The 120,811-nt window shown below is 37.0% G+C and overlaps 6 protein-coding genes across 21 annotated transcripts; 3 read left to right on the forward strand and 3 right to left on the reverse strand.

Annotated features, from left to right (window-relative positions):
- The first annotated feature begins 12,999 nt into the window (after window positions 1–12,999).
- Window positions 13,000–19,259, forward strand: Smyd4-3 (SET and MYND domain containing, class 4, member 3). The gene is made up of 7 exons (XM_028313576.1): window positions 13,000–13,677; window positions 13,964–14,159; window positions 14,413–14,772; window positions 14,845–15,486; window positions 15,574–15,789; window positions 16,129–16,252; window positions 18,982–19,259. Exons 1-7 carry the CDS (start codon window positions 13,356–13,358, stop codon window positions 19,171–19,173), a joined length of 2,052 nt encoding a protein of 683 aa, XP_028169377.1. The 5' UTR covers window positions 13,000–13,355; the 3' UTR covers window positions 19,174–19,259.
- LOC114359268 (tctex1 domain-containing protein 2) lies at window positions 16,915–19,896 on the reverse strand. Of its 2 annotated transcripts, none has more exons than XM_028313577.1 (5): window positions 19,850–19,896; window positions 18,770–18,824; window positions 18,542–18,659; window positions 17,879–18,028; window positions 16,915–17,336 (listed from the first exon to the last, which is right to left on the reverse strand). In XM_028313577.1, exons 2-5 carry the CDS (start codon window positions 18,786–18,788, stop codon window positions 17,171–17,173), a joined length of 453 nt encoding a protein of 150 aa, XP_028169378.1. In that variant the 5' UTR covers window positions 18,789–18,824; window positions 19,850–19,896; the 3' UTR covers window positions 16,915–17,170. The 2 variants fall into 2 exon arrangements, with proteins under 2 accessions (XP_028169378.1, XP_028169379.1); XM_028313578.1 differs by lacking the exon at window positions 19,850–19,896 and adding an exon at window positions 19,408–19,511.
- Window positions 19,897–23,889: 3,993 nt separating this feature from the next.
- Sin1 (SAPK-interacting protein 1) lies at window positions 23,890–27,194 on the forward strand. The gene is made up of 7 exons (XM_028313579.1): window positions 23,890–24,186; window positions 24,274–24,418; window positions 24,557–24,946; window positions 25,255–25,583; window positions 25,701–25,888; window positions 26,030–26,168; window positions 26,599–27,194. Exons 1-7 carry the CDS (start codon window positions 23,997–23,999, stop codon window positions 26,796–26,798), a joined length of 1,581 nt encoding a protein of 526 aa, XP_028169380.1. The 5' UTR covers window positions 23,890–23,996; the 3' UTR covers window positions 26,799–27,194.
- A 1,067-nt stretch (window positions 27,195–28,261) lies between these two features.
- LOC114359261 (uncharacterized) lies at window positions 28,262–29,827 on the reverse strand. Of its 2 annotated transcripts, none has more exons than XM_028313567.1 (4): window positions 29,607–29,826; window positions 29,443–29,530; window positions 29,277–29,360; window positions 28,262–29,188 (listed from the first exon to the last, which is right to left on the reverse strand). In XM_028313567.1, exons 1-4 carry the CDS (start codon window positions 29,704–29,706, stop codon window positions 28,918–28,920), a joined length of 543 nt encoding a protein of 180 aa, XP_028169368.1. In that variant the 5' UTR covers window positions 29,707–29,826; the 3' UTR covers window positions 28,262–28,917. The 2 variants fall into 2 exon arrangements, with proteins under 2 accessions (XP_028169368.1, XP_028169369.1); XM_028313568.1 differs by having other exon boundaries at window positions 28,723–29,188; window positions 29,443–29,512; window positions 29,607–29,827.
- Window positions 29,828–30,208: 381 nt separating this feature from the next.
- Window positions 30,209–75,374, forward strand: GAPcenA (GTPase activating protein and centrosome-associated). Of its 14 annotated transcripts, none has more exons than XM_028313564.1 (28): window positions 30,209–30,532; window positions 34,505–34,654; window positions 35,262–35,474; window positions 47,529–47,670; window positions 48,853–49,039; window positions 49,805–50,004; window positions 53,169–53,350; window positions 53,694–53,891; window positions 54,299–54,424; window positions 54,501–54,596; window positions 55,560–55,720; window positions 56,627–56,729; window positions 60,023–60,185; window positions 61,168–61,258; window positions 62,908–62,980; window positions 63,142–63,213; window positions 63,914–64,102; window positions 67,164–67,289; window positions 67,579–67,689; window positions 68,171–68,301; window positions 68,969–69,090; window positions 69,601–69,704; window positions 69,999–70,109; window positions 70,414–70,480; window positions 70,622–70,755; window positions 72,128–72,221; window positions 72,888–72,923; window positions 73,314–73,402. In XM_028313564.1, the coding sequence occupies exons 1-27, from the start codon at window positions 30,497–30,499 to the stop codon at window positions 72,893–72,895; spliced, it is 3,390 nt and encodes a 1,129-aa protein (XP_028169365.1). In that variant the 5' UTR covers window positions 30,209–30,496; the 3' UTR covers window positions 72,896–72,923; window positions 73,314–73,402. The 14 variants fall into 14 exon arrangements, with proteins under 14 accessions (XP_028169365.1, XP_028169353.1, XP_028169354.1 ...); XM_028313558.1 differs by lacking the exons at window positions 30,209–30,532; window positions 72,888–72,923 and adding exons at window positions 32,040–32,129; window positions 33,886–34,270 and having other exon boundaries at window positions 73,314–75,374; XM_028313554.1 differs by lacking the exons at window positions 30,209–30,532; window positions 72,888–72,923 and adding exons at window positions 32,040–32,129; window positions 33,886–34,198 and having other exon boundaries at window positions 73,314–75,374.
- A 6,181-nt stretch (window positions 75,375–81,555) lies between these two features.
- Window positions 81,556–104,727, reverse strand: LOC114359264 (uncharacterized). Its single transcript, XM_028313570.1, has 3 exons — window positions 104,639–104,727; window positions 99,453–99,590; window positions 81,556–81,655 (listed from the first exon to the last, which is right to left on the reverse strand). Exons 1-3 carry the CDS (start codon window positions 104,725–104,727, stop codon window positions 81,556–81,558), a joined length of 327 nt encoding a protein of 108 aa, XP_028169371.1.
- Between the last annotated feature and the right edge of the window lie 16,084 nt (window positions 104,728–120,811).

Consider the following 120,811-nt stretch of genomic DNA (forward strand, 5'->3'; position numbering starts at 1 on the left):
ATAAAAACTTTTCACAGAAAATCTGCGAAGGTAGAGTAGGAGTTGAGTTTATTTCTCAAGATATAACTGAAGCATGAAGATAAAACTCTGTTTACCTTTACTTTGAGAACGGCGTTCATGAACATTCGTTGTTACATTTTACGATGAATGTGTTAAAGGAAAACAACAGGTAGGTAGGTGCGTATAATAATGAATAATGTATTGTGTTTGTAATGTTTGGAATTTGGGATTTTTATTAGAAAAGAGGTAAATGGACGAATGTGACTGGACTGCTTTCGATAAACTACAAAAGTTGTGCTTTAGAGAGACAGTGTCATTTTACTGTGACTCTTGCAAATTAGTCCACTTTTGCTATACATGCTTCAAAAAGAGTAATAGTGTGTGATTCAAGAAAAGTTTCATACAATAACAAAAGCTCAGAATTTTAAAACAAAATAAAACTAAGTAGGTACCTACATAAAGAAGAAACAATAAGAAAAGTTATTTATTCTCGTTCAACATCTTAGAGAATTGGGCATGGCTACAAACCAGTGTTGCAAGGATCTCTCCTTACAACGTAGACTGAGCCAGGTCCAATTGCCTTCGGTGTACCTTATGTAGTTTCAAGACTCAACTCCCTGTAGGTACCTATGTATAATTATTTATTATTAAATACATTTTTTTTATTTATCACATGCAGTTTAATTATGTATAGGGACATAGATTCAGAATAAAACAGTAGTAACAATGAATGAGGGCTCTCGTTTTAGCGCTCACCAGTTAGCGCCACTGTAGAGTAAGGTCCTGTCACTTGCTAGTAGCGAAGACAGTGGCACCAACTGGTGAGCGCGAAAGTGGTAGGAGGACTATCGCATTTGCACTCATCAAGATGGCGCCACTGTAGAGTAAGGTCCTGTCAATCGCCAGGGGTGCCAACTGTTAAGTATAAAAACGATTGAGCTTCAATTCTTTGAGAATGTTCTAGCCTAGATACCTACTTAATTATTTCGGAGCAGCCAATGATGTAATGCAATGCAAATTTAATTATGGACTTCTATCATCCTAAATGTACCCAATTGAATGTATGCGCCTAATGTAACGAAAGTTCTAGAATGCAATTTTAAAAATTGCAAAAAGCATTTTAATTAGATAATTATCAAGCAAAAAGCCTGAATTTTTTGTCAATCTCAAATTCGGAAATTCCACATAAATGGGGATATGGACGTCATTACCAGCATACCAGCCCCTACTACAAGTACTTAATGAGATAGAATAAAATAAAACTGAATATTCTTAAAGGAAATATACCAATGGGATTGTTTACAAACAAAATAATATTACCTGTAATGAATACCTACTCGTACGACCCTACAGTACCTATTTGAATATGTAATGCCATAATTTTGTTTTAAGCAAGTGGAATGATCACGTATTTAAACGACATATTAATTATAAAGTGTTTACTTTAATTGTCATATTAAAAATGATCGGAAAAAATCAGGACCAATATTTGATTGCAGCAATGTAAAATGTCCAATGTCACTTCATGCCTTAAATAAAATCCAAATTATGAAACGTAACGAAAAACGTTAGTAATGAGTGACTTGCCCAAATCTATTATGTACATTTTTTGTTACTTTGCCGGCAAAAATTCGCTCGCCAAGCAGAGGTGAGATCGCAAAACAGAAATAAAGGGCGGAAGCAATAATTACCGAAACATGCAGTAGGTACTGACAGTTGCTAAGATGTACATAGATACATAGGTATTTATCACCCTTGAGACAAAGCAATACGGTTCAAATCTCTAGAGACGACTCTACATCTGCCGAAGACGCTTATCAAAAATCTACATTCGACGGTATCAAAGTTGTTCTCAAGAAAACAATTGAATATCATGACGCTGCATGCAAATTCGAGCCGATAGTGTTTATTTTCGTTTGCTTCCTATAATTTAATATTAAAAACCTTTTGTGTATAATTGCTAAAGGAATAAACTTTAATTCCGAATGGCAAATTATATTTGTATCGCATAGTCAATGATAACACTAATGAAATATATAGAAGAATAATACAAGTAATGAGTCCAAGCTTATGTATTTTTCTGACGTTTAAAATAAATAATAACTTGGAAGTTTAAAATGGCCAACAATAAATAAAATGCATATCAAGGTATATGTATCTATACAGTGTGTCCGGGCTTGTAGTGATCAAACTTTAAGGGCGTAATCTATGGACAATTTTATCGATGAAAATACTTCAAATTTGGGGCTTGACCCATTTCTCGCAAAATTACGAGGATTGATGAAGGAAGAGGTGAAAACTAAAAATTAAAAACTTAAATCCTTGTAATTTTGCGATAAATGGGTCAAGCCCCAAATTTGAAGTATTTTTATCGATAAAATTGTCCCTAGATTTGGCCCATAAAGTTTGATCACTACATGCCCGGACACACTGTATATCTTCATATCTTCCATGTAGTCTAATGACGTACGCTGGTTGATAGTCAATTCATATTGCTATACTAGAATTTTTGGTCAGTTTATAACCACTCTACCAAAGAAAGATAATTAATAAAAACATTAAATTTTCCACAAAGCTTTGTTATAAAGCTACTTCTTGTTTTATTTAAGATGGGATTTGCATTGTGATACAATGAATATTTATGTGTTTTTACATTACATTGTTATTCATACAGTTAGCGATTAAAGGAGATTTCAAGTTAATGTAATCACATTAATTAACTTCACTTCCTGATCGGCTTACTGATAAATGTAAGTAGGTATTGTCATCGATGAGACTTGCATTTTTAAAAACACATCAAACCTCTTATGTCATTACCGATCTCGGTCCCGAATTCAGCGTAGCCAGAGAGTTTCTCTACTCATGTGGCATAACATGTGGAATCATTGTTTTTTCTAATTCCCTAAATTTCCTTCCACCATCGGCGAACCAGACGCAGGTTAGCGTACCATCCCTATATTGTTGACATTCCACCAGCTCGCACTAAGCGTTTCGATGACTCTTTTATAATGCGAACAGCTAGGAACTGGAATTCGCTGCCTGCTGCTGTCTTTCCCAAAGACTATAATCCGGGCATTTTCAAGGCGAGAGTGAATAGGCACTTACAGGGCAGATATGTACCATCCTAGACTGCATCCCATCAGGTGCGATTGTGGTCAAATAACTGCCTTGTTATGCATAAAAAAAATTGTAATCTAGTTTCGGATCGGCATGCTGACTGAAGTGAAAAAGTTTTATCAAATTAATCCTTGGTGTCTAAATACTTAAGTACATAGTACATATTTCCTGAATAAAAGTGTTTCATCTCTGATCTCATTGACACCCACTAGTATGAAGTCAAATGCGAACCCATTTCTAATGTAAATTTAATAGACCAATAACAGTGGTGTAAACTATTACCACTCTTGCTTTTAGTGACCACGTGGGTGAAATAACTCTAGTGATTCTGATGCCCTCATATCCTCACATTATATTAAGCCATGACACCCACATTCTTTTGAGCAATCACTAACGTAACCTACTCGTAATAGCTTTATTTACTTTGAATTGTATTCAATGGGCATTACGAAAATATTTATTTCATGATTGTTTATCGTGTGCATTCTTTGAAAACTATTGGCAGATGCTATGGGTCGATGTATTTTTCCTCTTATTTTGAGCAAAGGTATACATTTTGTTTTAGTTTCTTAAGCTGAGTTGCACCACTTTGTCCGTAACTTTAACGATAACCAGTGCTTTTTGTATGGAGTTTGACAGATTTTTGACGTTTGTTAAAGTCATATTATTGTTATATAGTTAGTTTAGTAAGTACTCTACTCTTGACACCCAAAAGATCTTTAGCGGGCCTAGAATTTGCGCAGATATAATGAGTCAACTAGGTTTTCCATAAACAACACGTAAACAATGAGCTTTTATGACTAAATGAATACTAAACTTGAATTTAAATTCTATCAGTATTCAACTAACGAATCTCATTTCTGACGGACTTAGGTACTTACCATGAATATAACACATGACGACAAGGACTTTTTTAAGCTATTTATTTTATGCTGTATCATAATAACATTTATCAGTCACTCAAACTCTTAATTTTCATTTATAACTAATTATATTGAATAGTTGCACTTCTTTCTTATTTTCATTTAGTTTTTTTTATATTCGTATTTATTTATTTATGTTATTAAGGGACTAAAGAAGCGTGGACAAGAGAGATAGGACCTTCTTCCCCACCACTGCAACTCCTGTAACAGCCAGGATCTACAGCTTGGCCTCCAATGAAACCCTACCAGTAAAGGTTGAGTAGTCCCGGGGGATAGCATACAGTTTTATTTGACTTAGAACCTGCAACGAATTTAATCAGAAAAACATAGGAGTTCGATATTTAATATTGAGGGAAGTCATTCCGTTGCATCTTGCAAAGCTAGAGACAGATGTTTTTTTTTCTTTGTGTCTTCAAATTATGAAGCTTTGGATTTATGATAGGTCATTTGTTAACATTTTTGTACAGTTGTCAAGTAGTGGCCATTAAATAATAAAACATAATTCCATTATCATGGTACGGATTTATCAGTAGCGGCTATTAAACTAAGCAGACGAAAAAGTTTTCATTGTATCACGATGCGGGATTTCTTTCAATGTCACAGATTTTTATTTAAAATGGATTAATTACATTATTAAGTTAAAACGTGCGTTTATGCAAGGAAATGTTCGTGTGGTAGTTTCCTATCAATATTTTTGTATTATTTAATTGTAATTCTTTATGACACTAATAAGAAATAATGCGTCTAAGCAAATTGTTTATTTATTAAATGACAGCTCTAACGATGTAATTTTTATTCATATAGATAATCCACACTTAAGTAGGATATTCAGTCTTCATGCTCGGTTGGCTCGGTGATAAACAGTATAACATATAAATAATACCTTTTTATTTGCTATATTTATAAGATATTTTAATTTAAACTTACACATTCTTATAATTAATGCAAACGTTACGTGTTAGCAAACCGTAGACTATAAATATAATACCCAGCTGAATGGTCAACGATTTCAGGAAGATAGGCTGAATGATGATGAAACGTTATTAGTTCCTTTCTGTAATGTCTTCCATCTTTGTACATAATGTGAACAAGATTTTTATACATATCACTTTTAGTCAAATATCCTATCGTTTGTTAACGGAAACGCGTCGTAGGCGCCTACAAGGCACTGCGGCAATTGTTGGCGATTCTGAGAACGTTCCACCGTCGCAATTATAAAACAATTCATACAACGGAAGCGTTGTGAGCTGCAAACCATGGCAAAATGGACATCTAACGCATTTTATTACAGCCACACGATGAATTTATAATAAGCTATTTTGTTAAATTGCTGTATATCACCCATTTGAATACATTAACTTATGACCAAGGTTGGTTTTTCCAGCTTTAGCTTACTTTATGTAAGGTTCTGTTCTCCTAATTGTTGGATTCGACTACCATTTGTATTGGGGTGACTTTAATAAGACTAAAACCGACATAGATATTCCACGGACATAGTGCCGACGGCTTAACGTGCCATATTTCTCTAGCTAGAGTCTAGAAAAATATGGGAAAGCATAATAGTTAATGTCTAAACTAGAGTCAGACTCTAGAATCAGTTTGATTAACGCCTTACCAGTAACGTCCTAACCAATAATGTGAGAAAAAATGCACGAAGTGGCCCACGTGTGACCCATTTCTGAATTCTGAAACAAAGATTTTTCATACATACTTTTATTGGTCAAGTAATATCTTAACTCATAAGTCCTCATAATAAAGATATTGATCAAGTAGCATGTGACAAGTCATCATTGAGGGCTGTAACAAGCAACAACCTCTTAAATCTGTAACACGAGTGTTAGAAACCCCTGCTGTTAATCACATTCCTTATCGGTAAGAAAACAATCTACCGTCGGATCATTGTTATAAATGCAGCCTACCTTTACATACTGTGATAAGATGGAAAAAGAAAAGCGAGAGCTGATGTAATGTTGGTGTATGACCCGTAGTGATAAGAGGGCTTCAATTTTAAACGCAGTCCGCTTTCTTCATTTTGTCGAGTTATTTTTGAAATGCTCATGAAATAGTCTCACCTGAAGGGTGCAGATGCGATCTATGGTAGAGAAAACTTACCCAGAAAATGCCTGTTCAGTCATGGCTCAAAGGCGTTAGGGTAGTAGAGTAGGTTAGTACGAGTAGGTTTCGGAAAAGAGAGGCGGGCTTATTTGAAATTTACTACAGTCAACCTTAATTAAACCTTTATTGCATTTCCAGAGTATTTAATTAAGACTAGCGGCCGCCCGCGACTTCGTACGCGTGGATTCCGTTTTACACCCTTCATCTATCTTACGCGGCTTAGATTTTTCATACAAATGTTTATTCCCGCTAACTCCCGTTCCCGTGGGAATTTTGCAATATCCTGTTGTAACTAAGCTTTAAGTTTAATAAGGTACCTGCATGTCAAATTCCAAGCGTCTAACTTAAGCGGTTTAGATTTTTCATACAAAAGGATTTTCCCGCTAATTCCCGTTCCCGTGGGAATTCTTAAGTATACTATAACCTGCCCAGGAGTATGAAGAATAATTGTACCAAGTTTCGTTAAAATCTGTCGAGTAGTTTTTGTTTCTATAAGGAACATACAGACAGACAGACAAAAATTTTACTGATTGCATTTTTGGCATCAGTATCGATCACTAATCACCCCCTGGTAGTTATTTTGAAAATATATTTCATGTACAGAATTGACCTCTCTACAGATTTATTATAAGTATAGATAAAGCTTTTCGGAAAAGTAACTAAAATAGGTCACATAAATGGACACTTTAGGGATCGTCTTATAAGTTTGAGTCAAGCAATGATAAAGCCTTTGAAGATGGCGCCAGCGATCGTTATCGCGTCGTGTTTGGTCTGCAAACGTTTTTCTTGGCCTTGAAGGCCGTGTGTCCCCCGTAGAGTGAGATATATCTGTCGTATACTTGACTGAGCTGTTTAATTTCACTTTCAGATATACATAGTAAGGTATACACTTTCATAAGATAAACTGTTTCAGAGGAAGGAAACTTTTAAGGAAACATTAAATTATTATTATTATTATTAAACAATAATAGGAGAAAAACGGAAACCTTTTTAACCCTAGATAGGTAACCTATGTACATAGACAGGTACTAGCCAACTAAATAAAATAAGGTCCTCTTCGGTATACATATCTGATGAAAACATTGTCATCGATTCAGCTAAATGACTGATGGACAAAGTAAAAAAGCTTGTAAAAGCTATTAATTCTTTAATTTGTTATAATAAATCGTTGTACAACTGCAAAGCTGGAATATCCTATTTCGAAATACAAACTGAAATCCAAACTTGATGATTGAATATGATGACTTCAGCGTATGTAAATAAATATGATTTGTGCTGTGTAAAATAAATCAAAACACAATGCATGACACTAGCAATAAATACCTTTCCTGGTAATGTATCAAATAAGTTCTATGTTTTAATAACATTAAAAACAATATTGTAATGATGATGAATGAGGTATATACTTAAGTTATGGAAGAATATACCTAAGAAAGTACAGATAATGCCACATCAACTAAACTGTCGCTGTCGACTATCCATCACTTTTTTTAAAATAAAACATACTATTACATAATAATAGAATCTTCTCTTGTCTTAGCGACAGAAACTCCGTAAAATCTGCTTAATATTTGCAATACTAACATTCTAACTCGACACAAAAGACTGGACACACGTGTTCCAGTTGCTGATGAAACTCAATATTAGTGTTATTTGTTATTTTGTCATCTAGCTAAACCAAGAAAATCCTCTTTAGTAGGTAGTAACCTACCGACACAATGTTCAGTCCTGTTTGTCCTTGCATCCTCTGACCAAACTGGATCATTGGACACATCTAAATTTGGCTCCGACAAGGAAAACCAGGCCATTAGACGGAGGAACAGGGAAATTATTTTAATAACAATACTTTACCTCTTAATGACGCCTTCGTACATAAAGCACGTACGTCAAATGAGCCACTATCGAAATGTAATGAAGACGAATAAGGGAACGCGTGATTGACGTATTATCAATATGAATTAATAAAAAACATAACCCTCCTTCTGGCGCAAACGGGTAAATAGATGCACTAGTTCAATCACAATTGAAAATGACGTCTCAGACTATACTTATTTCATCATTTGAATTTTAATACGTATTAGTAATCGCACTATTAGTATTTCTTGCATAAATGAGAAGTGTCAGTTTTCCATATACCTACCTTTTTGTTACCTAATTTTCAGACGTACAAAAATGTTAGTTACTGTTTCATTAAACTGATTATTTATTCGGAAACTGCAACAACATTCTCGCTTGGAACCTCACGTGTTACCAATGTCATGGTTTCAAACACCCTGCCAAACTTCCTATCTTCCTTAGTAAACTGTGACAGAACCTTCATAACTAAGTAGCCTAAACTGGCACCAGGAAGCCTTTAGCCCCATGACCCGGACGATTCGTTGACCGTTGCATTTTTAAAATGCCGTCTGCGTACACGCACCGCAGCGACTGTTTAGCGAGCTATGCGGGATAAATCGCCTTAGTTCAAATTCCTAAGTAAACTCTTTATTTTATAGCTTAACTAATCTCGCGTTTTGTGTGGTTGAAAAAGATACGATTTTCAACAAATAAATGAAGTTTTTTGTGTAGTAATAGTTGACGGTCCATTAGAGGTATTTATATAACTGAAACTTCATGAAAATAAATAATTCTTACTATGTTCACTATGTAAAGTTATTATTTTCTGTCCGCGAATAAATTTCGTTAATGATAGAAATATTATTGACAACAAATCGTTTAACAATGCAACACTGCCATTTACTATAAATTCTGATATTGTAATAATACATATATTAAGTTTATTACAGTATCATTTATTAACTGTATTGTATGTTATCGTAAGATTGTAAGTCTTATTTTATTTATGTGACTTACGCAATAATGTTAAATGGATTACTGATTTTCATTTAGAACTCATAACATAATATAATTGCTTACTCGCATGTCGAATTATTAAGAGGGTAATTTCTAGTTCTCATAACTTTTTTGGCTCTTACGGCTAAATTCTAGTTGTACATATTTGAGGACTACTTAGAAACATACTAACAGGTTTTTTAAGGTTTTTGAAGACCAGAAGCATGCTTTATGGGTACAAGGACAGCATAGACTCTATATAGAGCAATAATTATCAACTTACTACAGCTTTAAGGTTCGGCCAAACCAATGCGATCACACGCGATCAGCCGGCGTGCAGCGATGGCGACCAGACTTAAATGCATTGATCGCTATCGCTGCACGCTGGCTGATCGCTTGTGATCGCGTTGGTTTGGCCGAACCTTTACTTACTGTACTCTACTCAATACTACGCAATATTACGCAGAAAAAACATTATAGAAATTTTCCTACTCGTACTCACCTCATTATGTTATCCGTTTTTATACATAAATCTTCCCCACATAACACCAAGTCAATAAAATACATCCATAATGGGTAGCAATGATTATCTTCCTATAAAGAGCACCCATAGATCTTAACAATGTAAATAAGAACTTAACAACGTCTGATATGTATCGTTACAGTAATGACGTTGTCTGACAATAGCTACAATTTATAATTTAAAATATTCCATGAATGTGATTGATTACCTGTTTTAGCACTGTAGGTATCATTTAAAGGAGTTACACGAATAAATCACATCGATTTGAAGACTTAACAGCTCATCACGACTCAGAAAATTGTATTGTGATTGTAAATGAATCAAACAATTTATTATGTGAATAACTTAATGTGGTTCTAAAGGTGGCGATCAATTTGTATAGTTCGATGTAGCATTAGGTACTTTGACAGAGAACACACCAAAAGCAACGAACGTTGAGTGATCTAGTTCGACGATATTAACTCTTTCTTCCGAAACAAGCTAAGTAATATGCAGGCAGGTACCTGATAAGTATGTAGGTTACTGAGATAGTTACTTACAGTTTTTCTTTCATTTTACAATCCATATTTTAACATAGCCAATGAATGTATCGTAATTAAGTAAACTAAAGTAAAGTACCTATCACTTACTATCAGGTGAGATATAGGCCAAGAGCTTCCTCGTAGTGGATAAAAAAATCTACCCTTGTAATTTTAGCACCTATAATATACTACTATTTTTTATAGCACCCGTCGTTTCTGACGTTACTCCTTCCCGCTCTAGTCGGTATGCAGCTTTAGCGACTACTTATAAAACATCGATGCAATTTCTAGTCGTCCACGTGGTTCTCGAATGAGTGACTTGGCTTGCTGATCGAGTTGTAAATGAATGAGCTATGAAAATGCAACACTGATTGCACTGATTGTCTATGGACTGGACTAATTAAACTGGAATCAATTAGATGTTTAGTTGTTAATAAACAACAAGCTTTATGTAAGTGATTAATAAAGCCAGATTAAAAGAAAACTATTGATTCATTCGTTTTGAGCCTTATTTCATCTGACTACAGTTTAAATTTTAAGCCATGCTGCCAGTTAAAGGATTACTAAAAGCTCCAAGTGATATTATCGTGAATCCCATAAATAATTCTGATAACTTGATTGCTGCAGCTTCACAAAAGCTAAATGGAACAAAATGGAATATTCCTGGACCTAAAATACTTGATCATCGTGCAGTAAAAAACTTTTTGGTCTGCCTGAGCTTCGGGCAGCTTTTGAGTTTGGTACCTGTCAAGTTTGGGTTTTACCCACGGTAAGTATAATGAACTCAAAATTCGGAATGCTTTAAAGATCTTTCCTTAATACGAGACATTCAGTTCTTCAGTTTGAACAAAAGAAATTAGGCTTACACTTACCTACTTAATTAGGTACCTAACATGAGGAACGCGGGTTCGAATCCTGCCACTGCTCGACTATTGTGGTGAGCCTACTTGTAACACAAGCATATTTTAGCTTACCAAGAGAGGCTAACGAGACTATTACTATTACTTATTCTGTGCTATTAATAATTTCTGCAATACAAATTACTAATATTGTTTATGAAAAATATTGGTGATGACTGTACTGCTTTTATTACTCACCAACAAATATTTCTCAAAGGAATGTCACAGTTCTCTGCCATTCATCTCGAATAATTTGCGATTCTCTACTTATAATAATGCTTATTATTTTCAATTGTGACAAAACTAAGTGTAGCTCCATACTGCAGCAAATCTAGACTAATTACAATTCCTAGAAATCTTTACAGTACGAGTAGGACTATAATTTCCAAATGACGTCAAAGTGTGGAAAAATTGTTAGATTAAATCTATAATGCATGCTTTATGACGTCATAAGGCTAAGAATTTATAATCTAGTGCCTAAGATTCAGGCTAAGGGGGCGTCCATTAATTACGTGAGACAATTTTGGCAAATTTTTAACCCCCCCGCCCCCCTTGGTGAGATTTGGTGAGATTTTACCAGACCCCCTCCCCCTCCCCACAATCTCACGTGAGATTTTTTAAAATACATATTTCCAATGTAAGGGTTAGCTTCGATTAGGATTTCATATAAAAAAAACTGTTTCTTTTAATTTCTTTACTGTTTAGACGGTTTAACTTACCAACTTCGATTGCTATTGAACCTATGAACTAAAGTTGACGAACGAATTTTGATGGCTGCCGGGCATGGGAGGACATTTTCTCGAAATTTGACCCTTTTTCTAGCTGAAAAAAATTACGTGATATTTATCGAGACCCCCCCTCTCCCCTACGTGAGATTTAGTGAGGTTTTTCTTGACCCCCTCCCTCCCCTAAACGTCTCACGTAATTAATGGACGCCCCCTAAGATGATAAATCTGTTGCTACAACTTCTTAGAAGTAGGTATGTCACAATAAAAAGCATATGTTAAAGCAAGCGTTCTCAGAAATAAGGAAATATGCGGGCTTTACTCTCGTTGTTCTCAAGGCAAAAAAAAATTCTTAAACTTTTTAAATTCCAGTCTCTTATGCACGTGTGTACCTAAGTATATCTACCTACCTGCTAATAGATACTGTATGCTTTTATACCATAGACGCTTGCGCAAATAAATAAAATCGACATAGCAGTGGACCTGAAGGATTTACCAAAAGTTTACATAGCCCAAGGTAAATGAAATGATCCCCTGGATACAGGCACAGGATACCTATTATTATGAGAAAAAAGATAAAAAGTAAAACTTTTAAAAGCTTTAAATAGAACAAACACTTTGACCACATTAAATAGAACAAAAATTAGTCACTTCCGGGATTGGAACCAGTTGCATGTCTTTGGGGGACCCCAGTGTTCACCACTATACTACTTACAAACATGGCCTGTCATGTTATTCGTTTGGAATGATGACCCTTTTAACAAATTAAGTACGTCTTTAGCCTAATGAACCATTAACACAACATAAACTAAAGAACATAAACGTTCTAAGCAAAAACTATTCCGCTGGCTTTTGCCGCCACTAATTGATGCAAGTTCACAGAAAAGCTTTTGTAGATCGTACAGGTGGTTACTAGTTACTGAGAATCGTCGTGACTGACAGTCTTAACTAGAAGTTTGATACACGATATCTCTATATCTAGTGACTTCTAGGTCACAGGTAGGAGGCAAGTAGGTAAATGATGCTGAATCATACATCAACTCCACAAGCACCTAAATAACAAATCATTTTCTATTATTTTATCTTAAAGCGCAAATTAAAATACCTTCCGACAAAAATCTCGGTTATTAATGACTTTTGCTGCATTATAAACCTGCGGATTCGTTAACACAATCAGATACAAAACAACACACTACCATTAAGTATTATTATCAATCAAAAGCATAAATTACTTAACCCTAAACTATAATTAAGCCTCTTTTGAAAGACAAAAAACTTAGTACGCAATCGTATTTCCCCAAACAACGAGATGACTGGACTTTAATATACCTAAAATCATTCAGCCACTGCGCCACTGTTCTAGAGCTTTCGGCCTTACAGTCCAATGACTCGGGCGGCGACAAAAAATTATCGAATAATATTGCTGCTCCTTGATCGTGACTCATGTTGATAGACACCGCGATCTAATTTTAGAACTCCTATTTTGGTAGATAATTTCATATGCCAACGTAATGCAGCTATTATGGAACTGTTTTCACGAAAGTTCCCGACCGACTGAAGTGATCTACAGATCAGTGCTCCAATTACAAAAATAGAAATACAGTACCGTCGACACTGCCGCAGTGTGCCGGCTTTCACACGCTTTTAACCTTAAAGTATAGTAAAACAGTCTGTCAGTGGTTGTAAAGTTACATCGCAAAATGTCCCAAGACGGCGGCTTCTTCAAAAAGTTCCATGAAACCATAAACCAGAATATAGACGACGTTACAAGGAACAATTTCGCCAATTTAGAATGCAACGCTAAACGTGTTTCGTACTTGTGCAGTTTGCCTGTTATAAAAAGTTACGATATTCGTGGGGACGTAGAGAAATGTCAGACCAGCGGCGATTTCCCGGTGAAAAAAGATATGGAAAAAGCGCGGCAGTTGAAGGATGAAGGGAACAAGGCGGTGCTGAAAGGGAACTGGGGCAAGGCGCTGCAGATGTACAGCCAGAGCATGCTCTATGTGCCGGCGAAGGAAAGTAAGTGCAGACTGATCTGATGCACAACACGTGCATCTCGAATTCTCGACACCCTAATTGCTTTATCGCGTGACAGTAGCATCTTAGATTAAAATAACTACCTACTCAAAGTAAAACAAAAAAGGTGCCGCGGTGTTTTGATATTTTTTTATCTCATCTTTTAAAACAAAGTTAATCTAACTGTTTCATGATTAGGAGACAGCCGTGTTATTACATTGAAAATATCAGCCGGTACGTAAAGAAAGGCAAAAAAATATGATTCTATTTGTACCTATTATTTTTACAGCTGACGAGCAATCAATCTTGATGGCGAATCGATCGGCAGCTCTCAACCACTTGGAGCAATACGAGGAAACCCTCGCAGACATCAAGCGGTGCCTGTCGCTCGGGTACCCTCGGCATTTGAGGTACAAGGTCTACGAGAGGAGGGCCCGAACGCTTTTAGTCCTCAAAAGGAATAAGGAGGCAATATCAGCTTTTCAGTGAGTATCTACACATAGAATAATACTTGTCGAAATATTTATCAAATGAATATGAATTCATACTCATCCATCAACATTTAATAGCAAGAATTTAATGAAACGATCTCTATGTCAAGCCAAATAATCATTATAACGCACCTGTAACGCCCCTGAGACTGCGGGTGTCTATGGGCGACGGTAATCACTTACAATCAGGTGATCCGTTTTCTCGTTTGCCTCCGGTCACATAAAAAATCTAATTTTTATGTTACAGAGATACAATTACCGCACTCGATGAAGCAGATAAGCTTGATAAGGAAAAGAGACAGAAAATGAGAACTGACGCTAAACTGATGTTAGAAATTCTAAACAAAGGTCTAGTTCTAGCAGGCAACCCAAAAGACCCAGAACCATTGAAGAAAACTCCCCCAAAACCTAAATTGCCGGGTAAAAACAACCCCCAATACCCCGCCGCTTCTGAAGCTATACAAATCGACCAGGATGATGTGAGAGGTAGATTTGCTACAGCAACTAGAGATATACAAGTTGGAGAAATTTTGCTCGTAGAAAAGCCTCATAGTGGAGTCTTGCTAGGAGAATATTCTAAAACGCATTGTCAAAATTGCTTCATGAAGTAAGTTTCGACTTCAGTTCAATAGATTTCATCTATTGGTCATGTTATTTGACAGTCTGTTAATATTTTCAGGTGCCCGATTCCACTGCCCTGCCCGAAATGCCCCAACGTAATATTCTGCAGTGAAAAATGCTTGGAGACCGCGCAGAAATCGTACCACGCCTACGAGTGCCATATACTGCCTCTCCTCTGGAAGTCCGGGTGTTCAGTGACATGCCATATAGCGTTAAGAATGATCACACAAAACAAGAAAGAGTTTTTCACAAATATTTATAAGGACCTTGATACCAAGCCTACTGGGCCTTACAAAACTGACGATTACAGGAACATCTACCACTTGGTAGCCCATGAAGACAAGAGAACCAAACAGGACTTCTTGCATAGAACACAGATGACGGCGTTCTTGGTAAAATTACTAGAGATCAGCGGATACTTTGAAGGAAAACCGAGAGATACGCCAGTGAATCTTGAAGAGTTGAAGTCAATGGCTATTGACGAGAAATACAAAGACGACGTCGCTGTAATCGGTGGTCTGATACTGAAAAACCTGCAAGTTCTTCAATTCAATGCCCACGAAGTCTTTGAACTGCAGTGTCCGAGGCCGAAAGTTGGGCAGTGCGTTATTAAGCACGGTGGAAAGTCTGTCTTCCTGGCTGGAGCGGTATTCCCGACACTTGCTCTTTTTAACCACAGTTGTGACCCCAGTGTAGTCAGGTATGACCTTTATAAAGAGACGAGCTTATACCTACTTGAAATTAGTCTGTATGACGCAGTAATAAAATAACTTTTTCTTTTTCCCAGGTATTTCTGCGGCCCCCAGATCATAGTTCGTGCTGTCAAAAACATCAAGAAAGGCGAGGAAGTGTCAGAAAACTATGGCCCCATATTCACGACGGTGCCCAAAGAGAAAAGGCAGGCAGACCTGAAAGAGCAGTACTGGTTTGACTGCAACTGCGCGCCATGCAAGGACAACTGGCCTCTGTATACCGAGATGAATGAGAACTATATGCGATTCAAGTGAGTTAAACGACATGGTTTTCGTAGCACTGATGATATGAAAAACTTAACGTGCATTTTGCTATGACAATTTACTCAGGACCAACATAAATTACAGCATTGTTTTGAGAAAACAGAACCATATAGTCTTATCACAGCTAATTTATTTAAAAACCACATTGTTTGAGTAAACGATATTCGTTAAAAAAAAGACGATCCAAAAGTTACATTACAGACATGACATTAGGTCAAATTCGGGTTCAAAATAAAAATGTACTTAAAATGCAGTGAAACCCTTTGTAACCGACGGAATGAGCGCATGTATTTTTCATAACGTGCAAATTGACTCTCATTTTCCAGGTGCGACTCTGACCGTCCGTGTCCCAACGTGGTGGCGGTTCCCCATGACTGCAAGGAATTCATGGTGCAGTGTGGCCTCTGCCAGCAGTATACCAACATTCTAAAGGGACTCAAGTCTTTGCAGGTTTGTAATAGTTTAGTAAAAAGGGACAATTCTCGTGCAAAAGTGACAATAAAGTTAAGTACCTAACCAGTTGAGTGCGGTGTTCAATACGATGTTTTTCACGAAGGTAGTCGAATAGATTCGAATAGCAGGGCACGAGAGATTTGTAACTTATCTCGGGAAAGGATTGGCAAAAGTAATTGTATGGTATACAAAGTATTTTGAGATGATGACTCGACACAAGAATGGCATCCTAAAATAACTATTTACCTATATGAAAACATCTTACAAACTATTTTGTTGTTAGCACTCCGGCGACGCATCCGTATAATATGACAATTAAATTAATACGCGCTTGCAAATTTATTTAGTAATATGAATTCGTGTGAAAATACCATTTATTGGTTTATCCATATTAGGGCTCTACTTCAAATTTTAAAAGCAAACTGAAAGATAATGCCGTCTAAAATTTTCCGCCTAACATTATTGAAATTGAAACAATAACAATGATTGCTAAGAGAGAAAACTAAGTTTGTAATAAACTTACTTGACTACATAACTCGAATCTAAGTACCTGAGGAATAGATAGATACTTATTTAATTACTTTTGTATAAAATAAAAGATTGTTTTAGATAAAAACAATTTTATTGCCTAATATCAGCCTTTACACCTTACTTCAATCACTCATTCTTGAAATATAAATACTAGCATAATTATTTCACTATTTTAACGTGTAAAACCGTCGAGCGATTAAAACGATCTTCATTGCATCATCATCACCACAGCCTGAGTGTATGTGCATCGCTGATCACCAACACATAAAAAGTGCATATCGCCACTATTTTATCAGCACAGACGACAAAACTCTTATCTTTTGTTAAAACGTTTTCTAGGTTTCAATCGAACCCTTAAAGGCACACATAAAACCTTCTAACTTATTAATACATATAAACTCCATACGCAATGGTATAACAGAAGATGGTGTCGTTTTTGAACATATCGTCGATATAGTCGTCGGTCTCTGGGTCCCAGATGCAACGCTGGCCGCACTTTATACCGGCGCCTTTCATTTCCAATATCGTGCATTGTACTATTATTTTGTATCTGAAATAGAAATCTCTACTTACTTATATAAAATCACTGATTCGACGCATATGCGAGGGAAATTTCTACCTGTCTTTTACGCTTCCATGCCTTATATTGTAACCAAAATAAGCAATTTTTATGTAGGATTTAAAAATAGTAATTCGGATGTATGTACACACGTCCACACTGTTAACTATCCATTTCCGTTTTTGCTCTCGCTCTCATCAAATGGTGATACTTTGCGATAGAACGAGACGACATGACAGGCAATGGATAGTTAACACTGTTGCCGATGGTACATAGTTGAGATTTTAAAGCATTGATTTTTTAGCACGAGACGCTCGGTATAGAGCCAAAATGCAGCGAAATTCATGCGAGCGATGACGCAGGCAGACATTATGTTTCCTAATTGGGCTTGGTAGCAAAATCCGAATTAAGGTCGTATTGAAAACTATGTAACCGTGATCCAGGATTATGTCGCAGTGCATACAGCGCCATCTGTTGATATCACGCACAAACCATATCCGCATAATAAAATTAAATGTCCTGTACACACTGACCTTTTCATCTCAAGTTCTTGTACCCTCTGCCTGACGCCATTGGCGATGGCGCGGGCCCAGCGCGGCGCCTGGTCGGCTCGGTACTGCCTGCCCATTAGTTGTTCCTGCATCGTCGACAGAATTATGTCCCTGACATTCTGTGCCTGGAATCTGACAAATAAACAATGAGGGCTATCGTTTTAGCGCTCACCAGTTAGCGCCACTGTAGAATAAGGTCCTGTCACTTGCTAGTAGCGAAGACAGTGGCACCAACTGGTGAGCGCTAAAGTGGTAGGAGGACTATCGCATTTGCACTCATCAAGATGGCGCCACTGTAGAGTAAGGTCCTGTCAATCGCCAGGGGTGCCAACTGTTAAGTATAAAAACGATAGCCCTCATTAAGCTTCAAGTACATGACGCCGGAACCGCAATGGCGACGGACCAGATTTTTGTGTATGCGGATGAATATCGCGCCTGCGCCATACCGGCGCCGGAACCCTCATTATGGGCACTAGACCATTCGCGCATGTTGTTTATACATCAGAAATTCAGAACAGGTTTTAATTCATAACGAAATTATAAATATACGCGGGCGAAGCCGCCATCAAAATGTAGTCTTTCAGACGTACCAAGACTCTTTTTTTTACTATAAAAAGGTCTTACTTATTTTAGAAAATAACATACTTCTCTCCCAGCCCTGGTCTCACTTCATATTTGGGTGGTGCAAGGGGTTTGTCTGCTTCTACTGGAGTGAGGGCTGTTTCACTCCCTTCTGGTCCTACCTCAGCCTCCTCATCTAGAACTGGCAGAAACAAGAATTTATTGTCAGAAAGAAATAAGGAATAAAAAAATATGATGTTATTTTTTTGATAAAATTATTTTTATTTAATAATAATAATCTTATTAATTTACCATCTTCTTCATCTGCCATGACTTATTTTTCCTATATTTTACAGTAGATAGTCACCTGAAACAACAGTTTTCAAATAAATATTTGTAGTTCCATATTTACTATTATATTACTCATTATAATCCATCTCATCTATGATGGAGCTTGTCTAAAAAAGGTCTACCTAAAGTACAAAAAGTACAAATAATATTAAAATAAATGTTCCATTTCACAGGACACTGAAATGATGTACCGCCTGGGTCGTGCTGCAATGGAAGAGGGCAAATACGGAGAAGCTGTTAAGAAGTTCATTGAAGTTATAAAACTGTATGACGCTACACTGGCACCGCCATACCGATCATACTATGACTGTGTACAGGACCTAAGAAGCTGTATGCTGGCTGTTGGAAACTACAGCATTGTTTAAAAACTGTATTTTGTTATTTATTTTTCTTCTGTTTTGTTTGTTTAAATACTAATCTTAAATAAATGTTGGTCATTAAAAGTTTATAATTTTTGAATTATACAATGCAAATATAAAATGTAATGCTCAATACTAGTTTAAAAAATGATAATAATACTCTTTTATATTTCTATTTCTCTCAAATTGATAAAAATGTTCTAATAGTATTGACTAAATTGAAGAACTACTGTTACCTACCAACTGGCAAAAACATTCAAGTGGCGTAGTATAAAATCTCTAATGATCTTGCCGAGATGCGTCTGGTTGATGAGATACCTTATATGAGTGCTGGAAAACAGAGGTAGGAAAATCAACTCCTGTCGTCCGACTGAGCGCAAATAGATACAACTTACCAGGGAGTTTCACTATAATATTTATGTTTATCTAAGATCGCTACATGAAATGTGGATCTACACTTAATTTTTATCTCAAGCAATACGTACAAAGCTAATCTATTATCCAATTCGGATATTTGAAAACACAAACCTAACCTAAAAATAATTGAGACTATTTTTAGTAGCTGTCAACAAATAAATACCCTCCATAAAATGTACAATGATTTGACTTTAATTTAAAGACTTAAACCAGAGAACATCGTTCAATTTTTAATGGAAATTACAAAATTAAATCGAATACTTACAAAACATAGACAGACGTGTCGTTACCATGGCAACGTATGACTTTTTGTCTTATTAATTTTTTGAATTTTTTTTTACTTTTCGCTTGAACTAGTGATATTTGAGACATTTCAATTGAAAATTCAATTCGATAATCATTTCCATTTTGAAAATCGCTTAGATAGACCGCCACTCCAAAATCCAAATTGATATAATCTGTGGCGTGACAATGACAGTAGCTGTCGAAAAAAAAAGGGCGCGAACTTTCGAGGCGGGAGGTTCAATTTTTTTCGCTGCGATTTTTAATTTGAGTTTATTGAGTTTATCTAAAGGGAATTTCAGTTATAACTGCAACTATGGGTTCTGATAGTGGTGGATCTGCTAATTCTCAGAAAAAAAGAAAGTTAAACAAGACATCAACTGGTGAACTTTCTGATGATGATGATGACAGAAAATATGCACCATACTTCAAAAAGAATCACATCCGGAGTTATCCCGAGAACTCTCCAGGGACAGTATATCCAGTTTTTATTCAGAGCATTCATGATGACATTAAATTTGGAAATAAAGATCCTATTTACTTAAACACAATATTCAGTAGATACAACAAAGGTGTTAAGGAAATCAAACGAATCAATGCATTGCGGTATGCTGTATATTTCGATAACCCGAAAAACGCCAACTCTTTACTGTCTAATTCGGCCTTTCTATCATCTCACGAAATCAAGGCATTCATTCCTGCCTCCAACTCAGAGCGAACAGGAGTAATCAAATTCATTCCAACTGAATTGAGCAACCGGCATCTTTTTGACAAATTGATCAGTTCGCAGGAGATCTTGGCTGTGAGAAGATTCACCAAGAGGACCCCTGAAGGTGTCGTCCCTTTGCAGACCGTCTCAGTCACCTTTGCTGGTAATGTTCTACCTGAGCAAGTAAGTTATGGTCTATGCATACTCCCTGTGGAAGAATATATTAAACCTGTGTTACAATGTTTCAAGTGTCTTGGCTTCGGTCACACAACTAAATTCTGTAAGCGCAATGTTGTTTGCTCTATTTGCTCTGAGTCGCACCCAGGCCAGAAACTGGGTATTATTAGCATCATATTATGTATTATTATGCTCAATACAAACAATCATTAAGTTACACTCACCCCAACCGCGTCTCCGCATTGCATCGAATCCTATGAAAATGTGGTTTTTGGACATAGCGATACTTATTTTTCACAATTTTTATTTTTAAAAATTACTGGTCGATAGGTTACTTTATTTTGATGAATAAATGTTATTAAAAGTTTCTTTCTAAAACTGTCTAAGACAGAAGAAAGTACAAAGGCGGCATACTATGACTCGGACATAAGATTTGGCAGATGCTTTTCTTTAGACAAAAATGCATCAATATTTACAGCAGAAGCTTTTGCTATAAGCACCGCTTTGCAATATATCCAAGGAATTGACGATACCAACACCTTTTTGATTATAACTGACTCATTGAGCGTACTTAAATGTTTGGAAAATGCGCACATCTCGTATAAAACGAACATTTATATAACCAAAATTAGACAAATAATATTGGAAAGTCAGAATAACAAGAATATTGAATTTATGTGGGTTCCCTCTCATTCTGGGATAACTGGAAATGAAACTGTGGACAAACTTATGAAGATACGAAATCCATACAACAATCCACTTTATCCAGCTCCGCCAGTACCTATTACCGATTATGACTCGATTCTGAAAACTAGGATGAAAGACAATTGGGAAGAAGTATGGAATATTACAAAACAAGCAAAAGGAAAATGGTATTCGCAAATCCAGCTAGGAATTCCAAGTAAACCGTGGTACTTCAAACTACAGAGTTCTACTTCAAGAAGATTCATAACCACAATAAATCGTTTAAGGCTGGGACATGCAAAATTTCCAGCCCACTTAAAAGGATGAGAATGGTCTCTACAGACAAATGCGAATATTGTCAGACAGACGCTGCAGACCTAGACCATATGATTCTACAATGTCCAGCCTTTAAAATGGAGAGGCTACTGCTAGTGGGTGGCTTACTAAAGATATACCAAGATGGAAATATTCCCCGCCTCTTGCCATCCTTACTAGCGAACGAAAATTCATATCTCCATATTTATCAGTACATTACTAGTACATCAATAGAACTATGAAGACCACAATGAAGACTTAGAAAGAACAAAATAGACACAAACGCACAGAAGAACATAGAAACAAACACTGAGATGTTTTACCAAACTGTGCAATACAAGAAAGAATTGGCCGTATGGATATATATCCAAAGCCGTAAAACCTATATAGAAAAAAAAAAAAAAAATCAAACAAAACGTCAAATTTAATATATGTCAGTGTCAGTTGCACAGATGAGACAGGGACGCACAGATACAGATTATTGTAGTGTGCAGTTGTGTAATATTTTTTGCACGAAATAGCGAGAATAATAACGGTAAAATAGCCTCAAGACCCGCTTAGAAGGAGTGAAATCATTACTCTGCCTGAAATTAATTACAATAAGTAAAAATGTACATTTTCTCAAATTTAGTGAAAGTTACCATCCCCAACTATTTAGCGGGACTACCAATTCCTGACACCTTCGGTGGATGGTTCCGTCTTGGAGGTGAATAAAATAATTCTTATTCTATCCCTTTACATGTACAAACTATGTTAATTATTCTATAAGTTCTTGGATGTAGAGGTTAACTTTGTAACTATTCAAAAACTAAAACAAAACCTAAGTACAAAACGAGTTTTCTAGCACATAATTGATTTAACCATTTACCTGTAACCTTGATGGAGCTCTCATTACTACCATACTTGATTCAATGACACACTTTCAATACATAAATGAAAATGAGTATTTCTCAAAAAAAATGTACGTAACGAAACGGTAGTAACGAAATAGTAAGGCCATAAGGCTTGTTATACATTGGCGAAATATTGTGAATGCTCTTCATTTATTCAATTTGAAATATTTGTAAGTATGCACCCAAATACGGGGTAATATTAAGGGGTTAGAAATAAAATAAGGGAGTAATCATTCATACTATTTTAATAAAATNTTCATATGAAAAAAAAAAAAAAACAGTAGCTGCAGTGTTGCCAGAAGGTTACTTTTGTAACCTTTTAGGTTACTTTTGAACTGCTGTGGTTACTTTTAGGTTACACTAATGAAAAGGTTACTTTTAGGTGATTTTTCAGAAATTGTAGAATTCACTTTACAGGTTATTCAGTAAAAAATATTAATAGTGATTTAAAAATTATGTCAAAAAGTGCATTTAAACTTGAATTTGATTTATTATTTGCTAAAAAAAATGAGTTTTAGCGAATGTTTTTCGATAATAAAACACTAATCCATGAAACGTTTTTATACGACTGGTCACTTTTCGAATTTAGATGATCAATTAGATGGGTGCCTGGAATAAAGCCGCAATAGCCATAGCAGCAGTTTTCCGATTAAGTGATTTTAGTAAACTGCGGGTCTCTATACACCTTTTGAATTTTTTTCAGAATTTTATCTTTGAAACTGCCTGATTTACCAAAAGCACTATGGATATTGAATCGTTATTCCAATTCATCATTTAAAATTTGTTTACCGGAATAATCGTGCCGTAAATCTTCTACAAGCAAACGGCTATTACTGTATCCTTCAGATCAGCGCCCGAGGCTGCAATACACTATTGCTGTTTGATTAATTGCACACTTTTTACCGGAATAAAACCACAATGGACTCTTACGGAACCGACTGTCAATGTATGAAGCGGCAATATGTATTTCTACTCCAGAAAAAATATACGCATCGTTTGATATACAAACCGTTTTGATACGCCTCGTAGTTTAGAATTATTCAAAATTGACTGTAAAATTGTGTTTTGTCGATTGTGGCTTTATTCCCGGCACCCATCGAATTGTATTCATTTTCCATCCATGAATGAACAACCTTACACAATCATCGCTCCGCAAAGATGAAGGTTACTTTTGATTCAAAAAGGTTACTTTTTTTTATATTTCTGGTAATTTCTGACTAGACCCGACTGGCAACACTGAGTAGCTGTCAAGTGTATTTGTTTGGTTGAAAATTGGAAGATTTTTGGTTACGGAAAATACAAAAACGAAGTTATTAAAATTGTCTTTTGCAACAAAAAATATTTACTTAGACATGGCTACATATGACAACAAAATCTGGCTCCTCAAAAATATTAGAGATGCTTTCATTGCAACAGACGACACTGGTTTGTGTGAGATAGTGATGGCTGGTGAAGATTTTTCTAAAATATTTCAAAACAAAGCTTTCGAAGACAGGAAAAGAATTAGAGAAAGCCGACTAAACCAACCGAGTACTAGTAAAGGTAAAATAAAACCAATTTTGTGTTATAAAACTGAAAATAAAACAAAACATAATTGAGCAGTCACCACTTAATGTGATACTTTTTCAGGCAAAGAAGGTAAAGGAGACGTTTCTGAAGAAGATGAGAAGGAAATCGTGACCCAATTCGACCCATATCCAGATATGGAGGACAGTGAGGACGACGATTTGATGTGTGGCAGCTACATCAGATATGAAGAATTTGGTGGACACAGGTATGTACAAGTACAAAAAACTCAATAAATAAATCTCATTCAATCTCTCAATATAAAATCTCATTATTGTACTTGGTTTATGTTTACCACTATGTTTTTATTACATCACTGTTTATAATATTAATCTTGAAATTCCAGGCAAAGATCCAATACTGCTCAGTGGTTAGACAAAAAAGAACAAGCTTTAAAAAAGGCAGCTAAAATCAAAGTCATAAAATGGGACGACACATCAACACAACTAACATCAGAGCAGATGGCAGAGATATTCTCTAGAATGGAAGTGAAGAAACCTGAGAAGTTAAAGTCTTTGCTTGCTGAGCAAATGGAGCAGTGCCCTGACCTGCCTCATCGTCAGTATCTCGAATATGCTAAATTTGACGGGACAGCACAGCTCGGTTTGCCCACCAAATCATTCAAAATCTTCATGACAATGCTACCTGAAAAACATCAGAACTACCCTTTGGTGGTGTGCATCATAGCCCATGCTAAGATCAAGGATTTGATTGGCTTTACATGCTATAAATACAGGTAAAAATTATGTTCATTTGAATAAAAATTTATGTCACAAACTTAGGTCCTAACAGCTTTCTCAAATATTTATATTACTATAATCAAATAAATGTTTGATCAAACAGTTTAATAAGTTAAAGGATAAATAATAACTGCAATAAAGGAAAACTTCATACACAATGGTTATGTAAAAGCGCTTTCTAGGCTACTTGCAAAATTGAGTTTTATCCTCACTCAATGCTGGATTAGCCTATAAGCCTTAATTTGCTTATGGGCAATCGCTTAGGGCGTTACATTCACTGGTGAACTTGAACTCTCTTTTTTAGCATTGAACACCCTGATATCACTCTTGGATCTGTGCATGACTATGGGTTATGTATTGCTGAAGACGATGGGGAAGTAGACTGGGCATTCCCTTGCCTTGATGCCAACGAGCCTTGTTCAAAGTTTGGCTTCACCTGCCTCGGCCTTGTAGACTTGAAAAGCAAACACTACTTCACACATGCGCCTATATCCATACCGGAGGATGGCATGCTTGAAGTGTTTCCTAAAGCAACGGAATCAGGTCATAGTCAACACAACCCATCAAGGCACAACACTGGAGGCAGTGCCACTTCTGAAGCAGTTAGGAAAGCTATTAATGCTGTTGCTGAAGGTATGGTATAATATGAGTTTGTGTATTATTGCTGATGTATTTGATAGAAAACCTATCACAAAATTAAGTTTTGTATGAGTTAGTTTCTAGTAGTAAGTTTAATAACTATTATTCCAGAGAAAAGAGGCCAGGAATCTGAACTAGACAAAATACAATCACATTTGATAGCAACAGATGCACCTCAGTACAAAACGTATAGAGTATATTTATTGCGTAAAGTGCGAACGAACACTTTGGTGCAGTTGGGAGTGTCACTAGAGAGGATAGAGGTGGAACCACTGGTAGCACACAAACACGCATTTTGGGTAAGATATTATCTATTTGAGGATAGATAAAGAATGTGTGTAAAAAGCAAATGTCATGTACAGTCAGCTCTTTTGAGTGTGTGCTTGAATTGTTGAATTTTCTATAAATACATTTCTAATATTTACTTATTTGAATTACAGTCAAGATCAAAATACTTTCGACTGAACATAGACTCGATAGCGTGGTGTCAAATACTGGAAGCGAAAGCAAACAAAACTACATTTCGAATAGTCCACTCGCCGACACACAACTTGGGATTGTTAGATCGAAGCAATTCAGGTAAATATGTCATTTTTTCACTACCTACTCTTTATGTAATGGTGGCATTATTTTCGGTTAGACACCCGAGGCAGGCCAAGTGGGGAGTGTACGTACACTAGACCGCTCCCTTGTTAGAGATACAGATAACTAAAGATTCGTCGATTTTAAGCAGCAGCATGTTCAACATCGTCCGTTGTCTTGGACGTGGTTTATTCGTCCAAGTCCGTTGTCCATTTGCTCTCTCTTTGTACTAGAGCCCCTTACCCGAGACATTCAGTGGAGCATACGCGAGCGCTCTTGGACGAATGTACTCCACTATTAATCGTCAGTTCTTCAGACAGCTACGCGCGACTTTCGCCTGTCGCTGTTTTTAAGGAGTCGACCCGCATGCCTTCATCAGATGATTAAATTTTCAAAGTAATTTATGCGGTCATTGTAATTTTTTCAGGTAACGCAAGTTTCTTCCATCCAAATACAGCCTACAAAATATACGATTTCGAATGTGAACACGATGTCGCTAGAGAAATCGTTGACAAAGTGAACACAATTCTCGACCTAAGGAATAGCCCGTGCCGCCGTGAATACAAGACTTCTAAAGACAAGAAACTGCAAACGAGAAGAAGCTTACACACAAGGCATTTGAGTTGAGTTTCATAAAGACTGCATGACTAGTGTAATATGAAGTTCCCCATTGAAAGTTCCTGTTCAAATGCATTCTAATTTATCTATTATCCCATTGAAAAGCATTGGGATAATAATATGTTCAGTACGTCCATAAGCTCTTTGAAAATAAATTGGTCATTTTTTTATTTTATTCAAATAAATTCTATACTACTAAGCCAATACTGTAAATATTGATTGTTACCAAAATCGTGGGCCTACTTGATCCATTACTATCCCAGTGTTCATGATTAGTGACAAAAAATCATCATACTACTAATTATCGTTTTTGCCAGCTTTACAAATCTATGGACTAGGGATGTTATGGATATCCGTAACCGTAACCGAAACTTTCGGATATCCGAAATAAAAAAATATCCGAAACCGTAACCGATTCAAAAGATTCGGATAGTTTCGGATGTTGGCAGTTTGAATTGTTTTTTGTATAGCATAACAGCCTGATTTACCTTCATAATGCCATCTAGTATCAATTTTTATTTTTTTATTACTTTTTATTCGATGTAAAGTGTGCGGCCATGAATGAACCGTGTTGGAAAACTATTGCAAATTGCATTCTAAACATAGATATCCGTAACCGTAACTGAAACTTTCGGATATCCGAAATAAAAAAATATCCGTAACAGAAACCGGTATAATATTATTCCTATATCCGTAACCGTATCCATAACCGAAACTACATATCCATAACATCCCTACTAAGGACACTGCATATGTTGCAGAAAAATAAGTAAACCCAATGCTAATACTTTAGCAAAATTAGCAGTTATTTGTGTTTGGGAAACTAGCCGTTAGTCGTAACTATAGTTAAGTAATCATGATCGACACATCACTGCCACATAGCTTGGTGAGCGCTGGGCCTTACTTATCGTAAGTTTAATTATTAATTTATTGTTTTAGTCCAAATGAACTTTAATGAATTGTCAACTTAAATGAAATTGCAATTTTTAACATACAGAAATATTATGAATCATGTAAATACCTAGTTTAGTCCAAGTCCATTACGTTGGTAACTGACAAAGGCTTCCAGCTGTAATTCGTAACACGGTTGATATTCTCAAAACAATATTGTTGTATTTTTTATTAATTTTGTACTAAACCACATAAAAATGGGATCACACCAAAGCGTTCGTTATTTATAATTTTACTGATGTATTATTACGCTTTGATGTATCTCAAATTTATGAACTCATGTTGCATGTGTGTAATAGTGTGTTGAATTATTATTGAATTGTATGAATATAGTGGGATTATTTAATTTTGCCAAATGCAATCATGTCTTTCTGAGAGTATAAGTGCTGACATTATTGCTGTTTATGTGATTAATTTTAAATATTTTTGTGTTAAAAATCTCAAAGTATTGAATTCTTAGGAAATTCATTTTCTTAGATACAGAGTGAAGACTTGAAATCATTTGGTTATTATTGCTACTACTAAAATTAATATTTTTGAAATAAAATAGCTTTTACTCTTTCCTTTGAGGTATTTTAATAATTTGATAAAATGAAATTGGATTCAGAATGAATAAGAGAATAATTTTAAAACATGTAATTGTATTATTAAGGATAATAATTGACTGCTTAAATAATTACCAAAAACAAGTATTTTACGATAAACTGGCTACTGATAATCCACTCTGATATTTTAATTAATATTGTTGAAAATTAAATTGTCTAATTCCATTGTATGAATTGTATTAATGTATGAATGAATTGTAATAATTTATAATGAAATATTGAAATAAAATTGTTATTCATTGAACTAAGTCAATTTTATTATCACTTCTTTATCAATTAAAAAAGTAAATAGTTCAGTTAGTATTTTATTGTAAAAATATTTACACTACTTAATGTTATGTACAAAGTACAATAATTATTTTAAAAACTACATTAAATTATTATTTACAGTTTAAGCATTTATACGAAACTTGTTAATATTTTGATTTATTAAATACACAATCTTGAAAGGCATACCATGGCACTGAAACAACACTATTTTAAAAACAAGTCATAAATATGAGCCTGTATGATGAATTTGAAGTTTTACTCCTAATATTATATTTACAAGTACCAATCTATAATACAAAGTTTTATTCAACTGGTTCAACAGTACTGTTTTCAAGGATATACTCTGTTACTTTATTAATTTTATCTTCACTGAAACTCAATATGACATCATCCAGCTCATTGGCCCTCCTGTACAAAGCCCTTGTTTCTTTCACTGATTTGTGCAACTTCAATTGGCTCTCAACAAGTTTTGAAATGTTCGGTTTCATTTTTAGAAACTCAATGTCTTCGTTCGAAAGTGCTGAATAAGAAATTCTCGATCTGCTTGAAGCTTTTACTGCCATCTGATACTGCCTAGAAGTAAAAAAATACATTGAAGATAGTGTATCAATGTTAAATCTTCAGGTTTCACAATATTTCTTTCATCACTCTCACTACTTACTGTCGCAGGTCATGGTACTTGTTTCGTCGATTGTTTACTTCCTTCTTCCACTGTTCTTTTTCTACCAGCAGTTTCTCGTAGTACCTACGAAGAGATCATTTTTAAATAGGCCATAAAATAAACATTTAAAACACGATGTAAGGTTTAGTCACAGGGCCATACTTACGTTTGCAATTCCTGATTGTGTTTATCATTTTCCGTCGAGCTTTTTGCACATTGACTTGGATCAATGTTTTCTGATAGTGGTTGTGGTACTGGAAAATAGAAACGTTTCAACAAAACGAATATATGAAACAGTTTAAAGTCTCCGCGAACTATCACTTTACTCACCTACTGAATCTCGTCTTTCAAAGAATGTAGACCGCCTTCGCCGAGGTGGCGATCGAAATGACTCATGCACCTCACCTTCGTTTACCGAATTTTCCATCATTCTGATACTTTAGTTGTGTAAATAACCCTAAAAATTAAAATTATATTCTTCAATTTCAAAAACAACGCAAAATCTATCCAAACTCAAACGGACGCCAGCATTTGACATTACTTTTTTTTATTTGTCTATGGTGTGCATGCATGGTTCATTTTGTTGCCATCATCAGAATTCATTCCGTTAGGTTGGCTATAAATTTTGAGAAAATAAATAATAAAAACTGTAAGTAAAGCAAGTTGTCCATTAGGGTGCAGAATTTTTCTTGACTCATTTCTTAGGAGTATTAATAATATTTTCTTGCAGCAGCATCCACTCCTTTTGGTGTAATGCCTGTGGTAATGCTAATGCTTTGAACGGCTTTCAATGTTAAAGCGCGAGCACATATTATTTAGGTATAATATAACTCTAAAATCTAAAATAGAATTGAATCAAAATAAGGTGCAGTTTCACCATAACTTTTTACGCGTTGCATTGTGCATTCGTTCCGAATCCGTGGAAAAACAGCCTAGTGAAGAATCGAAAGAAATCCATAGTCTAGGACATTACGTGATGCATTAAGTTAATTTCATATTAAATTATTTCAAATAACTCACACAAATTAGTTCTACCATTTTGGTTTTGTTTGTGGTAGTAACCTTACCACTGTTTTATCCGACTGCGCCAGAAGAGGGTTATGTTTTTGTATTTATATTATAAACTTTAATGGCATTAATGGTAATTGCAAATCAATAATCAATCACCCTAGTCTGCCATTTACAATAGTATTGTGTGGTGTAGTGGTTCGATAAGGATTATGTCAGAGGTCGCGGGTTCGATTTCTGCACAGTATGTAAGTACATACTTAGAAACATTTTAGTGCATGAACTTAATTTTTTTTTGTTTTTGTATGGGTGTTTCTATTATACTGTGTTTATATTAATGTATACCTTGATTTTTTAGAATCCAGCAGAGATGTAAACAAACACTTTCATACACAATTACACCATAATCACTTACGTGTTCATAATATCATACACACTATTTAACAAGCCCATGAAACCAACTTTATTTTCACGTTTATACAAGTTTGAAATCAATCTTTGAAACAAATTATTTTAGCAAAATACGTGGACGATGAAAATTTGTGACGTTGTCAAATTGACTTGACGTTTAAAATCATGTGTTATCTCCATATTGTCTATGACTTGTCTCTGACACATCAGTGCCGTAACCTGTGAGTCATAGACAATAATCTGTAAATTTAATCGATATTATTTTAAGTATTCACTTATTCCGATTACTGATTAATTTTAAATAAAAAATATACGATACTTTGCTTAGTTTTCCAGCGATAACTTCGACAATATTGGAGATAACGTAAATTTATTTTTCTACTTTTAGTGTTTACTTTTTCGGAGTCAGTTTAATTTTTAGTCGGTTTTATTTAAACGAAATTATTTTACTTTTTTATGCAATTATGCTTACGTATTGTTCCATTGTTTATTTTTAAGAAAATAAAAAACTTCTTTCAATGAGGGTTTTCGCGATTGAAAAATCCGCCAGATGGCAATACGTAGACGCGAGGTCCAAATGCTGCATGATTGGTTATTTTTGACATGACATTGACAGATATGTCAAAATCCACCAATCACGCAGCAAGCAACAGCAAGCAACAGAAGTTTAATAACTTTACGGATATCATTGATTGTTTTACTGTCCAGTGTGCTTTTTGATTACATCTGTGCATACAGTTTGTTTCCTGTTCTCGAAAATTTCATAATCAGTTCACATTCAATGTTGCGACTTTGTTGCATATTTTTAGTATTTTGACGATCACCCGGCGATGATACGCAAGTACTACAACATTTCACTTCGCGATTAACGAGAGGTTTTGTCGCATCACTAGTTCACAGACTAAAAATATTTTTATGTCAGTTGGCCATATTTGATGACATTTCTGCTGATTTCTAAAAAATTAGACTATAGATATTTGTTTACAAATAAAGGTAATGCATTTTCTAATAAGTATACTCTTAGAAAAACTTGTTTCTAACTGTTTTGGGACTAGAGGCGCAGTGTTAAATGTCTATGGATGTTTATTTATTTATTCAAGACACAAACATCAGCATAGTTCATTGAATTTCTGTATGTATTGGCGATTATTTCCAGTACGTCAAGCCACCAACACAATGTTAAAGCTTGGTAACTTGTACTAAAGATGATTTCTAAATTATTTCATTATGACTGTAATTTGTATAATGCTAATTTTGTTTTAATGATACCTACTTAAACCTAGTTCCTTTTTATACTACTCACTCACGATACTACAGGGACAGGGCTAAGTAGGGATATAGTGTTATTTATGTATTTCAAGGATAAGTATATTTAATAAGAAGTGATTTTTGCTGACCCATCAGTTTACAACCAAACAAAACAAAGTTAGATGGGTCATTCCACAAAAATATGTCAACTCTTAGTCCGTGCCACATTTCACATGAAATAATTGTTAATATTTTATTCCAAAATTGTTAAATAACAGCTCGCAATGTGCTTTATTCATCACCCATTTGTATTTTTGAAACTATTTTTAAAACATCTTAAATTACTTTTAAATGACCCAAAACGTCATTCCCTAGGCATGTCCGTACTCCAAAAGTTTGTGTTTTGGAACCCATATTTATAAAAACATCAACTACATCCTTTGTTTTAATTAACGAATAATCAATTTAAATGTATATTACACCAAATTCTATTAATATTTTGCGGTTTCAATAAACAATAATTTGATTTTCTTTAGTTGAAAAAGAGTCCACAGCTTTTAGCGTCATTCCCTCGCCACGGACTGATTTTATAATTTTGCGCTTTAATATGTATTTAGAGTGAATGACATTTAGTTGAGTTTAAAGTACGATACGAAGTTATCCTCAGACCATACTGGCTTTGCAGTAGCCGTTTTTTGAATTAGTGCAAACGTGGCAGTTGTTGCGGAAACATGTGTTGATCCAGGCACTTCTAGTCCAGTCAATGAATGCCTTAACGACGGTGTAGAGAGAAATCCGTGGAACACAATTTCTGACCTCGGGACTTTATTTAGCCTAGTTAGGTGGTGAACATAGCAAAAGTCCCCGCCCTTAGCCCTTGAGCCGGCGGGGAGAGGGGGGTTTAAAGGTATCACTTTTCGGTTTTTCGCTTAATCCTCGGAAACTATGCGTCCTAGTGACATGACTACTATGAACTAAAAAAAGCTTATTCAATTTGCTACAGGTGAGACCGTCAAGTTTTTCTATATCTTGTATAGTTCTTGCGGCATCTGCTCTAGAAGGTCTGTAAAATTGGAAATTTTATTTTTGTCTTACATGTTCCCATCAGGAGAAAATCGACTAAATCAACATTGAGCAAACACTATAGACATACGGGAGCATGTTAAGCCTAGTTCCATGGAGGGGACTGCACCGTGCGTATATTTAGACGAACCAATTAGAGCCACTTTTGACTCCTCATCATTCAAAAACTACTGTGCATTAACACTTCAAATTTGGCTCATGTATTGAGACTTGCAAGATATACATCAGCTTCAAATTTCATAAATATACCTCAAACGGTTATTTAGGTATTGACGTTCAAAAATCGATATTTAGAGCACTACTATCTATCTATCACATGTGAAATGTTAAAATTTACTGGTTTTTTATTTGTTCCTTTGTATTTACATAACTACCTTTCTGGATGCCAAATTTGAACCTTCGAGGTCATCTGGAAGTGGTTAGAATTTGGTCTATAGGTCATCTTATAATATAAAGTTAATCTGCATTTGTGTTAAGTTTTACTCCAAATCGTCAGTCCCTAGACCGTCAGGCCCTAGCTTTAAACGGCGCTTGGGACTAAATTAATAGTTAGGGAATGACGTTTTTTATATAGTGATAATAACAAAACAACTACATTAAGTATATTAACTTATTTATAAATGTTAAGGTTATAAGTTTTATACTTTATTAGAAGTCGTATAGGAGTAATGTAGTATGAAAAAATTGAAAATTATAATTTCTCCTAAAATAAAGCATAAAGTGACTGGCCCTTTTAGACATAACATAATTAATTAATAAACTATAATTTACACTAATAAAGTATTCAAAAGTATCTTAAAAAAGTTACGGACAAAATGACGTCGAAAATATACAGATTTTTATGGAATGACCCAGATAGAGAAGCTAGTTTAATAATAATATTGTCACGCGCGGCTGCGAACCCATGCTGGCCATTGTATATTATTAGAAGTTTTTTTTTGATAATTTTGGGGTCCATGGTCGGAGTCAACAAAAAAAGCTACCTGCCCCGAGCGTCGCAGGGGCTGCTTCGCTTGGGTCTCGTTTGTACACAAAGCTAACAGCTGTGCCGCAAGCATCATCAGTTGTTTGGTGTGTCGCGTTCATAGCAAGTTCTTTGTTTGTAACTGTGAATTTAACTCAAAAGTTATTTAATTAACTTTTGTATGATCTCGATCAACAACGTGTCTTTGGTACGTGCATACGCGAAACGGTGAAACGGAACCTTTGTGAATTTTGACGTTTGTTTGCTTCTCTCTCAATCGGTCGGTAAATATCTTCCAAGTATTTGCTTGTCGGAGGTTTTTGTGTAATAATTAGCGAAAATCTACTCATATTGAAAATGTCTTGTTCTCGCAAGAGAACCTAATTTTCGATGGGTAAGATTCAAGTAGTTTTTGGTTGCAGTTAATCTGTAAAGATGGTTATTTTGAGGTGTTAGTCAAGTATCAGATTATAATTGTGTATGTGAATTATAGTTTCAAATGATTTCTTAACAGCCTACAGTGATGGAGTTCACTGAAATTCGCACAAACGAGGTGGAACCCATAAGAATAGATTTGTACGCCGATGATCGGAGCCGCACTCCAAGCCCAGCGCCCGTTCTTACTTCCAATGTATGTTGCGATCTGGAAGACTTAATATCTGAGGTAAGTGTTTGAAACGTATTCTATATATGTTTCTCTCTTGTTTAACGAGTTATATACTTGTTATTTTAACATACCACTGTGATAATGACTACATAATGACACAGATAATATAATACTAGTACAGATNATGACTACATAATGACACAGATAATATAATACTAGATAATGATATAATAAGTACATAATTCATTTCACATTTTTTGCCAGAATAAGTGGGCATTCCATATCGTTAAAGCAATTAGCATAGCAATTAACATGATTAACATAATTTTTTGGAGCCTTTCAGTATTTCACACTTGCAAAATCATCATGAAGTGAATATGGATGACCAAACTTCAAAATAGTTGAATGTTTGATTTCCCAATTTAGTACTGGCTTAATCATTATTGGAAACACAGACAACAGCACATCAAGCTTAATACTGTAGCATCTTTTGTTATTGTAATATGTGCTATTTTGCAACTAAATGTAAAGTCCTCTATGCTGTTGACTGTACAGTTTTTAATTAGACAATGCTTAGTTGTGAAAAAAAAATAAACACGTAATACCTACAAACAAAGTAAATAAGGTCAACATTACCCTTTAGTTCTTTCTTTTTTTATTTTAGGCAATCTCAGAATCTTTAAGTAGCTCTCTTCGCATAAGTCGGAGTCAACTTATTAACCAGGAGCTTACAATCAGACCAGAGGCAAATATTGAGTCAAACGTTCCAGACGGCTTGGATCTTTTCAACATCATTTTTGAGGTTGAGAGTGACTCGGAAGCTAGGATGGGCGATATTGATGATGCTGCTCTCCTAAACAACCCAACTAAGGAACAGGTAAGAAAATATTATGTTATAACTTTTTCTTATCACAATAATTAAAAATATACGTATATATCACTTCAAAACTGGAAGTGCCTCTTTCAGGTATGCTTTGTTTGACTTCAAGCTTCTGTTGCAAATGATACCCACATTTTATTACTGAATTCCATGATTAGAATGTAAAATTAATTCTACCTACAGTGTTAGGTAAATGGGTATATGAGCCGACACTAGACCATGTTAACATGGTCATATAAATGGTATGGTGAAGTCAGAAATTTGATATCATCATTTTGATTTTTTAAATTTTCATACAAAATAAATTTTATAAAATCCGATTTGTATTAAAATTAAAACAAAAAACATACACTAAAAAGTAGAAAAATGATTACTAATTACTTATTTATTAGGACGAATTAATATTTATGTATACCATGATTGATACTTCTGGAGTCGGTGCCAAGATTATGAAACGTGTGAAGTTTGCCTGCACCGACTCCAAAAGTATCAATCATGGTATACATAAATATTAATTCGTCCTAATAAATAAGTAATTAGTAATTATTTTTCTACTTTTTAGTGTATGTTTTTTGGAGCCGGTTTTTTTTTATAAAAATTAACTTATTTCTTGCTTTTTAGTTAACTAATTATTACCTTGGTGTTACCACTGAAGGTAGGCAGTATATTCTTCATGTCAAGTGTAAAATAATATTCCCTACAAAATACAGGTTACCATATCGGCAACCTAAAAACACCTTAAACCGTCAGCCTACCTTAAAAACATGAAATAATACAACTGTTGGGCTATTTGTACCTATAATATTTAAAGAATTATCCTACAACTCCTAAGCGTTAAGGAGTTGTATCTACCATGACCAGTTCATCATGATGAGATGATGGCTATCTGATGCAAACACTTGAATAACTTTAGAAACTATACTTATCTATAAAATTAAAAGAATTATCCTCCAACTCCTAAGCATTAAGGAGTTTTACTTTCTATCATCAGCTCATGAATTTGAGATGATGATTTCCAGGAGCAAATACTTGAATAACTTAAGAAAATGTTTGAAAAACGATATACGTGCCTATAAAATTTGAGGGTTGCAGTCGATTTCCCTAGGATCCCATCATCAGATCCTGACTTGGTGACAATGGGACCACCTCAGAAGTGTACCCTATCGAACAAAAAAAGAATTTTGAAAATCGGTCCACAATTGACGGAGTAATCGGTGAACATACATAGAAAAAAAAAACATACATACAGTCGAACATATAACCTCCTCCTTTTTTGAAGTCGGTTAATAATTAAAATGAAGATATCAATTTTCTGACTTCATCATACCATTTATATGACCATGTTAACATGGGCTAGTGTCTGCTCATATACCCATTTACCTAACATCCTGTATATCAAATAATAAACAAAATTATATGGACGGAATAAATTAGATTAATTGGATGCAGGCTGCTACCAACCGTGCGATTTGGAAGTCGTTGGGAGAGGCCTATGTGTAGTAGACGTCCTGAGGCTGAAATGATGATGATGATGATGAAATAAAAATAAATAGGTAAACCAGCTAAGGTGATTAGCTCAGCTGTGATATATTTGAACAATTTTATCTCCATTCTCCATTGTTCTGAGGTTCAATGATCTCTGTTTATTTAGTTGCACACTCATTTTATTTCATTAGTAATGTAGGTCTAAAATGAATATCTCCTAGAAGTAACATTTAATTGAAGAACAAACCCTGCATTTATGTATGCTTCTGGAACATTTTTTTATTTCATGAATAAATTTTTAAGTTGAAAAACCTTAATTTTAGACTTTTAGCACATTTCTAACAGTTACATCAATGCCAAATTATTTAACTTGTTTTCACTTATCATTATTGGCTTGGTTACTCTTAATTGCGTGAAGTTAATTGCGCTAATAGCATTGAAAGCTGCTTATCAGTTAAATTCTTCTATTTTATTGTTGGCAGCCAATGTCATACTTTGAACCCATACAGTAGTATAAAAATATTGTAACTCAAAAATAAAGAAATATCATCCAAAACATGCGCCAAGTGGGCATACACGTCATTAGAAATTATTAATTCAATCAAATCCTTTAACCTATGTTATTATCTTTTCTATGTATAAATATGTATGTAAAATTACAAGTCTTAAAGACAAAGAAAAGAATCAGATAATGGCTACTTTACACTATGAGACTTGAAGCGAGTTGAACAAAGGTTCAGTATTGCTGACGCCACAAAATGGAGGGTGCACGCCGCAAGCGAGCGAGATAAGGGCATAGATAAAAACATCTTTTTTTAGACCTCACACTGTTCATTGGGACATGGATTTCGTACTAGCGGCAACAGTGTTAACTACCGCCGGTCATGTCGTCTCGTTCTATCTCAAAGAATCACCATTTGGTGAGAGCGAGAGCAAAAACGGAAATGGATTTGGTTAACACTGTGGCCGATAGTACCTACCTACAGTTGTCCCAGGGCGCATTGTTAGGCTACGCAAAACATTTACGTAAAGATTCGGCCAAACCTATGCGTGCGCGATGGTGATGGCGGTCCTATTGATCTTTACTGATCGCCACTGCATACGCAGGTTGCACGCGTTGGTTTGGCCGAACCTTTAATAACAAAACAGCTACAAATAAGTGACTTAAGCTGTTGAGTTGCATCATCTTACTTTGACTACTACATAACGATAACCGAACCGGTGCTTTTTGTATGGAATTTGACAGATTTTTGACGTTTGTTAAAGTTAAAGTATGATGGTGCAACTCAGCTTCAATACCTGGGAAACGAAGTATATACAGGGTGTTAGGTAAATGGGTATATGAGCCGACACTAGCCCATGTTAACATGGGCATATAAATGGTATAGTGAAGTCAGAAATTGATATCATCATTTTATTTTTTTAAATTTTCATACAAAATAAATTTGATAAAATCCGATTTGTATGAAAATTTAAATAATTAAAATGAAGATATCAATTTTCTGACTTCACCATACCATTTATATGGCCATGTTAACATGGGCTAGTGTCAGCTCATATACCCATTTACCTAACACCCTGTATAACTTGATGTTCCGTTTAATTAATCAAAATAGTATTCGATGTAACTTCGTTTGTTTGGATGGTTTCCCAAATAAAAAACGAGACAAACTATAATAGCATGAGTACTTTCGTGTGTCATTTGAATTTATTTGACCGTAAACCGTAGAACTGGGACACCAATTCCCGCGGCAAATTGGTCAACACGAGTCGGAGATTCGTTGTTACACTAACACCTCCGTGTTTGTTACAAATATTTTTTGTGAATACAATATTCGTTTCCCACCTAAAGTAAAATCACTTAATGACATAGGTATTTAATGCACCTTTGGTTAGAAGAACCCTCACTCTACTTAATTGTTTGTAAAGTGTAATAATGATTCTGTGCTTCAGAAAGCACGTTAACCACCATATAAATAAAGTTTTATTTGTGATCCCCAGTCGTTAAAATTTGTTAAATTTTGCTTAGCGGAATCTATTGCACTAAAGGAAATTGTCATCAGATCGACTTTGAATCTACGACAATCCTTATTGAAGTCAGGGAAATGTAAATGATCCTTTAATTATTCGACATTTAAATTCAAAAATTGAATATTAGAACAAGTTGATTCGTTCAGAGATCCGGTTAAGTCCCGGACTACGATAAAATAGGGTTTTCACCCAAAGTAATATAGCAACCTCAGATCATAGAAAGAGAATAGATATGAAGTCGCGCGTAACTACAACGAGAACCAGTGTCCCCACATTTCCCCCACCACAGCTCCCACACACACATTCAACTGTGTAAAAACAAAGCGACTGAGAGTCTACGACAACATGTGCAACCGGCTTAAAAGTGCTGTGATTGGCCAGAAGGCGTGCCTTATGGCCAATCAATGGCCGCGTGACGTGACGCACACTTTGAAAAAAGCAATTAGAGAGAAGAAAGATAAAATGGAGTCGATAAGATATCGATACTTTAAATCCTGGGGGCAAGGCTCGAAATTGGTTTAAAAAATGCTTGTATGAAAACCTTTTTATTATTATACGTTATTTTTTTTATTTATAAGCAAAATACCAATGGATTTGCAATATTTACATGTGGTAAATGACTTCATTGTTCCTGTAGTTCTTCGTTTCACTTATGTTATTGCACGTTACGACGCATTATCCAACAATATCGGAGAACATTTCCTCAGTACGACTGAATCGCGACTAACCTGGCGTCGCGGGCGATGTTCGTTTCTGGGCATATCGCGGAGACACGCGCCACGCCCCCGTTTCACATCTATTCCCTTCTATGATCTGAGATAGCAACGGTTTGATAAATTATTTGCTTTAATACCCCCTAAGTAAACACTAGTGCGATTCTAATCAAATCCTTGAAAAAAACACTCCCAAAATGATAAGTTTGCTCAATGAATCATTTATTCGCCGATTGCACGTGTACCTATTGTAGGTGGGTCTTACTTACCTAGGTACATTTTATGGAACCTAAAGACCTAGATAAGGTTTGTAAACGTTTCTCATATCGATATTGCATCGATTGCCAGTTAGATATAATTGCCTATTTAATTTCAATTTGCATTTTAAATGTGATTTATTCTTTTTACATTTAAAAAAAACGCGACAAGTTGTAAATCTGCCCTGTGGGTTTTACACACATGGTTTGTTACTATAATTTGCGTCAAATAGCAACAATGTCCAATTTTATTTAAACTGCTGCACTTCGAATATTCCTAATGACTATGATTGCGGTGACTAATTACTTATTATATCATTTCATCGTTAAAGTTTACTTAATACTCAATGTTGAAAGACTTGTTCTTGAAACGTTAATTAGCATTGATTAAGTTTGTGCACTGATTTTGACGTGCGCAAGATGTCTCAATTTGAGGAAATAAATCTCAGTATATTGAGACTCGGTCAGTATTTTTAACTCGGTCTTTTTTGCAAAAAAAATTGCTTCTGATGAGCTGACGCTGTACATTCTTTACAGAAAACCTTAATAGGAGCGCGCTGCGATGAGCTTTTATCGGGCCATTTTATCGACTTGACATGATATCCTCCTATGCTCTTCTGATTAATTTGGTTGCGGATCCAATGACAGTTTAACTTTCCCCCGGGACAAACTTGACCATCATTGGTTGGGTTTTTATGGCGGTCAAGCTGTAGATCCCGGCTACACAGGAGTTGCAGTGGTGGGAATAGTCCCGTTTTGACATGATAAGCCCATACTTTTGTCGTCTAAAGTCATCGATAAGATTTTATCACAGCGCCTCCTAGCCCGGCTGGTTTATGACATAATATCCATCCAAATCTATCAATCATCCCTCCCTTCACCATCACTGTATCGACACCGTTACAAATCTAAAACCGGTTCTGACCCCCGCATAGACGTTTCGAAAATTACACAAAAAACGCAATCTTTCTTTTTCTACTAAACTTACGTGTACCGCCCCAATGGGTCGTGTCGTGTCGCCCTAATTGCCGTCTACGGGCTAGCCGATAACTGCGTTTATTGCCTGTAAAAATAATTGTAGTGTTGTTCATTGCGTAACGCCTCCAATCTGCGCTGGAAGAATGTCGGGTGCGTGTGAGGTACAAACGGCAGTTAACAACTTTCTGTTTCATCGTGCATTTATCATAGAGTAGAGCTCTTAGTGCAGGGGTAGCGATAAATGGCTGAACTGTTTTTTGTAATGTGCGGGTTGTAACGACTGAGGTAACAATTCCACCCTACTGCTACTATTGTTAATGCTAATGGCTGCGCTTTTTTTATGCCAAACTCCATGTTTCGCCAGGTTTCTTTGCCCATAGCTAATTCACACCATGACAGCTCAACGTCCCTTCCCTCTTTTATTCCTCTTATCTTTTAGACTCCCCGCAGACTAGAGACTTTTGGTCTGCCGGTAGTTGGGCCCGATTGTAATGTATGAAGAATCGGCCGATACCAATGTGCGCACTTCCATACTTGTTCATACTGATTAACAGCCCGACCCAACTATCGACCGACAAAAAGTCTGAAGTCTGCGGCTAGGCTTATGTGAACCATGTTGATTCAAGTTAACAATGTTGCAACGAAACTGGGATTAAAACCTACTACGTAAATTGATTTTACCCTACACGGCACGGGCCTCATCAATCGGGATTCGAACGTTAAAACGTGATAAAATGTGCAAACACTGCTTTATGATCCGCAACTCGCATATTGCCCGATTTCCCTCCAAAGTGCGCAAAAAACTTCCTTATCGGATTATCCCAGGTTTACCGAAACCTATAATATGCTGTTCAAACAAAACGTGACAACATAATGTCATATTGAATCCCAGACCTCCAGGTGAGAGTTAGAACCGTTTATTACAAAGGATATTGCTTATCCGCAAGAGCAAAACGAAATCCACAATTTGAAGAAGTTTACAGCTGCGAACTTCATGTTTCAAATTAAGTTTACCCATAAATGTTGCTACGTTAATTATTGGTGTTGTTGTAATAGCAGCCCATCTATACCTGACTACGGAGGTACAATGCGAAGAACTGGTGAAAAAAAAGGATTCCATAACAAAGAAATATTACCTACAAGTTTTTGTTTCGGTTACTTTAGTACTTTAGTCCATTATATAAGTTCCTATAGTGTTACGGATAAGGTTAAGGTGCCCTTTTGTTTTTAAATGTCTTAGGGGAAATATACCTGTATTTTCACCAAAACTGTTTATTGTGTTATTCCCTGTTGTAGTACTGTCTGGAATCGTAGACGGCTCATGTCCTCGAAATTCTACAAATTCTCTGTAGCTCAGTGACTTAATCCATCAAGATGACAGAAAAATAAAATATTTAAGCACCCTGTATCAGTTCGTATACCTTCTCACTTAAGTATTAAAGTGATTTAAGTCGCCAGTCGAGCAATTGCCTTGGATTCATGAACATGAATTATTCAGTGGAGTTCACGATCTACTTGAGATTAAAATAGAGTTTGACATGTTAATGGTTTCATAACAAAATATGTCTGGGAAGGAAATATTGACGAAAACGCTTTTTAAACTATTACAAAAAGTAGAGGTCACATCGGTTTCTTTACTGTTCTATTAATAAGATTCGTTTTGTATGATTAAGGTTGGAACTAGTACGTAACTTTTGACCCAGTTTTAATCTAACATAATGTAATAAGGCGGTTTAGTGCATTCGGTGCAAACCGAGTTTGTTGCGTGTGACGCTAGTCCTCTGCACTTTACGAATGTTCTTCGGTGAGCTTATCTTTATAACGAGTCAAAATAATATGTTTACTAGCTGTGCCCGCGTCTTCGTACCCGTGAAAATATTTTGAATAATAAATATTTCCCATTTTTGCAACATTTTTCTTTACTGCTCCGTCTCTATCGGCTTTAGGGTTGTATATAGCCAGCCTTCCCAAATAAGATTATTATTAGTATAGAATTAGATAAATTAAATACCCACTTCACTGAATTGTGTACCCTACATAAATATTTTTCGCTTTGCTTGTCAATACCTCCATGCCCTCTGATCTGAGGACATTAGCCTGTATGTTCTTGAAACCCTTTAGGGTATTTCCCTTCCGTATGATAAATAACTAACTTGTGGCTATACTGATAATCCATATTTTAAGAATGTCGTAAAAATACCTTATCTTTACACGCTAACTTTATCTTTTCGGTGAATATGGTGTTGATAACGTTATGATTTTATTGCTATCTTTTGCCCCTGATTTCGATTTTCGCCCTCCTATTTCGTAGGAAATCTTTTAAAATTAAAAATAAATGTTATATTTAGTGACACGTGTTTAATTTTCTTCATTTAAAAAGGTACCAAAGTTCATCAAAATTAATAATTATAGTGATTAAAGCATGAAAAAAAAACCTAAGAAAAAGAAACTTTCTCGTTCGTAATGAATGTAGGCGTTTTTGTTTTCACTCAAAAAAGATAATATACCTCGTTTAATAACAGTTTAGATGTGCGTTTTTCTTTTTCATCAGAGAAGTTCGAATTTGTTTTTGCTGTTGGGTAAAAAAAAACAGATGCATTCGGCAGCTGCTGTGTTGCGGACCGTGTCGATCGCTCAGCCACTCCACTTGACTGCACCGGTGATCAAATGTGTGGGTCATTTGTATGTTTTGTCCGCGATTCTCTATTGCACTTCGTTACACGCGTCACTGGCGTGTATATTACAAGCTTTTTATTACTTTCACATGTCTGGTGTCTGTCGTCAAATCTTGCAACTTAAAATTGACCCACTTCCCGGTTTCCTATTGAGCTGAAATTTTGCATACATGTGTAAGTCCGATGACAATGCAATATTATGGTACCATTGAGCTGGTCTGATGATGGAGTCGGGAGGTGGCCATAGGAACTCCTAAACAAAACGGCGGAAACTCATCGAGTTTGGGTTCGTTGGATTTGTCTTTTCGAGCACTTTAGTGTTAGATAACGTCCAGGGTCCTGAGATTAAGATATAACTAAAAAGTGTAAAATAAAATTATAATAAAAATAAACTTTTTTAAAAACAAGCTTTTATTCTGAATTTCGAAAGCTTGTAGCGCAAACAGAGAAAAAGAGGAATAAATTCCATGCGCGATACAAACTTTCGAAATTCAGAATAAACATTTGAGATTCGCTGATGATTTAATACTTTTCTCCGAATGCCCGATGACCTTGGAAAAAATGCTGCAACAATTATCAGACGAAAGTGCAAATGCAGGGCTCACAATGAATATAACAAAAACGAAAGTAATGACCAACTCCTCACAAAACATTCATATTGCAGTTAATAACCAACAGTTAGAATATGTAAGCGAGTACATTTACTTGGGACAATTAGTATCACCGACAGAGAGTATGCAGAAAGAAATAGAAAGAAGAATAGCAAACACTTGGAAAAGATTCTGGTCGTTGAGCGAAGTAATGAAAAATAATGAAATGCCTATGGCTGAAAAACGGAAAGTCTTCAATGCTTGCATATTGCCATGTCTTACATACGGATGCCAAACTTGGGCCTTAACTGAACAACAACAAAATAAATTAAATATATGTCAGAACGGGATAGAGAGAAGCGTTCTAGGAGTGAGAAGAAAGGATAAAATGCAATTAAAAAAGATCAAAGGGAAGACAAAGTTTGGAAAAGTACAATCATTATGTAGGAAATTAAAATGGCGCTGGACAGGACATATGTTAAGAGAAAAGAAAGAGAAATGGACCAGAATAATTACGGAATGGTACCCTAGAGAAAGCAAATGAAGTAGAGGAAGACAACCAAAGAGATGGGAAGACGATTTGAAGCAAGTAGCTGGGCCAGAATGGTTACGTACAGCAAAGGACAGAAACAAATGGAAATCCTTAGAGGAGGCCTTTGTCGAAAGACAAGCTGTTAAGAGGAGAGATAAGCCGAATGCCGAAAATACCATTTAGTTTAAATGAATTTTTTTCTTACCTCTAGTTATAATGTGTAATATTATGTATAGTGAAATAAGTTAAAAAAATTAACAGCAATAAAGGCTTATTTTATTTTTTATTTTATTTTAATAATATTGTAGGAAGAAAAGTAAATATCACAGAACTTTATTTTCCCTTAGTCATAAAAACTTACTCACTTTCAATTAAAAGATGATTTTCATTATCAACCTATTGTAGCAGTCTACCACTGGACATAAAAATAGGCATTATTGACTAGTCTGCCCATTAAGCAACAGTATTTTATTTAAATCGGAGTTACCTAACTCCCTAGGACGTTTTTTGTTTTTACAAAAATGTGTTTCCATATCTTTAAGAGCTTCTTTGCCATCTTTGAGTTATTTTTATTGGAGTAGGGTTTAATAGCGTGTTCTCTATTATGGTTAGACCTAAGGTGTAGAGTAGACACGGATCCATTCAAAACCCATCCATCATGAATTTTGCCCTGAGTGTTAAAATTAACCTATCGCCTTCACAGCTCTCATATAATTTTAATGCAAGCCTATTTAATTATTTATACTCCCCGCAAGTGCATTCAATAAAATCCACGTTAATACGATACTTATTTATTTTATCAGGATATTTAGATTCCGTGAGACGATTTTCATTGCACGCTGTTATTTCAGAACTTAGTGTAGACAGCGACCTTGTTTTATATCAATTCAGTTCAAACGTTCAATTTCAAAATTAGATAAGTGTATATTATACGTTACTTGCTGTAATGAAAACCGAAAACTGGAAAGTTAAATTGATTACGACTTCTATCGTGGTACCATTTATTATAAGGTCTGTTTTTCAAGTTGATTATTCGCATAATATTTTTTCGATTGGGTTCCGATACTGCTATTAATTTAAATTATTGATGAAAAGTCAATTTGTCGGTATGTTTGTGCTTCCATTTGTAGCATTGGTAGGTCGTTGACTGAGGTCTGACATTTCCAAAAGCTAGGACAGAATATCAACCCTTCGAATTCGCCGACATTCTGGGGTTAGTGAACTAAGGTCAGCCATCGGCGCACGGTGGGCTGATATTAGAGCTTCATAGACTTAGCGTCGCTCAAATATCAAGTGCCTAATTTTGAAAAAATAAATATGCCAATGTGTTCCTTTAGCAAAAGGGAATATTTTATGTTATGTAACGTTTCTTGATAAAGTTATTATTTAATAAGTTATTGACAATTTCCTTTTTTTTTGTATGGAGCTCAACATTTATTTTTATTTTATTCGTTATTCTTAAGCTTTCTTAAGAAATTGACTTTTGTATTATGTAATGCAACATATAAGCTATGTTATCACCTAGTGTCGCATTTCGGAAATCTTCGGAACATTGTCATTTTGGACTTTAAATAAATAATAATAATAAATAATAAAAAAAAAGCAATTATTGTCAATAACTTATTAAATAATAACTTTATCAAGAAAAGTTACATAACATAAAATATTTCTTTTTGGTAAAGGAACACATTGGCGTAGTTATTTTTACAAAATTTGGCAGTTATTTAAATTTTTTTTTTTTTATTTTAATGTCCAAAATGACAATGTTCCGAAGATTTCCGAAATGCGACACTTGGTGATAACATAGTTTATATGCTGCATTACATAATACAAAAGTCAATTTCTTAAGAAAGCTTAAGAATAACGAATAAAATAAAAATAAATGTTGAGCTCCATACAAAAAAAAAGGAAATTGTCAATAACTTATTAAATAATAACTTTATCAAGAAACGTTACATAACATAAAATGTTCCTTTTTGGTAAAGGAACACATTGGCGTATTTATTTTTTCAAAATTAGGCACTTGATTTTTGAGCGACGCTAAGTCTATGAAGCTCTAATATCAGCCCACCGTGCGGCGTCGGCTGTGCAAGCCTTTGGAAGGCAACGGAAAGTTAAAATATCAGTCATTCCAAAACAAAGTTTTTTTTTACTTCTCTGTGGCCAGTGCGTGTCAATATCATAATCATTCCAGAAGTTAAACAAACTTTTTACTTTTCTGTGGCCAGTGTGTGTTTAAAAATAGGTAAAATACGTCAATGTTTCGTGTTTGATGGTTCAGCGAGATATAACAAAACCAATTTGATACAACGTAAGGGTTTCGTTAGGAATGTAATGCGGCGTGTAATTGTGTGTGTATACTTGCGCTATGCCTAATAAATACCTGCCTACTTTACCACATGTATGGTTATTAGTTTCTGTTAATGGTTGTACGGCTAGCAACACAGCTAGTTTATAACTGGTTGCGTTTTCTCTGTTTATGTTGTTGTTGGTTTTACCATAATGTTTTTAGTTTATGCGTTGAAAAAGTATTACAATTACAAAGACATTTTACCTTGTCGTTGCTGGAATCTAAAATGCCTATCCTCATAAATAGGAAAATCTATTTTTATAAAAGTACTATTGTATACTCGGAGATTCGATCACTGGCATCTAATGATCAATCATGTACTGTTTAACACCACTTCAATTTTTTTTTTGTTTCTTTTTTTTTCTTTTGTCTTTGCATTTGAAACAATACCCGTGGTAGGGCCACGAAACACGCGTTCACCAAAACCTTCTTTATTCCAGGACTCCTGCCGCCTGGTCGGCGGATCCAAGTTCTACGAGGTGATGGACGGCTCTGCGTCGGCGGACGCGTCCACTCCCTCGCCTACCGAGAAGCACGACCACATGAAGCCGATCGAGAGCGATGACGAAGGTATACGCATATGTACGTCGATGATTCTCTGGGGGCTTTTATTAGCGGTAAAACTGTAGCTGTAGATCCTGGCTACACAAGAGTTGCGGCGGTGGGAACGAGAGGTGGGAATAGCCCCGTTTGATTATCTCATTTAATGGCCACACTTTTGAATGGCCATTTAGGCGTCGAAAACTCCAGGTTAGAAAAACGCTATCTAGAATAAGTTCGTGAGATCAGATTTAGATTAATTATTTAACTGTATCTAACTAAACTTACCTCGAATAGAAGGATAACCCTTCTAGATCGCGAATTTTCCCTTGTAGCTTTATGTAAATAAGTAAATAAAGTGTACATTAACTATGAAAGTCAAATGAATATTTTTGCGATTTCAATTTCCATACACTAATATTTTTTATTGAAAAGTCACGTACCGCGAACGTTGGGCCGCTCTCACTTTGGTTGGTCGGTTACCTTCTTTAATAATTAATGCATAAAATTGTGCTGAATCATTGCTTAACAAATCTTATCACTATAATCTAATTCGAGTAACCTGAATTTGCTTAGTTTTGTGTTTGTATTATGATAATTTACTACCCGAATTGAGTTAACAGTGATGTAATCGATGTTATTGTTTATTAAATGAGTAATAACAGCAGATTCAGTTTGTAGTAAACATAAATAGGTAATTGTTTTGATTGACTGAAATTGCGTTAATAGGTTGACATTCACGCACCTCGCTTTGTCGAAATTAATATTGTTTTGAAATTAGTTAACAGCTTGTACAGCTTTTAGGCAACATGTAGACTGTAGTCTTATTATGTTGTTAACTGTACTTGACCTAATATACAGGTTGCTGAAACTCAAATATTTGAATTATTAATGCAAATAATTATACATTTTCTCGAAAGAGTTTTCACTTGTTTTTAAATAAGTACACGCAGCTAATGCTTACAGAACCATATAATAATCTTAAAACTTAACGTCCGTCGTGATACAAATTTTTGTCCTCACTCCTCACCATCTTAATGGCGCAAGTACACTATGCGGGAAATTGACCGACCCGAAACGCTAGATCGCCCACCGAAGTATGGGCGACGTACTGCGAAACTGACCCAAGTGCGTGTTTACATTACGTCTCGATCAATTTCCCGCATAGTGTACTTGTGCCATAATATTTCCCTCTGGATCTTCTAACAACCATTCTTCTTCCAGTGTCAGATGTGGACCAAGAGTGCACGGTGTTTAGCGGTGTCAGCTACCTCGGCGCTCAAAACATCTCCGACCCCAAGTCTGAGAGTGACATTCAGCGTATTATGAAGGAGCTCAGCTCTATGCCCGAGAGCCGGGACGGCATCGCCGTGTCGATATCGATACCCGTCTGCTCGCAGGGACTTGTGGTGTAAGTAGTTTATATGTGTAGTTAATTAGACGATAGTAACCTAAGAACATCGCCGACCCCAAGTCTGAGAGTGACATTCAGCGCATCATGAAGGAGCTCAGCTCTATGCCCGAGAGCCGGGACGGCATCGCCGTGTCGATATCGATACCCGTCTGTTCGCAGGGACTTGTGGTGTGAGTAGTTTATGTGTAGTTCAGTAGACGATAGTAGCCTAAGAACATCTCCGACCCCAAGTCTGAGAGTGACATTCAGTGCATTATGAAGGAGCTCAGCTCTATGCCCGAGAGCCGGGATGGCATCGCCGTGTCGATATCGATACCCATCTGCTCGCAGGGACTTGTGGTGTGGATGACTTTTTATTAGATACTTGGCATAAATTGCCTAGTGGTCCACGGTGGCCAAAGACTTAGAGCTTGCCCAAACAAATGTTTCCGCATCCAGGACAGAATGTCCTGGCGCCACAACGAGTAGAGCCGTCCGAGGAAATGGCTAGGACAAAGAAAAAGTGTAGTCCAAATCCTTTATTTGCCTTTGGCAAACTGGAGAGAGTCGTGCTCCTGCAGTGGAGACTAAATGACCTGATGATAATAACGTATAATCCTCAAATACAATTTATAAGGATCATTTCCTTCCTGCTCTGAAAATTAGTTTTTAATTGGCAGCCAATTTCGATTTTTATAACTGGTTCTTTTAAAATCAATAAATTGCTAGTCAATTAAGTTACATTTCTACTTCTTTTATCTACAACTGTCGTATTCTTCACAGCCTCTACCAAGCAGACTCCAACAGCGTGATGACCCGCTACGCCGTGAACCGCATATCGTTCTACGCACGCGGCGCGACCGGCTCGCCCGTCGCCTCTTGCTTCGCCTTCACCTGGTCTCACGGCGAGACCAAGGAGTCTGCCGTCTATCGCTGCCATGTGTTCCGTTGCCACATCGCTGAGGCCGTCAACCAGGTGTCAAGTAAGTCATAAGCACTAATATACAGGTAAAGGCTGTTTAACAGCGTTTTAAAAGCGACCAGCTCGCCCGTCGCCTCTTGCTTCACCTTCACCTGGTCTCACGGCGAGACCAAGGAGTCTGCCGTGTATCGCTGCCATGTGTTCCGTTGCCACATCGCTGAAGCCGTCAACCAGGTGTCAAGTAAGTCATAAACAGCACTATTATACAACTGAAGGCTGTTTTACAGCATTTTAAAAGCGACCAGCTCGCCCGTTGCCTCTTGCTTCGCCTTCACCTGGGCTCACGGCGAGACCAAGGAGTCTGCCGTGTATCGCTGCCATGTGTTCCGTTGCCACATCGCTGAGGCCGTCAACCAGGTGTCAAGTAAGTCATAAACAACACTAATATACTGCTGAAGGCTGGTTAGAAGTAAACAGTTCGCCCGTCGCCTCTTGCTTCGCCTTCACCTGGTGTCACGGCGAGACCAAGGAGTCTGCCGTCTATCGCTGCCACGTGTTCCGCTGCCACATCGCTGAGGCCGTCAATCAAGTGTCAAGTAAGTCATAAACAACACTGTTATACAGCTGAAAGCTGTTTTACAGCGTTTTAAAAGCGATTAGCTTGCCCGTCGCCTCTTGCTTCGCCTTCACCTGGTGTCACGGCGAGACCAAGGAGTCTGCCGTCTATCGCTGCCACGTGTTCCGCTGCCACATCGCTGAGGCCGTCAATCAAGTGTCAAGTAAGTCATAAACAACACTGTTATACAGCTGAAGGCTGTTTTACAGAGTTTTAAAAGCGATTAGCTTGCCCGTCGCCTCTTGCTTCGCCTTCACCTGGTGTCACGGCGAGACCAAGGAGTCTGCCGTCTATCGCTGCCATGTGTTCCGTTGCCACATCGCTGAGGCCGTCAATCAAGTGTCAAGCAAATAAGTCATAAAGGACACTATTATACAGCTAGCTGAAGGATCGTTAGAAGTAAACAGCTCGCCCGTCGCCTCTTGTTTCGTCTTTACGTAGTCTCACGGCGAGACCAAGGAGTATGCCGATTATCCCTCTAGACAAGTTAAAATCCGTTCCGTGAATCCATTTTGAAATTAAAACTGTCACCAATGCTATTTTGTCTATAGGGCCCATAAACTATCTACCAAATTATTGTTCATTATTATTAGTAATTAATTACTTACACTTTTACACAGCTACTAGTCAAGGAAGATAAAGATCAAACGACCGGCTCGATAAAGGGGCACTCATAAATTGTGATAAAAACGTATTTTTTTTCAAATTAGCTTAATTAATACTTGCTAAAGTAGTTAACTACAAAGTTGATGGAACAATTTAAAACATTATTAAGTTGATGGATTTATTTACTACAATGTAAACTATAATGATTTTCATTCATAGAACAAACTACAAAGCCATCATTAATAAAATTGGGTCCCCAAGTCTGTTGGACGTGACCTGGTAACTTAGCGCTACGTCAACAGTGCACCTTCTTGCACACAAATGATGTCATATCAATCAACTCTATGTATTCTGACATAAGGTACAAAGTCGCGCAGGGTTCGTAAAGCCCTTGACTGTACATTTATGATGATGGTAAAGACACGCATTTAGAGCTCATGATTTGCCTAAATTGATTCATCAAACTGTCAATGCAGATGTTTGCGCGTTCATTTATAACAATTCAGTGCGCGTGAGCATTTAACGTTTAGTCGAAGTCTATTGTGAGGTTTAGGTGGTTTGTTTTGTGGTATAAGTGTGTTATTAGTGCGTTCATAACAATAAAATTATATCACAGTGACCAATTAAATTATACTGCATGAAGTTACGTGATCTTGAGTGAGAGGTTATTATAGATTATTTTATTTATTGAGATAAAAATATTATGTCTACTCGTAAAATTATCATCTGAAATGACATCTCGCTTAAATTAGTATTCTATTGTGTTTATTTATGATCCTTCTAATTGTCTAACTATGTATCTATTTAATTCTGTTCAATCATCATTAACATAGTTTTGTATTGTTTTTGATGATAACGACATACCATATTGAATTACTGCATCCTTATTCTGATGGTTTTATTGTTTTCATTTCAAAATAATTTCAGAAAATTTAAGGGACATTTACAAATATGTAATTGCATGTTGGTATTATAGAGATAAAAACTATACACAACATTATCTTGATCTAGATAAATGATGACGAACCATTTTCTTATCTTGCGATAAAATCAACTATAGGCTGTTATTGTTTTCCAAGTAAAATATTCATCATTATTGTAGTCCTGTCACATATAATATTCATCAGACTCAAGTTTTGATTACTATAAACCTTCATTGACAAAAGTTAGCCCACATTAGTGACATTGACCTGACTGTTCCGAATGTATCGATTTATTTCAATTTTGTGTCCACTTTGAAATGCCATAGTTCGACTGGCACGCGGCACCGCGCGGCGAGTAATTATTTCTCTGAATAAGCCCGCCGCTTGTAACCTTATCGCACTGATTGGTTTGTTTGTGTTTTTACTTTAAAATGTTGGGCTTATTTATCTTCATAGTGATTTAACTGTTGTATTTAGTAGCTTCGTGACAGTCTGTTTTGGTTATTTCAAGTCAGTGCATTAAATATTGTGTAAAATACATTTAATGGTTATTTTGTGTTTTTGGTGTGCCTAGTAATAGTTGTATGTGATATTAAATAGAAGTGTGTTTATGACCGGTCAATATTATCGTTTAATAGTGCTTAAGGTACGTTTTTGTTACTAAAATTTGTCCGTTATACCGGTGTCAGTTTTCCGTGGTGTATAAAAAGTATAATATCTGTCTCAATTTCATAGTCTAGAAAGATGATAATACTATCGATTTTCGTACGAGTCGTTCTACTTGGATTTAACCTTAATTCGTTATGTATAATTTCCCAGAGTTTAGTTCTAAATTCTATGAATGGCGTGTACCCCTGACTTCCTAGTGGTCCGAAGTGTACCAAGGACGAAAACGACTACTTTTTGCAATCGCGATTATTAAATCGCTCATTATACGCCCACCTATCGTGACATGTCCTTTTATACGAATAGATATTTTGCTACTATCATAACACAATATTGATGAATAATAATGTGATTAGCATTTGCACAATGCTGCCTCATCAGCTGCAGTTGTTTATCTTTTCTTTTTGTCAACAGGTTGCTTCGCCAAAGCGTTCGAGCGTATCCCTCGTTCGATGGCTTCGTCTCTGGTCGGCGAGCTGAGCGCGGCTCCGTCTATGACCGGCTCGCTTACCGAAGCCCTGGGGGCTCCAGCGCCGCCGATGCAGCTGATGCATGTACTAGAGTGCACTGTGGACATCAAGGAGACTGACGCTAAGGTGTGTATACCATCACTATCATCAGTGACATACTAATGACGTCTTCGCTAGACGGCGAGCAAAGTTGATGATACGATAGACACTACAGAGAAGGGCAGCTGAGATCTGCGTACAGCTGTGCCGGAATTTTTGGTATTTTTTAAAATTAAGTAAGTACATGATATTGCTGGAGCATTAAACTCAGATTAAAATGTTGCTTTTTAATTGTAATATTTTTTTCAAAGCTGTGTGTATTTGACAGAACTTTATTCAGAACAGGCCATTACAGATGGTTGTTATGCATCAAACTATGTAACCTATAATCTAGTCACTCAGCTAGGTATAACACTCATCTGAACAACAGGTATACAGTTGGGAGAAGGTTGTGACAGAGCTTCGCAATGACGTCACGCGAGCGAAACGGCGTTACGACTACGAGCGACAGAAAGAGAAGCGAAATAATGACAAGGAGCAAGCGCTCCGGGCAGATTATAAGCAGAAACGGTCCATGCTCCGTAAAGTCTCCACTTTTACATATAGGGACTATGTCATGAAAAAGCAGGTACGGTGGGCCAAGTAAAGGATTACCACTTTTAAGTGGTCCGTGCATCAAAATGCGTGCGTGCATGCATTAAGTTAAGGCGAAGCTTGGATTTTGATCGTCATAACTTGTAATTGACATTTTCTGCTCTGTTTGTCTATGATACTTGTCAAGCATGCGACAATATTGTCGATATGGTGAGATTATCTTAGGGTGGTAAACCAATAATTTGGCCAACCGTACCTGATTTGGAGATGGAATGCTAAGGTTTAACGGTGCCAAAATACCGCCTAAAGATCCTGATTCATTTATTTTTTAAGCATGAGACGCATTTATGCTGCATATACTGCATTTATTTAGGTAGTTGGTCGATGGGGCTTTAACTGCTTATTAAATGTAATTAATCTTTATGCAATATTATTTCACAGGGCACATTTAGTCACGTGCCGAAAGAGAAGCTCGGATTCAAACTGCGCGGGGGCATAGACAAACAAGTGACAATCAACGTGCGCCAGGTCACGAACAACGTGCAGCCAGAATCTGATGATCCGCAGGTACAATATCGATCTTATTTTGATTGTGATAGGAATCAATTTCGTGCAGTGATAGTAATAAACATTTTTATTGCAGTCTTGCACGGGCGGTCTGTACATTGAACGATGCTTTGGGATATTGCTTGCTCCCGGGCGCAGCGTGAAGCATGCAGATATGAGGCTGCTCGAGATGGTAAGTCTTTTATGATATTTAAAACGATTAATTGGTAGTAAGACACCAGTATCGTTGATTCATAATACAATAAAAAAAATAAAAAAAAATCTCTAAGCAAGTAGGTATAGCGTGTAGTAGACAACAATCTATCCATCCCTCCACATATTATAACTGAATTAGCACGTGACACCGGATATAGATGGGCCTAAGGGCACCTCCCCACGGCGACTTTTTACGCGCGTTAGTCGCATTTGCAACGCACTACATAATAGATGCCAACGCGCTACTAACGCGCTACAACAGCGCTACGAAAAAGTCGCCGTGGGCAAGGGCCCTAAGACATCGAACAAGCCTAATATGACCGGAGCTAGATGACCTTTGGTGTTAGTATGACATGCTTATTTTGGGTTTGGGTTCCCGTTTTACCCCCTTTCGTAAAAACTTTTCTTAGTGAGCACCTACGTTCTAAAAGGAACCCCCATGCAAAATTTGAGACTCCTAGCACTTGTAGTTTCTGAGATTCGTGATGAGTGAGTGAGTCAGTCAGTCAATCAGTCAGTGACCTTTCGCTTTTATAAATATAGATATTCTTAATTTAGTATTTATACAGGGTGTTAGGTAAATGGGTATATGAGCCGACACTAGCCCATGTTAACATGGGCATATAAATGGTATGGTGAAGTCAGAAAATTGATATCTTAAATTTAATTATTTTAATTTTCATACCTTTGTCTTTAGGTTGTTTGTTTTCTGGAGGCCTTTGTCCAGCAGTGGACGTCATTTGGCTGAAACGAACGAACGAACGAACGAATTTTCATACAAATCGGATTTTATATTTTAATTTTAATTTTAATTTTATTTTTATAAAATTTATTTTGTATGAAAATTAAAAAAAATTAAATGATGATATCATTTACCAAACACCCTGTATAAGTATGATTCTTGATATATCCATAGTACTCAATATTTCGCCTTTCGTAGGTGAGCGGCTCAGCCGGCGGATATACTTGCTCGGTGTGCGCCCTATGGAACGCGGGCGAGTCCGCCCTAGCGGCTTTCAACGTGGCCAGCGGAGACGGAGCCCCTGCCTACATGTCCCTGGCTCTCGACCTGGTCATTAACTACATCCCTGAACCGCTACGGTAAGTTTCAATACGTTTAAGGCCTCAGCCTCGAGTTTAGCTGGCAGCGGGGCGGGAGCGGCGGCGGCGCGGGAGCGGCAGGATCTTATGCGTAAAATCAAATAGACCGGTTCTCGAAAACAGCGGCGCGGGAGCGGGCAACGAGCGGGCAGCGCACTCCTTCTTTTGCCCACAATAAATCGAGCGTTAGGAATAAATTTAAATCGAAATAAAATTGTCGCCGTTGTTCAGACATTTCGTTTGCGAATAAAAACAAATATCTCGACAACACAACCACGAACACAACACTTCGCCGCTAAAGCGCCGCGCGAGCTGCCCGCTTGTTTCGAGAACGGGTCTGCGTTGCCCGCCCCGCTCCCGCGCCGCCGCCGCTCCCGTCCCGCTGCCCGCTAAACTCGAGGCTGAGGCCTAAAACATAGAGATATTGAGATATGCCTACTAATGCGCTGAGTTACAAACTCACACACACAAAGTAATCAAAATAAAAACAATACGTCACGAATAGTATGTGTCATGCACACATCGCATTCAGAGCGTACTAGGTTACAAGTAATGTGCGTACAGTACAGCACCACTACATACGCAGTGACGTGCGATTGAATGCATTCTATTAGTTTGAATGTGCTCATTATCCACTGCGGTATCAGTACTTAACGTTCGAATAATCTTTAGTACTCGCAAGCAATGTAAACTGTTTACATATATGACGTCGGTGCTATCGTCATTGCTGTTACGAGCAATGTGTTCCTGTTTTTGGGCATATTGCTGCGACACTGGCCCCGCCCCCTTGTCACATCTCCCTTTAGTTTCTGTGATCTGTGGTTTCAAACACGACAGGGTTCAATGTGAACTTTTAACCAGGCAATGAGTTTGTTACTAGGTCTTGAACACTTTATTTCGTTTCAGATTGGTCATCGAAACGCCAGTAAAGGTGTTCCCGCCCACAGAGAGGTTCTGGTACTACTCTAAGAAACCACTCGTGCAAGAGTTCTACATAAACTTGAAAGAGGTGAGAAACAAAATTCATATGCTGGAATTACCACCCAACTAGCAAATTAGTGGAAATAGCAGCCTATTTTGCAACTTTTACCTGTACAGTAGCGCTTTAGGGGTTCAGAAAGTGGTTTTAAGTTCTACTATTGCTTCCGTTACAGCTCATAGCTGTAAATATCACTAGAGGTAGCAGAAACTGAACCAAATGCCACTATAGGCTTTATAAGAGTTCATTTTTACAACCCATTTGCAGTCTATAGCTTTAAAAGAGAGTTAAAAATATATGTTAAAGCTTAAAGCTGCTAAAACGCTTCTATTGTCGCTGCTGTACGCTTCAGAATTGCATAAGAGAGTTAAAAATATTATGTTAAAGCTTAAAGCTGCTAAAAAGCTTCTATTGTCGCTGCTGTACGCTTCAGAACTGCATAAGAGAGTTAAAAATATGTTAAAGCTTAAAGCTGCTAAAAAGCTTCTATTGTCGCCGCTGTATGCTTCAGAACTGCATAAAGACTTTGATTGCAGACTGCGAGGGTCCCGTAGATTTTGTTTTTTCAATTAGTGATAGTGGATCAGTTATAGAGGAAAAGTTTAAGATCCACGCTCACTACTTGATATACCAAGAAATGGAAATTATAATTACAATATTGTTTGTTTTAAATGCAGTTTATTTTAGTCCACTTTGGTTTTCAATCTTCTATTTCACATAATTTTGTACTTTTATGTTCGGCCAGTGTTACACTCCACGTTTTTCCCACGTAGATGGAATTATTTTCAAAGGTAATCTGAAAACATGATAAGACATAGTAAGTGTCAAACAATTGAAAGAGCGAAAAATATAGAAGTGGCTGCAAACGATCATAGTATTTTAGGGTTTTCAACGAGTTCTACGGATCTCCTAACAAATAACAATTAGTGTGGTATGATACCTGTAGTAAGTACGAAAGAAAATTGATTGTAAAGACTTCAACTGCATTAATGGTACAGGTATTACTTGGACCTTCAGAAGAGTGAAACTTAACGTTTTGACGCGCAGAGAGGAAGTATTACAGTTGACAGCAAGTTAAAGCTGCTTCTCATAGACGCCATGTTTACAAGACAATTATTTAAGGTTACTTGAGAAATTAATAGGTTTTTATCACAATTTGTAGTAAAATATAACCAAATATAGAACTAGCAACTTATTAAATACAAATGTATTCAAGTATGTAATTTAAATATCGTGTAGGTGTGTGATATAACATATTTTACGATATTCTGGGGTTAGATATTGAGGCGCATTAAAATACTCCAATAATATCAACTAAATGCAAGAAAATGCAGATCAGTTTATCTGCGTTTTTAACCACTTGCATTATAACAAAACATAGCTAAAAAAACACTTACCTTCATTTCCATGGACCTATAAAAAAAGTCGGACGGATTCTCATCAACAAAATACTGTGACATTAGGATACACCAGCTTGCCTGTACGTACAGGCCGGCACGCACACATTCACACCCTGACGCACCACTTCGAGTGCAAACTTCACACAGTTGACACATTTAGGCGGCGAAAAAACAACACGAATACGACATGTCTTGTGTGATGAAATTGTGTAAAAACCGTTCTGTTCTAATAAACAAAATTAAGGAATCATATTTCACAGGTAAAATATTAATCCAATCACTTATTTCCCGACATTAAAATATTGAAATTAATTGAAATCAAACGTCAATCACTCGAAAAAATAATACGTCAAAGACCAGTGTTCTCAGTTATTTACGTGGGAAAATTACCCGAAATATGGGAAATTAATAATAATTTTAGGACTTTTTAGTTATTACGCATACTATAGAAATAAAATAATTTATCATAATAATTGTGTTTTAATGGGATATATTTTCATAGGCAGATTTGATCCTTCCCAAAAATGTGGAACTGCGAAATTCAAATTTTCTTACATTGATTGCAAGTCAGTGTCAGGTTGTATGTTAAAATCTATCCGAGATAATAATAATTATATTGATGTTGCATAAGATTATGATTATAATGTACACAAGATTCGTAATTTGTAACTGCGTGAATCATTTTTGATCAACATTATGTACATACCCTGACACTGACTTGCAAACAATGTAAGAAAATTAGAACATTGAAAATTTCGCGCCTACCTCAACGCATTCACCTTTCATCCTTTTCAAATTCTGTCTACATTTCCAAGTAACATCTGCCGATCTATGTTTTTCTTAAAATAAACGGGTAAAATGTTTTGGCTAACATGGCATCCCTAAATTCACTCACACAATAGACAAACGCCAAAATTTTGCGTCACAGTTTTGTTGTAGCGCGAGTTCCGTCCGCCTTTTTTTATAGGTCCATGTTCATTTCACTTATTTTTTATTAATATTCAGTAATGTCTGACTCAATAACAACACAATGTTTAATAGATGACAGGCAAGGTGAATGATCAGTGATCTTTAATTCGTTCAATTTAACCTGTCATTCATTCAATAAATGCCACAAGAGCTTTAGTGTGGTGTTAATTATTAGTTGCAGCTCCTGTAGCGCTTTTATGCCCCTATTATGAAGTTCTAATAAAACTGTGGGTTGCAAAAAGTTGTGCCCCTTTGGCTCCCAAGCGGCTGCATAAGATCTGTAGTGCACGCTCTAGCGCTTGAGCTTGGCGCCTTTGGAAATAATCGGATTGGCTCCAAAGCTCTTAAGCAACTAGTTTGTGCTAGTTGGGCAGTATATTGACTTGTGTGCTTAAACGTACTCGTTACTGCGTAAGAAAATACAATGTGAGTCACGATAAAGTGCACATATGAAAATAGGTGAAACTAAACCTATTTTTATCGACAAAAAAGAGGTCAAAAATTTTTAAGTTTTTTTTTTAATTTTTTTTCTTCCAATTACTTATTGTAAAGAAAACGTATTAACTTTTAAACTAAGAGGTATATTCTGATAAAATAAAAACAGTAATAATGTTAAATAACAGGCGATACTAAAAAAAAATACATAAAATACTCAGAAAATGGCAACAAATAATAAAAAATGATACATTTTGAAAACACTGTATATGACAGATTGTACAGCGCCCCTAGAGGCACAGAATAAGTAATAGTCTAGAGGTTACTTTCAAGAACTAAATTCGTCATATATTTTTTTAAGCACTCCCTAGCGATTACTTTTGATGTAAACTCACTGTAAAGCTAGCGGACTATAACTTTATGACGATTTTTTAAGTTATTTACAATTTAGTTTGAGATGCGACTATAACTTTGTTAGTAAATTACATCTTAAACGCTACATTGATACTTTTGTTTCAGGTTGTAACCGCCTCCGGCGAACTGAATTACGAAGTGATAAACGTGGATACCTCGGGGGAGTTAGACCGATCTCGCCTGAACTTGCCGCTGTCTCTGTCTAGCCTGCTGCCGTCGCCGCTGTCGGCCGCGCCCGCGCCCCCCTCCCCTTCCGAGCCCGACTCAGGTAAGCCACGCCCACCGCTCTCACCCTCTGAGTCCGACTCAAGTAAGCTCGACTTAAGTAACAGCGCGAGGGCCGCGAAAGCCAAGCCCGGCTCAGGAAACGGGACTATTTCCACCTCTCATTCCCACTGCTGCAACTCCTGTGTAGCCAGGGTCTACAGCTTGACCGCCAATATAACCCAACCAGTGAAGGTCAAGTTTGTCCCGGGGGAAAGTTAAACTGTCATTGGATCCGCAACGAAATTAAACAGAAGAACATAGGACGAGTTCGAAGTTAAGGATGACAGGAACCCGGCTCAGGTAAACGGTAACAATGTACCTTTCTGTTCTACAGTAGGCGTGGCTTACTGTAGGCCACGCCCACTATAGAAAAGAAACGTGGCAGAAAGGCGCTTGCCATCTGGCTAATATGGAAATCTTTAAGAGACTATGTTCTCGTCCAGTAGCTGAAATGTGTTCGACAAAACAAGCGACAAAAGCCCAATGGTGTCTGTGTCGGAATAGCCAACTCGGGATCCGAATTACGCGGGTTCGTACCCCACCGCCGCTGCACTATTTTGTGGTATACCCACTCGCAATATAAGCATATTTTCCTTACCACAATTTTAGTACTTTTACTTTTTCATGATACTTAAATGTAAATTATCTATATCATACTAAAACGACACCTAAAGCCTGGTCCGTGAGCACGTAGAATCCCGTCCAATGACCCCAAGCTACCCATCCCTACCGATCGCGCGTAATTATGTTGCTGTCGCGCTCGCACACTCACTGCGGGCGCCCGTCGCACAGTCGCGACAGCAATATAATTACGCGCGAGCGATAGGGATGGGTAGCTTGGGGTCATTCGACGGGATTCTACGTGCTCACGGACCAGGCTTTATATCTTCAAACATTGCTCGAGTATTTGTTCTTATGTATAGTGTTATGTAATCGTGCTGATAAAGTAAATATTTAGATGATCAGTTCCCCTTCACTTACAGATGGTGACGAACCTCTCCTCAGCGGCACGGGCGAGGTATCGAAGGACTGCGGCGAGGACGTTCTGGTCAATTGGGCTCAAGTTCTAAGAAGGTAAGAACCTTAGAGATATACAGGGTGGAAACGATAAGTGATCTCACTCGATTATTTCTAAACCATACAAGATATCTAAAAACTGGTTCCTGATCCTGAAAGTGCTTTACGAGCTCTTTCAAACGGCACCAATAACAGGTTACAGAATAAACTGGATCTATCCGAAAATTCAATGTTTCCGGCTTCCATACATTTGGTACAGCCTCATAATATTAAAAACTACAGAAGGTATCGTAAAACTGGTTACTGATCCTAAAAGTGCTTCACGAGCTCTATCCAACGGTATCAATATTAAGTTACAGAATAAACTGGATTTATCCAAAAATCCAATGTTTCCATCCCCCATACATTTAGTACTACCACAGTCATGGCACTCATCTCTTGATACTTGATACAACACTTTATAGCAAGTTAAGCCTAAAACTATTTTTTTCCTTGAATAATTTTAAATAAAAATGCAATTTACGAGTTTTTTTTAGGTTCATTATTTAATTTTAAAAAATTACACTTAATATTGTGTGGTTGGCATACATTTAGTATGGAAGCTGGAAACATTGAAATTTCAGATACTTCCAGTTTATTCTGTAACCTGTTATTGGTACCGTTTGAAAGAGTTCGTAAAGCACTTTCAGGGTCAGTAACCAGTTTTTCGATATCTTGTATGGTTTAGAAATTATCGAGTGAGATCACTTATCGTTTCCACCCTGTAGAGAGATGCCAACTAATGCGCTGAGATCGAAACTCAGTGTCGCATTAGAAATTCACACACACAAAGTAATCAAAATATGTGCTCATTATCCACTGCGATATCAGTACTGAAAGTTCGAATAATCTTTAGTACTACGCAAGCAATGTAAACTGTTTACATTATGACATCTGCAGCAATGTGTTCTGTTTTTGGGCATATTGCTGCGACACTGGCTACGCCCCCTTTTCACATCTCTCTTTAGTTTCTGTGATCTGTGGTAAGAACCTTATCTCATGTAAAAGTAACGGAGTAGCTCCAAACGAAGTAGCTAGTATTAGAGTGGCTGGATAACGAATAGAAAAAAAAGTGGAAGAATTTTCGTGACATTTAATTATACCGCATCAGAATTCAGACTCATCAGAGAAAGAAATTATTTCCTAAAACGTGGCCGTTACAGAAGCTCTAAATTAGTGCCACAGTACCTTTCTTTGATCGATAAAGTCAAAGTTAAGAGCCTAGTCCTTAGCACCTTATGCTGTGACATTGTCACAAAATTTCCAGATGCTAGACATAGGCCTTGAACCAGATTCAAATTACTGCCCAATACTTATACTAAAACGTTTGTTTTTATTTGTATAGAGAACAATAGTGTCTAGACAAACCTAAAAAGGATTTAGGACGCTATTTGGATCAAATATGTAATTGCTCAATAATGAATAATAAATAAATAAAATAAAAATAAAAATAAATAACTTCCGATGTCAGAGAAGTGGGCGTGGTTTTTTTCATTTGTCATTGTATCTCATACCTAATTTTATTTATTGATTTATATTAGGAAGACCAGGGTTTACATAATTGATTATTTTATAATTAATAACACTTGATAACCACTCATAGGTCCCCACAAAATCAAATTATTAATCAAAAAGTGTATTTATACATACTTTTTTCCTTTGCCCAGCTGGACGGGTCCGCGGCCGCGCGCCCTAAACCACTTAGTCCGCGTGGGCGTGCCCGAAGCGCTGCGCGGAGAAGTGTGGCTGCGGCTGGCCGGCGTCGACCAGAACGACAAGCTTATGGAGACGTACAGGACACTTATTAGCAAGGTCAGTAGGTCTATAATCGAGTGGCGTGCATCGATACAACTCAGAAACTTTTTGTCCGCGTGGGCGTGCCCGAAGCGCTGCGCGGAGAAGTGTGGCTGCGGCTGGCCGGCGTCGACCAGAACGACAAGCTCATGGAGACGTACAGGACGCTTATTAGCAAGGTCAGTAGGTCTATAATCGAGTGGGGTGCAACGAAACATCTGCGGAACCATTTAGTCTTGTGAGTGTGTCCGAATATATGTGTAATAAAACAAATGAAGTAATGACCCTGGATTGAAATGAATTTAATGATGTTAAATAGTTGGCGCCATTGTAAAGAAGCGCTACACGTTAGTGGCTTAGGAAGTGTTCCTACCGCTTCAAGGCACACCACGCTATCTTTGCCACTTAAAAGTCTTCTCACGCGCCATTGGCATCAACTAGAGGTAGGTTTCACTACGGGAACGTCGTATTACATCGATAACAACAGTATATGGTCGGCAGGCGGGCGACCGCCGTGTGTGCCCGTTCCTATGCTTGGAAATGCTCGAACGCGTGCGAGGCGCTAGTGTCAGCGGAGGCCCAACAAGGCTTCATTCTGGGAACTTTTTGTCGCGTCAATAACAAAACTAGGATGATCGCTACAGTAATTAGCCAATACATAGTTATTGGCCAACTTGCCTAAATAAAATGAACAGAAACAAGCCTAATGGAAGAGGAAAAGAGACAAATATTTTTTCTGAGCTTTAAGCAGTCCAATGTAGTAAAATTTTTGTCTCTTACTTATTAACAATCCAATATGCCAATAACTATGTATAGGCTAAGTACTATAGCAATCACCCTATATGCTCTCCCAGCCTTAAACCGTGTATTCGTTCCCAGGACTGCCCATTCGAAGCGGTGATCCAGCGGGACATCGCTCGCACGTTCCCTGCGCACGACTTCTTCCGCGAGGCCGGCGGGCTGGGCCAGGACTCGCTGCTTCGCATGGCGCGCGCCTACGCCGTGCACGACCACGAGGTCGGCTATTGCCAGGGCCTCAGCTTCTTGGCTGCTACGCTGCTGCTACATGTGAGTACCTGAGTAGGAAAGAAGAAAAAGAAGAATAATAAAACTTAACACTATTACTTAAAGTCCGGTCGCCGAGCAGATAGAAGTACGTCCAATGACGCCAGAGTACCTGAGTATATATGTAATAGGACCACAAACAGATTCACAATCAGAATTTATACAGGGTGTCCCGTAATGTAACGTCAAGCCGGAACTGGGTGTTGAGGCGAGTTGTGCTGGTTATCAGAAAAATATAAAAAAAATTCTATGTGGCATATTTTAAAAATAATAGGCATTTAAAAAAAATCTAAAAATTCTACTCCAGGTGACGGTCATTTTGCTCGTGTTGCCACAAATCTTCACTTTTTCCAAATTTTTTTTTTGTTATGTAACCCTGAATAATGCTTCTCTAAATTGTTATCAAAATTACAAAACCAGCTGCTCCAACTTGGATGAAAAAAATACATTATTCCCAAAAAAAATATCAAAATAAAAAATTTACCTAGTTTAAACTGACTGTACTGAAAAAAAATTGTACTACGCGAGTGTGGCAAGTGACGTCATAATTTGGCGCATTTAGTAAGGATTCCAAAATGGTATAACACTTTGTAAAATCTTGCTGTAATTGTCGACAATTTTTGTTTATTGGAAATAATCCCGTTTTTAACTTTATCTACCTTGGTTAAAAATATTATTCTAATGTGCCCAAAATGCAAGTTTCTGGCTTAAGTGAGGTGGAGAAGATATTTTAAAAGGTATGAGCGGGACGGAGAGGGCCATCTTACCAAGGGATGTTATGGATATCCGTTACCGTAACCGAAACTATCGGATATCCGAAATAAAAAAATGTCCATAACCGTAACCGAAACTGATTCAAAAGTTACGGATAGTTTCGGATAAAGGCCAAACTGCAAAACTCTATGAAATCTGCAGTATACACGCCGCAGCTGCAATGCCGCGCTGCCGATTTCATAGTTTTGCAGTTTGCGGTTGCAGTTTGCGGTCTGCGACCCGTCTTGGAATTGTACCTTAAATCTTAATATTTGTTACCAACTTGTCTGGCATTCGCTGGCACCATCTAATATGCCAGCCTGTTTTACCTTTATCATACATAGGTGTCGTCTTAGTTGGTACATAAAGTAGCTATGTGGGTCACGCTCACGCAGCATCTTGCTATTTGAATTATACCCACATTTTTGAAATTCTAATAATTCCGTAACCGAAATTATCCGAGACTTTCGGATAATCTGAAATGATTTCATATCCGTGACCGTAACCGAAACCGGTGTAATATTATTCTAATATCCGTAACCGTATCCATAACCGAAACTTCATATCCTTATTATCCCTGTTACCAAGTACAAGTGCAGGCAGAGCAGGTAGTAAAGGCGCGCGCGCACGGGTGACTTTTGTCACAGTATGTCAACTACTAATTACTGTCATGGTGACAAAAGTATCTGTGACTGACTGTACGGTAGTCAGTCACAGAAACTTGAATTTTGGGCACATTAGAATAATAATTTTTAACCAAGGTAGATAAAGTTAAAAACGGGACTATTTCCAAAAAAAAACAAAAATTGTCGACAATTACAGCAAAAATTTACCAAGTGTTATACCATTTTAAAATCCTTACTAAATGCGCCAAAATATGACGTCACTTGCCACACTCGCGTAGTACATTTTTTTTTCAGTACAGTCAGTTTAAACTAGGCAAAATTTTTATTTTGAAATTTTTTTTGGGAATAATGTATTTTTTTCATCCAAGCTGGAGCAGCTGGTTTTGTAATTTTGATAACAATTTAGAGAAGCATTATTCAGGGTTACATAACAAAAAAAAAAATTTGGAAAAAGTGAAGATTTGTGGCAACACGAGCAAAAGGACCGTCACCTGGAGTAGAATTTTTAGATTTTTTTTAAATGCCTATTATTTTTAAAATATGCCACATAGAATTTTTTTTATATTTTTCTGATAACCAGCACAACTTGCCTCAACACCCAGTTCCGGCTTGACGTTACATTACGGGACACCCTGTATAAAGAAGATAGTATAAAATAACGTACATTATTATTATGAATCAAACGGCGCTGGTCTCAGTTTACTTATCAACTAGTGTTAAGGTCTTTTACATAATTTTTAACTAAGTATGCATGTAAAATAACTTATACAAAAGAAGAAAAAGAAGAATAATAAAACTTAACACTACTTCAAATAAAGACCGGTCGCCGAGCAGATAGAATTTAGTCCAATGACCCCAAGCTATCCTTATCGGTCGCGCGCTTCAGCAGTGGACGTCCTATGGCTGAAATGATGATGATGATGATGATGATAAAATGTTGCTTTATTCAAATTCCTACGCTAAAAATTATCCATTTGTATTTAATGCCACTATGCAGTCCTAGTTTAACTATTATGAGAAAAACTCATTTTTGCATTTCTCATACTAGTTACTATTCAAGTAGCCATAAGATAAAAATAATACAGAATACATAGGCTTGTGATACCTTTTTAGAATCTCAATTAACCAAGGAAGTTTTTAAGGTAATGGGCACGATGGTCTTCCTACATTTTTTTTACACGACGGCTGATCAAAAGTGCAAGACAATGAATTAATTTTTCCTTCTTCTCTGCAATTTCTTAAAATTTTCATACTTTTAAACTAGTTTGTCGAACTTTAATCTTTTCTTTTGATAGCCCAACTATCCCTTGTGATAACGAAAAAAACTAGATTGAAAAGTATCCTCATTTGTAGAAATGGCATGAGAAAAAGTAATCGCAGGTGGCAATTTTCTAAAAATGCACAAAAACTTAAAAATCTTGAAAACGGTGATATTTTTACTGGAGTCAAAATTGGACGTTAAGGAAACCATGGCGAGGCCTATCGATGGTTACAGGGTTATCCATTGTTTTTGGGACACCCTGTATGTATACCTACAGTTCTTCCCTTTCGCATTTAGTCACACAAACGCAAGTAGTCCTACTCGGATTCGATCCCAATAGCAAATGGTTACATGAAAGTATTTTCAAGTTCGCAAAAAGAGAATGTTTTATGAATCTATTCAACATTATTAATTCTTGTTACAGATGCCTGAAGAGCAAGCTTTCTGCTTACTAGTACGTCTCATGTACGGTTACGGACTCCGTGAACTGTACAAGGACGGCTTCGAAGCCCTTTATATGAGGCTACACCAGCTTGATAGACTTATGGAGGTAAATACTTCTTTAAATTTCAAATACATACCAAAAGGCTACATTTCTACCTTTTAAGTAATATATTTTTTAATTAACATCAGATAGTAACGTCATCTACTGGCACATTCCTTGTACTCGAAGAGGAAATGACCTGCTCTGATAAATAGTTTTGATTGTTATCACCACAATAACCCAATGTGGTCTAAAGCTACTAAAGAAAAGAACTACTAAAGTTTGCTGGAATATCCCTGTCAATTTGTAATTTTTTTTGGCACATCCATTAACTGTTCTATTTTATTATATCCAGGAACAACTGCCCGATCTACGCGCTCACTTCCAAGAGTTGGGCGTGGAACCACACATGTTTGCGTCGCAATGGTTCCTCACGGTGTTCACAGCGAGATTCCCTTTGCCTTTGGTAAGTAAGAGCTCTAGGGTTAGGGACATTTTGTGCATATTAAATGATACTAGCGGCCGCCTGTGACTTCGTAAACGTGGTTCCCGTTTCACCCCCTTAGGGGTGGAGTTTCGTAAAATCCCGTCTTAGTGAGCACCTATGTTCTAAAAGGAACCCCCATGTAAAATTTGATACTCATAGCACATGTAGTTTCTGAGATTTCGTGATGAATGAGTGAGTAAGTCAATAAGTGCCCTTTCACTTTTTACCCGATTGCGCCAGAAGGAGGGTTATGTTTTTCGAGTGTCGGAACCACACCGCCTTGTAATGTTTTCTTTGTGGTCTAGCTATAGACGTATTTCGTTGGATAATGTTTATTAATAGTGATTATAAATAAACTACTGCCAATAATGGCAGTCGGTCATAAGTCCGTTTAGTTCAACAGCATAGCAAACGCTAAAGTTCGTCAAGACAATCTAATTAATTTATTTCTATTTTTCAGGTATATCACATCCTGGATGTGTTCTTGCTGCAAGGAATAGACACGCTGTTCCAAGTGGCGTTGGCTCTTCTGTCACGCTCGCGCAAGGACTTGTTGACACACGACTTTGAGGGTGTTCTCAAATATTTTAGGTAAGTTACTTTACTCTTTACATTTATGTTGCCGTCGCTTTTGCATTTTTGTTACAAAATATAAGGTCACCTCCAACAGACAGACGATATTTAAGGGACAAATAAAACGTCTTAAATTAATTCGTTTTAGATAGTACAACCATATTTTTAGAATGCTAGTTTTCGAGATTTTTTGATGTTATGTCGAGTGTACCCGAAGTGCTCAGTGCGGTCCGGAGGCATGGCATCGATCGTGCCAGACAGTGCATCCGTGTACAAGGACGTCACGTCCAGCAGCTTATGTAAATTAATAATGTGAAAATGACAGAGAGAGTTTAAAAATAAAAATATTACATTTAGTTTGTTAGGAAAAGTAAAAACAGAAACTAGCCTATTTTTTTTGGTTTTAATGCTAGGGTCCAATTTTTCTAATATAATTAGATGCCCTATTAAAATTTCGTCTGTCTTTCGGAGGTGACCTTATATGTATTTAGCGTCATATTTGCTTAGTGAGTTGGCGCCTTAGTCCTGTCAATCGCTACTGGCGTCAACTGGTGGACGCAAAATATGATAATCCGCATTAAGGCAAAAAGGCATTAAGTCCGCCTTATGTTCCGTTCTATGTGCATATAAGTTTTAAATAAATAAATAATCCTCGAAATTTACTCAATAATTTTCTTTTCCACAGAGTGACACTACCAAAGAAGTGTCGCGCAGAAGAATCATCGCGACAGATCATAAAACTTGCGTGTAGCATTAAAGTGAAACGACTTGCTAAATATCAGCAAGAATACGAAAAATTTGTCAAGGGTACGGTTTATACTTTTCTTATCAACCGACTTCAAAAAAGGAGGAGGTTCTCAATTCGACCCGTATGTTTTTTTTTCTATGTTTGTTACGCGATAACTCCGCCAATTATGAACCGATTTGAACTAATCTTTTTTCGGCGTATAGGTAATACCTCAAGGGTGGTCCCATTTAAATTTAATAATAGAAAAAACAACCCCCAAGGGTGGAAAATTGGGGATGAACTTTTTTATACGCAATATCTCCGCCGATTATAAATCAATTTGAACGATTATTTTTTTGTTGAATAGGTATTATCAAAAGGGTGGTTTCATGCGAATTTGAAGAAAATATTTCACCCCCAAGGGTGGAAAATTGGGGATGAACTTTTTTATACGCAATATTTTTAATTTTTAGTTTTTTTTTGTGTTCACGCATTTGAAGTCGGTTTTATTTTTTTTAAAAGTTATTTTAGAAATTCTTAAACATATTTCAATTAAGGAATCTATTTAAGTGTTAAATTATTTATTACAGAGACTACCGAGAAAGAAAAGATAAATGTGGAATTAGAGAGGCTCAAAATGATAAACACACAGCTACAGCAGGACAAAGAGGGGTTGGAAACCCAGTTGAATGAGGTAAAAATAATCTTTAGTCTATATTGTCTGTGGTAGAATACTAAAAGCGGCAATAGCCGGTGAAAGGTTTCGATCTGTCCGAATCGAGATCTGAGGAACGCGGGTTCGAACCCCGCCGCCGCTCGACTATTGTGGTGAACCCACTCGTATTGTTCGCACAAGCATATTTATTTAGCTAACCTCGAGGGGTTAACGGGAAAAATAACACACCAATCACATGTAGATTATTTTTATGTGGCTACATCAGTAAACTATCCTATCATATACTAATAAATTCAATCATTTGTTCCCCAGGCTCGTGGCTCGTTGGTGGAAGCCAAAAAAGATACAGCACACTACGCGGCCGTTGCTCACGACTACCGCGAGATATGCGCCCGTTTAGACAAACAGCTGCATCAGGTCCAGGTGAGCTACTGGCATACTTATTGCAATCGGCATATGGTTCAAAATTATAATGCAAGCTTTACACTATGTTTTGTAAAATGTACCATTCTACTATTGTTTCGAAAAGATAGTGATACTTATGCTACGATTAGTGGCTTAAGCAGTGCTTATTCAAAAGCCTTAGTACTTTGCACAAGTATAATATCTAGTTGGTGTATAAAGTAATAAGACCAATGCTTTGCTTTTGAGTCACTTTTCACTGAAATAATCTTCACTCTAATAAGCATTATTTTATGACTATATTTTGCCGTGTAAACTGTTACAGGACTACGTAAAGGATTGTGTAAATTGTAGCGTCAAATTTGCACAGAAGGATAAGGATAATAAAGACGGTGAGTGCTCTTTTCACACAATTTTAATTCTTATTCATAATATTCAAAATCCAATTTCCCTTACACAGCTCAAAAAGTATTTTCATCAGACAGCTAATTTTATATCGGACCGTCATACTAATAGAGTTGATTTTTGCACAGAATCTGAAGAGAAAGCTGAAGATAAGGAAGGTTCAAGCGACGCAGAGGCTAGACTCAGGCAGCGCGTGAGGGATCTCGAGCTGGAGTTGGCGCAGGTCAAACTGGCGCATGTGCAAGCGCAATGTAGCAACCAAGTGGGTAACATTATTGTTAAAGCCCGGTCTGTGAGCACGTAGAATTTTGTAATTGAGAATGTTACTAGGTATGCAAAATCACTTGAAACCTAAGTTACAGTTAGGCTTTTACATTTACAAATACATTAGTTTTTATTTCATTCAAAAATACCCAGTAGTTATGATTTTATAGGCATTCAAAGTTCGCTTAAATATTGAGTCCCGCCAACGGTCACGTGACCGCGCGTGACGTACATTCACAGTGTCCGCTCACTAGAAAACGGATATAAACATACTTAAATACATTTTTTTATGTAAATACAAACTTATTATACATATTAACACCCAGACCCATCACAGAAATTAAAATTGAACCAAATCCAAACTTGATGCGATTGTATCGTTTTATTGCGAATTACCTTCCAGCTTCATCATTAGACCCTGATTATTATATAGAATTAAAGTACTCATCAATACAAAACGAACGAGCCCAAAATCGATGGATTTAAGTCGTTTTATTATAGAGTTCCTATGGCCACCTTCCAGCTCCATCATCAGATCAGCTCCATGTCATCATAATATTGCATGGTCATCCAAATCACATGTGTTTGCAAAATTTCAGCTTAATCGGTTGCCTGGAAGTGGGTCTTAATTCAGCTTGCAAGATTCCACCCATACAAATATGAGCCAGTCACTGAAATATGACGTCACGCGCATAAAATGGAGGGCCGGCCACCGCCCGCACTTTTAAAATTCAATATCTTGGAAACTAATTGACGTATCGAAATAATTCTTTCACGAGTATTTTTTATTTTTAACAAAGAATACAGAAAGCTAAAAAACAAAATTAGTGAACATTCTTCATTATATTGCTGTCGCGACTGTGCGACGGGCGCCCGCATTGAATGTCCGAGCGCGACAGCAACACAATTACGCGCGAGCGATAAGGATGGGTAGCTTGGGGTGATTGGACAAAATTCTACGTGCTCGCAGACCAGCCTATAGTTCTAATCGATACATTACTCGACAAAAGATTGATATCGATTTGTCATTCATCATTTCAGCCATAGGACGTCCACTGCTGAACATAGGCCTCCCCCAATGCTTTCCATGTTGATCGATTTGTCATTAAAATGGCAGAATAATCACAAAACTTAATCATTGTACCGCGCTTCTCGATACACTGACTATTTTAAGGTTCTTTTCTTAGACTCAAACTTTTTACGATCTATTTTTTATTATCACACCGTTTTGCGACCAGATTTTTCTGATTTTCGTCTTTCAACGACTCGCTGATAAAACTTTTGTCACATCGCTTGCCCTCTAGCTACACAATCGCATAGTTATGAAACTTTGGATACATGGTTTTCATCTACATTATTGTTTTTCACAGGAATTGAGCCACCAACTGAACGCAGCCCTCAACGAGCTGCAAGCTTTGATGAATCAAAAGCAGTCCGTAGCGCCATGGCTCGTGCGCACTCTAGGTAAGAACACTTGGAACAACACAAAACTCACAATAATTGTTGAACAAAAAAAAACGTTTCACTCCTTAACTATAGATATAGCTCCCCTGACTAAACTTATAAATCCCCCAAGATAAAATAAAGCTTACATAATTAAAAACCAAATGCTCGCCTCAGCATTCGATGTTTCACACCCCGCACACTCATTGCGGGCGCCCGTCGCACAGTCGCGACAGCAATATAATTACGCGCGAGCGATAAGGATGGGTAGCTTGGGGTTATTGGACAAAATTTTACGTGCTCGCAGACCAGACTATAGTTTCAATTTGCCTCAATTTGGTTTTATACCTTCAGGGTTGTTAAATATTTCAAAAAATCTGCAATAACTTTTTCTAATGCCTGTAACATTCATGTTTTAATTTTCATCCTGTCTAACATAATCACCACTACAGCATGGTCATGAAATCGAAATCAGTTCTTTGTATTTTTTTCTGTATTATCATTGAGACTAATTTTGTCTTTTAAAATTATTTTAAGTTCCCAAATCAATCTAGCCTTTAAAAGAGCAATGGGAAAATGATTCCCACTTTATTTTGAGCCTTTTAACATCCAAAAGCCTGCAATTTTTTGTACAATTGACAATCAAATGTATAATCGGTTCATAAATGTTTCTTTACCCCATTGTAGGTCATTAACGCGATGTCCTATACCAGAGCAGTCGAGGTGATTGAATTAACTTGCTGTTTTAATGTTGCTGTGGCAATGCTAATGTCGATGTTAACTAACAGTCCGCTTGTCAACCGTTAACGCATCGTTATTGTTTGTTATTTAGATTAACGCTATTTTTAACTTCGCATTGTTCGTTTATTAATGCCTGGTAGATTAACCCTTTCCTTTCGTATCATTGTAACATTAATGTAACATTTCTAGTACTTTGTAGTTTGATAGTTCTGCAAGAAAACTAATTTCTTTTTTATTAATCATAGACTGAATGGTTTAGGGACTTTTAATACAAATTATGTCATTTTCTTCACTCGGTGTAAGGTTTCTGAGACAGAATGTGAAAATGTGTTAGAAAATAGTTCCTATGTTTACATAAAACTTTCTTTCAAGGTTCTATCATGGAAGCGGCACAAAATCGGCCATCATTCCAAACGTACCTGCCAAATATGAATCAAGAAACGAGCTCGTTGCACAGACAAGGATCCTTCTCCAATTCTCACAGCAGTCAAAGTACCAGCCAGCCCAGTCTAGACAGACGTGTGTCCGAGCCATACAGCCCAGACGTCGTCCGCAGGAAGAAAGACCTCAACGCCAAACGGCATTCAATGCTCGTAGACTCAAACGTCACCAAAGAGGCGAAGGAACTGAACCGGCGGAGCCATGACGCCACCGTCGTCAAAAACCTCTCGATGGGTTGACCCCACGATACTCATTCGGTTAGTCTATATCCATTTTCAAGTCGTATGCCCACTCTTTCTGTAACGTAGAATGCGAACGAGACAGACTAAACCTTAAGAATTATTTTCGTGTTCGCAAATTATTTTTAAATTTTATTGATATTATTTTGGTGTGTATTGTGAGAATTTTTACTTTGTCTGTAATTTGTCGGTATGATAAAAAGTAATCTGCATTTATAGTCGAACAGTATTTTCCGCTGACATCTTATGATATTTATGTCCAAAAGTGAAAACAACACTAGTCATCATATTTTATAATGAACAGAAAAATATTTGCAAAATGATGTTATTGGATAAAAGTTCAAATATTATCACATATTATTGGAAATATAAAAAATATCTAATAGATTGTTTTATATTCATCGAGCTATGGCTCTTGATCTCACTTTAGTTCATGGGATCTATAATGAGCCTGCTCAGTGAGAGACAGTTCAGAAAAATATTTCTATACTTGTCCCAATCATGTAACTGATTTCAATTTGAATTACAATTGGTAGGTATATTCTGATGTTCCCATGACTAATATTTACTGTGAAAGAAATATACAAGCTCTATATTTATTGGAACATTGACCACACTGTTCTATTATAGAAATCTATATAAAAGAGTTAGGGATGTAATGATTAAATTGTCTTTTTTCATTTTGTTAAAATTCTGTATGAGGAATTTTAATATTACGACTGCTCTACTTCCATGATATTCATCATTATAAAACGTCTTCAACATAATTCCTACATAATTATTATCACTGTGTTTTTGATTGTAATGATTTAATTCCCTTCATTAAGTAGTGAGAAAAGTCACCAAACATGTAATGTAAGTGCACTGGATGTTGATCACGCATTTCATCACCATAATCATTTTGCAAAAAAATATTTGATTAAATTATTCTATAATTTATCAATTTTGTAGTAGTATAACTAGAAAAATATCATTACTAAACGAATGATAAAGTGTGTTTGTTCACTATGATGTGTGATGAAATGTGGCGAATTGTTTGGATGTAGAGGCGATGACACATCGAAGTAAACTGTAGCACTGTAATAAGTGCGATTTTTCAACAAAAATATGTCTTATGTGTCGTCGACTGTACCACAGAGTGAGTGCCTTTGTGTTGAAACAGACTGAGATGTGATGCTTGATTTATTTAGATATATTTATTTCACAGTATTTTTCAATTTTATTTACACATTTATGAATATTATTTTATATAGTTTTCTCTTATCCGTTTAGTAACTAGAAGTACGTGGGTTGACCGTCATGAGAAGTCGTATTATTACAGCATTACCTTATTTTATGGACAACCTTCGTATCTATTTAGTAACGGCCTTTATTGATTATTTTATATAATTTTCAAAATTAATGGATCGGAAACAAACGCAATTATGAGTAATCGAGTAGATTTCTCTTATTTTAAGGCTGCGAAATCCTGTAACCACGTTAAAATTGTTTTCGAAGGTGAAGGCGTTAAAAATATGATTGTGAAAATCTGGGACCTAATCTAAAGAGTTTATATGATTCTGTATATTTTCACTTAAGGAGGTTTATGATTAAAATCGCAACGCATTACATTTTTAATAAACAAACGTATCATTCTCAACAAGCAACTCCAATGTAAAATAAAAAAACCAAGCGTTGATACAAATAGGACAGTTGTATTACCAGACATAAAAACTGTTCTTCGGTGTTGCTACTAATTTAAATTTTAAATGCAGTATTTATAATTGAAATGAAAAGTAACTAAAATATACGAATAAAAAATTCCTCATTAAAAATAACAAGAATATTGACCTTATAATTCTTAAAATATTAAACTTATAATATCATATTAATATTAATAACTAATATGAAAAAATATAAACTATTCAATGTACTATGAAAAAATATATGTGCATTTTTGTGTTGTGTTATGTTAAATTCAAATTATTTGTGTTTAATTACAATTCGAATGATATTTAAATGTAGTAATAGTTTTAGGGTATACATACTACATTACTTTAAGTCACATTTTATGTCACATGACGTGTAATCTTCAATCATTATATCTATTTACTTCCTCTCACATGTAGCGAACAAGAAACATTTTTGTATATATGTATTTCGAACAGGCCTAACGTAGGGAAATAACGTCTGCTATCTAATGGACCATTGGGTCAGGTTTTGAGATGTTTACTATAATTATGTAGCTATTGTCGAACTGTTTTCGAAAAAATGCGAAGGGACATGGCTGAAAATAAATGACTCTCGAACCGAGAAAATTATAAATTAGTTTTTTCACAATGTTTTATTGCTGGGTGATAAAATAATTGTTCCAAATTGTCAGTTTTTTATTTTGAAAGCGATGCCCCGCCTTTTTCATGATACAAAGTACAATCATACTCTTTGTATCATCTAAAACAGATAATAGTTATTGTAAAATATCTCGAAATCGGTCATATTTAATTAAATGTCTATTGCAATCGAATGTATCTAAACTCTTGTCTTGTCTAGGTCCACACACACTCACTTCGCTTGTAAGTGTATGTCTACCTCCACAAAACAAGCGGCACAAGAGCTTATTTTGATGTGTAGGTACGTAGCGATAGATGCTACACGGAATCAACCTACAAATGCACCTAACTAGATTTGTGTAACATAGTATTGCTAGCTTTTTAGCTCACAAGAGCTAGGCGTTGTATCTAACCTCCACGTAAAGTATTGCTATGTGAAAAATATGCTTTTACTGATGTTGACTCGTGATAGAAATATTTAAATCATCAGTTACAGTCACGACGAATGTATGCGGTCCACTATTTTCAATTAAATCATATTTGTATACATACATACATTCCAATGCTGAAAAAAAACTAAAATTGTATATATCAAAAGCAGGTAGATTCCTTGTAAATTTAACTGTAGTAGTTACCTATAATGCTGTTTCGAATGTACTCATCTTAATACATGCATAAAGTATTACCTAATTATTATAAGATTTATAATTTCTGTTAATAACATAAACCCTTTTTTCTCTTCAGTGGTTGAATTTCACAAAAATAAAATACATTTAATTGAAATTAAAGCCCTTGAAAACAGGTTTATTTTCAGAACTTATAAATCAGATATTATTGATATTTATTTTAATAAACGTAGAATCTCGGCTTTATTGTATTGGCTAGACGCCATATTATTTTGAACGTATGTTATTGTGTCATTCATTTATAATCTTCTAAGTTATAATCATCACTGTACCTGTAGCTATTCTTATGAACCTATCTTTTAATTAATAATAATTTAAATTGTAGTCTTAGGCTCTCTTATTCTAAATTGATTTTATTGACAATAAAAATGTTTATGCTATCGAATACATATCCACATGTTATTGAAGTGCCTGTGCGCATTATATCTTCAATACAGCTTTGATGTTTTGTAACGAACAGTTTGTGTTGATTTAAGAGATAACCAGCTAAAATGACTTTAAATATTTAGTAAAATATTTATACCACTATTTGATAAAAGACCTCTCCATCTTATGAAAGCTTTTAGAATGCCAGGCTAAGAGAGTGTGTTTTTATCCTTTTACGGAGCTCCAGATAATTGTTGGTAAAACAGATATAAGTGCAGCATTAGTGCCATTATTATCTGTTGTAGAGTTTTAGAGGTATTATGGTGGTATTGTAGTCATTAAACCTTCAATACATCTTTCAACACAAATGACGAGGCGTCTTGCTCGGCATGCTTCATATCATGCTGCATTATTCTATAAACGGCAAGACTGTACTGCCTCTAACGAATTAATATCGTTGCAAATATTGTATGAATAAAAGCATTAGTCTGTCATATCTTATGTTGTTTGTGATACACGAGTGGACTATAATTTCCTTGTATTTCTTTTGATTTGAGTCCTGTATGATCTCTAAATTACCTAATTAAGATATTAAATACTATACTTTAAACATATTTATTGGAGTTTTCATTTATAATATCTATCTGTTCCGTCTTTTATGATAAATGTCGCAGATGATATAAATATAAGATACCACAAGTCTAGAAAACCATTCTTATGCCACAGTCTTCTAAGGGAATGCGATTTCTCTATTACGATTTTAAGTATTCGTTTTGTGGCGCCATAGGGAACCATTGTAAATGTAAGTAACAATAATTTTAAAGCTTAGCAATGTTATAGGGATATTGTTGTTTATAGTAACTATATTAATAGCTTTATAAATAATGCCAGGATATCTAGCCGAAAGCAACGTAAGAATGAGTTTATTCGCTAAGAAGTGTTGTTTTAGTCTGTCATTTAATAAACATTTTACAATGGTAATATTTTGTTTAATTTCAACAAGATACCTAGGTACATTTAGTAACAACTTCTAGCTAGATTATTAATTAAAACAAAATGAATTCGAAGCTTCAAATAAATGTAAATCCGCTCTATAAGATAGAAATTAGTATAAGTATCTTCTAAATTATTCGTGAGAAAAATAGGTCTTTTTTAGTGAAATGTGTGAATGAAAAAGGTCTTCATTATGACTAGTCTTAGTAAATAAACACAATACTTAGACACATCTGACAGCCAGCGCGTCGGCTGACAGTCGACGCAGGCGCAGCGAATGACGCACGTTCGACAAAACAGTGGCAATATTTTTAGACTCGTCTACGTGACATGCGGTAATCATTCGCCTGTGCGCTGAATTAATACTAAATTGGTCGTTTACCTGCATACTTTTTATTGAAATCAATGGTTTTGTACTTTTGTATGCAGGTGTAGTCTTAATTGTACTTATATTCCATGTGGCATCAGATACTTTTAATCAAAAAGCTACATCGTCATTTGGCGCTGCTATACTGGGAATTTGTACAGCAATACATAAATCAGTTACCGGTATCTGTTTTGAAAGCTTGTCTTTTTGCAGACGGACGGTAAGGAAGTCTCCCACAGAGAGAGAGAAGGGTACAAACATGTCACCTCATGTGGTGCAGTTAACGCAAACAATAATATAAATTGGATTCTACAGGTGTGGTTGGAATGTCTCGAGAATGAAGCAATACACGAACAGTCCATACAATCCACGAAGAGGCCCATACAATCCATGTAGGCTCTATGATAAAATAGGTATGTTTAATGCAAACGTGTTTGAATATGGCAAGTAAAGGATGTTGTATCCTCTACGCATATTATGCCTAGTAGCAATGTGAACAAACCTTAAGTTTTTTATAAGTAATCCTTGAAAACTGTGCTTTTCAAAGACATTTGAGATGGTCCTAGTTTCAAGAAGAACAAAAAGCATCACCTTATCTTTTAAATAGGGACAGTCCTTCCGTTAACAAACGAAGCGCAAAGATGAAAGATTAACGGTTGATAACGATTTGCCGATGGCTTCTAAGCTTTACCACAGGCTTCACAACCAGTTTCGTTCGTCTCGAAGGAGGCGTTGAGATTTTCCATGTATAAACTGATGGAAGGAAGAGGAAGTGATCTTGAGATCCATATCAGCTATAGCCTTGTAATTATGGCAGATAACCGCTAGTGTTGGTTAAACTCGCGTTTACTGCGATAACATTGGACACGACCGTGCAAAACACAGCGTGTAGAGACGAGACATACAACGGGTGAACGGTTCTGTGTGCTTACCATGAGTTTACGTTAGGTGTGCTCGCTAGCGACTGCGTAAAAAAATGACATTTAAATGTATGACATATTGTGCAGCACCCCTAGCGGCTACTTTCAAGAAATAAAATCTTCATATAATTTTTTGACGTATTCGCTAGCGAGCTCACCCAACGTAAACTCATGGTAAGCACACTGTAGAGCGATTTTTCTTCACCTTGCTTACTTAAATAAATATCTGGAAATTCTATTCTAAAACATTTTTTTTAAGATTATTAATTGCAAATTAATTAAAAATTGTGTTGCCACTTAATTACGCAGATTTACACGAATTAAGAAATTGACTATTTAAAACGAAGCTCGATGGACAGCCCCAAGAAGAAAGCTAACAGTGCTTTTACGTGAAACAGCTCTGAAAAAAGTATAACGGAAATTACCGAAAAAAAAGGATGACTATGGTGACACATGGCGGCCTCTATTCCCTTTGGTAGTTTTTTGTTCCTTCTAACTGTTGGTAATAAGTAGGTAGATATTAATTAGTTAAGTAAAAAAGTGATAAGATGCTTGAAGAGGGAAAACATACAACACCAAGGCACATGCAATATGTAACTAATCGGCTTACCTACCTACCTATTATCTAATTGCAGTTATCAATAATGCGACTGGCGAAGAATATTTTCCAGTAAGTTGTTCAATCATCAACAGCCCTTTACAGTCCACTGCTGGACTATGAGCCTCCTCCACTATAGTGGAGGGTTTTGCCATAATCTCCACGCTTGGCGGGCGGGTTGGAGATCGCAGTTTAAAAGCCGTAGCCGTGTGGTGACGGCAGAGTAGAATACATTTGTCACCAACCCCTACTCTTCCCACGGGTGTCGTAAGAGGCGACTTAGGGACTACACATCAAACAGAGAATGGGCAGCAGCGCTCTCTGAAAAGTTGTTCAATGTAAGAACATAATTATGTTCAGTTGATTGCTTGCCTCTCGTGGGAATCTTCTATCTTAGTAGGGATAAAAAGTATGAAGTTTAACAAATAAGGCATTTACGTTGATCCCTCATCTTAGTACATACCTACAAAACTACAAAGGTGTGCTATGTTTCTAATTGTCTAACAAAGCAATTTGCTAACCAGGTGCGATTGCGGTCAAATACCTGCCTTGTCTAGCATAAAAAGAAAATTGTTAGCAACATTGAAACATTTGCAAGTGGAATTTGCTTGCTTGCCGAACGTCAGTTACAAACTCAATCAATACATTTGCTTAGTTTCAGAAAAACTAAAACTACCAAGTTCAAATGCTATTCTAATACTTTTTTCAAAAGGCAGGTGCTACCCCCAGATGTGAGCCCCCAGCGCACGCGGCATGGAACGTGTGAAAGGAAGTAACCCACGTAATTCCGTTTCCCCTAGCCAAAAAACAATGGTGTTTCTATGGCTTGTTCCACGAATGTGTCATGGTTATCTACACTNAATACTTAGTTATTAAAAACATCACAAAAATCAACTATATTTTTCGATAATTGACTTTAATAAACGCATTGAACATAAATTAATAGTTTTTAATTTAAAGAAACAGAACCAGTACTTTTTAGGAATCGTTTTTTTGAACACGAACCATGAAATTTGAATATTATCAATAAAAAATTGTTACAATAATATTTGTAATTAAAAAAACATTTTTTTTTTTGTTAAATAACACCTATACAAAATATTTCTCTAAAAGTAGGTTTTACTAACTCTTCGAAAAAAATCGATAGATAAATCGCTACGGTTTAGTTATGTGACATCTCTAAATCTTTCAAACTCGAAACGCCATACGGATCATCTTAGGTGAAAAAGACTATAGTGTGTCACTCGCATTACAGTGTCGCGCCCTAGTGTCACACTGTAAGGTCTTACTCGCCTCCTAGTGCCTCCAGTGTCGCTCGCGTCTTGACGCGAACAATATCAAGGTGTTGCACCAGAGTAAATACAAATGAGTAGGTCATCTTCATAAAAATTGATTATTCGTTCATTCATTGAATTGATCATTGATTGAATTGATTAGCAACTCACCGCTAATCAACGCTAAATTATGTCAGTGTGTGCGTGCGCACCGCATATGTATTGGCGCGCTCACATACAAACCGCGCTCGGTGCGTTTCCATGAAGATGACCTACTCATTTGTATTTACTTTGGTTGCGCCCTAGTGTCTCGCTCGCGCCCTAGAGTCTCGCTCACGCCTTAGTCCCTCTCTTGCTTATGGCTCCAGTAGCTACTACGTCACGTCTCTCTGTAGGGAAGTGGTGTGATATAACAATGATACTAACCCCTGCCTGTATAGCTCTTCCTCCTCCAGCAAGTATCCCAGCGAGGAGACGGCAGGAGGCACCTCCACATCGTTCTTAGGTCGGGGCACGTCGTTCTGTGGGAAGAAAGATAAAATAATCAGTGAATAAGAATATTCGGTAAAAACAAAAACTTAGTGCTCAATGCGGGTTGCAGTCGCAGACCAAGAGCCAAGGTATTATTAGTTTGTTAACATAACTAGCATACATAGCTAGTAAAAAAACTAATAAAACTCAGTTCAGTTCAGTTAATCTCAGTCGGAGTTTGTCAGTGTTTGTACAGTTTGCAATCTGATAACTTAATAGCGCCCTAGTGTCTCACTCGTGCCGTAGTGCCTTGCTCGCGACCCAGTGTCTCACCTTAGTGTCTTAGTGGCGCCCTAGTATCTTGCTTGCATCCTAGTGTCCCACCGTAATGCCTCAGTGGCGCCCTAGTGTCTTGCTTGCCCCTGTAGTATGTGTACGCGCCAAACCTATACAGTGTGTCCGGGCATGTAGTGATCAAACTTTAAGGGCGTAATCTATGGACAATTTTATCGATGAAAATACTTCAAATTTGGGGCCTGACCCATTTCTCGAAATCTTACATCGATTTAAGTTTTTAATTTTTAGTTTACACCTCTTCTTTAAAAAACAAGTAAAAGCGTGGGTAGCTTAACATTAATAGGCAAGTATTTTATATCATGCGATAGCCAATAAAATTATCTATTAGTAGAAGAAGAAAGCAGACACAAGTTTCATACATTTTATGGGAGTAAGATTGGATTTAATTAGAAAAATACATTACTTTTTTAACTTCTTTTTCAGTTATTTTCCAACACAAGAAAAACCAGGTCGTTAAGGTATGTTTTATTTGCATTGTATTTTTTGTATTTGAGCTATTCTACAAAACGAATGTAAATTTATTAGTCTACGTCTATTAGTTTCGACGTAATTGTTGAACAAAGATACCCCTTCCCAGCGGTTTCCATAGTAATCGGAATAGGTTGTGTGATTCTTTCAGGCAGTGCTTTTTCGCATGTCACGTGCGCTATGGAAACCGCTGGGAAGGGGTATCTTTTTTCAACAATTACGTCGAAACTAATTGACGTAGACTAATAAATTTACATTCGTTTCGTAGAATAGCTCAAATACTAATAATACAATGCAAATAAAACATACCTTAACGACCTGGTTTTTCTTGTGTTGGAAAATAACTGAAAAAGAAGTGAAAAAAGTCATGTTTTTTTCTAATTAAATCCATTTTTACTCCCTTAAAATGTATGAAACTTGTATCTGTTTTCTACTTTTGCAAATAGATAATTTTATTGGTTATCGCGTGATATAAAATATTTGCTTATTAATGTTAAGCTACCCACGCTTTCACTTGTTTTTGAAGGAAAAGGTGAAAACTAAAAATTAAAAACTTAAATCCTTGTAATTGTGCGATAAATGGGTCAAGCCCCAAATTTGAAGTATTTTTATCGATAAAATTGTCCCTAGATTTGGCCCATAAAGTTTGATCACTACATGCCCGGACACACTGTATATTTGACGTTGCTGCGTAAACTGACACACACAATATACTCACATCGCACAGTATAAACTACTTTCATTGACAACTCCCGGTCCCCACATTACATGGCGACCCTGCCAGTGCTGCCTTAGGGCAGTACTGTGCAATAAAATAATATGTTAAAATTTTAATTGGTGTTTATTTAAATGGACTAAAATGAAGTAAAATCAATGAAGAATCGGAATAAGAAGTGAATTTGAAGAAAAAGTGAAGGAACTTCAGAGAAATAAAGAAGATATAATGTGTCAGAAGACAAAAGATAATTAAAATGAAAACGGAAATGGAAATGCTGGCTGCCGGGCGTAGATGGTGCCAGATGGAGGTTTGGTGATGTGCAGGGCGCTGGGAGAGTTCGAGTCAGATGTTAGTTAATTGCTGGCTGCCGGGAGAGTTCGAGTCAAGGTTCCGGATGCCGTCGGATGATGAAGCTCGCGTTAAGGAGATGAAATAATTAGCAAGTACCTACTAAATTACGCATTTCTTAAATTTTAACATTATTTTGAATACCTATATAAAATAAAAAAATACATTTTAAATAACTTAAATAACTAATTTTGTAATTCACATGTGGCCACTGTGTAATTTGTGTATTTTTTTTAGAAAATAAGAATTTAACGTAGCTAGAAGGGTCAAATTAAGTAAGTAATTTTGAAGTCTGAATAATGTCCAAAATTATAACATTATTAACACATTTTTAAATATTTGATATTAATTTGCAGTTTACTTCATCAAATATACATTTCAAAACTTTTAAAAGAAATTGGTTAAAGACTTTATTATATCTATTAATTGTTTATTGTAATTAATTTTGTTTGCTTAATTAAAAGAGTTTTAATTGCAGATTTACACCCGTATTCACAAACGATACTTACCTATGCAAAGCAGCAACGCTATGCGAAATGAGACATTTCTCAATGCGTTCCATATGACAAGCCTTTCAATTCATAAACAATACTTAAACGACCCTTGACTATGCAAAATCAGAGTGTTGAATAGAGTTCTGTGACTGTGATTGGTTCGCTTATGTTACGCACTTCACTCCGCTAACTGACATGACATTCCTGTCATTCAAACGGTGCAACGGTTTATAAGTGTCGTTATTTTGTGGATTTGTGAATTAAATAATATAAATAAATATGGATAAAACTACAACTATCAGGTTAGTATGAATATTTCGATTAATAATAATAGTGAAAATCATGTTTCAATCATTATTTTTCAGATAAAAAAGCTGCCGTTTTCTTCTTCCGAAAGAGAGCTGCTGATTGTAGCTTAATAAGAGAAAGGCCTATTATTGAAGACAAGCATATTATTATCCTCTCTAAAATATCGAGTTGACGAAGCAGGCCTGGGAAACTCTAACAGTGGCTTACAATTCTCAACCATATTTTATGTTTCACAAAGGCTCACACATCAACTGAAAAGCTGCTGGAATAATTTAAAGACCCAAAGAATGAAAGAACTTTCTCAGGAATCAATCAAACGTTCTCAACACCCACTAGTAAGTAATGTTTTTAGATTAGCAAGCTGAAGTGGCAATGGGCAGGGCACATAGTACGCAGAACTGATGGCCGATGGGGCAGAATAGTTCTGGAATGGAGGCCGCGTACCGGAAAACGTAGCGTGGGACTTCCACCTACAAGGTGGACCGACGACATCGTAAAGGTAGCAGGGAAGCGCTGGACGCAGGCCGCTTCCAATCGATCAACATGGAAAGCATTGGGGGAGGCCTATGTTCAGCAGTGGACGTCCTATGGCTGAAATGGTGGTGGTGGTGGTGGTGGTGGTACATATACTGAAAATGTATCATTAGAAATCAACTACGGGGGCTAAGGAGATAAAAGGAGGGTTGGAAGTTTATATTATGAAAGTCCTATGTGTTTAAAGTAAGAGAGTTGAAATTTAAAATGTATGCGCTATAGATGCTAAGAGCGGATTTTACGAAACTCCACCCCTAATGGAGTAAAACGAGGTCCACGCGTACGAAGTCGCGGGCGGCCGCTAGTAAATTATAACGAGACAGTTATTTTGAAAATGAATAAAGAAACAATAAATTCATGAATAAGTGCGCTGATTTTAGTTAAACGATTACAATTTATTATAACTTAAACCTACATTGTATTTATGAAAAAAGTTCAGCGACTATATTACCTGCATAGGTTTGTTAATTTAACTACTTAGGTATTTATTTACTCGAGATTTTAAGGCTTTGTTTTTGTTTTACCCTAGCAATACTGTTGCGTTATGCAATGCATTCCGTTAGAAAAAATCTATTAATAGAACAAAAATGCGGGTACATTCATAATATTGGCAACCGCATATTTCACGTAGAATTGTCTGTCTTTTAGTGCAATGTCGGCTTTCAGCATCAATCAATATCTGTCGAGCTGTGTAATGATTATGTTGTGTTGTGAACAGTGTTTTGGCTACCAAGGAAACTCGAAGGCTACTTTCATAGGTGAGTATAAAACTGTGTTCATATTCTTCCGCGCCTTTGATTTTAACCACTACAAAATGCATAAAATTATCAATGTATTCGATTTAAGTTACCTAAATACCTACTGATAAGAATATTTAATTTGGCTTATTCCCAAAGGTCCACGACTCTATTGTCTTCCCACCGGGTCCATGAAATTTTAAAATAAAGTAAGAAAATGTTTTTTTTATTTTTAATGTCGTGGAACTCGGACCCCTTGGGAATCAAAGTAACTATGAACTTTTATTTTTTTTAAACAATAGAGCTGTTGACCCTTAGGAATAAGCCTTTAATATCACATTAGTGTAAGTACCTAACTAGTTAAATCGTTTTAACAAATTAAATCTCTGTAAAATAAGATCACAAGTTTCTACATACCTAAAGTGAGTTTTAGGTTCAAAGTAGGTGCTAATCTTTGTATGTTCCCTATTCTTCTTATTTATTATACAATAGAGAGTGGGCTCATTTTGTAAAAGAACTTATGCAACTCAACGGAGTAATGGATTGTAGAGTGTTACATTTTACTTGGGTACGTTGGTTGATTTTTAACGTGAAAGTAGATCGATCACATAATACCTACCTAGTAGTAACGGATGAAAAATGATTGTACTTACATATCGTAAATCAAAAACTTTGATTTCACATTATTATTAATCGACTACTAATTTGTTTCTATCATAAACTGGGCACAAAAGCTAAATTATCTATCATAAGCTAAATTAAAGTTAGCCAACAAGACAAATACTTAATTAGCAAGTAAGTAAGTAATAGGTAAACATCCCACTTCGGTGTGCAGGTCAATAATTTAATTAATTATTTTTGTTAAAATGCTAAATATTCTTCAGTCCAAACAGTGTAGGGTTCCATAAATCGCAAAACAAAGTATGGCATGTTAATTTCATATTCACAACCGTGTCCATAATTCAAAAGGAGAAAGGAAATAGAATCGTGTTTTTGTATCGGCGATAATAACCACGAGCCATAAGCTACTAGTATAATACGCGGTATAGTGATATTACTATGGTTACTTGATGCTTCGGTGACTGACCTTTCCATTCGCTGACGTCGGCATATTTTGTTCCGCCTCATTGCTTTATTGTTCCCTTCTTTTGCATAAATAACGATTGTCAGTTTCTATACATTTTGTTTAATTACTAAGGTGTAGATAGAGTTTGTAATTTGTGTAGATATGACGTGTAGGGTTAGAAGCTGAACTCTACAAGAGTCTGATAACGTTTTCACATTTAAATTTTTAAAAATTCTTCTCAAAGATGTTCAATTACACTAAAATAAACGTAAAATTCGATACGTTTTTACATGGCAGTTAATCTTTTAAACTACCTTCCGTATTTATTGAATGACTCCTCTTGCACAACGCTTTCATATTTTTACACATTTTATGTAATCTGAGGAGTTATGTCGTGACACGGAGAACACAATTAACCGTCCAATTATAATTTGTAAGTTATTATTTAAGATGGCCCTACCTGAATGGACAATTTGTGAAACGCTCGAAAATTTTTGTAAGTCTCATAAAAGCTCGAGTGAACTCGGTATCACTGTATAGACAATGGCATTTATTGTCAAGATAAGTTGGTGTATTATGGGCTTGTGTTATGTAGTACTAATGGGTTGGTAATGTAGCCCTTCATCAATAATATAGGGAGGTAGCGTTCTTTTTTTGTCAACTTTAATTAAACAAATAAATGTAGAGCATTCCTAATACTCGTAACTCCGACACATGGATTGGATGGAGATGTAATTAATGCATGTTTATTATTTTTTTAAGTAGTACATACTGTACATACCTATATTTAGACTATAGTTCGAGCGATTCTTTATCACACCCTTTCATGTTTTCACTCGCAGTTCGCACGGTGCGCGCGAGTCGGTGAAACCGTTGTCACTCGTAATCGTGGGTACTTTCTCACGCGACGCCTCAACTGTGGCCGATATGGTGAAAATTGCCCGCAAATCGGCGTCGTGTTTGTTTTCGTCGGTGAATTACTGCTCATGACCATGAGTGTTTTCACGCCCCCAAATGAAAGGGAAAATACAAAGTGGGGCAAAAGTCGACCGATTGCGTAATACTTACCCTGGTAGTTGGTCCAATTTAAACTTGAGCTATTGATGATATTATGCATGTATTGTTGCAGACAATGTTCGTACAAGTAATAGAAGAATATCCAGGCCAACGCAACCTTGTGTTGACAAAGGGCGACGTTATTACTACATTTACCAGTCAAGGTTAGTATTGATAGACCTGTATTCATGTGAGTTCCCATAGTTGTCAACTGCTCCGAGCTTGAGCCATTGATATAAGTGGCTCAATCGGAGCGAGCGAGGGCTTGACAAAGCTACCTGAAACCTGAAGCACAAAATCATACAATTTTCTTGACAACCAAACTCAACTCAACTTCTAACCAAAATCAATGTTATTACTTAGATATGTTGGTACATAGATATTTTACTCTTACGGATTCGAACCCGGAACCTAATGTGAGTAAGAGAGTTCAACTTTTGGAAATGAATTCCTCAGGCTATAAAGGTTAAAATAGCACCACATCTAAGATACCGGAGACATTATGGATCAACCTTAATTTAATTTGTTTAACTCAAGAGAAAACGCTTTCTTATGAAAACAATACGCTTGTCTTAAAAACCCATAAAGCAGATATTCATAGAGCCACTTTCGAGCTACGTATATCAAATTCCACGGCACAGATGGTACCGTTTAAGATTTGATTGCATTATCTTTCTGGGATGGTCTATCTAAAAGAAGTCAGTAGAGCCATATTCAGCTCGATGGAATTGCCACTGATGCTGAAAAAATTAGGGCGGTTTAACTATGGTGGCTTATACATTTTATGCACCATTGTTTTAGATAACGGTCATTCTCCGGATCTGGATTATTTTGTTGATTACCCCGACCTTTTTTATTTTTGAATTTAGAGTAAGTTTAGGTAAAACATTTCAAAATAGACATTATTACGAGCATATTTTTTATATTGGCCCATCTGTAGCAAGCAGGAATAAAAAGTTATGTGACATCAAAATTTTCATGGTCGGGGTAATCAAAGTTGGGAGTCAGAGTAATCAAAAATAAAACAAAATATTTTATTTTCTAAGGTTTTTTTTTAAGTTATGGTAAAATAAATGTTATTATAACTAGCCATTTGTTATTTTGATGTATAAACGACAATATTGTAAAGTTTCAACAAAATCTGTTAAGTAGTTGTTGCGTAAAAGAGTAAAAAACATACATCATTATACATATAATATTAGTGACTCAATGTCCTATGTCTCCTATATGGGACAGAAGGCGTCCACAACAGTCTTCCATCGCATTCGGTCTTGAGGTTCGTGTTTGATCTCGCTCCAAGTCTTAACAGTGCGCCGCTATGTTTTTTTGGCGCGACCACGTTTGCATTTTCCCTGGAGGTTCCAATCTAGAGCCTGCTTGGGGATGTGATCGGGGTCCCTTCGGAGAGTGTGGCCTATCCAGTTCCACTTGCAGCGTTTATTCTGCTGAAAGATCGGTATTTCGTGGCAGCGTTCCAAAAGTTCGTTGTTTGAAGATTTTGGAGAATTCGGCGAAGACAGCGGATGAAGAAGATCTGCAGCTGGTGCGAGATAACCTTAGTGACCTTCCACGTTTCACGCCCATAGAGCAGAACTGGTTTGACGTTGGACCCGAATATTTTGATCTTGCTTGGGTCAATTTCCGTGACTGCCATACGGCTCGAAGTTGTGGGAAGGTAGCTCTGGCTTTGGCAATGCGCGAAGTGATGTCCTTTTCGGTACCTCCAGGCTCTGAAACGATGCTCCCGAGGTAAGTGTAATTGTGGACTCGTTGGACATCCTCTGCACCAACGGTGTGCAATTCCTCACTCCAGATCGCATCTCTTGGGTCTTCCGGTACTGATACCCTTGCTTTACCCTTTTTTCGGCACAATAATTAGAAGCCCCTTATGCCAGTCGTCTGGGAGTTCCTCTTCCATCCAGATGTTTTCGAAGACAGGTGTCAGGACGTTAACGGCGGAGTTTACATCGGCTTACAGCATTTCAGCGGTGATAAGGTCGAGTCCAGGGGTCTTGCCAATTTTGAGGGAATATACATAATATTCCCATACTACATACATACATACATACATACTACCATACATATTAATAGGAGATAGGATTTCATTTTAGTAAAGGGTAATTTTGCTTATTTAACGTTATTTATCATTAGTAAAATTACAGTATTATTGATTACTCGGTGACAAAAGTCGGGGTAATCAAGGTCGGGGTAGTCAAAAAATTAAGGTTTATCCTGAGCCCTGCCCAATCTGTAAGTTGAATCCCATATGTTTTAATACACAAAAATGCGGTTACATGGACCATTATTCCTGTACATTCTCAAGAACTTTCCATGTAAAGAAACCTAAAAAAACAGGATAGAGTAAATCAATCGTGCACTGAACCAAGGTCGGGGTAATCATATTCTTATCTCGATAACTCCGAAATCCTGCGACGAGTTGCATTACCGATCACCTCGGCACGCAGGCCACCACTAAAGGTTCACGGGGGAGGATAGAGCTCGTTTCTAAATTGCGTAGCTAGGGACGTAGGCGCACATTAGTGACGTGTCGGGGTAATCACGGTTAACGCCCGGACACAACTTCAAATAGTTATTTTACAAAACCTTTTAGTCATATAGTTATATCGTATTTAATTTATCAATGTTTATTTAATCAGTAATCGATTACATAAGCATTGAAAGCGGTAATAATAACGGATTAATTTATACGAGCAAATTTGTTCTGAAATCGGGAGCGCGGACACGTCGTGGTAATCAATTTTTGACGACTTACGATTTTTTTTAAATTACTTAATTAACTATTATTAACTATCTCTGTGGTTTAACAACAAGAACCAAAGTTATACTATTAGATAAAAATATTTGTTACTAAAATATTATGATATTCGGGTACTTTTTGGCCCCGGACACGTAATTTTCTTGGCCGGTGGAATGACCCATAAACCCATATCTATTGATCGACTTAGATTCGGGGTTGTGACCGTTTAGTTGAAGTTTATTTTTTTAAGCCACACTTTTGATTATCTCTAGGATTGAGTAGATACCAAAAACAAAGGGAAAATAAACTTCTGAAACCTTCTGAAACTTAGTTTATTGCAGATATTTTTCTGAAAACTTATATTCTAAGTAGTATACCTACTTAGATGCCTAGGAATTAAAACTTCTACGATAGAAATGTTTTTGCATGTTTGCCAATATAAGCTCAGAATAAGGTTATAAAAAAAATGGATGCGGGCAATGCAGGACCGAATTCCTTGGTTTTTGTTAAATCTGTGGACGTCATTTGGCTAAAACGAACAAGATACAAATCATTTACAGCGTTCGAACCTACTTACATTAATGTTTATTGTGGTCAAGTCTCGGACATGAATCACTGGCTCAGGAAAACAAACTGTTTTGGTCCGTTTTGATCTCGGTTGTACCAGTAGTACGTCTCGTGCGTAGTTCGCTCCCAAACAGACGAGCCGTTTATTTTTGGAAAGTAGACAGTTAAGGGTTTAGTCAGAGAACACAGATGGACAATAATAACGTAGATTAGTCAGATTAAGTTTTGTTGCAAAAACGCATCTATTACGCCTCATATACAGCAGCTGGTCGTCATTCACAAACTACAATTTAGTTTGCTTTCGCGGCTTACACCTAAAGCACTGTTGCAGCTAATTAAAGAATACATAGTGTAGCTATTATAGATCTTCGAGAACGTTGTATGTATTATGTCACAAGATCTTATTTTGAGACCATTATGGACAACAGGGTGTCGTTTATAACAAAGGTATCCTAATGAGCACTTTATAGAACAATTCGTGCCATAATGTATGCCATAAAGTACATCGAAGCCACATAGCAAGCCTAATTTGTCAGCAGAGACATTGTTGCGTTCATCCAGTATTTTGCAGGACATTAAAGCGCATCAAACTTTCTCGAGCCATCTGAACAACCACACATAGTTTTATGGCGCACGCGCATGATCGGTCGCGGATCCAAAGCTCAATTAGCCTCAATCGCACAAGGTGACCAGATTATCCGACCACCCACCTGTCTCCCTCTGACATGCCGAATGTCAATTCGTGGGAATGGAACGGGAAATATGTAAATTCACGTTATTATCGTGAGCGGCGCTTATGCCGTCAGTTCTGCATTCCACGCGGAGTTCGAATCGACAACTAATGCACTTTACGCAGCCGCAAGTGCTGACCTGTATTGACGCAAATTGTTGTGGTTTATTTTCGCTTAGATTGTAATAAACAAATTCTGTTTAAAGAGAGTCAATCACAATCCAATATACGTTTTTGTTTCTAAAAACGGGATCTTGCCTTGTTTGAGATATGTAATGTAATGATTTAGTTTTAGGCTAGGGTTAGTGAGTACATTATCCAGTCAACTCTCAATTTAATCTATCATTATATTGCATATTGTTATTGTTACTTTCCCTTTACCTACTCGTAATCTTTTTGTTTCCTACTTATCAATATCTAATCAAAGAGAAAAATCGATCATAACCCTAATCGAATAAAAATTGCATCACTCTCAGCGGGGTCTGAGACAATTGCGATAATCCGGACAAGTTTTAATTTAAATTTCGATTGTGGCAACACTGAAAGAAATCGCGATATCACGCTTTCTCGCTCTCCACGGGAGGTGGATCTATCTATTAAATCTGGGGGCACGGCAGTGCCCCCGCCAAGTCGAGCGCGAAGCAAACACTGCCGTACCATCCTTTACTGGAACCATTTCGCCGCATTTTCAGGCCCCTATTTGAGAACCTTTGGATAAGACCAGAACGCAGAAATTTTCGTCATCTAGTAAGCTATAATCACATACTTAAAATCCAAAATTTCAAGTCTGTAGGTCATTTAGTTACGAAGTTAAGCGAAAGCAAAGTTTCGCATTTACGACACTCACTCACTGATGATCATCAAAATAGAACTAGTACTTCCCATAAACTCAGAGAGCTGAAATTTGGTACAGAGTTAGGGTTTAATGGCCACATAAAGGGAAAACTATAAAAACTAGGAAAATCGAAGATCTGGAGTAACACCACATATACTAGCTTTCCGCCCGCGGCTTCGCCCGCGTGGAATTTTGTCTGTCACAGAAAAACTTTATCGCGCGCGTCCCTGTTTCAAAAACCGGGATAAAAACTATCCTATGTTCTTTCCCGGGACTCAAACTATCTCTATGCCAAATTTCATCAAAATCGGTTGCGAGGTTTAAGCGGGAAAGCGTAACAGACAGACAGACAGACAGACAGACAGAGTTACTTTCGCATTTATAATATTAAGTTGGGATGTAATCTACCTTTACTTCCCTATTGTTGAAAACTTCCGTAGTGCAACACTAAATTATAAATTATGAAACCGTACAAAAACCATTTTCTTACATTATTATCTAATAGCGCTTACGTTGCTAAATTGATAAAAGTTACCGTCTTATTTATAACATGAAGGAGTTGTAAACTCACAAATACTGGCGCCAAAAATGTTGAGAGATCAAAATCTGTGTCACAATGGAAGTATCAATATGTTCAATAGACGTACTATGATCAATAATGTTCAGTTTGGCCTTAAGGTTGACTGGAGGAAAATGCCGAAAGGCATTAAGTCCGCCTTATGTACACTGTTATATGTGCATGTAAGTTTAAAGTAAATAAATAATGTATGTGCCATACATGATGTCAAAAAAAGTCAAATTTCCCATTGCATAATCAGCTCTACCTTCATCATTTGAGGAGAGTTGTCGAGTTGTAGCTGAATTAATGTGGTAATCATTTTGATCTCTGACACGGCTTAACGGGACTCCTTAATTATGGAAATTAGGTGTGTACTGTCTTGTACTCCTTAGGTCCGAATTAATTATAATATTGAGGTTTACTGCCCTCCGCTGCTGCTATGAGGAAGCAATTTTTAATGATGGCAACATTACTTTTTCCTAAGACCTTTATAATAAGAGTTTACTCTATCCCATTTCCACGTGCGTTGAAATCGACAATCGATTGTGATTAAGTTTTATTAACCCTTCATTTGATTTTGTTCACTGGGATGAACATTCAATTGAAAAAAATAATATGCCGTGTGCATACGTCTTAATTTCTGGTAAGTTTTTTTTTCACTAGAAAATATACTTAAGTTTTGGTAGAAAAATATTTTTATGTGCTAGTCACAGTCTGAAAGTGTTAATTTTAGCCAAAATGCCGGCCATAGCGAAGACCAGGCTTTAGTGTCAAGGTGTTTATTCAAGCTTTACATGTTTTTTATTATAATTGAGTAATGACAGTGGTTTTAACGTATTGGATAGTGTTCATGCTTAATAACTTGATTGATTTACAATGCTCATTTAATAAATAAGCCATGTTATAGCAGGTCAAAGTCGAGTGTTCATCCCAGTGAACATTGCCAAATTACTAATAATCTTTGATTGTTCATCCCAGTGAACGTTGTCAAATAGGCTATGAAACGTTTATTTTTGCTTAATTTTATTTCAGTGGACTAATTTCTTTATTTAGAGGAATTTTTTATTTTGTTTGGGATGTTGGCAGCTTAATACTGTATATTCCATGAAATGTAATATCAGAATAATGTTTTGTTACTGGTAAAAGTGGACATAATTGTTTTCTAAATGTTCATGCAAAATAATTACATATTTTAATTTAGCGGTTGTTTGTAGATTCAAAGTTTGTAGTTCCAAATAATATTTTTGATTAAAATCATTTTTACTTTTTTATTTAAACCCTGAAGAATATATTTTATAAATGTGGGATCTGTTTTTTTTATTATTTAGTGCGACATGTCCACTTTTAAGTTACATGAACAAAAAATTATGATTTTTTCTTTAAAAACATTAAACATTGTTTTACTTCAACGATCAAACAAAATTGTATGGTAATAGTTAATTTCTTACTATTTTGTGCACCAAAAAGCGTTTAATAATATAAATTTTACTTTTTATATGAATAATTATTTTAATTTAATGCCGCTACCCTAAATTGGCAATGTTCACCCCAATGAACAGTTAAAATTCTCCATATATTTGGCAGTGTTCATCGGGATGAACATTGTTTTTTTTCTATTTGGTAAAGTTCCGATTTTTTATATATTTTTTTCTGACCTATAAATAACCCTAAGAACATAAATCCGACGATGTATTTTTATTTTTTGATAAATAATGAGTCTGCCAAATTAAGGGTTAAGTAGGTACCTATTAGATACAGTTCGGCCCACGGCTTTGTTTGTGTGGAGTTCGGTATTTTACTAAAAGCACTAAAATAACTAATTTTGTGCTGAAAACCTTTATTCTGAGTGCTCTACCATGCAGCTACCTTATCATGTATTCACAATAGCATATGTAGGTACTCGTAGATACAGTAGCATCCATATTTTTTTCTGAAAAACTGTCAGCGACGAGTAGGTTCACAACTTGATTGTTTTTATGCACCACCTTTATGTCAGGAAAACGATTTACTTGCCTTGCATGATCGTTACATAACTTGCAATGTAGGCGATTTAAAAATAAAAAAACATAATAAATCCAAATGACTCTATCACGGTATCGTTATTTCGAGTTAGTGGATACCGTGATGTTACAAATGTCAAATGATTTTTCCAACTTTCTGAAAAGTAAGCTTTTAAAATGTACTTTATGTTCTTGTAAATAGAGACGAGGATATTAAAGTGAATTAACTTGCAATGTTAAGTGCACGTTTCGACCACGACACGAGGGCGAAACGTGAAATGTCTCGCGTCGTAATGTGGTGATAGCTGGTGATGGATGTGACGTGACTTCTCCGGTGGATGAGATGATTACCATGTTATGTGAATTTGAGTTGAAGTTATTGAACCCAATGGCTCCCATGATGGGGTGTAAACCAATGAACATGAAGTATCTAAAAATGCTAACTTCCCCCGATTGTTTTAACTTAATTTTCTTAATAGGTATCTATCTTATAAGGTTTATGCGGATATTCAATTTTGCCCAACATCAAGATCAAAATCAGAAGAACTAGGAGCTAATAAAACATTCGATTTCGGTTCGAGAAGGCTTATCAGGGTGTTATGTGAATTCATTTATTGATCACTGGTCTCTCCAATGCAATGATTGCACTGGGCAAGAATCCATCCAAGTACGTATTGAAATAGTGCTTGAGATGTTAAGTTATCCTATCCACTGTTAAACTTACTGGCCAGTCTATATCGACTATCGACGCTTGTAGCAGTATTTCCTCAGTCACAGAGACCAATCGAAGGTAATAGCCCGGTGGACCATTTCAAATGATTGTAATCCGACGTCCGCGCCTTTGATCTACCAATTAACGATTAGCTATGCGCGTGCGCACGACTCTGGTGCGCGCTCTAACGATGCATAATTACTGTGCTCTATTGCAATCGGAATAAGTTTCAAGTTCCAATGATGGGCGGAAGATGGGTATACCATCAACACGATTCTTCATAGGACGCTCGCTCGGCGTAATGAGGTTCGATTCTAGGATGGACGTTAGGTATGTTTTTATTTATAGAACATTTTCAAGTACAAAATTAGAATGAAGCAAATTAACATAATGTATTATGGAAGAAAGATATATTCGTAGAGATGAAATAAATTCAATCTTTGTATCTATTAGATGTTTTAGTTTAAAACAGTGCTTCACAGGAAAACGGTGTTTTATAAAATGAGAATTAGTAGGTAATGTATATTGAAAGACCTCCTATTTCGTAACAAAGGCAAGTTGTTAGGGTTTTAAAAAAGCCGAGCCCTTAGAATATCCGAGTCATTTGCATTACGCAAATTCTTATCTACACTAATATTATAAAGAGGAAAACTNATTATTCATTTCATAATGTGTAATATTTTTTAAATATTGGTTGTCATTATCATTTTCAGTGGTAACAATAAATATTTTTGTAGAATCTATAAAAATCAATTAAGTATTAAATTTTAAAATGTGCTGTCTTGTCAATATTTTATTACATAATTCTCTGTTTTGATTTATAAATGGCAAGAAATTTTATACATTAATCAAGGTTAAGCATTTTTCAAATCGTAATTTCAAGTATGTATTAGAAATTAATTTTATCAAAGTGCCTAAGTAAGTGTCGAGCTATTTGCGGTTCACATTCGTCAGCGAATTCCTTCAGGTAGTCATGGTACTGTTACGTTAGTTGGTTTTAAATTTCATCATTTCTGTACCAAATAACTGATAAAAGTATTTTTTATGAGCTTATAGCATTTATTTGTATTTTTCAAGACATTAAATTTAAAGTTAAACATCATATTCTCAATTGAAATTTCAAACAGTTTTAATGCTTCAACTTTATTTCCTATCTTTGTAATAAATGTGCAAAAACGTACTTATTTTTTTTTACTAAATTCAAATAACTAAGAGTTATTTACGATAGCAGAGATTTAGTTGTAATTTACAAGAATCTTTTCAAGCTCAATGCACTATATTGAGCAATTTCTACCAGTCAACTTTTCATGTCGCAACTTTTAAGTTCTATTTGAACGAAATTATACATTTTATCCTATTTTTTTTAATTTAATAAATTATATCCATTTGATATAGCTAAACTACTTGATATTTTACCGAATGACTATTTAAAAAAATAATGTAAATGTAAGTTACTCTAAATACAGCGTTTATTAACTTTGTTCAGTTTATCATGATTTATCTAAAAATCAAAGTAAATAATTATTGTGATTATCATTGTTCAACATTTTAACTCGATCCGATTTTTTTTTTCAATTTACATATTTTCCTATTTATTTATTTTTTTCATATTTTCCCCACATTACACCCCCTAGTGTCTTAGTATGTCGCTCGTTTGCAACCAGTGCCTCGCCCGCGCTAGTGTCGCACCCTGGTGACCAGCTGTGATGACGTCATACCTTGACGAGCGGGTGGCGGTACATGTAGCCGGTGCGGAAGTGTCTTAGTGGCGCCCTAGTATCTTGCTTGCATCCTATAAAGTCTCAGTGACGCCCTAGTGTCTTGCTTGCCCTCTAGTGTCTAAGTCCCTAGTGTTTCGCTGGCGGCCTAGTGTCTTGCTTGTCCCCTAGTCTCTCTAGTGTCTTAGTATGTCGCTCGCACGCGCCCTAGTGACTCCCTCGCGCTCGCTCTAGTAACTTGATTGCCTCCTAGTGTCTCGCTAGCGCTCTAATGCCCGCTCGCAGTCTGGTGACCTCGCTCGCTCGCGCTTAAGCGACTCCCTCGTTCCCTCGCTCTCTCGAGTAATCTGATTCGTTCACGCTGTAGTGACTCTCTCTTTCTCTAAGTGACCTGCTGTAATGATGATGATGATGCTGGCACTTCAGTTACTTGTGTCCTAGTGTCTCCCTCTCGCCCTATAGTGCCTTGCCCGCGCCTTAAGTTTCTCTGGTGCCATTCGCCTGTGGTACGTAGTGTGGTGGCGGTAGATGTAGCCCGTTCGCTCGCAGTCTAGAGACCTCTCTCGCTCGCACTCTAGCTAGTGATTCTCTCTCTCGCTCTCTCTCTAGTGACCCAGCCTACCTTGACGAGCGGGTGGCGGTAGATGTAGCCGGTGCGGAAGTGTCTTAGTGGCGCCCTAGTGTCTTGCTTGCCCCCTAGTATCTTAGTATGTCGCTCGCTCGCACCCTAGTGATTGCGCTCGCACTGTAGTGCCTCGCTTGCCCCATAGTGCCTCTCTAGTGTCTTTCAGTGTCACTCGCACGCGCCCTCGCGATCTTGTGTCTCGCTCTAGGAACTTGATCGCCTCCTAGTGTCTTGCTAGCGCTCTAGCGCTCGCCCGCTCGCACTCTAGTAACCTGACTCGCGCTCTAGTGTCTAGCGACCTAGCTCTAGTAATGTGTCTTACCCTAGTGACTCGCTCGTCTCCTTAATCGCGCTCTAGAGACCTTGCGCGCTTGCACTCTAGTGACCTCACTCTCTCGCGCTGCGTAGCGACTCCATCTTTCTCTAAGTGACCTGTTGTGTGTGATGATGCTGCCTATCGCCCTATGGTCTCGTCGCGTCCTATTCCTCTGGTTCCTGTGGTACTGAGGGTCGTCTGCCTACCTTGACGAGCGGGTGGCGGTAGATGTACCGTCGTCGCAGTCTAGTTGCTCGTGTCCTAGTGTTTGCCCTATGGTCGCACTTTACTACCATGCCCGCGCCTTAGTTTCTTGGGTGCCATTAGCCTGTGGTACTGTGGGTCGCCGGTCTACCTTGACGAGCAGGTCTTGCAAGCGCTCCAGAAACCGCTCGCCCGCAGTCTAGTGACCTCGCTCGCCCATCTATAGCGACTCCCTCGCACTCTAGTGTCCTGGCCCTGGTCTTCCTCGCATCTTTCTGTCTCGCTCTCACCCTAGTGACCAGCTGTAATAACGTCATTCCTTGACGAGCGGGTGGCGGTAGATGTACCCGGTGCAGAAGCCGGCGTTGTCTCCCTCGCACTCTAGTGTCCTGCCCCTGTCTTCCTCGCATCCTTCTGTATCGCTCTCTATCTAGTGACCAGCTGTGATGACGTCCTACCTTGACGAGCGGGTGGCGGTAGATGTATCCGGTGCGGAAGCCGGCGTTGTCTCCCTCGCACTCTAGTGTCCTGCCCCTGTCTTCCTCGCATCCTTCTGTATCGCTCTCTATCTAGTGACCAGCTGTAATGACGTCATACCTTGACGAGCGGGTGGCGGTAGATGTACCCGGTGCGGAAGCCAGCGTTGTCTCCCTCGCACTCTAGTGTCCTGCCCCTGTCTTCCTCGCATCCTTCTGTATCGCTCTCTATCTAGTGACCAGCTGTAATGACGTCATACCTTGACGAGCGGGTGTCGGTAGATGTACCCGGTGCGGAAGCCGGCGTTGTCCAGCATCCGCATGAGCGCCTCGAACTCCTCGCCGCCCACGCGCCACTTGCCCGCGTCGGACGGCGGCTTGCGGGACGCTTCGAATATCTGCGGGTAGAAATATTGTTGTAAGTAAAAAGTAATTTTTAATCAGAAAATATTTACAGACCTGCCCAAAAGGGCAGATAAAGTTACAAATGTATGGGTTGTAATTTTATTATTTCGAAATTAAATTATCAAGATTATAATGCTCGCGCCGATTGTTACGATCTTATCCATGTGTCGCGCCCTAGTAAACATCAGTCACCTTATGTCTCGCACGCGTGTCCTGTGTCCTGGTGCCTCCGTCGCGCCCTGTGGGCTGAGTGTGAGTTTACATCAAACACACTCACTAATGAACACGTTTAAAAAATGTATGAAAATTTTAGTTTTTGAACGTTTCCCGCTAGGGGCGCTGTACAATCCGTCATACATTTAATGTCATTTTTTGATGTAAGTTCACACTGCCCTCTGCTGTCTGACTCGCGCCCCAATGTCTCGCTTACGCCCAAGTGTCTCTCCGTCGCGAGCTAGTGTCTTACTTGCATCCTTGTGTCTCCGTCGCATTCTGTCTCCGTTGCACTCTAGTGTCCCCTAGTCCCTTGCTCGCGCCCTAGTGTTCCGCTCTAGTGTCGCGCCCTAGTGTCGCGCTCTAGTCCCCCGCCATAATCCCCGCCTTAGTCCCCTTCTAGTCCCCCTGTGTGCTCTAGTGCCCTAGTCCTTCGCTTGAGTCCAGCGCCTCTCCCTCTAGTGTCTCTAGTGTCGCGCAGCTGGACGTCGCAGGCGGCCGCCAGGTGGCGCGCCCTAGTGTCCCGCCCTAGTGTCCCGCCCTAGTGTCGCACCTGTGCCTGCAGGGCGGCGTGTCCCGCTCTAGTGTGGCGCCCTAGTGTCCCGCTCTAGTGTCCCACTCTAGTGTCCCGCCCTAGTGTCGCGCCCTAGTGTCCCGCCCTAGTGTCCCGCCCTAATGTCCCGCCCTAGTGTCCCGCCCTAGTGTCNATTTAAAATGTATGCGCTATAGATGCTAAGAGCGGATTTTACGAAACTCCACCCCTAATGGAGTAAAACGAGGTCCACGCGTACGAAGTCGCGGGCGGCCGCTAGTCTCAAATAAACAAAAGTAAAAGCCATGACAGTTGGCAGAGCAGTGACGTAACGATGATAGATCAGTAAGCGTACAGTCGACAATGATAACAAAGTAGACCAAAGTACATTGGATTTAGAGTGTATTTTGGAACCAAGAGAATTTACGTAAGGAAAACAGTTTGCGAGGAATATTCAAAGTACATGTACAGATAAGATTATGATCAACTTGATGTTGAAATAAGAAACTCAGGTCATGCTGAGAATGTGGAAGGAATTCGAGAGCCGTTTAGGAATCTTGATCGTCCTGATGACTTTTAGTTACGTCATTGGTGGCATTTGAACGGAAAAATGTACAGTCACTGCTGTAAAGTTGCTTGTAGATAATTTTAGTCTTATTGAGATGAGCTTAGAGTGTATAATTGTTTGTTTTTTATATCATAGTCAACACCAGCCAATTGCAGTTCACTGTTGGAGGTAAAGCCCAAAGAGTATGATCAAGACAAGGAGTGCCAAAGAGTATGATCCCTCGCTTTTCCAATATGTACTGTCAGTTATCTTCTTGAGGTCGTCAGGTCATCGGGCTAAGGCTTTGGGTTCTACTGTAGAAACCGTGAACTCCATGTTTGGGTTGTTCTACGAACTGCTACTTTAATTCGCTATTTTTATTGTTACGTACCAAGTTATACCAAACTGTAACTGTATTTTAGACAAGTATATAACAAAATTCATTCTTATTTTGTCTAGATTATGCAACGTTCTTACTTACATAATGTCTCTAAGGTTAATCAGACGTGACTCTACCACCCCTAAGACTCACCTAAAATGCTCGTAACAGTTACTTTTATAACTAACGGTATTATTAATTTGCAATATATTATATGGATGTGTACTTAGTAAGTACTTAATGTTCGTAAAAACAGTTATCATGTGAACTGTACAGCTATTACTACCTGAAAGAGGATCTCGTAAGAACCAGTGGTCAGAAGCAGTGGCAATTGCATCTTTAACAAATATTCTGTTATCGCAGTAGCCACTTTCTTCGAATCATTTCATTGGCATACAACAAAATAGTTTTTCTGTTACGTCATATCTCGGTGTAGAGATCCAGCTATATCGAGGTACCACTACTCAGGTACAACAATAATGTAGAGATTGTAAAGTTAGGGTTGGAGCACATAATAACGAATATTATTATTCGATTTGGTTTATACGTTAGTTCTAGGATGCATATTCGCACCTTATAAATAAAATGAAAAAAAGTCCTTCGATATTCAGCCATGAGCATTTAGACATCTAAAATGGTTTTTATCTTATTTTATAAACTTGTTTCATTAAAACATAACCAAAATGAAAACTCCCCACAAAATGATTTTCCACTTGGTTTGTCACTTTGTCCCAACTAAGCATCGAACCGAAGAGCCCGACTCCACCCAGAGAATCAACTCTCAAACCACTAGACCACAGAGACGTTCTCCAAAACTGTGATCATTGGTATAAAACAAAATAGCATCGCCGTTACATCACTAGAGTGCAGTGATCCCGCGGCTACTATATACGTGGCAACGCTCGGGTTACAATGAAGTTAGGTTTAGGACACATTGATAAACTGATCAAATCTAGAAATAAATCTAAATAATATAATGTGTAACATAGATGCCACAGATTCTGCTACTTTCAGGTTCTATTTTTCTTATATCACCACGACTATCACAAAAAAATATCAAAAGCATCGCTTGAGCTACAATATAGAGTTAGGTTTTGGACACATTCATAAATAGATCAATCCTATTTAAAAAAAAAAACTAAACAAGTTAAGTGTGTACTACGATTTATGGAATATCATATTCCATAAATTGTGCTACTTTCAGGCTTTTCTTTCTTATATCACCACAAGTCACAACTCTATCATAAAAAATATCAAAAGCATCGCGCGGGTTACAATGTAGAATTAGGTTTTGGACACATTCATAAACGGATCAATCCTATTAAAAAAAAATAAACAAGTTATGTGTACTAGGATATTCCATAAATTGTGCTACTTCCAGGTTTTTCTTTTCTTATATCACCTTAAGTCCACAACTCTATCATAAAAAATATCAAAAGCATATTAAAATAAAACGAGTCGACAAAAAAAACTAGACATCTAAACATCTCAATTCACAAAATAACTAAGACATGTAAGTAGAACACTTTTATTACTCTGTCATCGTCGGGCTATCACGCGAAAGAATGTCCGTGGTTATTCACCGGATACCGTACGTATCCATTATTGACGACGTTTTTGTGTTAACATGTCTTAATTTTCACCATCTCGGTTACGTTTGCGAATGTTGCGATGCGACACGCTCAGTCACTCGTGTGATCTTCAGTTTAGGCGGGGATTACACTAATTACCTTACTGAACTTTATTTAAAAAATAATTGTTATTGGAGCATTAACTTTTAATTTTTAATGCAGCAATAAAAAAGTGTATCTTATAGGTAGTGGGGGTTTTTCCTAACGGTGTAAGTTCAGACTCCATATCTGTGTGCTTACCATGAGTTTACGTTAGGTGTACTCGCTAGCGTCTGCGTAAAAAAATGACATTAATTAGTATGACATATTGTGCAGCGCCCCTAGCGGCTACTTTCAAGAAACAAAATCTTCATAGAGATTTTTGACGTAATCGCTAGCGAGCACACCTAACGTAAACTCATGGTAGGTACACTGAGCAAGAACTGCTCTTACGCATAGCTGTTTGCCATTTACCTCAAGTGAACCTGCACTTACCTATATAAATTGACTTAGGCTTAGTTAGACTATACGTATAAGATAAATTATCCGAAATAAGACGGCTTTTTGTTAAAAGAGGTGCTAATAGAAACAACTGACCATATCTGACCGTTTTTTTGTCGCGGAGGAAATGCTTTGCGCACCGTCTCCACTGCCGGGGGACAGGGTGGCGTGTGGGACTCCCGGCGCCCTCAAAAGGGCGCTGCTCCGTCCTGAAAAGGACGAGGTATACCCACTAAAACCTCCGCGGCTTCCGTCATCGCCCGAGTAGGGGTGTCGCGAGTATCCGGCCGTAGCCTTATTTTTCGTCAGGAAAATACATTGATTTGTATAGCCACCAGCCGCGGAGGCATTTACTGGGTTATGTGGGGTTCTCCCTGCCAGAAGGGCAGGGCCTACCTACTAAAAACCTGACGTTGCCCTCGGTAGCCATATGAGTCGGGAACGCGGGACATCACTATTGGCGTTTTGCCTCACTTTTGTGTTGACCGCCTCTACACTGAAATTCACACGTGTGTACCACTCTTAACTACATTTTCTCGGTACAATACACGTGTGTAGGTACTCTCAGTTACTCTGGCCTGCCGAGAGCGATCTTATCGAACTAATCGCACATTGTGTAGCCTAAACTGGTATGGTGCCGGATTGCACGCGTTGCACGGTACTGGTTAAGTGGGTGCGTTTAACAATGAATTCAACAAGTCGTTAAAACAAAAAGGTTTGAGCTTGGGTCTCGACTATCGAACCATTAACTCACTCAACTTGTTTTTTTTTCTAGTTCACTTTGTATTTAGAAAAATCCTAAGTAATGAAAGTGACTACCCTTTAACGTCGGAAAACGCTTTGAGGGGGTTCTCTCCACTAGAGGCAGGATTTGAATCTGTGTCTTAACATGAAAACGGTACCTTTTCTTCAACCTATACAACTGTCTATTAGACTACACCCTACCCACGCTAAAACCAAATAGATTACTACGAGGCGTCCCTATATCATTTTCGCCTATTGTACTTTTCGCCATGTACTTTTTAGATCAGTGAGTCAGGAGATTCTTTGAGTCTTCCAGTCACTTGGCCCACTTTTAGCTTGGTCTACGGGCCAAGTCGCGGGATTGAATTGTTGAATATTTTTCTCGATTCTTTATTTCATTAAAACAGAGTTGTTAGTTAACACACCTATACAATACCATTAAAACTGTCTTTAAAAGAAAGGAGTATTATACTACGAGTATAGTTACTTTTGTCTGCCACTGATGTTTAGCATACATTTGCATCGGCTCCCGAGTCCCGACCCACGACCGCACAATGGACAGTAGCGGCTCTTCCTGTGTCGGGAACAATGCCCATTGTGCCATGTTACCATTTCACCGGCAATTACACACAACGCACAACGCTACCAGCACCACGTGTGTGTTTCTCTATACCAACGGTTTCCAAAGTTTTCAAGTCAAGAATAATTTTAAAAGAACTGCGACGTTCTTTCTCTTCAGTTGACTTGTTGCTGATGTCACTTTAGTGTCGGAATTTGTGAGTTTGGAAGGACAGTTAACAACATAATAGCAGACTATTTTTATAGCAATATTGAACTTATTACAATAGAAAAATCCTTGTGCAGCTAGATGCAACATTTTATTAGAAGATTATGGACGACGACTTTAAGTATTTGGGTTACCGATTTAAGATTACAAAGCAAGATAATATTAGAAAGGAAGCACAACAAAGTAGGTACTTAAGTATTTATCTGATTGCTAAAGAGAAAACTGGTGTTTCATTAAACTGATCAAATCTCTTTTAAAGTGGTAAAGGATAGAGATAGCGATCGGCATCGATCTGAGGACATGTCTGCAGTAGCGGCGTAAGGGGCGGTCCGCCCCGGGTGCCAAGCATCAGGGGGTGACACAAGTCGCGCAGATTAGTACTCACTGGCACATCTGCATGGCAAATCTGCGCTCTATGTCATGATACGGGGGGGTGCGATTGTCTTTCAATCTTCAAATCGGTAGGTAACCCCAAAATCCTGGGGGGTCGCGCAGATTAGTACTCACTGGCACATCTGCATGGCAAATCTGCGCTCTATGTCATGATACGGGGGGGTGCGATTGTCTTTCAATCTTCAAATCGGTAGGTAACCCCAAAATCCTGGGGGGTACCAGGGGGTGTCATAGGACTTGTGAGGGGGGGGGGGGGTGATCGCCCCGACCCATGCTACGCCGCCACTGCATGTCTGTAACCCTCCTGTCAGTCTAATGAGCATGCTTGTCATGTCTTAAGTAGTAAAATGTCCGCGTTAAGCCTGCGACATGTTGAAAACCTTAGCTCTACAGCGTCCATACAAGGCGGTCAAATGGAGCGTCACATTTCACTGATCGACTCGTCTGACGATACATGCGTGCGCGCATCCCATCTGCATATTTGAGTTATTGTTCATGGAATTCATACTTGCCATTCATGTTTACGCCTTACAGGCCATTCGATACCTTATTGTGGATTGGAGAGTAGATTAAATCAATCCTATTCTGCAGTCGCACTCATTAGATGACCAAAATAGATCTGTGATCGTTTGTTTTTGTGGTTTCACTTCTTTTCATTGTATAATGAGTGTTAGATCTTGATTAAATAATTGACTAATAAGTGTTAAACAAAGATTTGAGCTTCTCGCGGCTTTCACAAGACATATTGTTGACGTTATTAATTATTAGGTTTAGTTGTGAATATAAAGCAGCGTTCATATGGGCTAGATAGAGGTGCGAAGTATAGCGAAACAATAGAAGCTGGCTTCCTTGGAACAATGCATTGTGTTGTGTGGGTCGTTTGTAGCTTTCCCAACATACAGATCATTAATGTATAGCTCTTCCACCATTCCCACTCCTCGTAAAGCTGTCTTTAGGATTGTAAATTTATAACACTAGCAAAAACGTCTCAAAGTTGACAATGAAATTAATATGACTCACGTCTAGTTAATCATCACCACGAAAGCCCTGTTGCACCTTATTGATGTGAAAAAGCTTGATTGATTTCTTAGTACCTACCTATTGCACGTAGACTTTTGACTACGATAACTCGATTCACTAGTTTCTAAAATATTTCATGGAGACTCACTCAAATAGAAGGAAATGAATGCAAGTCTTTTGCATTGTACCATTTACATAACGTTTGTTTACGTATTATGGTGCCAGCATTTCGGATTACAAAAATAATTTGCTCTAAAACAAATTGACTCCGCTTTTGATTGCATAACTTTATAGGAAGTATTCTACTTTCTGTGATCATCGTGTTGAACGTATCTATCAGCAAAGTTGACACATTAAAAGGCTTAAGCTGTTCTTGCTTTATATAATGCCTTACGCTACATTGAAAGCATAAATAAAGAACTGTTATGTGCAAAAACCCGATTTGCCAAGGCGTGTACAAATGGACCGGGTTTCATTCAGTCGTAATATTACGAAACGACATCGCAAAGCACTGAACAATGCTTGTTTACTTCCACCGTAAATAGGGTTGCGTACTTTTTAGATTGGTTGCAGGGTTTCATTATTATTAAATAGTTTAAATAGATAGAAAAAAAAGTACCTACTAGAGTCAAAGCTTTCGTTTAGTCAAACCTACCACACTTCATGCAGCTGAATGATAAGGTAGTGGTTTCAAATTGTAATAAAACGAAGATAGCTTCGCTTGTGTGCTTCGGAAAGACCGAGGAAAGTGATTTAGGATATGTATTGTTATGCAAAGCTAATCTAGACATTCACGTCGCTCGTTTCCTCTACGCCAATACCAAAATCTAAGTATAATAACATTTTATTAAGCTATTTTTTTACGTTAGGCAGCAAAGTTTTCTGATTGCCATAGAAATCGTAGAGAATTTTAGAGGAGGTGAACCTTTAAAGTCATGAATTATAACTACGATTTGCTTTTTGTGATTTTATCGGTCACCTGATAGGACTGGATGTAACCGTGGACAATAACATTAACTCTAGCTTTAGAAAGGTTGCCAATGCGTTCCATGACTTTTACCTGTCACAAAATACTGAACCTACAGATTTGTCACGTAGTCAACCCTGTCATTTGTGTCACGCAGGAAGCTCGGAGTCGGTCACCGATCGACATGCAGCGTCACGGGTCACTTGTCGCGCACAATGCACTGCGCCGGAGTCGATCGATGACGGAATGAAAGTGGGCTGTGTTACGTCAATGCTAATGGTCATTACAACTAGGGATGTTATGGATATGTAGTTTCGGTTATGGATATGGATATTTATTTCGGATATCGGAAAGTTTCGGTTACGGTTACGGATATCTGTGCTTTAGAATGCAATTTGCAATAGTTGCCCAACACGGTTCATTCATGCACTATTATTTATATTACTCTACACTACCTACATCGAATAAAAAAAAGTAATAAAAAAATAAAAATTGATACTAGATGGCATTATAAAGGTAAATCAGGCTGTTATGCCTTTACATAATGCTATACAAAAACAATTTCAACTGCCTACATCCGAAACTATCCGAAACTTTTGAATCGGTTATGGTTACGGATACGGTTACGGTTTCAGATTTTTTTTTATTTCGGATATCCGAAATTTTCTATAATTATAATTTTCTAAAATATAAAAGCTGTATGTTTCTTTCATTAAATACATAAATAAAATAAAGACGTAGGTACTATTAGATACTTGTACAATAACAGAATTGTATCAAGTAGCAAGTTGTGGAAAGTTAATGTGTGTATTAACCTAACAAAATTAGTTCAATCTAAATTATATTCCGAATTATTCGAAACCAATAACTAACCGTGAAGGAAATCCAACACCCATGATTATGCCATTGTTCTAAGCTGTGCCCCGAATGACTCCATCGACGCCAAACGTCTCGTGCTTGAAATTTGCTTCATTTGCAATTTCTCCGAGCATTGTCTGATTCGTCTTGCCCAATTTAGTTGGAATATGTATGAAGCAACGTGTGCAGAACGTGGATTGGAGTAGGTACTTTGATCTTAAGATGTAAAGCTTATAGATAGGTATTTGTAATCACTTTTTGATCAACTATTCAAGAATAATATTCTGAAAAAAGTAGGTAGGTATGTTAATTGCGACGACCTCTCTCTCTCTTTCACCCGTTATTTGACAGAAATAAATAATTAAATGCTTTATTCAGCCATACAAAACAATATCGGGAAGATTCATTTTATTCTATTTACGGTTTATTTGATTGGTTTACCTATAATATTGTTTCTAGATTCTAAAGTTACAATATTTTTTTTATGTATAACTAGCGGCCGCCCGCGACTTCGTACGCGTGGACCCCGTTTTACCCTTAGGGGTGAATTTTGGAGTTTTTTAGGGTTTACCCGGAAATTATTCAAACTTTTCTCGCTGTAAAAACCATCCTTGGACTTCAACAAACATTTAAAAAAAAGTATTCGTAAAATTGGTCCAGGCGTTGTTGAGTTATGCGCTTACCAACACATTTTGCGATTCATTTTTATATTATAGATTAAGTTTTCCAGATAACTCTACTTCTATGTTCTAGATTGCTATTTTCTATTGAACTTTCAAGCTATCATTTTGCCATCCAGTTCAGTTGTGACAGACGAGATCAAAGCACCTATTGTATTCTATGTAAATACGACTACTTATTGCTAATTTGCGTTTGCGAGTGCTAATTTCACTATATTACTGTATCTGGTATATACCTTTTCTTTATTTTAAGTAGAGCATACATCATAAATAACATTTGGAATCTGCGATAGAGCAGAAATTATACCAAATGTGAAAATTTCTACAATAAATTAGGTAAGACATTTATTATTAAAAGAAAAGTTCATAACAATATTTCGCTACTAAGAAATATGAGCCAAAATGGTACCTACTAATATAATAATAAGAGACTAAAAAGATATTAACCAATTAGCAAATACCCAAGTTAAAAAACAACCAAAACAACTGCACACGCCAGCTAGAATTGATTAAGTTCTAAAAACAATGATCTTGAGAACTTGTTTGTATTAAATTGTATTTGATTATGCAAATCAGTCACAAAAAGTATCGTGAAAAAGTTGGCCACTAATAGTGGTTCGGAATAGTCTAAAAAACGTGTCTGTACCTATTTCGTAATGCGAACGATCCACTGAACAATTCCACGCGAAGCCAAAGACCATGCTATCTGGTTCAGTTAATTTACTGTAAACGAATAGCTGAACTCAATAACTCGTCTAAATAACTGAAATGCTTACGATTTCTGGCTCACACGAACACTGCTGGAATAGTAATAACCTAAAAACAGTTATATTTTTGTTCATTCTACTAAACCTTCCATCTTAAGTAGAGCGAGTAGAGCCCCACTATTATGAGACACGACAGGCTAGTAGTGAATACTGTCTCCAACCCGTCTGGCTAGCATGAGGGACGAGGACTTGTGGAGTGTAGTGGCCAGCATATGGACTTTTAAAGTGTAGACTGTCTCCAAATTTGCCTCTTGTACGTTAGAAAAGGCCATCCTACGTCGCCCAGTGGTGAATAAATTTGTATTATGTACCGAAATCGATATTTTAGGGCTCTATGAATGTCTATGATCCACATTTGTTCGGTTTGGTTTGGTTTGCAAAAGCGAGTAGATGGTGTCCCCAGCTTAGTTCTGCAATTGTACAACTAGTTGTATAATATAAACATAGACACCCTTAAAATTTTAAGAATAAAATCAAACACTAATAAAACCGCAGGAAGTACCTGGATGCAAGCGGCGCAGGACCGGTCTTTGTGGAAATCCTTGGGGGAGGCCTTTGTCCAGCAGTGGACGTCTTTCGGCTGAAACGAACGAACGAACGAACGAACTAATAAAAATCCGTCCCCAATAAAACTATACCAGTGCCTGTCTATAAACATAATCGTGCGTTGACAAATGCGCCGATAAAAATGGCGATAATCCCGCGCTGTATTGCGATCGGTCACGACAGCAGCGAGTGGCAATGCACTTGCGACTGCAATTTGTACTGAGCTCATTAGACTATACATTTCAGTTGGAAAATGGCACCTATTGCAAAGACATAAGATGCTATAGTGAATAGCTTGATGTGCCACATCGTACCTGTTCTTGTTTTACAATCTAATTGATGTGTAGTCAAGTTCGGCGATCTTGTAAATTAAGCGACTAACATTGACCTTTCTTTGACAGAGGTGATTAAGGCTGAGTTGCACCACCTAACTTTGACGGAAACTTAAATGATAACCGGTGTTTTTTGTATGGAATTTGACAGATTTTTGACGTTTATCAAAGTTAAATTAAGATGGTGCAACCCATTCTTCTGCTCCGTTTTCTCAGAACCAGTCATTATGTTGTCCTGAAGTGGTAGTGGTAGAGCAAGCTATAATTTTGGGACGTACTAACAAAGTAAAGAAAGACAGAAAACAAACTAAAAATGAACCAATTTGATTGCAAAGCGAAATAATGACATCGCTGAGTTTAGACCTTGTTTTAGTCGATTGTTTGTTACTGTATTGTACTTTTTTGCATTTATTTTTTCGCGTCAATGTTTAATGCCCTTGGAAAGATAACCCATAAGAGATATCGAACAACACTTAGCGCACCAAACAAATTGGCTAAAACAAAACTGGGGCGATAAGTAAAGGTGAGTCGAAAGGCAAAATAAAACTCGAGAAGTTGAGCCAATTTTTATAGAGTCATATCTCAAGTTTATTATTTGGCAGATAACGCTTTGTCTTAGTATCTTGACAGCTGTCAATGGATAAGGCGCAAATTGGAACAGATTATGTTTAGAGTCCACGAGAGAAAGTGAGTTATGACTTATGATGCGGTCCGGCCTCACAGTTAGCGGATTTGAAACAATTGACTTCAAATTGCCTGGAATTGTCTGTGTGATATTGTTCTGTTGTAAAGATAACAAGATTTCAACAGAATCCGTCCAGCTTTTCCTAAAATTTCGTATTTGTGTATATCGTCCATCGCTTGATTCTCAGCCACATCTCCTGACCTCTATTGCAAAATGCAATTTTCAAATAAATGACCCCGTCTTAGTCTTATTTGTAGCAATAATATAGATTGTTTCAGTTAAGTATCGCACCAATAACTAGCCCCTAACTGCCTGGTATACCCAAACCACACAGTCATAAATAACCATAAATTGGTCTGACGATGAAAGCAAGTTATTCAGGCGATATCCCTTCTATCACAAAAGTCCCGGTTCAATGTAAGCTAGAAAAACTAATTGGTGTCTATTATGCATGCTGTTTGCCCTCAACTATGATGATAGGTAGACACAGCACACATAAACTTGAACTTCTAATAACCCATTCTAAGGCCCTTCTGTTACGCACTGCCTACCTCGATATGCCACGGTTATTCAGTGAGGGCCCAGAGAACATAAATAGAGTTCCTACGGCAATTTCTGGATCGACTGTAAAGACGAAACCGATAGCACATCAAAGGCTACTGTATTTTTTTTGCAAAATGGCGTCATTTTTAATTTACTAGGACATTACAATAAAATCGCATTTACGTAAGATGAAACAATACTTAGCTTGATATAATGACTTCGCAGAAAGCGAATTTAAATGAGATTAGTTAGCCTTTACCAACCCACATAGTTTTTATCATAGTACTTCGTTATTGAACATAATCCAGTGAAGGTAAGCTAAACTGATAATATGAGGATAAAAATTAAAAAATCTGACTTCCTGTCATTCTAAAACATACATAATACCCATGCTTCTTGGCCTACCTATACTATCTTCAACAACATCTAAAAGTTCTCAAAAATATCCTGAGACTAGACTTGACTAAGGCACCAGGTTACAAAATTTTACAAGCTATAATTAAAACCATTATAACATGAAAAAATGTGGTTTTCTTGTGTCCTATCTGGGAATCAAACCCAGGCGTAACAAATGAAGAAATCCTAACCATTGACATAACGATTTTTGATGTGAATCAAACACGTTTAGGAAATGTTCCTATTTCTATCTACAATTTCTGTAATGCAGTTTCCATTCGAATGAAAGTGTCGTTTCCTAGTTTTCTCAGTGATGGTGTCGCGCAACTTTTTGCTCATAGAACCTTACGACAGACGGACGTATTCTGAACGATATGCTTGTATTTTATAAACTTAAACTTTGCTAAAATATCGTAAAGAACATACCTACATAATATACTAGTAAGACCCAGGGCTACGCACATGTAGAGTACTTTAAAAGATCTATTAAGCGTACCTACTGTCAGCGGAAAAGCAATCTAAAAGAATGTAAGTCAGGCCTGAAAACATAAATTCCTTTAAATCATTTTGGCTATGTTGGTCACTTTGGATACGGATCGCCTCATTTCTGATTCGATCACACAGGGAAACTCCTGAAACTGAAGGCTGATCATGAAAACGCATCACTAAACCACACTTGCTACACAAAATCGTGACTGCCTTGATTGAATTAAACCAACGAAAATTTACATGTAAATTACTTAATTTATGATACCATACCTTGAAGGAATATAATAGAGCTGAATGATATCTGTAATCATTCTCTCCTAGTCGGCACGAAATCAATATTTATTTACATTTTAATCTAAATGCATATATCAACCCTGATATTTAAAAGCGGCGTTAACAATTTTATCTTGTTTTAGATATGAGATAAGCAGTTTTATCTACCGATTCATTTGTGTCTGACTCAAGCGCATTGTGTAAAAAGCCACATAAGTTCATTTTATAAAATGTTATTTCAGTATGAGTATAAGCTTAAGAAAAGGTTTAAACCTCAGGTTATTTTTGGTTAAAAGGTTCAGATTTGAATGAATGCTTGAAACTGAGCTTAAGTTTGAATCTACCTTTTGAGCTTCATTTCTTAATACGTACCTTATTTATTTCAGGTATAGTTTCAGTAAATAGAGTACCACTTATTCCTATGAAAATATAGAATGGAATAGGTGTAAATTATATCAGAATAAGCGCGCAGACTTTCGCGCATACCTCGCGACCGCAATGTACAGTATATCAAGCTATACATTAATAGGCTCTTATTTAGTTGTAATAGTGGCGAATTTGCAATAAAAATGTAATGTTTGATGTGCTGTCATCTTTTCCTAATCCACGTTAGCATAGCGCGTTGCACGTGACTATGTCATTGGATTTGCTATAACTTCCTTCTATCCTATTAGAATTAAGCTTAAATACTGTTAAACTTAAGCTACTGTATTTCTTATCTTAGCTCTGAGGAAGTATCTTATTTCCCCTGCTTCTCCCAGTAATTGGCCCGACACTCTTGCCCTCCAAACCAGAACAATGGTGGTTACGGTGAAGCCGCCGGTTACGTTGATAAGCAAGCCGTTACTTTGGTTAGCAATTTAAATATCAGTCCAATTTATAAGTTAAAGAACTTTGTCTATGCCTCGCATAGAGTTCATCTTTTCAAATCAAATCAAATTCAATTTTCAAATCAATAAAAATTTTCAGTGACTAGTAAAGCGGATTTCGATTCCTTTGGGATATTTTATGGATTTGGGTTATTTTATTTCGCCTCCCTAACCCGTTTGACTAAGCGTAGGGAGTGTAGAACTGAAGACCAAATCCTCCATTTGCCAAAGTAGAGTGTATCGTGCAGCGTGCTCCTGTAGTGAACTGAATAATCTGATGATATGATGAAGAATGATGAAGATGCTGATGATTTTATTTTATTTCACGATCTGTCTGCCAAAAATTAAGCATTATGTGGTAATTTTCGTAAGAGTCATGATGAAAATTGGTTATAATGCGAATCGAAAGCTCCTTGAATGAACACACTCATACATTGTATTGGCGGGCCGCCCGCGCACCCGTACGTAACACCCGCCAAAACAAAACAATAGAACTGAGGGCGGTAGTCTTCCTCCACGGAGCAAACAGACAGTCGAGTAACATGTAATATTGCTGATTTATAATGCGAATTGAAAGCTCTTTTAAAGTAAGTGAAGTGAAATGTTCATTGGCTGGCCGCCTGCGCCTGAGTGACTTGTACGCCAAACCAGGCCTGTTCATCTCAGCGAGTTTACATCGAAAACAAAACACGCACGATGGCCTACCTACAGGATACTATTCGACAAGGCCTCACATACGAGCGAACATTGACTCACGCACGCGTATTCTTGTGTATGATGGAAGAAAATAAAGAAAATGGTGTACTAAATACTGTGCAGTATTTAACTGCCTAAATAATAATAAAAACACAGAATGTACTTTTTTAAGTTGCCTCAAGACACTGAGAGGTAAATAAGTAGTTAATATATTCATGATAATTCATGCTAAATCATGTATTTCCTCCGCCATTTTCCGCAGTTTGGCACCTCACGTCACACATCATTTTACCGAAGTCAGCCCTATGGCTTCAGCGCAGTACCGATCACTGACGTTTTTCAACAAAATGGTGCTCGACTCTTGAGACAAGCTAAATTACACCATATTGTTAACAACATTGAGTATACAATTTTTAAAATACCTTCGCGAAGAAAACCTTTTGTACGTAGTCATCATCATCATCATCATCATTTCAGCCACAGGACGTCCACTGCTGAACATAGGCCTCCCCCAATGCTTTCCATGTTAATCGATTGGTAGCCGCCTGCGTCCAGCGCTTCCCTGCTACCTTTACGATGTCGTCGTACTTTACTACTACTACTACTACTACTACTACTTTACGTAGTAATTATTATTATTCTGTGGCCAAACCTAAGACAATAGAGTTGAGTAGAGAAAAGTAGTAGGTACTTACTTACCTACATAGTTTCACTGTACAGATCGTGATGAAGACGTCGACGTCTTTTTGTATTCTATCAGTTCAGTTCTGTGATAGATATTGGCGATAACAATGCGAAAGCTCCCTGAATGAAAACGACTCAAAATAGTTCGATATGCGATCGACGCGGTAAGCTTTATTCATTCCGACCACAGAGCATGGAATCGTCGCGCACCGCCGCCCGCTACTATTCCATGCTATGTGATTCCGACCCATTAGGACTTTCAGTGAAAGCACATTAAACCTTGTTTGACCATTCGGTATTTATAAAACCAAGCGGCAAGAGTTTGATATTGTAGTGAGCTTTACTCGTAGTCATGGTTAAAACAATAGACAATCCGATATCTGTGTGGTAATGACACATCAACTAGCATGTCACAAATTCCTTCGTGTATCATCGGGCATTAGCAGGGCTACTGTGTCGCCTGCTATTGTCTTGTACGCGCGGTGGGAATGTGAAATGCGTTATTTTAATGTTTTGTGTTTTGTTTCTCTCAATTTCTTTGTGCAAGGACAAATTGTGTCTGTTTGGAAAGCGATGAGTGCGGTCGGAGCGTAAAATGAAACGTTGATGGACAGAGGGACAGTGAAAAGGTTGACATTTAGGTAGCTTTCAGTGAAGCCTTTTAAAATGTTTCTCTTTGCTAATACATAAAAAGGGTAAGAGCGTTAAAAAGCTCATAACAATGTAAAGTATGAAACGTTTCAAATAAAATTATCAAAAAAATGTATGATTCTACTTATAAATATGTGAAAACCATAAATTGCGATTGTGATTATTTTCATTTTCTATTTCCCAATTATTTCAATACAATATGAAACATTGAGTACATCATTATCATTTTCTCATGGGTTTTTTTTATTATGCCGACTCCAATGGCAATCTCTATGGCTGCCACCCACGCTTAACTATAGAAACACCGCTTTAGTAGGTAGGTACTTATAGAATACGGAAATAGACGAATTCCAAACATAATTTGAATAATAAGACAATAAATAAGGGAACGTTTTAAAAAAAGAATGTTATTTTAAAGTTTCTGGAATCGTCCAGAAACAAACGGGAATGGGAGTTTCACAAAACATCTATCCAAGCAATACAATAATTTAACGCTAAAGTAGTATCAGTCGTTGGTATACGTCCCATATTGTTTAGAATGGAGTTAATTGCTGAAGCTCTACCAAAATACTTTTGGAGCTTTCGCAATAGTTCCTCTGACGATACCTATTTTAATTGTTTGGAATAAACAACTGCAAAGGAAAAATCATCAGATTTTTTTAAATATTTATTTATACACACACAAAAGCGGTACAAGGCGAACTTAATGCCATTCTCTACCAGCTAGTTTTGTCCTATCTTTAGCTTATTTAGGTTCTGATAACAAAAAAATGCATAATGATAAGGCGTAGGTATAGGTATATTGAAACTATTGGAACGAAAAGGAACCTATGTTACTCTGAATCCAAAATGTTTTATTTAGCCGTTTTGGGATATAACTTATCACTTCATACCTACATAAAGCTGTTCTTTACAATGTTCAAGTGAAGTAATAAATGTAATAGTCGTAACTCTAAAATAACCATATATTCATACCAGTTTGAAGTTTTTAAACTCGTTTTGAAATAGTTATTATTGCGATATCTATTAAACTGCTCTAGCGCATAAATAGCGATATGGCTGGCTGATTTCTTAGGAAATTATTTGCCATTATTACCATAAATCAAGCAGAGAAGTAGTTGCTGGTAACGTTCCCAGCGATTAAACTTCAACAACAATCTGATACGAATAAATGAGAACATTTATTTACGGAGATATGACAAAATAAATCTATTTAACCCTTTTCTTGGCATTGTGCATTTAAAGATACGTTGACCAAAACAAAAATATGGGCGAGAAACCAAAAACTATTTTTAATTGTTTTTTTAATATAACATTAGCCCAAATACTACAGATTGTGTTACACAGTATAGAATCGCTACAGGCTGCACAGATTTATCAGTAATATAAAAAATGTCAGACCATTGACAGGCGTCTACGCACCGGCTGATAATTTTAATTATTTTCGGTGTTTTTTTTAAAGAATATTGGTGATTATTTGTAGTAATATGGATAGTTAATAAAGGTTTCTTGATGATAGTGCTGTTTTTTCATCCCAAAACTTGTATAATTATTCTTGTACGATGCGGATTGTCCGAATGTATCTCTAAATGCACACTGTCAGATACGTAATAATTTACTTTCAATTTTGAATGTATCTTTAAAGACACATTGCCAGGTACTCGTTGACTTTATTTCATGATTTTTTTCATAGATTTTATCGCATAAAAAGGGATCATGTTATTAGTTAGTAATATTTAAAGCTGTAAATTATATGCCGATGTGAGTTTTAATTCATGTAATAAAGAATGTTGTTTTTTGGACAACTTTGTGCTGCAGCAACAAAATCAGGCGCGCAAAATGCTGGTTCTGGTTCCAAAATCTGGAACCAGGTCGAAAGTTAGTGGCGGTTACACTTCAGCTGATGAATTAGAAGCCGCACTTAGCCTCCTGATTCTCTTGGGTGGTTATCTTCCTACTCCAAACAACCCAGATCACCCCCAAAAAGCGAGCAGCCTATCCAGGCTGCTGCATGCTTCTGGTTATAAAGCTGGTGATTGAAGAATTTCAGCCAGTTCGACTGCTGCATAGTTTCCCAGAGAGTTCCAGAGATCCATTTCCGCTATCTTGCATTTCCACTGTAAGTTGGGTATCAAATTATCTTCAATCGAAGACGTGAACACAGTTCGGTACCAGTTGGCGTCAATATCCCTCGTATTTTTTTAATGCTCTTGCAGGATTCCTATGTGTCCTATCTGCATTTGCTTCTCCTGGATGGTAAGAGGGGTGTGCGGTTCAGGAGGTACTCCAACGACGCTGATGGAGTGGTTCTCATACATCCAAATGCAGCTATACTTGCAAGGCGTTACAGACTTTGAAGTGGGTTTTTTACTTTGTTTTCAGTTTTTGTAAAAGACACTTATTTTTTATTTCTTAATTAAGGAATAGCTTAAGGTTTTGTAGTAATATTCATTTAAATAACTAATTTTTACTAACAAATAAACCATTTTTTAATTTACTACAAAGCTGGCAATGTGCACTTAAAGATACATACTATATTTCCAAAACTACATACCTAAGATTTTTTTTCGTATTTTTTACATGATTTTTACTCGTCCTAAATCCAATATTTATAGTGTAAATCACAAATATTAACCAAAACCGTCGTTGCCAAGTATAGGGTTAATGGCATTGCAGTTACTGCATAACACGTTTTGTATAAGAGTGAGTTCCAATTACACAACTTACAGTTTATTCAGTTTACTTTTGGGAGGTAACTTCTCCTTTGTGAATTCATAAGTAATCATCAGTGTACCTACCATGAATTTACGTTAGGTGTGCTCGCTAGCGAGTACGTCAAAAATCTCTATGAAGATTTTGTTTCTTGAAAGTAGCCACTAGGGGCGCTGCACAATATGTCATACAATTAATATCATTTTTTTACGCAGTCGCTAGCGAGCACACCTAAGATAAACTCATGGTAAGCGCACAGGTCATTTTAGTCTCTACTTATTTACCAGAAGGCCTACACTCTCCACGCTGGCTAGACAGGTTGGGGAAGCATTTAATGTATTTTTGACATGATCTGAATTCCCGGTTCATGTTTCTTTGAGTCTGTATATTCCCCATCATTTAACTTTACATCGTATTGTGGGACCTGCGAAATTGAAAAACGGTATACTCTAATAGCTTTTGAAATTCATCTCAATTCGGCTACCTACAATAGTGATTGAAATTTGCATGAAGTTAACTGATTATTATCTACTGTCATTTACTTTACAACATAGGTTAGTGAACTCGACGTCTCCATTTTGCAAGAAAAAATAATTCAATGTCTCCTCAATTTTATTACGAAAAGTGTATGAAACATGAGCAGATGAATGTCCAGGAATTTTACAAATATATCGCTCGCATCTTGCATTCAAGTACGTAAGTAATTAACTAATGTTAACTATGGTTTAAAGTAGATTTTACAGAATGAACAGAATCTGACAAACTTAAATAATGTATAGCCCCGATAGCCCAACGGTGAAGTGCTCGGACTCGTCGACTCGAGATCCGAGAAACGGGGGTTCGAATCCCACCGCCGCTTGACTATTGTGGGGAGCCCACTCGTAACATAAGCTTATTTGGCTTACCACGAGGGGCTAACGGGACTATTAGTAATTTGTGCAATACAAATTGCTAATAATCGTTTAAAAAAAATAAATAATAATACTGGGTTCACAAAAGTATAGCCAACCTGCAAAACTGCGCACGCGCATGTCTTTTCTTCCAGTTCATAGGTCAAAGTTTGTCGGCATTTGTAACGGCTGTTATACAAACAAAGGAAAGTACTGATCACGCAACCTGCGCCCATCATTTTTACATTATCTTTGAGATTAAACGATGACTGCGGAATAGCGAACGTTAACGTTACTTTTAACGACAGTGATTTCTCTTGTTTGTATTGTAAAACAAGAATTATTTCGGCTTCGTGTATTTTAACAATTACAACTGCATTTGGGTTTGTGTATTAGCTTTGACATGGTTTTGTACTGTGGGAATATTTATTTCAATGAAGAGGGAAATAATGCACATATAAATTATCCTCCTAAATAACTTAAATAAAAATTTGTGTTGTCATGAATTCAACACAAATTCGTGGTTGGTAATCTTTCCCAATCTACGATATAATGTCATGTATCAGATCATGTAGGAGGTAGGTACCTACCTACTTAGATATCAAATGTACATTCGTAAAAAGTTTTATATAAAAAAAAATACTCCTTAACATTCCGAGCGCGGACAATAATTTACCTAAATTGTAACAATTTGAAGCAAAATTGTTATAATCTTAAGTAGTGTTTACCACAAAGGTTGGCTTGTGCGGCGAGGCAGGCTTTCTCCTAATTTCTGCTTTCAAGTTTTGTAACAGCACGTAAGTAAGTTAACCGTGAGCTGGGAACCGATTAACTTCACCGTTAAACCCAAATGTAGAGAACGGCGACTGTCAAATGTAATGTTTACGAAATGCCTTTAAAAGTTCGAGTTTCATCGAAAGAGAAAGGGTCTAGGAGCAATTAATAAATTTATTATGATGCAAACAAACGGAATTAAGACATCTGCCGACAAACTGTTAAGCTGCCGACAAACTGTTAAGCTGCCGACAAACTGTTAAGCAGTTTGGCAGATTAGTATTAAGTAAAATCGATGTAACTTTTATGAGACAATAAATTAAAAAAAAAAGAGGCTTAAGTAAGTAGACTCTACAAAGTAATATCTGCATCAGTGATAGCATTCTAGTACACTGGTGTAGGTGTACCTATTTGATAAATACTTGATATGATAAGGGCAACTTAGTGAATAAGGCCTGCTAGCAAAATGATCGATTAACAAATTATCTTCATTTGCAAAATAACTAAGCTTTAACCTATATCAGGTCCATCAACATCAGAACTACTGCTGACCGTAAAATTGCACCACAAAACCCACTTTTCTCGAGTCGACCATGAAAACCATCAGCATCCGAGTTTGGGGTTAACAGCAGCAACTTTGCATGTCTCAGCGAGGTACTGCAAGCTTAATTGTTCC

The sequence above is a fragment of the Ostrinia furnacalis genome, unplaced genomic scaffold (assembly GCF_004193835.3).
Source record: "Ostrinia furnacalis isolate ACB-3 unplaced genomic scaffold, ASM419383v2 OfSCF4279, whole genome shotgun sequence".
Taxonomy (NCBI): domain Eukaryota; kingdom Metazoa; phylum Arthropoda; class Insecta; order Lepidoptera; family Crambidae; genus Ostrinia; species Ostrinia furnacalis.

Bases quoted from the DNA above. Each gene is read 5' to 3' on its own strand.
- Smyd4-3 (XM_028313576.1), top strand. From the start codon at position 13,356: ATGTCCCAAGACGGCGGCTTCTTCAAAAAGTTCCATGAAACCATAAAC. The intron at 14,773-14,844 runs GTAAGTTTCGAC...TAATATTTTCAG, and splicing joins TGTCAAAATTGCTTCATGAA to GTGCCCGATTCCACTGCCCT. The intron at 15,790-16,128 runs GTGAGTTAAACG...CTCATTTTCCAG, and splicing joins GAGAACTATATGCGATTCAA to GTGCGACTCTGACCGTCCGT.
- GAPcenA (XM_028313552.1), top strand. From the start codon at position 30,497: ATGTCAGAGGTCGCGGGTTCGATTTCTGCACAGTAT. The intron at 53,351-53,693 runs GTGTGTATACCA...TCTGAACAACAG, and splicing joins TCAAGGAGACTGACGCTAAG to GTATACAGTTGGGAGAAGGT. The intron at 68,302-68,968 runs GTAAGTTACTTT...TCTTTTCCACAG, and splicing joins GGTGTTCTCAAATATTTTAG to AGTGACACTACCAAAGAAGT.
- LOC114359268 (XM_028313577.1), bottom strand. The intron at 18,029-18,541 runs GTATGTTATTTT...TTTATTTGTCAG, and splicing joins AGACCAGGGCTGGGAGAGAA to ATTCCAGGCACAGAATGTCA. The intron at 17,337-17,878 runs GTCAGTGTGTAC...TTTCTATTTCAG, and splicing joins CAAGAACTTGAGATGAAAAG to ATACAAAATAATAGTACAAT.
- LOC114359261 (XM_028313567.1), bottom strand. From the start codon at position 29,706: ATGATGGAAAATTCGGTAAACGAAGGTGAGGTGCATGAGTCATTTCGA. The intron at 29,531-29,606 runs GTGAGTAAAGTG...TCTATTTTCCAG, and splicing joins TGAAAGACGAGATTCAGTAG to TACCACAACCACTATCAGAA. The intron at 29,361-29,442 runs GTAAGTATGGCC...ATCTCTTCGTAG, and splicing joins CACAATCAGGAATTGCAAAC to GTACTACGAGAAACTGCTGG.
- LOC114359264 (XM_028313570.1), bottom strand. From the start codon at position 104,727: ATGGCACAATGGGCATTGTTCCCGACACAGGAAGAGCCGCTACTGTCC. The intron at 99,591-104,638 runs GTATGCTAAACA...TTCTACCCGCAG, and splicing joins ACTCGGGAGCCGATGCAAAT to ATATTCGAAGCGTCCCGCAA. The intron at 81,656-99,452 runs GTATGACGTCAT...TTCTTCCCACAG, and splicing joins ACCGACACCCGCTCGTCAAG to AACGACGTGCCCCGACCTAA.
- Sin1 (XM_028313579.1), top strand. From the start codon at position 23,997: ATGGCTACATATGACAACAAAATCTGGCTCCTCAAAAATATTAGAGAT. The intron at 25,584-25,700 runs GTATGGTATAAT...CTATTATTCCAG, and splicing joins TATTAATGCTGTTGCTGAAG to AGAAAAGAGGCCAGGAATCT. The intron at 25,889-26,029 runs GTAAGATATTAT...TTTGAATTACAG, and splicing joins CACACAAACACGCATTTTGG to TCAAGATCAAAATACTTTCG.